Source organism: Bubalus bubalis, chromosome 18, assembly GCF_019923935.1.
Source record: "Bubalus bubalis isolate 160015118507 breed Murrah chromosome 18, NDDB_SH_1, whole genome shotgun sequence".
Classification (NCBI taxonomy): domain Eukaryota; kingdom Metazoa; phylum Chordata; class Mammalia; order Artiodactyla; family Bovidae; genus Bubalus; species Bubalus bubalis.
Window position 1 is genome coordinate 25,430,243 of NC_059174.1, and position 139,375 is coordinate 25,569,617.

General features: G+C 50.9%; 5 protein-coding genes, 3 long non-coding RNA genes and 1 other non-coding gene across 22 annotated transcripts in view; 5 read left to right on the forward strand and 4 right to left on the reverse strand.

Moving 5' to 3' along the window:
- Window positions 1-10,616: 10,616 nt before the first annotated feature.
- CNGB1 (cyclic nucleotide gated channel subunit beta 1) lies at window positions 10,617-80,492 on the reverse strand. Of its 2 annotated transcripts, XM_045163408.1 has the most exons (33): window positions 80,416-80,492; window positions 77,940-78,097; window positions 76,818-76,875; window positions 76,436-76,508; window positions 75,516-75,636; window positions 75,366-75,411; window positions 74,918-74,954; window positions 73,361-73,436; window positions 73,077-73,116; window positions 72,562-72,721; window positions 71,490-71,565; window positions 70,262-70,298; window positions 63,924-64,092; window positions 62,777-63,031; window positions 55,955-56,291; window positions 55,271-55,307; window positions 46,383-46,545; window positions 42,719-42,826; window positions 40,480-40,637; window positions 39,251-39,406; window positions 37,716-37,924; window positions 36,651-36,701; window positions 36,306-36,392; window positions 35,836-35,900; window positions 34,884-35,006; window positions 29,380-29,521; window positions 28,437-28,596; window positions 25,948-26,045; window positions 25,770-25,853; window positions 22,736-22,854; window positions 22,026-22,172; window positions 14,614-14,830; window positions 10,617-11,842 (listed from the first exon to the last, which is right to left on the reverse strand). In XM_045163408.1, exons 2-33 carry the CDS (start codon window positions 78,087-78,089, stop codon window positions 11,477-11,479), a joined length of 4,125 nt encoding a protein of 1,374 aa, XP_045019343.1. In that variant the 5' UTR covers window positions 78,090-78,097; window positions 80,416-80,492; the 3' UTR covers window positions 10,617-11,476. The 2 variants fall into 2 exon arrangements, with proteins under 2 accessions (XP_045019343.1, XP_025124529.3); XM_025268744.3 differs by lacking the exons at window positions 10,617-11,842; window positions 14,614-14,830; window positions 22,026-22,172; ... (16 more) ...; window positions 62,777-63,031; window positions 63,924-64,092 and adding an exon at window positions 67,823-68,332.
- A 6,122-nt stretch (window positions 80,493-86,614) lies between these two features.
- On the forward strand, window positions 86,615-93,753 carry LOC102403207 (testis, prostate and placenta expressed). 3 transcript variants are annotated; one of them, XM_025268754.2, is made up of 8 exons: window positions 86,615-86,730; window positions 87,478-87,736; window positions 90,737-90,798; window positions 91,014-91,188; window positions 91,597-91,658; window positions 91,881-91,945; window positions 92,297-92,329; window positions 93,589-93,753. In XM_025268754.2, exons 2-8 carry the CDS (start codon window positions 87,514-87,516, stop codon window positions 93,617-93,619), a joined length of 651 nt encoding a protein of 216 aa, XP_025124539.1. In that variant the 5' UTR covers window positions 86,615-86,730; window positions 87,478-87,513; the 3' UTR covers window positions 93,620-93,753. The 3 variants fall into 3 exon arrangements, with proteins under 3 accessions (XP_025124539.1, XP_025124541.1, XP_044787874.1); XM_025268756.2 differs by having other exon boundaries at window positions 87,495-87,736; XM_044931939.1 differs by lacking the exon at window positions 86,615-86,730 and having other exon boundaries at window positions 87,481-87,736; window positions 91,597-91,674; window positions 91,795-91,945.
- Window positions 93,754-99,154: 5,401 nt separating this feature from the next.
- Window positions 99,155-105,885, reverse strand: ZNF319 (zinc finger protein 319). Of its 5 annotated transcripts, none has more exons than XM_006072586.4 (3): window positions 104,959-105,885; window positions 100,979-102,946; window positions 99,155-100,747 (listed from the first exon to the last, which is right to left on the reverse strand). In XM_006072586.4, exons 2-3 carry the CDS (start codon window positions 102,716-102,718, stop codon window positions 100,733-100,735), a joined length of 1,755 nt encoding a protein of 584 aa, XP_006072648.1. In that variant the 5' UTR covers window positions 102,719-102,946; window positions 104,959-105,885; the 3' UTR covers window positions 99,155-100,732. The 5 variants fall into 5 exon arrangements, with proteins under 5 accessions (XP_006072648.1, XP_044787869.1, XP_044787870.1 ...); XM_044931934.2 differs by adding an exon at window positions 104,040-104,216 and having other exon boundaries at window positions 99,155-102,946; XM_044931935.2 differs by adding an exon at window positions 104,040-104,219 and having other exon boundaries at window positions 99,155-102,946.
- Window positions 105,886-105,963: 78 nt separating this feature from the next.
- Window positions 105,964-121,327, forward strand: USB1 (U6 snRNA biogenesis phosphodiesterase 1). Of its 5 annotated transcripts, none has more exons than XM_025268753.3 (8): window positions 105,964-106,053; window positions 107,547-107,713; window positions 109,733-109,916; window positions 115,290-115,343; window positions 115,839-115,937; window positions 117,734-117,839; window positions 119,080-119,163; window positions 120,218-121,327. In XM_025268753.3, the coding sequence occupies exons 2-8, from the start codon at window positions 107,602-107,604 to the stop codon at window positions 120,320-120,322; spliced, it is 744 nt and encodes a 247-aa protein (XP_025124538.1). In that variant the 5' UTR covers window positions 105,964-106,053; window positions 107,547-107,601; the 3' UTR covers window positions 120,323-121,327. The 5 variants fall into 5 exon arrangements, with proteins under 5 accessions (XP_025124538.1, XP_025124537.2, XP_025124534.2 ...); XM_025268752.3 differs by lacking the exon at window positions 120,218-121,327 and adding an exon at window positions 119,409-120,117 and having other exon boundaries at window positions 105,978-106,170; XM_025268749.3 differs by having other exon boundaries at window positions 105,979-106,170.
- On the reverse strand, window positions 115,751-117,858 carry LOC123330388. The gene is made up of 4 exons (XR_006546257.1): window positions 117,629-117,858; window positions 117,441-117,534; window positions 116,345-116,527; window positions 115,751-115,972 (listed from the first exon to the last, which is right to left on the reverse strand). It is a non-coding gene; the product is annotated as an uncharacterized LOC123330388 (long non-coding RNA).
- Window positions 120,323-135,128, reverse strand: LOC123330389. Of its 2 annotated transcripts, none has more exons than XR_006546258.2 (4): window positions 134,176-135,128; window positions 124,022-124,136; window positions 121,397-121,530; window positions 120,323-120,568 (listed from the first exon to the last, which is right to left on the reverse strand). It is a non-coding gene; the product is annotated as an uncharacterized LOC123330389 (long non-coding RNA). The 2 variants fall into 2 exon arrangements; XR_006546259.2 differs by lacking the exon at window positions 134,176-135,128 and adding an exon at window positions 127,779-128,255.
- On the forward strand, window positions 126,100-126,171 carry TRNAC-GCA. The gene has a single exon. It is a non-coding gene; the product is annotated as a tRNA-Cys (tRNA).
- LOC123330390 lies at window positions 132,015-133,904 on the forward strand. The gene is made up of 3 exons (XR_006546260.2): window positions 132,015-132,152; window positions 132,902-133,159; window positions 133,776-133,904. It is a non-coding gene; the product is annotated as an uncharacterized LOC123330390 (long non-coding RNA).
- Window positions 135,129-135,433: 305 nt separating the features above from the next.
- The window catches only part of MMP15 (matrix metallopeptidase 15), a 21,154-nt gene continuing 17,212 nt past the window's right edge, over window positions 135,434-139,375 (forward strand). The window contains exon 1 of one of the 2 annotated variants that reach the window (XM_006072592.4): window positions 135,434-136,159. In XM_006072592.4, the coding sequence (XP_006072654.1) occupies window positions 135,998-136,159 (162 nt within the window). In that variant the 5' untranslated portion in view covers window positions 135,434-135,997. Of the gene's footprint in view, window positions 136,160-138,268; window positions 138,299-139,375 lie in introns of those variants that run through there. The other variant, XM_044931933.2, reaches the window with a different exon arrangement.

Sequence of the window (139,375 nt, forward strand, 5' to 3'; positions counted from 1 at the left end):
GGGCTGGCAGGCACGCAAGGACAAGAAGGCTAAGATGAAGCAGCGACGCCCAGGAACGCACACACCACATCTAAGCAACACTAAGACCAAAGGCCAAACACCCAGGAAAGAACCAGTGGCAACGCAGGGGGCACAAGCGTTCGAATGGCGCTGAGGTCAGCAGCTGTGTGCTAAGTATGAGTAATAAGACACTCAACTGATCACAGTATAAGAACGCCCATTGAAGATCCCGGAAATATGCGGCTTACTAACACATGGGATACAAAGAGAATTAAGGAAACTTTCAGCCGAAACCGAAGTTTGGGATGAAACAAAACATGAAAGAAACACATACATTTTCTATAGCTGACCACTTCTTTATTTTGTTCTCTTTTTCCAAAAGAGTAAATTGCCTCTTCTGTTTGATGCTCTTCAGTAGTAACAAGAAATCGCTGAGTAGAACAACTCCAAATCCCCAAGCAATACATAGCTTTGGGTGGTTTGTTAGTTGTGTCATTCAACATCATATCATTAGCTGACGAATTAAGAGAAATACCCTTTTTTTTTTCATATCGGCAATCTCATGCAGGTATTATTAGGGTTCTGCCATTAAAGGTGTATGTGTGGGGAGTTGCCCTTAGACTTCCTTCTAACCACATGTGAGAAATGCTGATTCAAAAAGCATTATTATTCGTTTCAGTTTCTTGTTTTCAGGGCTATTACTCATATCTGGAAGAACTACCCTAGACTGAAATGAATAATTCAAATCTGAATCATGCAAAGTTTCTAATCTCCTTTTTTAGTCTTCAAAAATTTCTTTTCCACAATTATCATGTAGTGATCCAAAGGAGTAATATTAAAAAAGGATCTACCTACATCCTTAGCCCTATCCTTTTAAGTACATTTAGACTCTGATAGTGACTGCAGCCATGAAATTAAAAGACAGCTTACTCCTTGGAAGGAAAGTTATGACCAACCTAGACAGCATATTCAAAAGCAGAAACATTACTTTGCCAACAAAGGTCCGTCTAGTCAAGGCTATGGTTTTTCCTGTGGTCATATATGGATGTGAGAGTTGGACTGTGAAGAAGGCTGAGTGGCGAAGAATTGATGCTTTTGAACTGTGGTATTGGAGAAGACTCTTGAGAGTCCCTTGGACTGCAAGGAGATCCAACCAGTCCATTCTGAAGGAGATCAGCCCTGGGATTTCTTTGGAGGGAATGATGCTAAAGCTGAAACTCCAGTACTTTGGCCACCTCATGCGAAGAGTTGACTCATTGGAAAAGACTCTGATGCTGAGAGGGATTGGGGGCAGGAGGAGAAGGGGATGACAGAGGATGAGATGGCTGGATGGCATCACTGACTCGATGGATGTGAGTCTGAGTGAACTCCAGGAGTTGGTGATGGACAGGGAGGCCTGGCGTGCTGCGATTCATCGGGTCGCGAAGAGTTGGACACGACTGAGCGACTGAACTGAACTGAACTGAGACTCTGATAGAATGCAAAGTATTACTTTTAGTACAAACTTTTGTGGCTCTTACTCCTTCCTGGTGGCTTTCTTTCCTGGTGAGTGCTGTTTTGTTTTTGTTTTGTTTTCAAATTTGCCCAGTCATTTAACATAGTATTGAAATGTGGTGCTGGAGAAGACTCTTGAGAGTCCCTTGGACTGTAAGGAGATCAAACCAGTCAATCCTAAAGGAAATCAACCCTGAATATTCATTGGAAGGACTGATGCTAAAGCTGAAGCTCCAATACTTTCCCACATGATGCAAAGAGCCCATTCATTGGAGAAGATCCTGATGCTGGGAAAGACTGAAGGCAGAAGGAGAAGCGGGTGGCAGAGGATGAGATGGTTGGATGGCATCACTGACTCGATGGACATAATTCTGAGAAAATTCCAGGAGATGGTGAAGGACAGGGGAGCCTGGTGTGCTGCAGTCCATGAGGTTGCGAAGAATTAAACATGACTTAGCACTGACAACAACAACATCCTCAGTCTATTTTAAGTAAATTTAGATTCTGATGGAGTGCCAAGTGTTACTTTTGGGTACAAACTTTTGTGGCTCTTACTCCTTCCTGGCAACTTTCTTTCCTAGTGGGTTGTTTCCTAGTTGTTTGTTTGTTTGTTTTACAGATTTGCCTCCAAATCATTTAATACAGTATCCTCCATGGAATTCAGGTCAGTTTGATTTTAAAACCTTTCACGTACTTTAGGCTGATAACATGGAAGCTTTCAGTACGATAGGAATTATTCATTTGGACTGTCTGGGAACACTTCAAGTTCTTTTTTCCCTTTTCTTAAAGGAGCAAAACACTTTGAGTTTCAGAAATCTGGAGGTGTGAAAGGTGGGGTTGACTACCCCAGTCTACAGGCACGTTTTTATAGAGACTATGGGGGCTTCCCTGATGGCTCAGTGGTAAAGAACTTGCCTGCCACTGTAGGAGATATAAGAGATTCGGGTTCGATCTCTGGGTCAGGACGATCCCCTGGAGGAGGGCCTGGCAGTCCACTCCAGTATTCTTGCCTGGAGAATCTCATGGACAGAGGAGCCTGGCAGACTATAGTCCATGGGGTCACAAAGAGTCGGACACAAATGAAGTGACCTAGCACACACACACACACGCGTAGGGAAATAAAGCTACTCTGAATTTCTCAGGGCTCCAGGAAAAGCCCTGACTCCTGAGACTCTTCACATACCAGGATAATTAGATCTGTAGCCATTTGTCTAGTTAGTTGCCCTCCTCTGAAAGGATGATCAAGTTCTTCTTATCTCAGGGAGAGGCCAAAGAGCTCCAGTTGGGCCCAGACACCAAAGTTAAGCCCCTAGGTGCCAGAAGACACCAGGGCCTTTTCCCCAGGTAATTACTTCAAAATGGAGAAGTTCCAGAACTTGGAGACTGTATTAGATGATAAAAGCAGACACTAAGGGCTGTCTAGCTCAAGGAAAGACTTTTGATATACAAAATGGTTGGAGTTAGGTTTCAAGCCCATATAAGTTTTCCAAGGAGAGTTTCAAGGGAGGGGGATAATGACCTCCTTCCTTCTTCTTTTTTAAAGCACAGAAAAATGCCTTACGTGTGGCATGTCCCGCTACAAGGGTGGGACTGCTGATCCCTGGCCAGAGGGGAGGCCTGGAGAAGTGGGAGCCATGTACTTATTATTGTTTGTTATCGTTGTAGTCATTAAGTCATGTCCAACTTTTTGTGACCCCATGGACTATAGCTCGCCAGGCTCCTCTGTATGGGATTTTCCAGGCAAGAATATAGGCGTGAGTTGCCATTTTCTTCTCCAAGGGATCTTCCCGACCCAGGGATTGAACCATCTTCTGCTTGGCAGGCAGATTCTTTACCACTGAGTTACCTATTTATGCATGCATGCTGAGTTGCTTCAGTAGTGTTCAACTCTGTGTGACCCTATGGACTGTAGCCCGCTAGGCTCTTCTGTCCATGGGATTCTCCAGGCAAGAATACTAGAGTGGGTTGCCATTTCCTCCTCCAGGGGATCTTCCCAACCTAGAGGTCAAAGCTGCATCTCTTGTGTCTCCGGCAGGCGGATTCTTTACCACTGGCGCCACGTGGGAAGTTCCTAAACCAAAGATAAATGTATTCAAAATATGCAAGGTAGCTTTTGTCACTCGGGAAAAGATGAAGACCAGGCCAGGGAGTACAAGAACCTGAACAATCTTAAGTATCCATCAATGGATGAAAGGATAAAAACTTGTGCTACGTACGAATTGAGGTTTAGTGGTGACACGTCATCAGGCAAATCTATCAGCACCGTTTTCCAGCTACACTTGCTCACTTCATGTCTCTCTTACATCCTGGTAATTCTTGCAAGATATCAAACTCTTATTGTTATATTTATTATGGTAATTTGTGATCAATGACCTTTGATAGTTTGTAATGGTTTTGACTTTTTTGCAATAAAGTATCTTTTAATTTAAAAAATTTTGTGATAAATATGATATATATATTCCATATAATGATGTGGAATATTATTCAACCATAAAAAAAAAAAAACAAGGAAATCTGACCACAACATGGGTGGCCTCTGAAGGCGTTGCTGCTAAGTCACTTCAGTCGCGTCCAACTCTGTGCGACCCCATAGACGGCAGCCCACCAGGCTCCCCCGTCCCTGGGATTCTCCAGGCAAGAACACTGGAGTGGGTTGCCATTTCCTTCTCCAGTGCATGAAAGTGAAAAGTGAAAGTGAAGTCGCTCAGTCATGTCTGACTCTTAGCGACCCCCTGGACTGCAGCCCACCAGGCTCCTCCGTCCATGGGATTTTCCAGGCAAGAGTACTGGAGTGGGGTGCCATCGCCTTCTCCGTCTGAAGGCATTATACGAAATGAAATGTCAGACAGAGAAAGACAAATACTGTAAGATCTCACTTACACATGAAATCTCAAAAAACAGATAAGAAAACAAACCTCTTGAAAGAAAATCAGACTTGTAGTTACCAGAGACAGAATTGGGTGGGGACGGGTGTGAAATTGGAGGTAAGTGGTCAAACAAGTACAAACATCTAGTGATAAAATAAATAGGTACTAGGGAGATAATGTACAATGCAAGGAATAGGACTAACACTATTGTATGATACATAGGAAAGTCAAGAGAGTAAATCCGAATTTCCTGTCCTCTTTTTAAAATTGTATCTATACGAGAAAATGCATGTTCAGTTCAGTTCAGTTCAGTTGCTCAGTCGTGTCCAATTCTTTGCGACCCCATGAATCGCAGCACGCCTGGCCTCCCTGTCCATCACCAACTCCCAGAGTTCACTCAAACTCATGTCCATCGAGTCGGTGATGCCATCCAGCCATCCCATCCTCTGTCATCTCCTTCTCCTTCTGCCTTCAATCTTTCCCAGCATCAGGGTCTTTTCAAATGAGTCAGCTTTTTGCATCAGCTGCCCAAAGTATTGGAGTTTCAGCTTCAGCATCAGTCCCTCCAATGAACACCCAGGACTGATCTCCTTTAGATGGACTGGTTGGATCTCCTTCCAGTCCATGGGACTCTCAAGAGTCTTCTCCAACACCACAGTTCAAAATCAATTCTTCGGGGCTCAGCTTTCTTTACAGTTCAACTCTCACATCCATACATGACTACTGGAAAAACCATAGCCTTGACTAGACAGATCGTTGTTGACATAGTAATGTCTCTGCTTTTTAATATTTTGTCTAGGTTGGTCATAACTTTTCTTCCAAGGAGTAAGTGTCTTTTTATTTTATGGCTGCAGTCACCATCTGCATGATTTTGGAGCCCCCAAAAATTAAGTCTGCCACTGTTTCTCCATCTATTTGCCATGAATTGATGGGACCAGATGCCATGATCTTTGTTTTCTGAATGTTGAGCTTTAAGCCAACTTTTTCACTCTCCTTTCACTTACATCAAGAAGCTCTTTAGTTCTTCTTCACTATCTGCCATAAGGGTGTTGTGATCTGCATATCTGAGGTTGTTGATATTCTCCCAGCAATCTTGATTCCAGCTTGTGCTTCATCCAGCCCAGCATTTCTCATGATGTACGGAGAAGGCGATGGCACCCCACTCCAGTACTCTTGCCTAGAAAATCCCATGGATGGAGGAGCCTGGTAGGCTGCAGTCCATGGGGTCGCTAAGAGTCGGATAGGACTGAGCGACTTCACTTTCACTTTTCACTTTCATGCATTGGAGAAGGAAATGGCAACCCACTCCAGTGTTCTTGCCTGGAGAATCCCAGGGACGGGGGAGCCTGGTGGGCTGCCGTCTATGGGGTTGCACAGAGTCGGACACGACTGAAGTGACTTAGCAGCAGCAGCAGCAGCAGCAGCACTCTGCATATAAGTTAAATAAGCAGGGTGACAATATACAACCTTGACGTACTTGTTTTCCTATTTGGAACCAGTCTGTTGTTCCATGCCCAGTTCTGACTGTTGCTTCCTGACCTGCATACAGATTTCTCAAGAGGCAGGTCAGGTGGTCTGGTATTCCCATCTCTTTCAGAATATTCTGAACTGAACTGAACTGATCAGCATTGCAAGGAAGAAAGAGGGACCAAAGCACAGGGTGGGGTTTCTTTATTAGGGCACCTGCCCATCATCCTTCCCTGTATACTCGTTGGTTAGGTTTGGCTCCAATGAGCACCTCCAGCTGCAGGGGAGGCTGAGAGAGTGAATGTCTGGCATAAAGTGTCTGAAGAGCAGTGATTGGCTTACACGGGGGGCTTCATCCCCTGAGGCTGGACATGTTGCTGCCCAAAACTAAATCAGGGTTCTACTAGCAAGGAGGATGGGGCAATAGCCCTCAAGATTCAGATTCCCAGGTAAGAGTCAATGGGCCTAGCCTGGGTCATCCTGCTTGAGTCAGGAAACATGATTGAAAGGTAAGCTTTTGAAGGGGAAGCAGGAAGAAGAAGCAGGAAGCTGAGTACAGAAGAGACACAGCTCCATCTCCCTCCTCACAGGTCTTTTCAGATAGCAGGACAGCCTACATAAATTGTGGAGCCCAGTACAAATAAAAGTGTGAGCCCTCTTGTTTACAAATTATTAAGAATTTAAATATGCTGACAAGCATAGGTCCATGTGTGACCGCATGGGTCATGTACCCATGAAGGCTGCCCATGAAGGGTGCCCAGAATGGAGTGACCATCCCAAGAGAATCAGCCTTGGTTGGGTCTGTTTTTGTATGAGATTGGATTAAAGACATTCAGGGATGGCGGGGGAAGCTGTGGTTGACATTGTTATAATTCACATATATCCAGGCTGTTGTACAAACTATTAGTTAAAGAGCAAAGAAAGAGGTGATCACACCCCTTCTGCATGTGTAATAACCACGGGCAGTGGCAGAATTCAGACAATACAGAGTTCTGAGGGGGCTTCTGATCTATTCCAACTGTGGCTGGGCAAGGGGGGTTGGCACATTGGCTTTATTTCTTGTGCCCATGCAGACTTGACCATGCCAGTTTATTATTTGATCGTCTCAGTGGCCCTGTGCAGCGCAATGTATTATCTCCATGAGGTCACCGGGGCTCACAGAGGTATACGGTCAAGCTGGGATTAGAAGCTAGGCAGTGTGAATCTAGAATTCATGTGTGTCAGCTCTCTGAAGTGTCAGCATTCAGTTCAGCTCAATCACTCAGTCGTGTCCGACTCTTTGCGACCCCACGGACTTCAGCACGCCAGGCCTCCCTGTCCATCACCAACTCCCGGAGTCCACCCAAACCCATGTCCATTAAGTTGGTGATGCCAACCAACCATCTCATCCTCTGTCATCCCCTTCTCCTCCTGCCCCCAATCCCTCCCAGCATCAGGGTCTTTTCAAATGAGTCAGCTCTTCGAATCAGGTGGTCAAAGTATTGGAGTTTCAGCTTCAACATCAGTCCCTTCAATGAACACCCAGGACTGATCTCCTTTAGGATGGACTGGTTGGCTCTCACAAGTCTTCTCCAACACCACAGTCAAAACCATCAATTCTTCTGCGCTCAGCTTTCTTTATAGTCCAACTCTCACATCCATACATGACTACTGGAAAAACCATAGCCTTGACTAGATGGACCTTTGTTGGGAAAGTAATGTCTCTGCTTTTGAATATGCTATCTAGGTTGGTCATAACTTTCCTTCCAAAGAACAAGCGTCTTTTAATTTCATGGCTGCAATCACCATCTGCAGTGATTTTGGAGCGCAGAAAAATAAAGTCAGCCAGTGTTCCCATCTATTTGTCAGCATAAGAACACATCTAATGAGGTTGGAGAAATTGTAAGGAGTGGGCTGTGTAAGACTGGACATAAAAGGGCTGTTTTTGAGGGACTTCAACTACTAGGGCAGTTTCATGAGGGATATCAGTCCAGCAACAGAAATACAGGATAGATTATAGCCCCAAGGATGTCCACAGGAGATCAACTAGGGAGACTGAGCTGGAAAATAAACTTCATTTTTCTCATAAAAGTGTCTGTCATACTTGGTCAGTTTCTGAAATGAATCCGCAAGCCAGGAACAATTGTCTAAATACTTTTAATTAAAATGCATTTAATAGGATAAAAGCCAGAGTGCAAACACAGTATTCATGTTTCCTAAGAAAATGAATGAAAATATTCCAGGGAGCCGAATACATTGGGATAATGAAACTGCAAAGAGCTTCTTGGTTTTCATCTTATTTAAAATATTTACGCAGTTAAAAACAAAAAAACTTTATGTTCATTTTCTACCAAAATGCAGGAAATGTTGAAACATTTTAAATTAGTAGAGACAACACGTATAAGTAAAAGTCCTGTTTCAGCTGCAGAATAACAGTATTCCTGATCTGTATCATCTATATCTTGGCAATCAGCCCATCTCATTCTATTTGGAGAATAAGGTCAGCCTCAAATTCAATTTATCTAATATCCAAAGTTGGTGAAAGTATCACGTTTTATGAGATTTCTCAGTGAAATTAAGACACTGCTGATCTCATTTCAAAATCAATTTTCTTTCCAGGACAATTCTTGGAAACCTCAAAAATCTCTCGCTTTATATAATAAGCAGTATACACTCAAGGGTTGATATCTAAAAGAATAAGTACATTTATATAACAAAGATTCCTTAGTAAGTAGAAGATAACAGTGAAGGTGCCTTTGAAACTTTTTGCCATCTAGTGAAAGGCAATAAGCTGATTGATATATCTGAAATACTTGGTAAAGATGGAAGCACTCTCTATGATTGGGTCATAGAACATATAGTACAAATATGATAAAGAGGAATGGGGATGGTAAAGAAAAAAATTAGCCCAAGCCTCCAGACTTCTCCTATTTAAAAAGTATTTACCAGTGAAATGATATCTGTACAGTATTTTTAACTGCAGCATTATTTTTAATAGCTTATGATTGGAAACAATGCAAATGGCCATCAATGGGAGAGAGGTGAAGTGTTACGGTGCGTGGACCTGTTCTCTGCCTCTTCAGTCGTGTCCGACTCTTTGCAACCCCACGGATTATAGCCCGCCAGGCTCTTCAGTCCATGGGATTCTCCAGGCAAGAATACTGGAGTGGGTTGCCATGCCCTCCTCCAGGGGAACTTCCCAATCCAGGGATCAAACCTGCGTCTCTCCTGCATTTCAGGCGGATTCTTGACTGCTGAGTCACAGAGGAAGCCCCTAAGCATTATGGTACATCCAAACAATGGGCTAGGTTGCAGTCCAGAAAAAATAAGCAAGCCCTTTATGTTCTGATAGGAAAAAATCTCCAAAATATATCAAGTGAAAAATAACAGCAGCTCTAGTATGTTACCATTTGGAGGTGGGTAGGGAGGGAAGGCAGAGAAGGCAATGGCACCCCACTCCAGTACTCTTGCCTGGAAAATCCCATGGATGGAGGAGCCTGGTAGGATGCAGTGCATGGGGTCGCTAAGAGTCGGACACAACTGAGTGACTTCACTTTCACTTTTCACTTTCATGCATTGGAGAAGGAGATGGCAGCCCACGCCAGTGTTCTTGCCTGGAGAATCCCAGGGACAGGGGAGCCTGGTGGGCTGCCATCTATGGGGTCGCATAGAGTCGGACACGACTGAATCGACTTAGCAGCAGCAGCAGGGAGGGAAGGAAGGAAATCAGAGTGAATTTACATATTTCCTCGTGCAAGCTTAAAAATATCTCTGAAAGAATAAACAAGAAACTGATAATCATAGTTGCTTCCAGGAAGGGGACCAAGGAGGTTGGGAATCTGGGGTGGGAGGGAGAATTTTTAATGACTATCCTTTGTACAAATGTAAATATGTTCTTGGCTTCCCAGGTGGCGCTAGTGGTAAAGAACCTGCCTGCCAGTGCAGGAAACATAATGAGACAGGGGTTCGATCCCTGGGTTGGGAAAATCCCCTGGAGGAAGGCATGGCAATCCACTCCAGTATTCTTGCCTGGAGAATCCCATGAAAAGAGGAGCTTGGTGGGCTACAGTCCATAGGGTCACAGAGAGTTGGACACAACTGAAGTGATTTAGTAAATAAGTTATTACCTTTAAAAATAAATAGAAGTTTTTTGAAAGGTCAGTTAATAACACTGCTCATCACTATATTCAATAGAAAGATTACTACGATCACATGATACGACAGGGACTAGGTGAATCTGTTTGTTACCCTGGGATTTAGCAATACTTAGGCCAGTCTGGGAATTCCCATATTGTTTACTCTTCACAGGGAAGTGAATGCTGTGCTTTCATTTGGATGGATTAAGAACACAATTTTGCCAGCCTTCCAAGGCCCCTTTCTGTAGTTCACCAGGTTTCTGTAATTTTATATGAAATGGGCAGGACCTATTGGAATGCCAGGTCTTTTTATTCATTGTTGCTGATGGAAACAAATGGCCCAATACTAGTTTTTGTTTTTAATCACCCACACCCCACAAAGAGCCATTTGGTATGCAAATATAATCCTCTCAATAAATATTCATTTGACTGAGTGACTCTTTTTCCTGTTTTCATTATAAAAGCAACATGACTTGTTCTGGAGAAAGCTCAGAAATTTCCATGGTTGTTAGTCAGGAGACCCCACCTTCTAGGCTTAGTGGAAATTGCTACCATTATCTCTTAGGGCTTCCCAGGTGGCGCTAGTGGTAAAGAACTTATGTGCCAATGCAGGAGACATAAGCGACTTGGGTTTGATCTCTGGATTGGAAAGACGATCCCTGGGAGGAGGGCATGGTAACCCACTCCAGTATTCTTGCCTGGAGAATCCCACTGAGAAACCTGGCAGGCTATGGTCCATGGGGTCGAAAAGAGTTGGACACGACTGAAGTGACTTAGCACACATCATCATCTCTACAGCAAGGGTGTCAAAAACAAGTAATGAGTTAATCCCTGATGAAGAGGATTAGGTAACTGGAAGAGTGGATGCTCAGAAATGCTCACAGCCTCTTGCCAGTAAACCATTTCCATTATATCTATTCTAAGGAAACAGCATCACTGGGCACAATGGGATAATGTCTGCGGAAGTACTAACTGTCCTCAGGAGCACTGCGTTCCTAATGTGACTGCCCAGTAGAGAGACAGCACCAGACCACGGGTGGGATGCGTGTGCTATCTCCACTTCATCAAAGGAACAGCATAGCTGTTTCCCACTTCTGCCAGAAATGTTTTCTCTTCTTGAAATGAGGGGAAGACAAATTTCTGAGGGGAAAATCCAAACATTCAACAGCTCTTTGTTTCTCCAACAGGCTTCCCATGTATTGAAGCCCTACAGAAAAGTATTTTGTTCTTAAATATAACTAAGGTGCAGAGGAGGCAGGGTTCTCTAGTGACGGGGGGAACTCACCCAGCACAGACACTATAAAGTTTGTTACTTTGAAGACCAGCCCCGGGAGATGGAGAAACTGATGTCAGATCAGGACCACCAGCCGAGCACTTGAGGCCACTACCGCGGACCAGCATCTTGGCCTTTGGGGAGCGGAGGGGGCGGGGTGCAGGGGGAAGGAGGGGGCGGGGGCTCGAGGTGGGGTGCCGGGTGGTGGGCAGCGTGCACCTGCGGGGGCTGGGGGAGCGGGTAGTGCACTAACTGCCGCCTTACTCCTCCTCTTTCTCCTTCCTCGCCTCCTCCCCTTCCTCCTTTTCCTCTGTCTCCTCCTTTTTCTCCTCCTCCCGCTTCTCAGGAACCTCCACCGACAGGATCTGTTCGCTGGGATCCGGGCCCAGGGTCACGTGGATCTGCACCGAGTGCTCCTCTGGCCGCACCGCGGCCTCCTCATCTCCCTCCGGCCTCTCCTGGGAGGCAGGTGGTGGAGTGCTTAGGGCCGGGGCCTCTGGGGCGGGAGCCTCTGGGGCCGGGGGCTCTGGGGCGGGGGCCTCTGGGGCCATCGGCTCTGGAGCCGGGGGCTGTTCTGGGGCGGCCGATCCCTCCTGTCCCACGGCGGCGTCTTCCGAGCTCTTGGCCTGGAATCCAGAAAGAGTGACTAGTGAGGCAGAGGGGTCTTGGAGGGGTCTCGGACACTTTCCTCATCCTCGGACCCCTGAGAAGACCATGGCACTCCGCAGGTGAAATCTAACAGCTGTAATGTTGGATGGAGCTGCATCAGGTATTTGGTAGAAACACGTATCGTGGGGAAGTTTAAGGATTCAAAGTCTGGGCAGGGTTTGGTGAAGGTCTTTGGGATATTTTAGGTGTCTGGAGCTATAGGGCTGGAAGCTGGAGTGAGGATGCGGAATGAAGGGCAGAGCCCCGCACTGAACTGTTGAGGGAGGAGAGAGAGGCTGTGACCAGGAGGGACCACCACCAAGGCCTCTGCAAAGCTTAGACGGCCTGCCCAGCCCAGTTAGCTTGGATGTGTGTTCGCTGGAGTATGAGAAAAACTCTCAGCAAATAAGGTAAAGACTGAGAATTCCCTGGTGATCCAGTGGTCAGGACTCTGCACTTCCCCTGCCAGGGCTGAGTTCAATTTCTGGTCAAGGAACTAAGATCCCACAAACCAGAGGGTGCAGTCAAAAAAAAAAAAAAAAAGAGAGAGAGAGAGAGAGAAAGAGAGATAAATAAATATAAGGTAAAGGCTGCTGAGAGCAGGAGCAGTTGTGGTCTGCACATTTCTCGAAAGGTCTCTAAGGTTGAGACCCCCAGGGAAGAATGGGCTGGGTGCCACTGGCGTTAGACTGAACTGAGCCCCTGTGTTTGTGGACTTGGTGGGTATCTCCAGTCTCCAGCCTGCGGGGTTCTTAGGGACCCAGGTTCCTATGGGTGTAATTAGGGAAGTGGGTGAAAATCCAAGCCTTTGTGGATACCACGGCCCCTCCTGCTGTCTGACCCCATCTTTGAGTGGGAGGAAGCTGGGGAGGGAACAGCCCCCAGAGGAGAAGGCCCAATGGTTCTTAGGGAGTTTCACATGAGAGCAGTCAGGGTGCTTATGGGGACTAGAGACCCCCTGAAGAGTACTCAAGTGAGAGGGTGCTGCAGGAAGGGAATTGGGTAAAGGTGAGGTTATCCAAGAAGCTCCTAGATACCAAGGCAGTTCTGGGACCTGCAGCTCCCTGTCTTGGTGTTTCTGCATGTTTTGGTGTGCCTGTTTCACCTCACCACCCCCAAACTCTGACAACACACTTCCAGGGCAGGATGTGTGATCCCTTGTGAGATCCTGCTGTGAATGGAGCCAGAAGGATCATGGGAAGGTTGACCAAATGTTTCACCTTGTTTAACATGCTTTTATACAAGTATCCAAGGAAGTATCCTGCTCCATCTCTGCCACCCCGTGTGACAGCCAGGAGAAATCTGGGTCCCAGAATGTCCTGGAGGAGCTTCCCCAGGACACAGGGTGACAGAGCCAGGGTTTGGACCTGTGTCTTTAGGCTGCTGTTTTAGAGTTCCTTGCACTCCACCCTTTTGCCCTGGTTGTTCTAAAACTGTCTTTCATGAGCACACGCATGCAAATTTAATGCACATCTTCAAGCTGCCTGGGTGAAGAGCTAACACTTAGAAGCAACAAATTGCTAACCCGTTTAAGATAAAACCTTTCACTGTGCTGAGAACACTGTTGGAGCTCACGTTCACTCACTCCACACACGAGCCAGCACATAAGAGCCCAACTTTAAAAACCAGCTCGGCCCTGCCCTTAACAGTTTGTGAGCCAGTCACATCTCTTCTCAGTCTGGGGCCATTGGTGGATGTATCTGGAGAATGTCTTGGAACCCTGGGTGACTTGGGTGTCATTCCCTGACTCCTGCTGTCAAATGACCTCTGAACAGGTCTCCTGGACTCTGACACCAGCCTGGATTGAGACTGAGTTCACCAGGCTCCTTTGAATTCTGTCATGTAGACTGCCATCTGCCCCCCCATCCCCGTCACTGAGCTTCTGCCTAGCCCCATCCCCCACCCCTTCCCAGCAGCCTTCCTAAAGGACAGTTATGAACAACCATAATTAGCGCAATCATTCTAATTGGCATTCTTGGCATTAGTCACAGAAAAAAGTCCCAGAACTAATTTAAAAATTCCCTTTAGACTTAGGGGGTGGGGACTGTTGGCACCATGCCTGTTTCAAATCTTTTAAATTGTCACAGACACAACATTAGATATGAGACCATCACTGTCTGGGGAGGGACATTCCCTGCCCACACCCACTGCTCCTACCTCTGCAGCAGCACCCAAACTTCCATCTGGGGGAACACTCCTCACCCCAACCCCTCCACACTCTCAGTCCAGGGGTGGGCACATGAGCCGGTCCTCCCCAGAGAGCACCACATTGGTGCTCCACACATCAGGAATTAACATGATTCCACTCAATTCTGTCCAATGACTATGAACCCTGGGACTCCTTGTTGGGACTGCTGGGAAAGAGGTACTTTCTGTGGCAGTTGCTCAGCCAGGAGGATGTAACCTTAGGGGGTGTCATCTCAAGCCCCTGGGGCCCTGCCTGGGAATGGAGCCACCTGCCAGGGAAGCAGAGGTGACAGAATGGCAGATCTCATCCTGTTGGCATCATGTGAATGTGTAGATGCAGGCTTGCCTGAACCTTTCAATGACCTGCTCCAGTAAACTCCCTGTTTTCTCAAGCTGATTCGAGCTTGCACTGCCAGTTGCATTTCTGTCACTTGCAACCAAACGAATCCAGACGGATACAAAGAAGGAAAAATAGTCCTACAATGGAACGCCTGGGTCCTGAGGCCTTTTCCCTGGCACGTGGTTAAAATGGCCCAGGAGGCTGGGTCTCCAACTGCATTACCTGTTCCAGCAACTGCTGCTGTCTGGCGGCCGCCTCCAGCGCAGCCAGCTCCTTGAGTCGAGCCCTGAGGAGGGCAAGCTTGCCGCCTTTGCCTCCCTTGGCACCCATCTTTCCTGCTGCGGCCAGGGCGGCATTGAAGAGCTTGGGGGTGCCTGCCCGCGGAGGGAGAATAAGCACGCTCTTCTCCTTGGGCTTGTTGTTATTTCTCAGCATTCGCCTGAAAGAAAGCAGCATCCGCTAACATCACCGTCAAGCTCTGGGAGAGAACGAAGCCTCACTCATTCGGACAGAGCCCTTTAGTTGAGTTGTGTGATGCAGGCTGGGTTGGCTGACAGTTTTGAAGTCCTTTCCTGAACCCAGCGCAGTGTTGCTTGGGACATCACATCTCACTGAACAATCAGAACAATCATAATGATGTAGGGTCTTACTGCCTGTACTTTATAGATGAGGCTCAGAGGGGTTGAGTGACTTTTCTGAGGTTACACAGGAAATGATGCAGGATACTTTAATATAAGGAATCGGAAATAGGATGCCCAGAGGAGAAAGAGCCCGAGCTTCTTGCTTCTCCTTCTTTGGCTTTATTGTTATTTTACCATCGTCACCATCATCAACACCGAGTGTCTATATGTGTCAGGCTGTGTGCTCAGACCTTAACAGGCAGGGATTCTCTGGTGATCCCTGTGATCCCCCTTCCTGGCGTTCACACATCTGTGTGACCCCCTTCCTTTGAGTGTGGTGGGACATGTGACTTGGTTTCAACCAATGGAATACAACCAGAGAGATCAAATGTTGGTTTTGTGAACATAGGTCACATAGGATTGTGGCCTCTGTCCTGCAAGAAGACTCTTTCCCCTGCTGGCTTTGATGACGTAAGCAGTCATGTTGGGGGAGGCCTAAACCTGAGGGCGGCCACTGGCCAATAACTCACTAGAAGCTGCCCCCAGTCCCACAGCCACGAGGAACTGAATTCAATCAACAACTGTGGGACCCTGGAAGAAGATTCTTCCCTAGTTGAGACTTGAGATAAGACCCAGCTCTGGCCCACATCTTGATGACTGCCTTGTACTGGATGCACCTAAACTGTCCCCAGACTTCTGACCCCTAGAAACTCTGAGATAATAAATATGCATGGTTTTAAGCCACTCCATTTGTGGTAACATTGTTATGCCACAATAGATAACTGACCTGCTCTCTGTTCTTTATCAGAATAATCCTCACACTAATCCTCACAGGAAGGTCCTATTAGTCTCCCTCATTTCAAATGAAGATATGGAAGCCCAGAGAGAGTGAGTAATTTTCCCAAGGCCACACAGCTGGGAAGTAGCAGAGTTGGAACTCAAACCCATGCCTTTGACCCCAGCACCCCATGTCTTAATGATTACAAAGGAATATCACATTTATTGTCTTCTTGGATGCTGACAATACTCTGTGACAATATTCCATAGGGTAGGTGTAAGTTTGGGGATCCCACAGAGGCCTCACTCCTGGCTGTGCCTGCAGTGTGCTGGCCAGAGGGATTATTGTATCTAAAAGAACTGGGGAAACTGAGGTTCAGTATGAAATGAGTGACACGCCCAAGGTTGCAAGAGGTGGCAGAGACAGAATTACAACCCAGATCTCAATGCAATATACCACTCTGCTTCTCTAAATAAGGAAAGAATGTTCCATCAAAGAGAGCCCTGGCCGTTTCTAAGGAATTGTTCATGCTGCTGATATGTGGTGAGTGGTTTGGCTCAAGAACAAATGAGTTTCGCCTGCAATCCAGTGGGCCTAGGCGACTAATTGGCAAATTCATTCATCAGGGTTCCAGCAAAACTTGTTTGTTTAAAAATGAGGCCATTACTAGCTGCTTATCTAATCAGACGCAATGGATTTAAATAGTGCATATTGATATTAATTGCCCGAGACTTGCATTGTCTAGCTGGGGCTCCCCCAGGAGGCCGCAAACACAATAATCTTGAGGGGCCTCTTCCAGGCCTGGCACTGCCACCTGTGTTATCTGAGTCCATAATTCACAGCACGGTGGTCCGTGGGAAGGCTCAGCGTGGTACTCAAATGACATGGAGGCAGCAGCTATGGGACCTTTGCTGATTGCTAATGGCTGTCTCTGTTTTGAAACATTGAGCTAACTTCTGGGACATTTCCAGATTAAGGAAATTTATCCTCATTTTCAGCTGACACGTGTTTCTCTATAATTACTGTATAATTCACCCCTGGAGAGAGCAGCATGCGTGAGACCCTGTTGCCTCGTTTCTTGGAGTGGCCAAGTCAGAGAGCGGAGCATCTCACATCTTTGGGGCCTTGGGTCCCACATCTGTAAAGTGGGCAGCTTGGACAGAATCCCACGCGGGGCTCTCACCAACTCAGACATCCCCAGGCCCTGTGGTTGTCAGCCCATCTCTCCTTAGGTGGGCAGAGCTCATCTGTGACCCCCTGCTTCTCTCCTGAAACTTGCCTGTCCAGAGAAGCAGCCTCTGAAGAGCCGTGTCACCAACCCCTCTGTGTGGCATGACCCACCAGCCCCTCCTCCTTCCTCTGGTTGCCTCTGGCCAGCACACTGCAGGCACAGCCAGGAGCGAGGCCTCTGTGGGACCCCCAAACCCACACCTAAGCCCGGTGGAGGGATGGGATGACAGTTCAAAGTATGGCTTTTCTGAGCCATGCTCCTCTTGCAGGGGGCAGGAAGGGAAGGGGAGGGGAAACCTGGTGCCCGTTCTCAGACTTAAAGTCAGTTCTCATTATCCGCGGTAGTTAAGCTCTGTCAAGTGTCTGCAGACACAGAATTAGTGACTACTGAGCAATGGCTTTTGGGGAAAATACAGGATTTGGTTACTGTGAGCCTCTCAACACAACATTTTCATCAACTGATCATTTTGTAACCTTGTCTTGTGTGTATGTGTGGTGTCTATTTTAAAGACATCTTATTTAATATTGTTGATTCATTTACAATGAACGTGTGGCTCTGTGACTTAGGCCTGTACGTGGAAACACGAGGCCTCACTTCAGCACTACACCTGGGGCCATTTTAATAGCGAAATCACCAACAAAATTCACAAAAGTGTGAAAAATATGGTACAAAGTGGACCATAGAAAGACACTTGTTTACAATCTGAGCTGAAATAAGAAAGCCGAGTGTCACCTTCTTCAATTTAGCAGGAAAGTGCACTTCCAGTGACTCAAATTTTTGCCACTGGGCACACGTCTGCGAATAGGGCACACGTCCCTATAAGCCTTGGAGTATTGATTTGGGGGTTATGAATAAATTTTAGTGAGTAGGTGAATTGCACATACAGAATCCATGAATAATGAGGGTGGACTCTCCCTCAGGAGGGTAGGGTGAAGCAGGCAGACTTGGCAAAAAATTTGAATACGCTACTTATATGTTATTTGACTTCATTTTTATTTCCTGTTTCTTTGGCGGAAGCTCAGGTAGACCAGCCATTGGAAGGGCCCGGTGGCTGCTCTGTGAGCGGCCAGGTAAGATGAGTTACGGGGCAGCTTCCTTCCCCAGGAGACCCCAGTGCCTTGTCTGTATTATGCTCTAAGGTTGACACTGCTTCCACTCATCTGGGAGCTGCCAAAGGCATTTCATTAAAAACTTAAGTCACAGCAAGTTACTCTGCAGTATAAAACCCTGCATAGCTCCCGTCTCCCTCAGAATAAAAACTAAAGCTATAGATGAGACTTCCCCTACAAGGCCCTACCCAATCTCACCCCTTCCACTCCTCCCACCCCATAACAACCTATGCTCATTTTGTTGCTGGCCTCTGTGTAACACCAAGTCTGTGCCTCCTCTGAACCTTTGCACATGCTGTTCCCTCCCCTTGGCATGCTTTTCCTTGTAGGCAGCTCACTCCTTCACTCTGGGCAGGTGTCCGCCAAAGTCCCATGTCCTCAGAATGACTCTTCCTGACCAACTTATCTCACATAGCTCCCTCCATCACCTCTGTCTCCTCAGGTGGCTTTATATTTCCTCATGGCCTTTATCTCCAGGTGACATATCACATAGTCACTCATTTCTCCACTGTTGGTCTCCCTGGCTAGAACGTAAGCTTTGTTTGGTCTCTGCTGTGTCCCCAGAGCCTCAATGTGTCAGCTCAACAAATTATTGTGCTGTATGAATGGATACTGGTGAGTTTTTCCCCTCGATCATGATCACTCTCGGTGTCGTTTATTCATGGTGACTGAAGTGGAAAATATGAATATATGATAAAAGCTATGGGAGGAAATACCAGATAGGTGGATTAAGAAGATATTATCCCATGGAAAATTATAGAGAAAATTTAATGGATAAAGAGGAACAATCATTATTATTAACATATATTGAGCTCTCTTGTGTGCTGGGCCCCCTGCTGGAGACATTCATGGACACTGTTTTTATTTCATTGGCTCCACAACAAAGTGAACACCCTTGTTTTCCAGTGGAGAAACTGAGACCAGAAGGGAAAGCACCTTTTCCGAGGTCACGCAGCCAGCACTGCACACAGACAGCATTTGAATCCTACCACTCTCCCAAGTCTGTTTTCTACCACATCAAGCTGCATCCATTGCTCGATTTAAAACCTGATCTTCTGGGTTTGAAAGCAAAACAACTGCTTTTCTTACCTATTCCAGGGGATTCCCTAGCAGTCCAGTGGTTAGGATTTCAGGCTTTCACTGCCGGGGGCAGGGTTCAGTCCCTGGCTAAGAAACTAAGATCCCACAAGTTGCACAGCACAGCCAAAAAAAAAAACTACCAATCCCCCAACAATACAAAATACACATGCATGAGCTTACTCATTGCACTACTATCTATAATTGAAAACTATTGGAACTAGCCTACATGCCCATTCATAGGAATGTTTTGCAGTCATTAAAAGGAACGAGGAAGCTGTCTGTAGACTCACAGAGAATGTTTTCCGGGATTTATTGTCACATGAAAAAAGTCAAGCCAGGTGCAAACGAGAATCTACAGTATGCTACCCTTTGTGTAAGACAGAAAGGAAAATAACAAAACGGTCATGAATCTTCCTATTTTTGCAAAGAGAAACACAGGAAGAAAAAAGCAGAAACTAATGAGATTAGGCTCCTATAGAGGGTGGGTGGCAACAAGTTGGGGTATTTGGGACTCTGAGTGTACTGTTTTGTAGACTTCTGCCATGTTAATGTTCTACATATTCCAAACACTTAAAATCAACCAAGATCAAAGTGAGGAAACACTAAAATGAAATGAAAAATGAAACATATGAACCTAGCTGTACTTCAAATGAACAGAACAATCACAGTAAAGGAAAGAAAACAGAGAATCAATCCAAACAACTCTGAATACAACATGTATATCATAGGTACTCAGGCCAAAGACAGAAAGAACTACTCTCTACTTAAGGCTTTCTTCTTTCCAATAGTGTCGGATAGGAATTCTGGTACTACATTATACTGTAGGACAGAACAAATGAATTAATGTAATGAGGATAATGAGAGTCAAATTTCTCAGTGTTGAAAAAGAAATTTACAAATCTGGAAAAGGAGATTAGAATGGACTCTGTGATACTGGATCGAAATTGTTACATGGAAATAGACATATAGATAGACACAGACAAAAAATAAATGTTGATGTTTATGTATATGATGTACATATATGTATATATTTGCATTTATACACACAAATGTACATGTGGGTACCTTTTCCAGCTGTACATGTGGGCATATTTCCCAGCTCTATCCACTGTGAAGGCCTAGTAGCAACCCAGTAGCAATGAGTGAGTGAGTGAGTGAAAGTCACTCAGTCATGTTATACTCTTTGTGACCCCATGGACTATACAGTCCATGGAATTCTCCGGGCCAGAATGCTGGAGTGGGTAGCTGTTCCCTTCTCCAGGGGATCTTTCCAACTCAGGGATCAAACCCAGGTCTCCAGCATTGCAGGCAGGTTCTTTACCATCTGAGCCACCAGGGAAGCCCAAGAATACTGAAGTGGGTAGCCTATCCCTTCTCCAGGGGATCTTCCCAACCCAGGAATTGAACCAGGGTCTCCTCCATTGCAGGCAGACTCTTTACCAGCTGAGCTACTGGGGAGTATTCAGACCTTAGTTTCTGAAAACCATTCCCTTCTAAAAGGAATCAAGCCTCCTTGGAGAAATGACCCTTTCCAGGGACGCATCAGGGAAAGTATAAGATGAATCTAGGGCAACTTATTATGTCTGTAAGCAAAAAAAGTGCTAAAATATAACAGGGCCGTAACAAAAGTTCACTACACCCAGCTGGAAGAGGTGGCCAGTGGCCAGTCTGGAACAACTGGAGCATCAAAACCATGATTGTAACAGGGTATTCATGGAACAAAGCAAAGCTGTATCTTTATAAATAGATAGATAAATAAATAAATGGGAAAGAAAAGAAAGTTCTTCCATATAGTAGGACACTAGTTAATAAATGTAGAAGGCATGATGAAGATAGAAAATCACCATTTGCAACCATCATGGCACTCATTGCAAGGAACCTTCATTGGAGGCTGAAAGTAGTGAGTGAAAGCAAGATGAGGAATAGGAAATCGAAATCATCTTGACTTCTCACTCATTACTTATTAATTTCAAAGAGAAAAATAGCAACTTTAATGTGTGGAAAATTTAACCAGTGATCAGAGTAAAAATCATCAGTACAGTGAGAAAGCAGCGCCACGTGCCTCTCGATATGCTGTACTGAGAAGGACACAACATCACTTCTCAGTAATTTCTGCCTCAAACGCAGAGCCTGAAGATAATGATGAGAAAACACTAGTATCACGTAAACTTAAATGGAGGGGACTTCCCTGGTGGCTCTGTGGTAAAGAGTCTGCCTGCCAATGCAGGGGATGTGGGTTCAATCCTGGCCCACATGCCATTGAGCAACTAAGCCTGTGTGCCACAACTACTGAGCCAGCACTCCAGCCCACGCTCTACAACAAGAGAAGCCACTGCCGTGAGAAGCCTGAGCGCTGCAAGTAGAGAGAAGCCCCTGCTGGCCACAACCAGAGAAAGCACGCGTGCAGCAGTGAAGACCCAGCACAGCCATAAATAAATAAATAAATCTTTTCCCAAAAAACTTAATGGAGGGGTATTCTGCAAAATAACTGGCCTGTCCTCTTCAGAGAAGTTAAGATCAATGAAGATCTTAAAGATCAATAAAGATCTGGGACTCTGGTCCCAGATCAAAGGAGACTAACATGGCAATGTCGTGCAAAGGGGATCCAGGAATAGAAGAAAAGAAAAGCTATAAAAGACCCTCTTGGAACAATTAGCAAAATTAGACTATGGATTAGAGGTGAGATAACAGTATTGTTTCAATCTCCAATTTCCTAATTTTGAGAAAGGAACTATGATTATGTAAAAGAAAGTCTGAGTCCTTAAGAAAAGTGCATATTAAAGTCTATATGGATTTTAATTTTTAAAAAAATGTACCTGGCCTTCTTGCGGAGCAACTTCTGAGACTCGGGATAATGCACCAGAATTTCATTCAGGTCCTTCTTATCCAGAATGAAGAGGTTGGTAAACCCATGGGCCACCACGTTAGCTGTGCGCCGGTTCCCGCCCCCTACAGCCAGCAAGCTGGGGCAGAGATGAGAGGGAGGTGAGGCCCTTCAAGGCTGTGGTTTTGATCACACCAGCATCTTCATTTTCACCCCTGCCTGGAGCACCATGATGGCCTCAGGTGGGCGAGAGCTGAGCCTGAGACAGGCTGGGACCTGGGGCCCTTTACTTCAGGGCTGGAATGCTTGCACCTGGACAAACGTCTCCTCCTTGATAGCCTAGCCACCCCTCTGGCCCAACCCCTGAACACACCCCTACCTTGAGCCCATATAAGAAACCAGCTCACCCCCCCACCCCACCTTAGGGAGCAAGTAAGCAAGGGAAACTTTTGCTTGTTCTTTCTCCCTTCTGTGCGGCCAGGGCCCCAATAAAGCCTTGCCTGATTTCTTCTCTGGCCTCCCCAATTTCTACACCCTGGTCGGTATCAGGCCCGCCTCTCTCACATGCCAGCAAGTGCCGGTGCTGCCTGCACTGTGGCTTCCTCGGACCCACCAAAGGGCCCTTGAGGACGTGGTCCCCCCGATTGGTCACACCCCCTTCCCCAGCCTTTGCCCAGGGCCCTCATCTCACCCCACTCTGACCTTATTTCTCCGAACACAGATCCAGCCTTCAGCGTCACCAGCACGGATTTCCCATCCGGGCCACCCAAGACCTGCACCTGCCCCGCCTGGATGATGTACATTTCCCGGCCTATCTCCCCCTGAAACAGAGAAGGGGCGATCCCCCTGTCATCACCAAAGGCGACCACAGAAGCAGCAGGGCTGGGCGTGGACGCTGGTGGCACAGCTCGGTGGGCCAGCCCTTCCGCTGACTTGGCATGTGGTTCCCCTCGGGGGCCTCAGTCTCTCCATCTGTGGATTGGGCAGAGGGACCATCCCCACCCTGCCAGCCTGCCTAATTGGCAGGATTATGGTAGGGACTTAGTGGTATGACAGAAAGTGCTAGATAAGGAGGCCTAGGTGTAGGAGTATATTTGGCAGATTCCCAAATGTGCATACCATGGAGGGCCCCGAGGCACGGAAAAGCACACACTGTTCACACAATCGGCTGATACCTGTGACTCCCCCACATCCTACCAGGTGCTTGGGAGGCATTTACTAACCGACATGGGAATGATAGCATGAACGAGAACGGCCAGCATTTACCTATCACTTTTCTGGGCCAGGTGCTGCTCTAAGTGCTTTGTGTGGCTGAGACCACTTAGTCCTCAACAGCCCTCGAGGTAGGAACTCTGCCCAAGGTCCCAAAGTTCAGCAAGGCAGAGCCGGGATTTGAACCCAGGCAGTCTGGTTCCAGAGCTCATGGCTGTTACTTGTTGAACTGAGTGCCCCCGCAAATTCATATGTCGCAGTCCTAGCACCCAGCTCCTCAGAATGTGGTCTTATTTGGAAAAAGGGTCATCAGAGATGTAAAGAATTAAGTGAAGATGAGGTCGTGCTGGAGTTGGGGGAGCCCCTAACCCAACAGGACTGGTGTCCTCATAAAGGGGCCTTTGGGTACAAAGTCAGGCACACAGGGAAGGTGGTGTGAAGAGACAGGGAGGAGACAGTCAGGAGATCCTTCGCTCACTGTTCTCAGAAGGCACCGACCCCACTGACACTTGGCTTGGACTTCTGGCCTCCAGAACTGTGAGTCAGTGGGTTTCTGTCGTTAAGCCATTTTGTTTGTGGTACTTTGTTATGGCAGCCCTAGCAGACTGATACAATTTAGTCTTAGTCCCAAATTAAACCAAAGGAATGAATGAATGACTTGCTTCAGACTACAATCAGAAATAGCCAGTCTGCCAAGCACCTTCTAATCCCCATGCCCTCAGGGTCCATCACCCTGGCCAGCTACCTATTGGTCATACCTGGCGTGTTTAAGGAGAGACAGAGACCAAGGACAGGTAAGTGGCTTTTGCTTTTGGTTCATTTGACAAATGTTTCCTGGGCATCTCACACGTGCATGGCCTTCTTAACAAAAAAGAATAAAGTCTCCTTCCCCTGTTTCGGAGTCCAATTTGAAAAGGCGCTGGAATGTGAAGTGTCTAAAGCACTCACCCTCATCTCACTAAGCAGCCCTGGGGTGGCCCAGGGGGTGTGTCTCAGTGAGATTGTCACAAAGCCTGTCAGCAGAGGGCGCCATTCACACATGTTCACCAAGCGTTCGGCTTCCTCCACAAACTCCCCAACAATCTGATTCACTCTCATCCAAAGTCAAGTCTACATTACCCACGAGGATACTAGCTACAGCAATGGCACCAACTCTGCCAGCCATGGTGCCAGACTCCATATGCTCATATATTTTAATTCTCACAACCACCCCATGAGGGAGATACTATTAATATCCCTACTTTACCTATGAAAAGAGTCAGAGAGGGCAAGCTACTTCCCCAAGGCTGCACAGCTAGGAAGTGGCTCCAGTGTCAGACAAATCACTCTATTGCTCCCAAACCTCTCTTGGCCTCGAAGGCTGCAGCTTTGAATTCTCAGCCATTACAGCATCCTTGTCCCTCTTCCTTCAGCTCTTTGCTTCCAGTTGTATGCTGTTGTGCAGCATACAACTTGGAGTCAGGGCTTCTGAAGCTGGGAGTTCTTGAGTCTTACAGGGGGTTCTTGAGCAATATTTCCACCCCCGTACACACACTAAGCCTTATTAACAGCTCTGAAATCTGGTTCCTGCTCCCCTACCCTGACCACTCAGTCACCAAGCAACCTCAGTCTCACCTTAAATCCCAAAAAATGGGAGCAGAAGGGGCCTTAGAGACTGTCTAGCCCTGGGATTCAAATCCATATGTTCCCCAAGATCAGGTAGGTGACATAAAGGAGAGAAGGGAGCCAGGAGGGCAGTCGGGAGTGGTGGGGCATGGGGCATCTCTTCAGAGCCATTCCCTTCTCCACTCCAGAGGACTCTTGCTACTTGGGAAAGTGGGGCTCAGTGCTGGTCAATTCTCTGTTTTCAGCCAGAAATCTGGATTTTTATGTGAAACCTTCCTTTTTTTTTTTTTTTGGCTGTACTGCACAGCTGACAGGATCCTAGTTCCCTAACCAAGGATTGAACCTCGGTCACGGCAGTGGAAATACCACATGCTAACCACTGGACCACCAGGGAATTCCTGAAACCTTCCCATTTTTTACAGGTTGGAGACTAATTCAAAACTTTATTTTTAGATTAAACCGGGTGTGTGGGGAGGAAACAATCCATGAGACATTGTGGGCTGGCTCCTTGGCAAGGACCATCAGTTTGCAACCTCTGACCTATCCCTCCCCTGTCCAGCCCCGTTTTCCTGATAGGAAGACCAAGACCCTGGAAGCAGTTCCATGTACACAGTCAAGACCCTGACCCTCTTTTGGCTCCTCACTTTCCTCTTCTGTAAAGTGGGGTTCCTCATCCTGGTCCCCATGGTACCGTGAGGAAGGAGCCAGGCTGGGACATATCTGAGCTTGTGCCCGGAGCTCCTCCTGCCAAGCAAGCCAGGAGCCCTGGGGTCAGCTTACCACCCGCCTCTCCTCCCAGCAATTCCACTCTGCCCGCACCTGCAAACCTCACCACCTTCCCAGGGGCCCCCTCCAGCCCAGCTCCGATGGGCGGGGGCTGCGAATCCCAGACTGCCTTGCGGCCGCCCCAGCCACTCACCTTCTTGCACACGTAGTCATTGGGCAGGTAGACGACAGAGCGCAGCCTCTTCAGCATGTCAAAGATCATCTGCCGGTCACATCCCTGGCCCCGAGAGGAGGGGAAGGAGCCATTTAGAGGAAGGCGTGGGCTCGGGGCCTTCCAGAGTCCTGAGAGTGGGGCACTGGGCAGGCTATACCTGGAAGAGTGCCACTTTGCTGACGATGGAATAATTCACGTCGATGGCGAGGTCCAGCCGCATCTTGTCCGGAAGCTGCATCATCAGCTCTGACTCATCTGCAAATGAGACCCTGCAAGGGTCAGAGGCATGGCCAGGCCCCTCCTTCACACACACAGTGCCGAGCCCACACTGCACTGGCTGGGCCCACGGTGTGCCAATCCTCTACCACTCAGACTCACCCCAGATCGGGAAGGCATGCTCTCTGCCTCCAGGCCTTTGCCCATGCCGTTCCCTCTGCTGGGAACAACCCCCTTTGCTTTCCTGGCTAATCCCTACTCATGCTTCAGAAGCCAGCACTCATGTCACCTCCTCCAGGAAGCCTTCTCTTGACATCCTCCCACCCAGCTATTATGTTATCAGTCCCTGTCCCATAGCACACCCTTTACTGCAGTTGCTTGCTGACGATCTGTCTTCTCCACTTACATTATAAGAACGGCATTTGCAAGAACTAAAGTACCTGGAGGGTATACTATGTGCCAGTCACTGTTTTACAGAGTGCTTTACCAAGATGATTTCATTAACTTCTGCCAGCAGCCCAAGAGGTGCCCACTACTAAAGCCCCCCTCATAGACAAAGAAAGGACAGCTCAAGAGGGCAGTGACTTTCCCACAGCCACACAGCTTGGGGGATGGAATGAGGGCCCCACTCAGGCCCGATGACTTCAGAACCTATCCTGGGAAAGCAGTATGTCTGTTCACCATGGCGTCTGTGCTCACAGTGGAGAGCCTGGCACAGAGTGAAGGTTGGTAACTGGAGACAGATGCACCCCGGGAACCCAGTCCCATGCTCTGCCCACTGTACACTAGCTTAGGGCTCAAGTGCTGGGTCTGTGCAACCCTGGGCAGGTCAGAGCCCTCTCTGGTCCTTAACATGTGCCCCTGTGAAAAGGGCCAATGATATTGAAGTCACAGGCTGTCACTGGGATGGAATGAGGCAGTAGAAGTGAACATGCCTTGGAAACTACTATGATTAAGTGCATTGTCCACAGACTTGCCAACAACCCCAGCTCAGGAGACTGTGGGCCTCAAGTACGGCTTCTTTGAGACCAGACAGAACCCCATGGAGGTGAAGGGGGGCCCTTTCATTTTGCTGAGGGCCTTGGGGGACTCTAAGGCACTGTGCCAGTGGTCCACAAGCTTTTGAGAGCCTTCCAAAATGATGCCTAGGCTCTGAAAACAAAATTGTGTGCATGTGTGTATGTGTGCTCAGTTGTACCTGACTCTTTGTGACCCTGTGGACTGTAGCCCACCAGGCTCCTCTGTCCATGGGATTTTACAGGCAAGAATACTGGAAATGTAAGTGGAAAGCATACAGACAGATGCTTTAATAGTAGGGCCACCTGGGAAGCACAAAAACAAAATTACTAACTCAGGTGGTGTTAGTGGTTAAGAAATTCCCCTGCCAATGCAGAAGATACAAAAGATGCAGGTTCAATCCCTGGGTCAAGAAGATCTCCTGGAGAAGGGCATGGCGACCCACTCCAGTATCCTTGCCTGGAGAATCCCACTGACAGAGGAGCCTGGAGGGCTGTAGTCCATAGGTTCACAAACAGTCCAACACAACTGAAGCAACTTAGCACAAAGATAAAAAGGAAACGGGGGGGGTGTCAATTAACATATAATTAGCATGTAAAATTTCCTTAAGGATTCCATTCAGAATCCGTAAGAACTTCACTACATTTGGAAACAATTTATGGGTAAGATTCTCCCACTTTCCAAGAATTACTGAGCATACCTCATCGCTGACAAGAAAGCTGAACCACAGTGAATGAACATGTGTTGTTTTAGCCAATTTCAGAAGCAAAGCATGACAAACAACTATAAAATTATTGTAATAAACTATAATGGAAAATGATCTGAAAAGAAATTTTTTAAAATTTATAAAATATATGTTGTATGTATGGATGTATATGTATACATGCTTCTCTGATGTTATACAGGCTTCTCTGATGGCTCAGTGGTAAAGAATCTGCCTGCAATGCAGGAGACCTGGGTTCGAACCCTGGGTCAGGAAGATGCCCTGGAGAAGGAAATGGTAACACACTCCAGTATTCTTGCCTGAAAAATCCCACGGATGGAGGAACCTGGCAGGCTACAGTCCATGGGGTCACGAAAGAGTCAGACCCAACTTAGCAACTTCTTGTACATGGAGAGCAAGAAAAGTGAGAGAGACAGAGACAGTCTTCTTCCTTTCCTGGTTCCAATGGCACGTCCATCTTTGAATGGGCACCTCCCAAGGCCTCCCCAGGCATCTCTCACTTACATGTTGGGGCTGCAGCCCCGAGAGGCCCCCATACTCAGGGCCGCAAGGACAGAGGACAAGGGCGGGGGCCCAGGAGGGCGGGGGCCCAGGAGGGCGGGGGCCCAGGAGGGCGGGGGCCCAGGAGGGCGGGGGCCCAGGAGGGCGGGGGCCCAGGAGGGCGGGGGCCCAGGAGGGGCGTGTCTTACCCAGCATGCCTTGGGAGTGCCATGTGTATTCGTACCAGGTCTTGACCCGGTTCTGCACGGACCTGGGGATCTTGTAGAAGTTCATGTACTTCACGGTGCTGTCCATGCAGCTGCGGTAGTAGGTCTGTCCTGCGGTGGCGGCCCCCACTACGTCTCTCATCTGGGGGCCAGGGGGGTGGTGGTCAGGGCGGCCACTGGGTCAGGGTGGGGCCGGGCTTCAGGGACATGGGTTGTGGGCACATTAATGTAACACAGGCGTCCAGGTGCACGCTTGCAGGGCTGGTAGGAGATCAGGAGAGAGGGGAAACCCATGTCCACACTTAAGAGGTTTCGCTGACCCAGGATGTTCTGCCTTCAGGGCAGACGTGGAGGAGCGAGGCTCCTGGCCCTTCAGGTGGGCTTAGGTCTCTGGGGCCACACAAGAAGGGCCGGTCTCGCTGGGCTGGGCTGATTCTGGTGCCAACGTGACCCCTCAGAGGCCACTTTGACCACCCGCGCGAGGAAATGTGAGCCAGGTGCACTGGTCCTTAGGGCAGAGCCCTCAAAGGCAACACTGAGCACCCCTGGTGTCACCTCATACACTGCTACAAGGTGAGCCTCACGCCAGGGCCCAGCACATTAGAATCCACCAAGGGCTTCTCTCCAAGCGAACAGCCCAAATTCTCAGCCTCTGCAGAAAGCCACTGGCCCCAGCTCTCCAGATATCCCAGAGACTGACATTTCAAACGAGAAGAACCTTCAGTGAGGAAGTAGGACCTATGCCTCCATCACCACCCCTTCACCTCACAGGTCCCAGAGCTCCAGGCTCCTGACTCTCTGCCCAGTGCTCTTTCCTGGGCTTGGTCTGGAAGGAACGGGCACAGATGGTGATGTTCCTGGCAGCGGCGGGAGGGAGAGGGGCCCTGCAGGCAGGTGGGTCGGGACAGACTAGTGGCCCAGCTACCTGTCCGATCATCACGGAGAAAGCGAAGACGCCCGTGAAATAGTTTAGACCCTGGAAGACAATTTCAAAGAGCGTCCTGGGGTCGGGCAGGCCGCCGATGGTGATGAGGGTCTTCACAGCCCAGTAGTAACAGCGAATGTAACTGGGGAGAGAAGAGGAAGGGGACCTCAGTCATCAAAACTCAGCCTGTGGACCCTAGGCAATCTGGCTTGAATATAAAGCATTATAGCTCATGAGTGCAAAAAAAAAAAAAAAGGAAAAAAATCCTTCTCCCAACTGCAGCACCCTCTGCAGCATACAGAGCATGTTTGCAGGTGCTATGTGGTTTGGTCATGACTCTGCCCTGACCCTGTAGAGACATACTGTCATCCCCATTTACAGATGTGGAAACTGAGGCTTCCGGAGATTGCTTGGAATACTTGGCAAGAGAATAAACCAGGGTTTTCCGGCTCCTGATGCCTGGGATCCTTCAGTTTCCCTCCATATGTTTTCAATGTCCACAGTCTCTGCTTTGCTCTCCCATCATGAGGTTCAAGAACAAGCTTAAAATTGGAAGATATCTCGAGGGTCACGTTTTCTGACCCTCCCCCTCTCCTGTCCACTAACCAGATAGTGAAACTGAGGGCCACAAAGGGAAAGGGAACACCCATGGTCACCAGCTGGCAAGTTCCAGGGCTGGGACTGGAAAACAGGTGTCACCTTCTCTCTACGCTGTCACCCACCGTCAGTAACCCCTTGACACAGGCGCATGAGCCATCAGGAAGGGAGGTGGCCAATGGGGTCCTGCTGTGTGGCACAAGGCATAGGAAATGCCCAAGCTTGTGTAATCATCACAAAGTAGCAAGAGTCCCTCCCTCACTATTTTGAGTTTTAAAGGTTTGCATGTTTATTAATAATTACAAGTTTGCATTATTCCAACAGAGCAGCCTCACTGTTCTAATTCCTAGCCATTAAGTCCTACAAAAATAAACTTAAGCTTTTACAATAACTTAATCGATACAGAAATAAAACCTTTATAGCTATTTAAACGGATTTAATTACCAAGGTGCTTATGTTCAGACCTTCAGACTGTGCCCTCCAAAGGGTCAGCAAGGTTGAGGTCAGCAGGGCCTAAACTCAGGGCATTCTCAGCAGGCTTTCCTGTACTTTCTGTCATCCTACCAGGGCACAGGAACTGCCCAGAGCCTGCCCTGTCCCCAGTGTCCTGATACATCCATGCTGCCAGGGTCCCTGCTTAGCCGGGAAATGGAGAACATCATCCAACTGGCCAATCATCTGGTCCGAGATTGATCCCAAACTGGTCCTCCCCTGGGCTCCATTCACCAGCTATTTGTGCAGTATTGTGGTTAGATCATGGGCTCCGGCACAGACTGCCTGGGCTCAAACCCAGCCCTGACACTTTCTAGCTGCATAAGTAACCCATCTCACCAAGCCTCGGGGTCCTTCTGGAGGGGGCATGGCCATAGACCAGCCTTCACAGGGAGACCATGAGGATGATGTGAGGTGAAAAGAGCGCCTGACCCATGGTGGACCCTCAGGAAGTGTCAGCTACCAGCACCTTCACTGTCACTGGTTCCGGCAGTGGAGAACAATAGACTGGCCTGTAACCTCAGGAAGTTCACTATCTAGGGGAGGCAGGCATGTCAATGTGCAATGAGTACTGGGGGAGGGGTGGAGAAGGGAATTGGGTAGTGGGGGTCTTGGCCTCTGTAAGACCTAGGGCAGGGCTCTCCCTAGGCCTTCCAGTCCCTCATTACCACCTGGTCCAAGAAAATCTCAGACACAAGGGCCAGGCCTGCCCTGTCAATCCCCCATCATACCAGTTCTGGCCACCAGGGGACATGCTAAGCAGCCTTTCAGTTCAATTCCCTTCTGTCGCTCAGTCGTGTCGGACTTTGCAACCCCATGGACTGCAGCACACCAGGCTTCCCTGTCCATCACCAGCTCTGGGAGCTTACTCAAACTCATGTCCATTGAGTCAGTGATGCTATCCAACCATCTCATCCTCTGTCCTCCCCTTCTCCTCCTGCCTTCAATCTTTCCCAGCATCAGGGTCTTTTCCAAGGTGTCTGTTCTTTGTATCAGGTGGCCAAAGTATTAGAGCTTCAGCTTCAGCATCAGTCTTTCCAATGAATATTCAGGACTGGTTTCCCTTAGGATGGACTGGTTTGATCTCCTTGCAGTCCAAGAGACTCTCAAGAGCCTTCTCCAACACCACAGTTCAAAAGCATCAATTCTTTGGTGCTCAGCTTTCTTTATAGTCCAACTCTCACATCCATACATGACTACTGGGAAATCCATAGCTTTGACTGGACAGACCTTTGTTGGCAAAGTAATGTCTCTGCTTTTTAATATGCTGTCTGGGTTGGTCATAGTTTTTCTTCCAAGGAGCAAGCGTCTTAATTTCATGGCTGTAGTCACCATCTGCAGTGATTTTGGAGCCCAAGAAAATAAAGTCTGTCACTATTTCCATTGTTTTCCCATCTATTTGCCATGAAGTCATGGGACCAGATGCCATGATCTTAGATCTTTGAATGTTGAGTTTTAAGCCAGCTTTAAACTCTCCTCTTTCACTTTCATCAGGAGGCTCTTTAATTCTTCTTTGCTTTCTGCCATAAGGGTGGTGTCATCTGTGTATTTGAGTTTATTGATGTTTCTCCTGGAAATCTTGATTCCAGCTTGTGCTTCATCCAGCTTGTGCTTCATCCAGCCTGGCATGTCACATGATGTACCCTGAATATAAATTAAATAAGCAGGGTGACAATATACAGCCTTGACGTACTCCTTTCCCAATTTGGAACCAGTCTGTTGTTCCATGTCTGGTTCTAACTATTGCTTCTTGACTTGTATACAGGTTTCTCAGGAGGCAGGTCAGGTGGTCTGGTAGTCCCATGTCTTGAAGAATTTTCCACCATTTGTTGTGATCTACACAGTCAAAGGCTTTGGCGTAATCAATAAAGCAGAAGCTTTTCTGGAATTCTCTTGCCTTTTTTGTGATCTAACAGATGTTGGCAATTTGATCTCTGGTTCCTCTGCCTTTTCTAAATCCAGCTTGAACATCTGGAAGTGTATGGTTCACATACTGCTGAAGCCTGGCTTGGAGAATTTTGAGCATTACCTTGCTAGCATGTGAGATGAGTGCAACTGTGCAGTAGTTTGAACATTCTTTGGCCCTGCCCTTCTTTGAAATGAAAACTGACTTTTTCCAGTCCTGTGGCCACTGTTGAGTTATCCAGATTTGCTGGCATATTGAGTGCAGCACTTTTGCAGCATCATCTTTTAGGATTTGAAATAGCTCAGCTGGAATTCCATCCCCTCCACTAGTTTTGTTTGTAGCGATGCTTCCTAAGGCCCACTTGACTTTGCATTCCAGGATGTCTGGCTCCAGGTGAGTGATCACACACTATCATGGTTATGTGGGTCATGAAGATCTTTTTTGTATAGTTCTTCTGTGTATTCTTGCCACCTCTTCTTAATATCTTGTGCTTCTGTTAGGTCCATACCATTTCTGTCCTTTATTGTGCCCATCTTTGCAAGAAATGTTCCCTTGGTATCTCTAATTTTCTTGAGAGTTAAGAAAATCAAGTCCCCTTTAGGGGGACTGAGTTGGGCACTGCCTGGGTGCCGGGTGCTGCTGGGCCACCAGCAGAATGAAGATGAGTGATCCATATAGCTCTGGCTTTCCCTGAAGCCCTTCCTGACTAGAGAAGCCAGCTACTGGCATGGATGGCACATCTTAGGGGTCTCTTGAGTATTCCATGCAACTAGACCTGTGGAGACCCCTGCATACTGCCCCAGACCTGGCCAACGCAAAGCAGGATGAAGAAACCAAATATATAGGAGCTTAGGTCCTTAGGCCCCCCGGCCTATAGCAGGCATTCAAGAAATGCTCACTATTTTGAAAGTTATTATTATGAATGATATTGGATTTTTAGAGGAATTCTTCTTCACTAGTTGTGCTTTTGCATATCTTGGGTTTCGCTGTAGGATTTTATTTGGAAAAGGGTGATGCTGCCAGAAAGTGTGCCTCTCCATGGCACAGGGAAGCCCCAGAGGGCTAGCCCTGTCTTCCCCCCTCTGCCTGCCATCTGTGCAGGCCTGCCTGTGATGGGTGCCAGGCCCTGCCCTGGGAAATGGCTTCTTAGCCAGGTGGAATATGAACCCCTCTGAGAATTTGAGGACAGTTAGGAAACTTCTCCTCAGAAGTCAGCATGCTCCCAAAATTCAGTTCCGATTTCAAGAGGGGTTTGTGACCCTAGGTTAGGTTCCTGGTGTGCTGGCTTCCCCTTAAGAGTGACCACAGCTAGGAAGTGGGGTCATTGACTCCTGTCCACACATGGGCTGGATGTGTTACACACGTTAATTTATTTATTTCTCATGAGAAATCTGTGTGATCCCACCCCCATTTTATAGATGAGAAAACTGAGTCTCAGAAGGGGTAACGGCCTTACCCAAAGTCACAGAGCAAGATTTAATGAATAGCTTCTGTTCTTCCCTTTGCACAAAAGGCCTGTGAGTCCTCTCTCTGCCCTCTTGTGAGGGGATGAATGAATGAACAAGTGAGTGAGTGAATGAATGGTCTAGTCATGGTCTCTGGACCAGGGCTGTAGGTGGGTTCAGCTAAGGGGAACAGGAGCAGGGTCAGTGGTGGTGTCGGGGGTTGGGCCCTGATCCCACCCCCGACACACGGCACCCCACAGTGGATGTCAGGTTCCCCCTCCTGCCTGCTGGGCTGCCTTGGACCCTCAGACTCTCCCAGTGAGCTCCCCTCAGGCCACAGGCCCATCTCAGAAGGCGAAGGGTCACTGTGGCCGAGTACTGAGGCATTTGGCCCGAGAAGGGGACATTCTGGACCAACAGCCACTCTATAAAGAAGCCACCTGGGGACCTCCCTGCTGGTCCAGTGGTTAAAAATCTGCCTGTCAATGCAGGGGACCCAGGTTTGATCCCTAAACCAGGAAAGTCCCACATGCTACAGAGTAACTAAGCCCGCATGCCTAGAGCCTGTGCTCTGAAACGAGAGAAGCCACCACAATGAGAGGCCTGCTCACTGCAACTAGAAAGTAGCCCCTGACTCACCGCAACCAGGGAAAGCCCATGTGCACCAACGAAGACCCAGCACTACCAAAAGCAAATAAACAAACCTTAAAAAAAAAAAAAAAAGAAAAAGAAACCACCTTGGATGCAAGTGACGACCTGCTCTAGCTCAAGCTAGAAGCAAGTGTGAGGAGGAGGTCAAAGTGTTGACAAGCTGGATGGAGAGCATTTGGCATCACTTGTGGGCACAGCCCAGGGTGAGGCAGGGCCTGCCTGAGGGAACTCGCAGCCCCCTGGGCCTGAACTCTTCCTCTGCCTCTGTCACCACAGCTGACCAAGTGCCCACTATGGCCTGGCACTGATTCCTTGGGAACAAGGTGAGCCGGCAACATGGTGGCAGCGGGACTCCTCTCTAGGAGTCTTGGTGCCATGAATTATTAAGACACAGGAGGAAGACTGCGGCTCACCTGTTTCCCACGCCATCATAAACCCAGTGAGTGGAGCCGAGGCCCTCATAGGCCGACGCCCAGTAATACAGACATGAGTTCAGATGTAAGCTGTAGAGCAGGTAGGCTGTGGTCCTGATAACCCTGCAGAAGAAGGAAGGCATGAACGCAGCAGTCGAAAAGGTGGCAATGATATCTCAGCCCAGGGGTGGGGACTGCAGGGAACAAGTTAGTCCTCACCCTCCCCAGCACCCTCAGAGATCCCCGTATCGGAGCCACAAGGCCCTGCCCAGCTGCCTGGTGCGACAGACACTTGGCCCATGGGAACCGGTGGCTTTACTACGGGGCCTACTGGCTGCTCTACTGAGACTTTGCTGGTAGGAATGGTGATGCTCCAACAGAAAGTTGTCAAGACTGGGTCGCAGAATTGGCACAGAGCTACATGTGCAGACAATTCTGGGGAAGTGGAGAAGCCGAGGAGGGAATGCATGGGGCAGGGGCGGGGGGCAAAGAAAGGACATGCATGCAGAGAAGCGCTGCCCCTGAGAGAGATCAAGAGGAGCTCTGTCCCCCAGCGTGGCCTGGCTTGTCCTGTGTTCTAAGCCTGGGCGTCCGCAAGATGGCCCACTGTGTCCCTACAGCCCACCACCCATGTTTGAGTGTCTGGGGGTCAGTTTCCTGAGCTGAAACCAAATTGAGGCCCAGCTCCCTGGATATGCAGGGGAGCCACACACATCAGCCTGCATGTGCCCTCCTCACAATTGGGGGAAACGGGACATTCCTGGATCTTTAAAAAACAAACATCCCTTCAAAAAAGGATGAGGAAGAGGCCTGGCTTCCGGCGGGTGGTAGTGGCTAGGGGGCCTGGGAGCCGGAGGATGCTGAAAGGGGAAGGGATGGGGTAGAGAATGTCTTGCTCTGTTCTTGCTGCAAATATCCTGGGACACGTGTGTGCACGTGTCGGGGGTCTCACCTGTAAACGTAGGCTTTGCTGAGGATGGATTCCAGGCGGTTGTTAAACTCAAAGAAGGCCATATACTGGGAGGAAGAGCAAGGTATCAGGGGTGGCCCACTGCCTTCCCCTCCCCACCCACTCCCCACAGCTTCCAGGACCGAGGGTTCTCTCTGCAGCCCCCCAGTGGGAGGGGGAGCCAGGATGGATCTGAACGTGTGGCCAGACTCCTACGTCACCCTAAGTTGTTGCTAGTACTAATAACCCTCACCTCGTGGAATTGAGGAGGAAGCACTTGTAAAGCCTCCAGAACAATATCTAACACACAGCTAAGAAGCACTAACAATCATAAGGAATTTCCCATCATTCCTTGCAGCCACCCTTTCCTGATGCCTCACCAGTGCTGCTTAGACCAGGCATCAAGATGTTGGCGCCAGTACAGAGCACCAGAGGAGCTGGAGGCCTTGGATGGGGAAGTCCACTCGTCTTACCTTCAAACAGCGGGGCAAGCGCAGGAGGGGATTCACACCGAATTTCAAGTAGAGTAAGTCCAAGGGCAAGAGGCAGAGCATGTCCATCTGAAATGCCAGCAGGACACCACAGTGTATAAAACAGCGTGTAACTCCCAGGGGTGTGGGATGGGGTGAGTGGCGGGGGTCTCCACCGTCAATGGAAAGGCGAGGTCAGGATGCCCATGGAGGGGCTTAAACTAAGGCAGCAGGTATCCTACCAACAAGCCCCAGCCTGTGCTGGTCCTGCGGGGGAAACCACATCACACTGGACTCAAAACACCCAGGCCCCCAGAGACACAGCCTCCTGAGACCCCTGGCACACACCTTAAAGCGCTGAGATTTCAGGTAATTGTTGCGCATCTCCTTTTTGTCCGTCTGGAATAAAATGGAATAATGACTGTGAAATGGCCCGAGAGCTTCCCCCTGACCCCATCGGAGCAGTGATGCAAATTCCCACCCAACCTCGACCTTCCTATCCAAATAACAGCCCCATGGGTGCAGAGCCATTGAATGGACCAGCGGAACCTGGTGAAAGCCTACAGATAGGGAGATCGAGCTCCCCAAGGTGGAGTGGGGGTGTGTCATCCAAGGTCACTCAGCTTGATTCCAGCTTCTTGGATGGAAAGCAGGGACGCTGACCTTACTCTCTCAGTACGTTAGCCTCACCTGGATCATTTGAAACCTTATTCACTGCTCTGATCAGACCAGGAAGGAGGTTGCCCAGGGAATTCTTCCTGTGAATTATTTTAGCAGCTCAACTTCAACTTGTCTGCACACAGAGGAGACCCAGCTCCACCTGCATGGAATTTTGAAAAATGACCTACACAGGGAGATGGGGAGTTTGCCACATCCCAGTCAGGATTTTGGTTTCCTCCCCAGAAAGTACACCAGAACATGGACTCCCCAACTGGTCTGAGGAGTGTGCTTTTTGCAGGAACCACCCCCCCACCTCAGGAAATGTCAATTGTCAGCAGTTACCTGTGCTGAGCACTCTGCATACATCACCTCCATGGAGCCTCACAGCAATGGTAAGAGGTGAGAACAATTACTATCCCCATTTTAAAGATGAGAAAACTGAGGCTCTGAGAGGTGACACAGTTAGCTCTCATACAGCCAAGATTTGAACCAGGTCTGCCTACTCTAAAGACAATTCTCTGGACTACTTATTCATCTCTATCAGGTGGTCCAGGAACCATTTCACCCACACATGAAGATATGTGTAATTCGGAATGTATCAAAGATGTGTGAAACAAACAACCATGCTGTTGAATAGGCACGAGTGGATGTCCTGAGATTTCCCTGTTCATTTAGCTTCTTGTCCATCCCAGCATCAGGGGCTCTGGCGGCAGGGTCTGCCCCCAGCCACCCCCCGACCCAGCTGTGACTCACAATGATGTCCCCGCCTCTGACAAACTGCAGGCGCGTCTGGAACACGGTGATGTCCAGGAGGTAGATGAGGTCACACAGGTAATCCATCAGCAGCCAGAGGTGGATGTTGTCTGGCGTCTGATAGGGGAAGGCCCAGCGCACGGGAATCAGCCAGCAGTTCCAGTTCCAGGCCAGCACCACGAAGAACAGCCACAAGATGTACATCAGGTCTGCAGGGGTGGGGGAGGGAAGGTGCTAGAACCTCAGCCAGAGAAGGGCCCCTCACCTCACCGTGTGATTGGGATGAGGCTTTCTTATTTCCACTTATCAACCTGCACTTTCTTACCAGCTCTAAATGTGGCCCTTCTTGAGGGAAAGTCAAAGTGTTAATCATTCAGTCGTGTCCAACTCTTTATGACCCCATGGACTACTATAGGCTACAAGGCTCCTCTGTCCATGGGATTCTCCAGACAAGAATACTGGAGTAGGTTGCCATTCCCTTCTCCAGGGGATCTTCCCAACCCAGGGATCGAACCTGGGTCTCCTGCATTGCAGGCAGTTTCTTTACAGACTGAGCCACCAGAGAAGCCTGGTGGGGGGAGCATAAAAAACAATCTTTGATATAAAAATAAATCACAGCTAGGCCCTAATAAACGGAGTACTCTCAGTAGGGGATGTGAGGTCATTATCAGTTCATAGACAGCTAACAGAAAACACGTATGATCCACTCTGGTTGAATTTTTTCCAAAAATGTATTTCCTGCTTTTCTAAATACACAATAGTGAACAATGCATAGAAGATGGACAGATGGATACATGGACAGGTGTATGGAAGGATGTATACTGTAGGTCATGTGGGCATTTTATTATTTATTTATTTACTTTTATTTTTTGGCCACATCCAGCAGTTTGTGGGATCTTAGTTCCCTGAACAGGGATCGAACTAGTGCCCCCTGCAGTGAATGTACAGAGTCCTAACCATCGGACTGAAAGGGAATTCCCCCCAACCTGGGCATTTTAAAGGACCCATGGACACCAGGGTTGGAGTCCTGCCCCTCAGTGACTTCTTGTGTGACCCTGGGAAAGTCCCTCTCTGGTCCCTGCTCTGTCCTCCTCAGAGAAGTCACAGGAGAAGTCAGATTTAAAAAAGAAAAGGCAGGGAAACCCTTTGTAAAGTGCTGTGCACATATGAAGGTTTGTTATTCCTGGAGAATATAAAATGAGCTAAAAGGCAAGTGAGAGGCACTTCACTTGAGATGTTGGAAGAATTTTTCCCCTTCTCTGCTCAGAGCAGCAGATCTGGGAAAGGAGCCAGTAAGGGCAGAGTAGAAAAAAGACTTGGCCAAGAGTCAGGAGTCCTGAGTCTGCCGCTGACTAGTTGTGTCTTTAGGCCAGTTAATTCCTCTGTGCCTTAGTTTCCTTGCCTGTTAAGATGGGTGCCCTATTCCTCCTTCCTAGTCCAGGGACTTCAGTTTGTTTGGGCCCCTCTCTGTCCCCGCCCCGCCCCGCCCCCTTCCATGACGCGGTGGCCACGCCCACTGCCCTCCCAGGACTCACTGGTCAGCGGGTCAATGCTCTGGGGAAACTGGTACTTCTTCCAGGGGCGGCGTTTGAACTTGCAGCAGAGCATCTCACAGTAGTGTTCCTCTTCCACCTGCCCCGCTTCAGCCGGCTTCACTTCTGGGGCCGGCTCTGGGGCTTTTTTGGCTGGGGCTGTGGGATGACGCTGGTGACCCTCGGACCTAGCCCCGGGGCTCAGGCTGAGGATGCAAAGACAAGGCACCCGACTGCAGACGCTGGAGCTGAGGGGCCCTGACAGCTCTCCACAACCAGCCACAAGCTCTGCGTGTTCTCCTGCAGCAAACCCCACATATCCTCTTAAATGGCAGCCTGAGCACCTGCTCTGAAACGCTTGCCTACTACCCACAGGGGACCACTGCTCAGGAGCTGCCTAAAATGAGGTGTTTCTGGGAAAGCTGGGTGTTCAGTTGCATGTCTGCTTATGTGTCTGTGTTTGGACACCCTGGTTCTCTCTGGAGGTGGGGGGACATTGGCACCCAGAACTCCCACCCCCAGGAATCAGGAAAACATTGCCCTATGTTTTTCAGCACAGGAATCTTTGTCTCTAAAACAAGACACTGAATGGGATCACAGCCTTCCTCTGCATCTGTGGAGATGTTTGTTGGTGAACTAGAGATTGGCTCTCAAAGGTTCAATATGGCTATGTTTCTAGCTTTAGGATTATGAAGTCAGGCTCTGCTAGGTTCATTGTCGGTATTTTGAGTTCGAAGACACAAGCCTCCTTTGGAAAAACCTAGAAAACCTCCCTGGCAAGAGAGCGTGGTTCTTACTTCCTCCTGGTACTCTGAAACAAGAAAACTTCCAAATAAATATTGTAACCAAGGCCTTTGAAAACTAAGACTGTGTGGTTCCAGAGTGGGTTATTGATACCATCTGAGTGTTAGACCGTGACATATGCCCCAGGGTGGACCACCTACCTGCCTGCAAGCAGGAAAGGGGCAGAAGGTCAACCAGGGAACATGCCCTCTGGGAGACAGAGCTAAGTACAACTGGATCATTGGCCAGAACTCTGACCTTCTTTCCACCCCTGGACACGTAGCTAAACCTGTATACAAAGGATCTCGAATTCCAGAGAGTGGAGATCTACACTTCTCTCAAGCACCCCCACCATTTTCTTTGGGCTACCCTCCCTATGAGTTGAAAGAGGGCTCCAGGGGCCCCACCACACCCTGGGTCCAGTGGACCATCACCAGCTCTGGACTCACAGGGCTTGGGGCTCTCCTCATCGGAGGTGACGTCAGGGTCGATGAGCTTCTCCTTCACCTTCTCCGTCCGCTCCTTGAAGAGCTTCACCAGCTCCTGGAGCCGGTCATTGATGATGGCACTGTTCTGGCTGGCTGTCGAGGTTGCACGGTCCTGGTCACTGTGGAAACAGCACCCAGAGCTGAGCAGACTGTGTGGGGAGGGACCCCTGCGGCCCCAGGCAAGGGCAGAATCTGTATCCCACCTGGCCAGAGGGGGTCTATCCTGCCCCAGTCTCCCTCTTGACATCAAAACATCAAACCCACCTTAATATCTCCTGGGAGGAAATTCAGCCTGGGAATTGCACCGGGATACCCAGCTTTTTAGGAAATGTACCATTCAGGCTCTGATTCAGATGGGCAATTCTGAAAAACTCTGGATTCCACTTGTAATTTAGGGGGCAACTCTTGGAACTCAGTTCAGGGCTGTTAGACTCAGTTTGGGGTTCACATGAGATACAGGACTGATTAGAGAGGGGACAGTGGCTACTTTTTGAGGTTTAGGAAATAGCTGATTTTAAAAACAGTGCAGGGAATTCCCTGGCGGTCCTGAGGTTAGGACTCTGAGCTCTCACTGCCAAGGTCATGGGTTTGATCCCTGGTCAGGGAACTAAGATCCCACAAGCCATGCAGCATGGGCAAAATAAATAAATTAATTAGTTTAATTCAATTAAAATTTAAAAAAAAACATTACAGATACATTATAAATGCTTTTAATTTATAGGAATTTAAAATGTATGAACTTGCATCAAGAGAGACAGACAGGCAGACAGAATGAATGAGAGTCTGCCTGACAGTCCGCTCAGCGTGGGTCCAGAGCTCTGGGTGAGTTGAGATGGGTGGCTGTGTGAATTAGCCTAGTTCCCTGTTCTTTGCTGAGTGGCCTGTGATCCTCTCGCTGAGCTGAGGATGATACTGGTGTTTACAGATCTATTGTTTTTTTCATACACTGAGGCACTGAAACTCAAGCCAGCTACTCCTCATGTGCTCAGCTGAACTGGAGACAAGCAGTGTGGGGTCATAATGAGAGACGGCACCAGGGGTGGAGGAGACAGGAACTGCTCACCCACTTTGAGAAGCAGTCGCCACCCAGCCAGGGACCCCATTGCCCAGGTGTGGCCATGTCAGCTCTCTTCTGCACACAAGCCTTGTGCAACTGCAGGCCTCCTTATGGAGAGCAGCCTGGCACTCTCCCTTTCCAGTCTGACCAGTGAGATCTTGAAAGTCGCACAAAGATGGCAGAGCCACTGCTGGCTGGGTCCTTAAATGACTGCAGAGAGCAGAGTCTGCCACTGACCTGAAACACGCACCTGATGGCATGACTGACATGAGCCATCTTGTTCCTTATGCACTGAAACACTGAGGTCTATTTGCTGTAGCATCTTAACTTACTGAGGGAATACCTAGGGCTCCATGCTGACCACCTTAAGAGCTTTTCTACCAAGGGAATTTTTATTATTCTACAGGATTTCTGCCTTATCTTCTGATATGAACCCTAACCCCGCCCTGATCCTATTGCATAAGATGAGACTCCCACTGTACACTAAAAGGAATCACTGGATGATAGGTGAGGTTTGGGTTTTTTTCCTGCTTCTTGGCTTTTCTGAACTTTCCGCAATACTGCTAAGCATAAACTCCTTAAAATTACAGGCAGAAAAAAAAAAGACTGGAAGGAAAGGCCATGGTTTCCTGAGGTCACTCCAGGAGTATGGCTGGGGAGGAGGTGAGACGCCCAGGCCAGAGCCCAGGGCTGGGGGATTCGTTGTCACTAGCCTACGTAAGACCCTTCAGGAAAACATCTCCCACTGGCCCAGCCCTTGAGACAGGCAGATATCAGAGACACAGGCCCTGATACCCTCAGAGTGGCCTTTAAACATTGTTCTGTGGACCAGCTGCATTGGAATCACCTGAGGAGCTTATAAACACTTGGCTTCCCCAGGTCCACTCTCTGTGGCTCGGGACACAGGAGGCCCAGAGCCCCGGCCCGTTCTGCAGACCAGATTTTGCACAACTGCTGGGCCAGCCAGAAGCAGCCAGGGCAGGGGACCCAGCCCTCCCTTACTGCTTGGAAACTTCTGGCACAGTCTACCTTCAGGCAGAGTGTTCTAAAAACATCCATGCTCTCCCCAGCTCACCTCCCTTTGCTTGCCCATCCCCACCCAGACTTCTGACTCGTGAGACCCCAGAGGCAGCCCCCACTTACTCAGTGCCCTGTGGGCTGGTGGGGTTCGACCAGGCGACCACGGGGGATGCAGCCGGTGACAGCATCTTGAGCTCTTCAGCCTCATCATCTTGGGAAGGCAGCCTCTTCCTGCAAGAACACAGACATGGAAAGGGACTTCAGGGAGGCAGGAGCCACAGGCAGGGAGCCAACTTGGAGCCCTGCAGATCACCCAGAGCAAATCCTGGGTGGGAGGTGGGGGCAGAGGATGGTGCTGCCCGAGGGTCCTCGCTTGCCTGCAGGGAAACAAAAAGGGAGAAGAGGGGACACAGCCCGCCTCTGGACCTTAGTCTCTGCATGCGTTCAGCGGCCTCACGTAAAAGTAACAGTACTGACTCAGCATCAGGCAAACCCAACTCTGCTCCCCAGCCCTGCTTCTTCCCAACGTGTGACCTTGGCAAGTTAACTTAAACTCTCTGAGCTGCCTCAGCTTTCCCGTCTGTAAAATGGGACTGTGTGTGCTGTGCTTAGTTGCTCAGTCATGTCCGCCTCTTTGTGACCCCGTGGACTGTAGCCCGCCAGGCTCCTCTGTCCACAGGGATTCTCCAGCAAGAATACGGGAGTGGGTTGCCATGCCCTCCTCCAGGGGATCTTCCCGACCCAGGGATCAAACCCAGGTCTCCCATATTGCAGGTGTATTCTTTACCAGCTGAGCTACCAGGGAAGCCCAAAATGGGACTAAATCTAACCAGCTCAATGAGGCGCTTATCACTCAGTCAGGTCTCATTTTAAACATCCTTCTCCCCCCACCTCCCAGTCTGGCGGCACAGAGCTCCCCAGCCCACCCCCACCTCTTTCTCCACCACACCACCTTCCAGCCTCCAATAAGGTGTGAGGGCTCCCATTCAATCCTGTTAACTCTCCTAGAAGCTCAGCTTCCCTCCCTTAACAGATGTGCCCCTGATTGGAAAAACTGACACCCACAGGCCATGGAGTCTGGTCTCCTACACGTGGTATGACCTGGGACAAGCCCCATCCCCTCCTGAAGCTCCCTCTTCCCTATCTGAAGGATGAAGACTAAATTATCCTGGATCCCCACCATTCAGTCCAAGTCTACCAGTGTTGCTTTTGGAACCACTGGTGTCTTGGCTGATGGTGTCTAGATCTGAATACATGTGGTACTTCTACCATCCCCCACCACCGTGACTCAGGATTCCACCATTAGGGCTTTTAGAGGGATACAGTCAGAGGGATGTGCAGCATTTGCTTTACTCCAGAAAGCTCTGGAACGACCCTATCTTCTGTCAACTAAAATGGCAAGACTCATGGGTTCGCCTCTTTTACACTCTAATTAAAATGAGGCCTGCAGGGCACTTCCCTGGTGGTCCAGTGGCTAAAACTGCACTCCCAATGCAGGGGACCCGGGCTCAACCCCTGGTCAGGGTGCTACATCCCACATGCCACAACTAAGACCTGGCATAGTCAAATAGCCATCAGGAAAAAGACCCTGATGCTGGGAAATATTGAAGGTGGGAGGAAAAGGGGACAACAGCAGATGAGATGGTTGGATGGCATCACTGACTCAATGGACATGAGGTTGAGCAAGCTCCGGGAGTTGGTGATGGACAGGGAAGCCTGGCCTGCTGCAGTCCATGGGGCTGCAAAGAGTTGGACACGACTGAGCAACTGAACTGACTGGTAGCCAAATAAATATATAAATACTGAAAAAAAGGATGCCTGCACACAAGAAGACTGGGGCAGAAATCTCACAACTAGGACTTAAACTCAGCCCTCTTGCCCTCATCCCAGTGCCTTATGAGGACCTGGAGAGAGTCCAGAAAGTGGAAGTCAGTCAGAAGCTGTTCCCCCAGCATTGCCCAGTGCTTGGCCCTGTGCTAAGCACTTCACTTACAGGAGTTTGTTGAATTTTCACATGCCTAAGGTACAGGGAATGTTTCATACCCATCTTATCATGGAAAGATGAAGGCCTAGGAAGATCAAATGACTTGCTTTAAGCCTCACATCTGGTAAGTGGTGACCTGGGATTCACTCCAAACCACAGCTCTGCACTGTGAGAAGGGCCTTGCCCACATGCCGCCCTCTACCCCTCTGTTTGGGTGGCTTCTCTGCTCCAATCAATTGCCCTGTGTTCATTCCATCCCTGACCACAGACAGCCCCATTGGTGTCTCATGTCAGGCATCAGAATTCCTTCTTGGGGCAAGCTCAGGCTGAGGCTTCTCCAGTTTCTCACAGTCATGTTCTGCTTAGCAACTCCCTGGAGGAGTCTTGTGTGATTACTTGTTCACTATCTCCATTGCACTAGAATATCTGCTCTATTAGGACAGGTTTTCCCTAATGTGTCTACAGCACCTAGAGCAGAGGCTGGCACATAAAGATGTTCAAAAAATGTTTGCAAATGAATGATAACCAGAGGAGCCTCACAGACCCAGCTCATAAGCAAAAGGTAGGAGCTTGGATTCTAGCCCCATGTGACCTTAGTCCCCTCGTCGCTGCTCCCCAGTATCCATCTTTAATCCAACCTGTACAGTTTCTCCACCCTAATTAAGGGAATAGAGGGAGGTAGACCAGATGTCCACAGTCATGGTAGTGCCTTGTCTTCTGCTATCTGTACTCTGTATATGATTCAATGAATTAACCATGAGGACTGATGTGCCTGTGAGCTGTGTTCTGAGGCCAGGTGAGATTATGCCTCTCTTCTCCACGTTAAAATCTGGGAACCTCTGTTGATGACATCCAGCCATTTCTATCCCAGCAGGCGCCTGACTTCAGCTGAGAAATTACTCAAGAGCTCATGGATGAGAGCAAGAATTAATCAAGAAAAAAGAACCATCTCTCAATCCAGCCAGCAAAGGGAAGGCGCTGGTGGCTCTTCTTTAACTTAAATAACCACTCACAAAGCACAGTACTGCACCTCACAGCCTGCCTATAGCTCTACACAGGAATGCTCTCAGCTACCCGGCTCAGGTTGTCCCAAACCACCTCTAACCATGCAGCAACTAACTTATCTCAAGAAGCACAACAGTGTGTGCAACCCTGAGCAGGAATTTCACTTTCAAGAAAGGAGCCCAAGGACAGAAGGCAGAGGACCAAAGAGATATCCATAGCACCTTTGTGTTCACTATTTAACAGGCAAGGATTGTTACGTCTGTTCTGACATGTGGAGCTGGAAGATGTCAACACAGCATCACAGTGACAGTCTAGCAGTATGGAAGGGGGCTCAATAAATACGATGTGGTCTCAGACGAGATGTGATCCAATCCTACCTTCAATTAAAACCACTCAGAAGCCTGGGCCCACAAATAAGGTATGGAAGAGAGGGCAGAAAAATAAAACCACAACCTAACCTAGCGTGGTGGGATGAGGGATGGTTATTGTATCTAGAGTTCTTTGGTATTTCCATTGTAATTGTTAACAATAATATTAGCCCTGTCACATCTATTACCCCCTTCAAACCATACACTCAATGGTATTCTGGACAGGGCTTCCTCAGAGATCTCTTTCTAGAGCCTGAAACCAGGAATTAGGAGACCTGGAAAGGGGTGGGCCCATGGTCCCAATGCTGACGGCACCTCACTGAGTGACCTTGGGCCAGTGTCCTCCCCTCTCTGGCCCCAGTGTCCTCTTCTACCAAATGCATAGATGGCACAGTGCTATGAAACACCGAAGAGAAGCATAGACGGTGACCTGAGGCTCCCTGTGGCTGATCCTGGGACCGCAAGGGTGTCGGATTTGGCAGGAGACAGGGGCAGCTGCACGGGAGAGGGTGGGTTCTCCTCCGCGATGAGGGGGCGACTGTCAGCATCAGCGTCTTCCACCTGCACTTCAGGGTGCTCTTCCGTGGCAGGTACTGGGGAGGGGAAGGAGGACACAGCATCAGAGAGGAGCCAGGTCCCCGGAGCCTTGCTGTGTTCTACGGGGAAGCCACAGAGTGTGTGTGTCTGGAGGGGCCTGTGGCAGCCTTGCCTCCACACAGGGTCCACAGGAGAGCTCCATGCAGGGGACACAACGATGCGGGGGGGGCCCTCTGAGGGCCATGCCCCTGGCGGCCACTGACCCAGCAGCCACGGGAGCAGCCATGATGTCACAGGAGCTCCCGGACACAGCCTGGAGCCCAGCCTGGTTTCCCTGGGCCTGGAGAAGCAGCAAGGCCCTGGGGTGGGGATTGGGGTGGCAGCGCTGAGAAAGGGCTTGGGGAGCCTGCCTGGGGGGTGCTGAGTCCTAGGGTCTGGCCTGGTGCAGTCTGGCTCAGCTGCTTCCTCTCCCAGGGCCTCAGTTTCCCCATCCCAAGGTAGGAATGATGAGGCTTTCCCAGGCCCGTGGGGGCAGCAGACATGGGGGTACAAGATCTCTTTTTTTTTAATTTTTTATTAAAGCATAGTTGATTTACAATGTTGTACCAATCTCTGCTGTATAGCCAAGTGACTCAGTTATACACATATGTTCTTTCTTTTCATTCTTTTCCATTATGGTTTATCACAGGATGTTGAATCTAGTTCCCTGTGCTATACCACAGGACCTTGTTGTTTATCCACCCTATATATATTTTATATCCAATCCCACACTGCCAGTCCTTCCCTCCCCTATCTCCCTCCCCAGTGGCAGCCAGAAATCTGTGTCTCTTTCTGTTTTGAGACAGGTTCATTTGCACCATCTTTTAGATTCCACATATACTGATCGCATATGAAATTTGTCTTTCTCTTTCTCACTTACTTCATTTCATATGATAATCTCTAATTGCATCCATGCTGCTGCAAATGGCATGATTTCATTCTTTTTGTGGCCGAGTAGTATTCCATTTATACATGTACCACATCTTTATTCGTTCATCTGTCAATGGGCATTTAGTTGTTTTCATATTTTGACTATTGTAAACAGTGCTCCTGTGAACATAGGGGTGATGTATCTTCTGAATTGTAGCTTTGTCCAGGTATATGACCAGGAGTGGGATTTCTGGATCATATGGCAATTCTATTTTTAGTTTTCTGAGGAACCTCCACACTGTTCTCCTCAGTGGCTGTACCAACTTACATTCCTACCAGCAGTGTAGGAGGGTTCCCTTTTCTCCATACCCTCTCCAACATTTGTTATTTGTAGACTTTTTCACGATGGTCATTCTGATCAATGTGAGGTGGTACCTTCTAGTTTGGATTTGCATTTCTCTAATAATCAATGCTGTGGGCATCTTTTCATGTGCTTACCGGTCATCTGTACATCTTCTTTGAAGAAATGCCTATTAAAGTCTTTTGCCCATTTTTCAATTGAGCTGTTCTGGTGGTGGTGGTGGTGGTAGGAACTGTTTGTATATTTTGGAGACTAAGCCCTTGTCCATCAACTCATTTGCAAATATTTTCTCCCATTCCATAGGCTGTCTTTTCTTTCTTTCTTCCTTTTTCATGATTTCCTCTGCTGTGCAAAAGCTTGTTAACGTTTGATTAGGTCCCATTTATTTATTTTTGTTTTTTATTTCTATTGCCTTGGGAGACTGAACTAAGAAAGCATTGGTACGATTTATGTCAGAGAATGTTTTGCCTATGCTCTCTTCTAGGAGTTTTACATGTCATGTCTTAGGTTTAAGTCTTCAAGCCATTTTAAGTTTATTTTTGTATATGGTGTGAGGGTATGTTCGAACTTCACTTATTTACATGCAGGTAACTTTCCCAGCACCACTTGTTAAAGAGACTGTCTTTTACCCATTTTATATTCTTGCCTCCTTTGTTGGAGATTAATTGGTCATAGGTGTATGGGTTTATTTCTAGGCTCTATTTTCACTGTTTCATAGATCTGCATGTCCATTTTTATACCCTTACAACCCTGTTTTGATTTTACTATAGCTTTGTAGTATTATCTGAAGTCTGGGAGAGTTATGCCTCTTGCTCCATGACCCCCATCCCTAGGCCGCCTCACAGGATTGCTTTGGCAATTCTGGGTCTTTAATAGTCCTTATAAAAATTTTTTGATTCCTTGTTCTAGTTCTGTGAAAAATGTCTTGGGTATTTTGATAGGTATCATACTAAATTTGCACATTGCTTTGGATAAAATTGCCATTTTAACAATATTAATCCTTGCAATCCTCTTGGAAGGGAATGGGATATCTTTCCAATTCTTTGAATCCTCTTTAATTTGCTTTACTGATATTTTACAGTTTTCAGCATATTAGTCTTTCACCTCTTTGGTCAGGTTTATTCCTAGGTGTTTTGTTTTGTTTTTTAATTTATTTTTGGTTGCACTGGGCCTTCATTGCTGGGTGCAGGATTTTCTCCAGCTGTGGCAAGCAGGAGCTAATCTCTAGTTGCAGTGTGTGGGCTTCTCATTGCAGTAGCTTCTCTTGTTTTAGAGCATGGGCTTCAGGAGTTGCAACATGCAGGCTCGGTAGTGGCAGCGCACAGGCTTAGTTGCTCCAAGGCATGTGGAATCCTCCCAAGCCAGGGATCAAACCCATGTCCCCTACTTTGGCAGGCAGATTCTTAACCACTTTACCACCAGGTAAGTCCTTTTTTTTTTTTTTTTTTGGTGCTATTTTTAAAGGGTTTCTTTTTTTTACATTCCTTTTCTGATATTTCATTGTTATTATAAAGTGTTGCAACTCATTTTTTAATATTAATCTTGAATCCCGCTACTTCGCTAAATTCATTTATTAGAAGGCAATGGCACCCCACTCCAGTACTCTTGCCTGGAAAATCCCATGGATGGAGGAGTCTGGTAGGCTGCAGTCCATGGGGTCGCTAAGAGTCGGACACGACTGAGTGACTTCACTTTCACTTTTCACTTTCATGCATTGGAGAAGGAAATGGCAACCCACTCCAGTGTTCTTGCCTGGAGAATCCCAGGGACAGGGGAGCCTGGTGGGCTGCCATCTATGGGGCCGCGCAGAGTTGGACACGACTGAAGCGACTTAGCAGCAGCAGCAGCAGCAGCAGCAGCAATGTTTGCGTGGAGTCTTTAGGGTTTCCTATGTATAGTATCATGTCATCTGCATGTAGTGACAATTTTACCTCTTCAGGGCCTCACACTCTTGAAGGGCCTCGAATGGAGACATTTGGAAGCTTCCTACAATCAAGGGTGACAGACTGTTTTTGTAATGTGTGTTACCCCTGTGACATTTGGTATTTTCTTATTTTTGTATCTGCTAAGAGCCCCCAGAAATAATCCCCTCAGCTCCTCTCCTGACCTCTGAGAAGCCTCGCATTCTGAGAATCAGATCCTTCCTGGGGAGACTGGGTGTGTCCCTGTTTTGGGCTTCATTACCCTCCCCCGGGACTGTGGGGACAGGTCTGCCCCTAGGCAGAGCTCAGAGGATGCTGAGGGGCTGGGAGGGTGCCCCCACTCCCCCACTACACCTGGGCCAAACCACGCAATAGTAGCCAGGTGCAGGTCTGGGTACCAGCAAGTCAGGTGCACACCCCCAAAATGTGGAGGGGTGCATTTTGAAACATTTGGATATGTGAGCTTTTTTTAATGGCCACATGGGAAAAACCAGCACATTATGAAGGTTGGTGGAGGGAACATAAGCAGACCTCAAGACTCTGGGGCATTTGTTGTACTAACCCTAAGCCCTCAGGAAAAGAGGATGAGCAGGACTTTTGCTAGACTCAACAGAGATACCCCAGGTTGTGCAAAGCACGAGAGAGCCATGGGGTGGCAGGGACCTCCCCCTGCTTCCCACAGACCTCGGGAGAGGGGAGCTGGAGGTGGGCTGGGGGCATGGAGGCAGCCAGGACTAAGGCAGCTTCTCAAAAATGCTCAGGGCCCCAGGTGCTTCCAGAATGGCCCCCTGGCAGCAAAAAAACACATGGCCTCAGCATCCATGAGGCTGTCCCAGGGAGCCTGGGAGGGACCACATGGTCCCCTCACCCCCTACCTCACCCTGCATAAGACCCTACAAACTCAGTCACTCTCAAAGGTAGGGGGACCTCCTAAACCCAATGTTTCATTTCCTGCCAGTTTGACAGAGTAGGAACTCAAAACAGAAATCATATTTGTTTATATTATACTGATTTATAGAATAAGAATCTGTGACTAAGAACACAAAGAATAATATTGTATGCTTAAATTGGTTTAGAGAATAATAATATTTACTGTTAAGCACTTCCTATGTGCCTACTAGGCATTTGTTTCACTAAACTCTAAGTGCTTTATTTATATGTATATATAAACCCTTTCGTCATTCCCAGCCACTCTATGAGGTCATTGTTATCATTGTCCCCATTTTGTGGAGAAGGAAATGAAGCACAGAGAAGTTAAGAAACCTGCAGCAGAGCCCAGATTTGGACCCAGGCATCCTGGCTCCAGAGCTAAAACTCTCAGCCCATCCTGAGGTTGGTGACCAGCCTACCTACAGATTTCTGTGCCACGCAGAACCACTGAAATGGAAATAATCTTGTCACTGCATGCTGTCATTGCCTCGGCCACACCATCTAAAATCATCGTGTGTCAATCACAGTTGGTTCAGACCATCGTCCCAATGTGTCACTGCGACTGTTTCTCAAAGCGTGGGGCTCCCAGGGACCAGAGAAGGCAGGTGATGATTTTAGATGGCACAGCCGAGACAAAGGATGACACAGAATGAGACCACTCCTCCCTTTCCTGTTCGCTCTGGATCCAGCCTGGGCAGAGAGGAAACCTCAGGTTAGTGCTGCTATGGCCTCAACGCCTCCCAGACATGTCCTAGTTCCCTTCCGCAGACTCAGCTATGAGCCTTCAGCAGGCCCCCACCTCACCAGAAATTACCAACACGACCTAGTTCCCCATGTCTTTGTGGTTATTTCTATTTATGCCCTTCTATTTATGGCAGGCCAGGCTGGTTTTCCATTTGAATTATAATGTAAAGCTTCCTATTTAAATACACTGAATTGAATGAAAAAGTGAGTAAGCAAATAAGTGCAGAGTTGGTGCATGGTTGCATGCATGCGTGCTAAGTCACTTGAGTCACATCCGACTTTTTGTGATCCTATGGGCTGTAGCCCGCCAGGCTCCTCTGTCCATGGGATTCTCCAGGCAAGAATACTGGAGTGGGTTGCCACACTCTCTTCCGGCAGAGTTGATACAGAATATACAAAAATCAAGAAGTGATGCAAGGGTGGAGGACATGCGGGACCCTTTGGAGTGAGATTTAGGGCTGGCCTGGAAGACTGAGCTTGGCATGTCATCCCCAGTAGCTCATGTGGAGAACATCACCGGTCATGAGGTCTAGCCAGGAGCTCTGAGAGACAGCCCTGAGCCACCCCCGAGCCACCGCCACCCCCAACCCCAGGTGTTACGCTGTCCCTGCTAACCGAACAAGCCCCAGGGTCACTTGGCCAGGCGGGCTGATCTTACTCCACCTCACCCCCACTCTGCCCCCCTCAAGCCAGGAAGAGGGGAGAATAAGAGTGGATCTCTTCTCATGAAATGTTCAGCTTGACCTGCCTGTGGATATCGCAGGCAACTTTGCCCAGGGTCATCCAGAAACAAACAGATGAATCAAAGGCAAAATGGGCAGGTCTGGTTTGAGTCAAGGCAGACTCAAAGTGACAGGGATTCGCCGTGAGGCACCAGGATGTCCCCCAGCTCTTTGTCAGCAGGCAGCAAATAGCAGGAGCCCGAAGGCCACTATGGGGACCCTGTCACAATTAAATGGGTCCAGACAGGCTCTCTCTCTGCACTGGCCCCTGAGGACACCTCTCCTCTGGGTCAACACCTGGGGGCCTCTCCTTTCCTGAAAGGGAATTTGCTGGGCAGACAGACACAGTCCTCAGAAAGTCCAGCTCCCAGCAAACTCTCAAGGTCAGTAGATTCTGTCTGCAATGGACCTTCACCTCATCTCCTGGTCCATTTCCCTCTAATTATTCTTCCCCCTGACCCAGCTCCTTGATCCAAGCCTCTTCATTGGCCTGGAGATCTGAATGACTTGTTTAAACTAGGGTATGAGTGACTAACCCGTATAAAAACTGATGATCTGCAAAATGCCACGTTTAACCCCCAAAAATGAATTGCTAATTGTGGAATTTTAGGCACAGAGAGAAGGGGACTATTATGCCTTAAATCACCACAAAGCAAGGTGAAGACACTGGTCAGCAGAGGAAGAAGGGGTGGTTTTCCAGGAGCCCAAATAGCAGTCCCACACCAAGACCACAGCACCCATGCAGAAAACAGCCCAAGCCATGCAGAAACACACAACACAGACACCAGCATGCTGGGTGGGCAGTTTCACACTACCTAGATGACGGACTGAGCTCCTGGTCTCCTTGACGAAGCTGGAGTTGGACAAGTTTGTCCTCCGGGAGATGAGGACAGGGATGCGGGTGATGGGGGGGCGGTAGCTGGGCACATTGGGGAGGTGCTCCACCAGGTTGTGGGAGGCAAGCCTGGGGGTCACTTGGCCAGGCGACTGGTCCTGGACTAGGTGATTCAGCTCCATGTCCCGGCCTGGTTTAGCCATAATGCTGAGGCCAGGGGGTCTTAGGCAGAGGCAGGACCCTGGGGACTGCAATGAGGAGCAAAGAGTTGGGAGAGGCAGAGGAAGTGGGGCTCTTCCCCACCGGTGTCAACACAGACCAGCCCAGTGCCCACCGGTAGTCACAGGAGTGCACCCAGAGTCTGAAGCACCACTCTTGTCCCTGGAGGGCAACACCAGTAGTGTGGCTGGTCCACCCACAGCTCTGAGAGACAGCCCCGAGCACCACCCAGTTCTGGCACTTTCTCTCCTTAACCAACCATCATAGCATTTCCTACTTTACAATCAAAGAACCTAGAACTCCTCAGGCTCTTAGGCTAACACTCAAACATTCTTAATCTGGTAGGATTTTCCATCCTAAAGAAACCCTGGAGCTCAATTAATTTCACTTCCAGCCAGACACAATAACTTTTCCTAGGTTCCTGGTTCCCCAAATAGGCTGCATATTGGAATTGCCTAGGGAGGCCTGGCAATGCCTGATGCCCAGGCCCACCCCCAGAGATTCTGATTTAATGGTCTGAGGTGAGGACTGGCACCAGGATTAAAGTTACAAATGATTGCAATCACAGTCATGAGAACCACGACTCAAGGCCACTGCCTCTCAAACACAAATGTGCAGAGAAACCTCCAGGGATCTTCTGCTTCAGCTGGGTGGTGTGGGGCCTGGATTCTGCATTCTGAAGCAGCTCCCAGGTGACACCAAAGCTGCTGGTTTGAGAGCCACACTTTCAAGTGGCGGCAGACTGAAGGCCATGCCTCAGTGTTTCTCAAAGTGTGATTCCCAGGCTACCTGCTTCCAAATGACCTGGGGAAGGGAGTGGAACCAGCCCCATGGAACCCTAGTTTGCACCCCCTGATCCTGGTCTTGCTCATCTTTATGGGGTGCAGACTTAGTAGGTTTCCAGTAGATTTGGGTTAAAGTTAACAGAGGATGTTTTTCAAAGACCAGGTGGGAAGCAGACTCAGGACACCTGGGTTAAGACAGCTGGGTCCGACCCATCTCCAATGCTGGTTGCCTAGGAAACAGGCTCATGAACCCAATTATGGTCTCTTCCTTCAGGGCCAGGGATGCATGGTCACCCCCACTCTGCCCAACAACCCAGTGAGGTTACTGTTACTGTTACTGTTACTGCCCCCTCTTCTTGACTTGGAAGCCACTGTTAAGAGAGGTCACAGACTGGCTCCAGGTCACACAGAAAGGAAGGGGGGGAGCCAGGAGTGACATGAAGGTCTGTGTCCTTGCTGCCCACACAGAGCCTCAGTTTTCTCATCTATAAAATGGTCTGTGTGCCTCCCAGGGTGTCTGGAGCACTACTAGTGCCTTGAGGATTGTGGAGGTTTGCAAGGCCTGGGTTCAGTGTCCAGCTGGCTTCACTCCCCTAGACTCTGGCCTGTCGTCCCTGAAGTTCTCAGGATTAGGGGTCAGAGTGACAAATGACCAAACTTGTACCAAAGATCTCAGCAGTAAGGAAAAACTCAAAAGACACAGGGTCTAGGACATGCTTTTAGCAAGCTCTGGTCCCAATCTTCATTCAGGTATGATACATTTGAGCCAAATTCTCACTGGTCTGTAGCCTAGAGAGTTGTGGACCCAGTGAAGAGGTTGGTAGGAGGGATTAGCTAGGAGTAGGGTTTCCCTAGGCCTCCTGGGGTCCTGGGGTTTCCCAGGTGGTGCAGTGGAAAGGAACCCGTCTGTCAATGCAGGAGACGCAAGAAACGTGGGTTCGATCCCTGGGTCGGGAAGATTCCCCAGTAGGAAATGGCAACCTGCTCCAGTATTCCTGGCTGGAGAATCCCATGGACAGAAGAGCCTGGTGAGCTACAGTCCATGGGATTGCAGAGTCACACAGGACTGAGTGAGTGAGCATACCCACACCTGGAGTCCTGGTGGGGTAGGAGTGGGGGGAAGGTAGGGGGCAGGGCCTCAAGGCAATTCCCTTGGGCCCTTGAAATACATCATCAGACTCTGATTATGTGGTCCTAAGATGCAGAAAATGGGTTTTGCCTGAGGATGGGATGAGTTGGGGAGGGGAAGAAATTGAGAGGCAGAGGGGGAGGGCTTGCCCCTGTGCCCCGGCTGCCCCCAGCCTCAAAGAAGCCTGGACATTCTTATGCAACCCCACCCCCACTGCACACCTACCTCCTGAGCTGTCAGCCAAGGCCTCTTCTTGCAGCTCCTGTGAAAGATAAAGCGGAAACCGAAGTGGTAACCATCCAACCATACCTGCCCTGGTCCAGCCCAGCCAGTGTCAGGGGATCTGCCCTCAGGCATCTTCATGGGCCCAAGTCTACTCCTTATCCTGCCCACTGGTCACACCTTCAGCCCACCTTCTGGAGCATCCAGTGCACACAGGAGCCCCAGGCCCCAACACCTGGGCCTGTCACATATCATGAGGGGAAATTCTCAGGCAACCCTGTGTGTGTGGAGACAAAGCAACTAAAGCAGCCCCCACGGCACTCTCCGCCTGGCACCACATTTCACAGCCTACAGCCGTGTACAAAACTCTGGAAAGAGGTTTTTAGCCCCATTTTACAGAGGTGACCACTGAGGCCCAGGGTAAGGTCTTACCTAGGGTCACATAGCCACATGAGGACTGGAGTCTAGGACCGCTGCTGCCCACTCATGGCCATGTCGCCAAGGCCCTTCTTGATGCCATCTGATCCCTGACACAAGCAGGGCCTTACAGCAACTACCATCCCACTCTTCTCTATTCAGTGGGCATCTCATCAGCTGAACAAAGTGGACAAGGCCCCAGCCCCTTCCACTGACTTAGGCCCAGGAATCCAAGGTAGCCGGGGAACGAGGCCTGGCGCTGCTCCATACCTGGTGTGAGGTGCTCTGGTCCTGGGCTCCGCCTACTTCACCCTGGGCCTGGGGTCCGCCCACTTCACTCTGGTCCTGGGCTCCGCCTACTTCGCCCTGGGCCTGGGGTCCGCCCACTTCACTCTGGTCCTGGGTTTCACTTTCTTCACTCAGGGCCTGGGCTCCGCCCACTTCGCCCTGGGCCTGGGCTCCACCCACTTCACTCTGGTCCTGGGCTCCGCCTACTTCGCTCTGGGCCTGGGCTCCGCCCACTTCACTCTGGTCCTGGGTTTCACTTTCTTCACTCTGGTCCTCCTCGCTCTGTGGCACCAGATAACTATCCAGCAGGACACTGTGACTGCGAGGGGGCAGGAGGCAAGGTCTGGGGTTAGGGATATTAAATGTTTTCCCAGTTGTGCTGAGTGCCAGGCTCTGTGAGGAGCTGGGGCACAAAGATGCCTAAGGATCGGTCCTCGGCCTCCTGAAGCTCCCAGCACCGGGCAGGCGGCAGATACCACGTCCTATTAACAATCTCACAGTCTGCGTCATGTGCTGGAGCAAGCAGCTGTGAAGGGCACAGCCACAATTCTGCTAGGAAGGAGGGCTTCCCAGAGGAGGTGGCCTGTGGGTTGGAAATAGGTGGGGAATGGTGTCCAGGAAACAAGAACAGCATGTGCAAAGAAAATGCTGGAGCACGGTGTTGAAGAAACATCCTCTCCAGCAGGGGAGACTAATGGGCACTGTATGGTGTTCAAAACCTATGCCCAGCATTTCCCCTCTTGGAGTCTCCAGACAACCTTAAAGATGGAGGCAGAGAAGGAGGTATGAGAAAAGTGAGGCCCAGGGAGGTCAATTGGCCTGACCAAAACCACACAGCATATTGTCCCACATCACACAAGACTGAGACACACGCCCTGATTTCTTTGCATGCCATGAGATCAGAGCCACACTGCAACTGCTGAAGGTTTCAGGGGCCCCTGGCCCAGGCAAAGGCATACATGAGTGAAAGGGGCCAGGGTTAGACTATAGGGAGCAGAGGAGAATATGGCAAATCAGAGAACACCTGCCCATCTGAATCAGCAACCCCATTCTGCTTGGAATGGGTGCCCTGCGGCCAGATCTGCTGATTTTCAAGAAAAGACTGAACTACATACACATTTGAATGTGGAATCTCCCCATCTTTAGAGGCTGATAATTAATCCAAACTAATATCTATATTAAAATCTGTATGACCTATATTGACATCTATATTAATGTGTCAATATCTCAAAGAGCCTGTCTCCAGGCTAAATTGGGCCCTGAGATGCCTGTGTGCAATCTCTGGATTAAAATGATGACTTGGGACCGAGGGCTAATGTGATTTTTGTGGTTAGAATTAGATCCGGCCTCCTAGCAACCTCAACCCACACCATGGACCATTGTCACTGAGGGGCTCACGGAGGATGTTCTTTAGCGTCTGCTGCCCAGAAAACCTGAATCCCCCATCCTCTACCCAAAGGGGCAAGTCTCAGACTCTGAGGTGGGTGAGGAGATGGGGCCCAGTTGATTTGGAGACAGCAGCCTGGGAGAAGGAATCAGCCAGCAATCATATTATCACAGCAGTTCCCAAGGGCTGAGTGCCAGGCACAGGGCCAAGTACTTGTCCCACCAAATCCTCACCCAAATGACCCTAAGAGCCCAGCTGCGATTGATCCCATTTGAGCTTAGTAATTGGAGGCTCAGAGAGGTCAGATGGCCTGGCCAAGGTCACATACCCTGTACCAGGTGAACCTGGATAAAAGATGTGTTTATCTGACCCCAGTGCCAAGTCCTTAATACTCCACTGCCAGCCTCTGAGTGTCTGCACAGCCCCAGGTGATGTGGATGAGTGACGTGAGTGTCTGGAGGATTCAAGCACCCAACTCATTTTCTTTCTCTTCATTGTATACATATTTCCATTGTGAGGAGCCTTGAGTTGTCAGATTCTATCCTGCCCAGGAAGAAACAGATTTTCTTAAAGAAAAGGGCATATTATGACTTTCACAGGGCTTAGCACTTCAGCCTACATGGGTCCCTTCCTCCATAAATATATTTTTAAAATTCTATTTTGTGACTGCATTTATATGAAGATTAACATGTTAATATTATATTTAAAATATTCTCTTCCATCTTAAAGTTCATTTGTTGGGTCTGCTTTTCAATGGCACCCCACTCCAGTACTCTTGCCTGGAAAATCCTATGGATGGAGGAGCCTGGTAGGCTGCAATCCACGGGGTCGCTAAGAGTCGGATACGACTGAGTGACTTCACTTTCACTTTTCACTTTCATGCATTGGAGAAGGAAATGGCAACCCACTCCAGTGTTCTTGCCTGGAGAATCCCAGGGACGGGGGAGCCTGGTGGGCTGCTTTCTATGGGGTCGCACAGAGTCGGATACGACTGAAGTGACTTAGTAGTTGCATGCTAAGTCGCTTCAGTCGTGTCTGTGCTTTCTGACCCTATGGACTGTAGCCCGCCAGGCTCCCCTGTCCTTGGGATTCTCCAGGCAAGAATATTGGAGTGGGTTGGTATGCCTTCCTCCAGGGGATCTTCCCACCTCAAGGATCAAAGCTGTATTTCTTATATCTCCTACACTGGCAGGCGGGTTCTTTACCACTAGCACCACTTGGGAAGCCCATGTTCTTGGAGGGCTTCTAAAAGTATTACAGAAACCATGCCCTCAAGCCTAACTGAGAATAAGGCCCTGCCTGGAAGGGGTGGATGGGCTGGTGCTGCAAGAAGCTGACTTGACTCTCCTTCCCTGAAACAGATGCAGTGGCCTCCTCGGTTCTCAGAGCACGAAGGCCCAGGAAATGAACTTCCCACAGTCCCAGTCAGAGACTTGCTGGGGTCTTGCTCATTCTAGAATCAGGCCTGGAAAGCAAGTCCCTGGGAAGCCTCCATTTGCTTATCAGTCAAATGGGTAGGCGGAGAAGGCAATGGCACCCCACTCCAGTACTCTTGCCTGGAAAATCCCATGGACGGAGGAGCCTGGTAGGCTGCAGTCCATGGGGTCGCTAAGAGTTGGACACAACTGAGCGACTTCTTTCACTTTTCACTTTCATGCATTGGAGAAGGAAATGGCAACCCACTCCAGTGTTCTTGCCTGGAGAATCCCAGGGATGGGGGAGCCTGGTGGGCTGCGGTCTATGGGGTCACACAGAGTCGGACACGACTGAAGCGACTTAGCAGCAGCAGCAGCAAATGGATAGGACTTGTGCAGCCTCTACCATACAGCCTGGCCTTTTTTTTTGTTTTTTGGCCACACTGCATGGCATGTGGGATCTTAGTTCCCTGACCAGGGATCAGAGCCATAACCCTGCATTGGAAGCACAGAGTCCTAACCACTGGATTGCCAGGGAAGTCCCAGCCTGGCTTATTTGAGTGAGGTCAGAAGTGCCAGTAAGAAGCTAAGAGAAAAGTCAAAAAATCTCCCCCTGTCCAGAGTCATCTGGATTCTCCATCTCTAAACACAGGTAAGTTGAACCGTTCCTTGTCTGCAGTACCAGATGTCTGCTTAAGACCCCAGCCTGACCTGGGATACAATCCCAGCTCTGCACTCGCTGCCAGGGCACCCTGGATGTGTGGGCTGCTGTCTCTGGGCCTCAGTTCTCTCATCTGTGAAATGGGATTAGCAGTAGGAGCCCTGGCACAGCAAGTGGCAGGGAACACAAGTGCTCATCAAATATGTGACAGCTGTTACTAAGACTGTTCCTGTCATAGTTATTATTAATCCCAGAGGAGGAGGCGATCTATGAATCACCCACGGAGATGAAAGAACATTTTACACAAACAACTCCAGCTATGGAGACACCATAACAGGCCCTACGGTGGCCCTGTCAGCCTCACCAGGGACTGTTTGGGGACCCATGTACACAAAAATCTTATCGCCCCTGGTTGGGAGTGTTCCCAGTGCCTGCCAAGGCCCCCTCCTGACCTGCCCAGAAGCAGCAGGCCATGAGCTTCTGGAAAGCTCCCAAATTCCTGGGATTTGCAAGCAGAGGCTCAGACAGACCGGCTGAGGCGGGGAACACAGAGATCCTGGCTCTCTGAGTTAAAGATGTGGGAAGTAGCAGCTATAGCCTCTGGCAAGAGTTTACCAGCCCATTGCTCCTCCCTCAAGTCACAAAGCAGGCCGTGTCCCCAGCTCAAGGACCTCACTGTAGACTCTTTGCCCAGCATCCCTCAACCCCGAAAGAATGGAGGGGAGCCCTTAGGGAGAATCAGGCACCTACTTGGGTCTTGCTGTCTTTGCCAACAGGGATGCCCATGATGCAGGAGCTCAGCTGGGGGCAATGACATTCATCCCAAGCCCTCGGTCAGTGCGTGCCAGTGGAGAATTGGGGAGCCCTGGCCCAGCCCCGAGTCTGCAAGGCGAACTCCAGAGCTAGTGTGACTTGAGTGGTGGATGAGCCTCCAATCCTTCCTGCTTCTAATCAGATTGAGGGGATGTGCGCGGAACTCTGCAGAAACGCCCCCAGGGAGACCAGGTGGGGACCAAAAGGCTGTGGTTGCTAGGAAAAGCCGAGCTGTTGCCAGCAGAGATCAGGTCGCTAGGCGACCATCTGCCCGTTACCAGGGCCTGCACGTCATCAGTAATCCCTGTGACTCCACAGAGCTGGCAAGAGCATCCTTCCCCAGGCAGCAACAGCCCAGCCGCCTGTCCCACGCCTGACAGCCTCTGGCATTGTGCCTGGGATCAGCCACTCTGTCATCACAAGACCCTTGTCCTTACTTGGGGCCCTAGGTCCCAAAGTTCCCTGAGTTTGAAGTTCTGGGCAAATATATGTGTGATCAGGTACGTGCCTGGCAGTGTTTGTAGGTAACTGTATGCGTGTGCTTGTGTATAGTGTGGATACATGCAGGTGAGTGCACCTGTGCCTGTGTTACTTGTGCATGTCTGCAGGCTGTGTGTGGGTATAAGTGCCCTGACAACACATAAGTGTGCACATAACCCAGCACGTCTGTGTCTGTGTGCAGGTGTGTATGCACAGTGCAGATATGTGTGGAGTGCCCATGTGTATTAGGCAGAGAACATATGTGTAGTTAGTATGTGTGCCTGGTTGCATTGGCTCCCTGGCCTTCCAGTGGTGTTTAGTTCAAGAGCCATGGCATATAAAGGGATTTGTAGGCCTGTGTGTTGGGCATGTGTGTGTTCTGGCAGAACAGCTCAGAGCTCTGCACTATACCCAGAGGCAAGAGGAAAGAAGAGAGCAGATAGGGCTGTACTAATGAAGACCCAGGCAGCACCTAAGGTCTTCACCTAAGGGAGTGAGAGCATCCTGGCTCTGGAGGGGCCTAGAGGGCAGAATTAGGACCAGGTTACAGAAGCCAAAAGGAAGCACTCTTAGTTTTGGCAGAAGAAATAATTTTCTAAGTCAGAGGTATGTGTGGATGGAATCGATAGCCTTTGAGAGGTTGTGAGCACCCCATTATTGGAGGCAAGCAAGTAGTTATGTGGCCTCCTGCTAAGGATGGAAAGATTATATGTGAACTGGGCAAGCGTGGACTCAAAGCAGATGAGACTAAGCAGGCTTCTAGCTCCCAAATCCTATGTGGTCTCATGATTTAACTGTTTCCTGACTGAGACTAAAAGTGACCCTTAGTAGAGATGAGAAGTTTGGTGGTTTTTGATGGACCGCATACTCCACACCAGGTCCTACTGCATCTGTTCCCAGCCGGCCCTCTGGCCACTCAGCAGGGGCTATTATCCCCACTGCCAGACCTCCCATTTTACAGATACAGAGGCAGAAGATCTATGCCCACCTGCTGCTCACCCAGGTCACTCTGCTGAGAGAAGCAAAGCTTGGGCTCCTAACTTTCATGGTGCTATCTTGCCTTAGGCCATGGCCAAAGGGACAGGGAGGCAAGGTGTGGGCCAAGGGGTACCACAGAGGGCAGAATGACAGGGACAGGGAACAATGCCAGGGGGGCGAATCAAGGAGAAAGACTAAATCACCCGGTCTGATCAGGGGAGAGATTAAATCACCCAGCCACCTCGATGCTCCTCCTGCTTCAGTCTCTGCACAGTGCAGCTGCCGGCCTGTGTCACTCCCCTGCTCACAAACCTTCCATGGCTCCCTATTGCTCCCAGGAAGTCAAGTTCAAGGCCTTCACAATCCGGCTCCTCTGAAGGATCATCTCCCCCCACTTCAGGTTACACTGTCACTCTTCCTGGGCTGCGCAGGCTGCTCCTGAGGCCGCAGTTCACTTTCGCTTCCTTGAAACACTTTCCAACTGGGCCTCCAGGTCCCACACTGTTCTCATCTCCCTCTCCTCCTCCTTGGTCCTTTCCGGTTCCTCCTGAACTCTGATCTGGCCTTTGGGTCTCCCCTTCATCCATACGCACTCCCTGGGCACCACCTCTAGCCCCACTTTCAATTCCATCTACCAGACCAGACATCTGCCTTTACATCTCCGGTCCAGCCTCTTACCCTCTAACCCCACTCAGGCATCCAGCCGTCTGCACATCACCTCCACATGCATCCATCTCGCCATCTGCCCTTCTGTCTGGCTCGCATGGTTCAGGATCCTCTCCCCAAAACCCCCTTCTTGTGGAGGTGCATTCTACATTTGTTTGCCCGTACAGGGGTGGGTGGGGTGGGGGTGGTTGTTGAGTGTTGGGTATTGTGAATCCCAAGGTCATTATGAGCCCAGTGGAGGTCTCCCAGCAGCCCCCTAGCCTCTCTGATCAGTGCTCAGCGGTACAGCACACAGCACAGAACAAAGGGAGGAGCTCCCGTGAGCAGCAGAAAGCGTTCCCACCCCAAAAGCCATGGCAGCCCCTCCCTGGGTCATCCCTAAGCCAGGCGCACAAGTGTCTTACTCCTGCTCCTCCTCTTCGTCTTCCTCCTCCTCTCTGCCTTCCACCTCCTCTTTCCCTCTGCCTTCTTCTTCCTCTTTCTCTCCATCTTCTTCTTCCTCTTTTTCTCTGCCTTCTTCCTCCTCTTTCTCTCTGCCTTCTTCCTCCTCTTTCTCTCTGCCTTCTTCTTCCTCTTTCTCTCTGCCTTTCTCTTCTTCCTCCTCTCCGTCTTCCTTCTCCTCCTCATCTTCTTTCTCCTCTTGAATCCGAGGCAGCTCCCTGAGTTGAGGTCAGAGGCAAGAGGTGAGGTCATTTTTAGGTGCACCCCAAGTCCCCTTCTTGCCCCAGTTCTCAGTAGGATGTCCTATAACCACAAGACTGCGCCTGGGGAGCCCTGGCCTCTCTCTAGCAATGAAGGCTCCCTCCCCGCATCAGGGGCCTGTCCTGGCCCCCAACCGCCCTGGTGCCAACCCTAGGTCACTCCTCACTCCCTGGTCCTCAGTTTCCCCATCTTTGCAATGTAGGTCATGGACCTGTGGACCTGAGGCCTCCTGACTTGAGCAGCTAAGACTCCACAGGAACTGAGCTGAGAAGCTCCTGTCCTTGCGGAGGGTGGCCTGGCCATCACTACCATGGTTACACACTCCCTTCCTTGATGACCCTGCAACTCCCTTCTGGCAATGTACCCTGCAGATACACATGCACGCACATTCAGGGACATGTAACAAGAGTGTCTGTGGCAGAATTATTTAAAATAATAAAAACGGCCATCAATAGTGGACAAGTTAAGTACATTCTGGCATACCCATACAATGAAATTCTATGCAGTTGTTGAAAAAAATGAGTATGATCTCCATGTTCTCAATGCGGAAAGATCTCAAGGTACATTGTTGAATGAATGTAGTAAGGTCGATGGATGTGATATGCTCTTTTATGCAAAAAATGAAGGGAATCCATGATCACATATGCTCAGATAGGCCCTGGAAAGTTACAGAAGAACCTTGGCAGCTGTTGTGCCCATGGGGAGAAAGATGTGTATCTGGTGGGAGGGAGAGGGAGGAGAAGGTAGGCTTAGTCCCAGCTCTGCCCTTTTGTACCCATAGGGATTCTGTACCATATGCCTGTTATCTTCACAGACAATCTTTTTTTCAGGGCCTTCTCTGGATCCCACCTGGGCGTCTGCTCCACCACCTCGCCCTTCTGTTCATCAGCTGGAGCTGCCTCTGAGGTCTGCAGGCTGGCGCTGGTGCTGCCCTCCTGGTGTTCGTCCTCCTCCCAGTGAGGGTCAACCTCTTCTAGGATGAGATGCGACTCCTCTTGCTCTCCAGGGAGGATGCTGACTACAGGGGACACAGGGTATGGGGGAGAGTGGGCCTGGGCCTCTGAGTCCCAGGGACCACACAGGGAGCCTTGGTCATCACCAGCCATGCACCAGTTCTCAGCCAAGCAGCGGAAACAGCAGTTATCACTGGGACCACTGACAACCAGGCCAGTGCTAAAGTGATGGGCTGAAGCCCACAATAATTAACCCTGTCTCCTTCCATTAGTTCCCCCTCTCTTTTTTCTTTTGAGACAAGGCTTCTCTGGTGGCTCAGATGGTAAAGAATCTGCCTGCAATGCAGGAGACCCAGGTTCGATCCTTGGGTCAGGAAGATCTCACCTGGAGAAGGCAAGGGCAACCCACTCCAGTATTCTTGCCTGGAGAATCCTATGGAATGAGGAGCCTAGCGGGCTATAGTCCATGGGGTCACAAAGAGTCGGACACGACTGAGCAACTGACACTGTCACTTTTCAATTATAGTTAGTCTTTGTTTCTCAGCAGGGCCTCCTTCCTGGAGGTCTGTACAGAAATGATGCTTCCAAACACAGAATTGCAGGTGATACCATGAGACCTATGCTCAAAGTCCGCCCTGCCATATCCAGGTGCAAATGGCCTGGAATGTCCTGAGGGCTAGAGAGAGAGCTTGTTCACTGCCTGTTCTCCAGATGCCACCCCTGCCGACAGCACACTTCATGCCCATAATCTCAGAACCTGCCTCTGGGAGTCTAGAAAGATTTTCTCTTGAACTGGAGGCTCCACCTCCAAGAGAACTTGACTTTCTCATGGACGTGGTCTCACTTTCAACATTTCTCCGTGGACTCTGGTCCCTGGCAGAGAAAGTGGGGCTGTGAGAGTGGCAGAAGTGGGTGCAGGGGAAGTTCATCAGGAGCTTGAGCCCACCCCCAGACAGGAGAAAGGGGAGAAAGGTGAAGATTACCTGGGAGCAGGTGGTCCCCAAAAGCTCCAGGGCTCTTGGTGGGCCTGAAGCCAGGTGTGAATTACTAATGGTGACTTTCAGTGGAAGCTGGCCTCAAGTCTTCTCCTTTGACTCTGGGAGTTATTGTTCATAGTGCAGGATAGTAACAACAATAGCACCAGCTACACTTATTGAGCATTTACTATGTGCCAGGCCCCGTACTCGGAGAAGGCAATGGAACTCCACTCCAGTACTCTTGCCTGGAAAATCCCATGGATGGAGGAGCCTGGTGGACTGCAGCCCATGGGGTCACTAGGAATCGGACATGACTGAGCGACTTCACTTTCACTTTTCACTTTCATGCATTGGAGAAGGAAATGGCAACCCACTCCAGTGTTCTTGCCTGGAGAATCCCAGGGATGGGGGAGCCTGGTGGGCTGCCGTCTATGGGGTCGCACGGAGTTGGACACGACTGAAGCGACTTAGCAGCAGCAGTAGCAGCAGCAGGCCCTGTACCTACATGGATTAACTCAATTAGTCCTCACATCAACCTTTTGAAGTGGGAATAACTATTATCCCCATTTTATATTCCCTCTTTTATGTTTTATTCCCCATTTTACAGATGAGCAAACTGAGATGCAGATTAAGGCTTTCTTTTATAGAGTGTTTCCCTCACGCCAGGCTCAGGGGCAGTCTGCCCTCCAAGAGTTCTCACTCCCCACTCCTGCCTCCTGTCTTCCAGGTACAGATGTTATCCTGCCTCACAGAGGAGGTGCCCACCACATCCTGGACTACAGTCTTATCTCCCCTATCCCTCTAAGCACCCTGGATGCTGACCAGGGAGGATCCTCCCACTGTGGCCCTGAACCCAGTGGTGGGACATACAGGTCATGGGTGCTTGCTGTTGTATGTCGTCACCCAGCATTGGTGTGGGGTCTTCGTTCGGACCATGCCTTGAGGGTGCAAGTTCCTGCTTGACACCCAGGGGCCACCCATGGGACAGAATATCCCCTGACCCGTGAGCTCATGAGCTTTCGCAGCAACCCTGCAGGGTAAGAACAATCCTCTCCCCATTTTATAGACCAGAGAGGCTGAGTGGCTTGTCCAAGGCCACACAGGATGCCAGAGGCAGGGCCAGGTCCCCTGACTCACTTCCCAGGTGCTATCCTAGGTGACAAGCATGCCCCAGAAGCACCTGCCCGGCACTGGCAGCCACCCCATGACAGGCGTTGGATGCCATCCTTGCTCACATCCTTGCTTTCCCTCTCGTTAACCCTCTCTCTTTAGGTACTAATCAGGGCTAATTAGGCATTTTACAAGCATTTCCTCCTTTCATCTCTGCACCAGGCCTGTCCTCATTTTATAGCCAAAGAAGAGGATGGTGCCTGAGATCACCAGTCAGAAAGGGCAGGCAGGGGGTACGGATCCTGGGGCGGGCCCTCCTGTCCCTGGAGCTGTAAGGTGGGACCCTCTCCGTAGGCATCTGACTCTCAGCTCTTCTGGCTTTTCCAGGGTTCGTCCAGGCACCCAGGTCACAGATGGGGCCACGAAGTGCTATGGATGCTCAAACTCACATGGAAACTGCTGCTTCATCCGGGGCTTAAACTTCACCCTGGAGTGCCTCAGGGCACACCCCTTCCCATGCAGTATCCTCCCAGCCTAGGGCGGTCTTCAGGGCAGCCACATGGGGTCCTGACTCCAGCAGCACAGGTCGATAGCCCCAAACAGGGAGGGAGCTATTTCTTCTAAGACCACCCGACAGGGAGCCCAGGGGCATGGACTCTAGGCCAAGGCTCCCACCCGGTCCCTGGGTTGCTGGCAAAGCCCTGGCCTGGACTTAAAACCCCCATCCTCCCTGGCACGCCTGGGTCATGACACCCGCTCTCTCTGTCTCTCGCCAGCCCAGACCAGCATCTTCTGGCCCCTGAAGCACTAACTCCTCACTAACTGGGTATTTCTCAAAGTGTGGTCCTCTGCACTACACCGCCGTCAGAATCATCTGAGCAAGTGGGTGCTGCTTGAAAGTGCAGATTATCAGGCTCCCACACTCTTTAAATTGGAAGGTCTGGGCATGGGACATTCTTCATAGCCACCCGCAGATGTCACCTGAAGTTCAAGAACCCCTGCTTCAGTGGCCTCCTCTGCCTCCGATGCTTCCTTAGCCTCAGAGTAATCTCTGCGAAGTCACTGCCCTGCTCAACCACCTCCAACGGCTCCCCGTCACCTACAGCCTAGTCCCCTGACATCAGGCCCCGACTTTTCTAGTTTTACTTTCTACATCAAGGACTCTGGGCTCCAGATTAGCTGAAGTGCCCAGCCTTCTCCCTGTACACTCTCACCGCCAGGCATATGTTCACCCTGTTCCCTCTACCAGCTTGCCCTCCCCTCGTTGCCAGTCTGAGACCTCGGGGGTCTCAAAACTCAAAGGCCTATGTAGCTGGGGAGATGAGACTGGAAGGTGCCACCTGCTCTCAGGCGGCAGCTGCCACTCAGACTGTCCCCAACGCACAGTGTGGGACCATGACAGCCCGATATTCCCAGTTGTCAAGAGAAGCCAGGTTTTTCTGTGCCAAGCCACCTGATTTTTCAATGTTGACAACTAATGCCAATGTTTAAAATCCTCCTTGCCCCAAACAAAGACATCTTGTGGGTCAGCTGGGACCCAGGGCAACTGGCTCAGGACCCCTGGCTGACTCCTTCCAACAGCCCCAATATGCGGGCCATATTAATTCACCCAAGTCTCAAGCCTAAGTACTCCCTTTAGCCTTACCCGGAGCAGTAACATCATGCAATCACAAGTTTGATGTACTACCATATGCTTTTTAATGTCAGTTAAAGCATGTGATGTCATCCACTAGTGGTCCCCAAATTTTGGAGGGGGAGAACATGGCCAAGCCTAAGGAGATCCTCTTTTGGGAAAAACTGTCCCGTGGGGGCGCTGAGTGCGTCAGGCACCCTCCTGAGAACTGCGTGGGTGTCCTTTGAAAGCCATGCCTGTGGGCGTCCCTGCAGCCTTCTGGTGGGAGGTCCTCCCTCTGTCCAGCCTAAACCCTACAGGCTGCCGGGCTGGCCTTCCCCTTGCTCGGGTGGAAAAGGGCAGCCTTAGTCTCTGAGAGGCAGTTCTGGGACTGGCTCCCCGTCACCCTGCCTGGGATTGGTCACGGGGGTGGGCAGCAGGGGGTTCAAGGAGGGTGGGGAGTTCAATGGCCACCTCATTCCCCTCCCCAGCAGGTCTTCTCTTCAGGGCACCCTTCTTTCCTTCCATCCATCTGTCCATGTGTCCATCTGCGCTCTCCCAGGCTCCCTTCCCTTTTGTTTCAGAGGCTTCCAGCTGCCACCACCCCTGAAACAAAGGAGAAGACAGAGGAGTGGGTGGCGGGGTGGACAGGCAGAGGGAGTGAATGAGCAAAAGGATGGGGGGATCTGGGAGACCGGGCAGGGGAGGGGTCACCCTTATCTGAACAGCGTTCACCCCAAGAAACTATATCCCAGTCCTAACCCCTGTTACCTGTGAGTGGGACCTTATTGGGAAATGAGTTTTTGCAGGTATCACTAGTTAAAGATCTCAGGGTGAAGTGATGCTGGATTTAGAATGGGAGGGACCTAAACCCAATGACACCTCCTTATAGAAGACATGAGAAGGAGGTTTGGCGGACACAGAAAAGGCAGAGCTTGGAGGGCAGCTAAACGCCAAGGGGCATCAAGGATGGCCAGCAGCCACTGGAGCCAGGAGAGAGGTGCGGCACGGTGCCCACCTCAGAGCCCCAGAGCCAACCCTACCAACACTTCAATTTTAGACTTCCAGCTTCCTGAACTGAGAGAGAAACATTTCTGCCGTTTGAGGGTATCCATTTCTGGTCTTTGTTATGGCAGCCCTAGGAAACTGACACACCCTAGTTTCATTCATGACCCACATGCTCCAGGCACACAGCTAGGTCCTGCCTGCAGGTGGCTTTCAGAGGATCAGGAAGCAGGTTCAGAGGGTGGGTGGGGGGTGAGGGTCCACCCTCAGATCTCTCACTGGCCCCTGGGGGTGGAGGGGATGGGTCTCTGTTCCAGGGAAGGGCTTCCGGTCCTCTAACCTTGGCCTGGCTGAGCAGCTGCTGCTGGGCCCAAGGGACTCTAGTCACTGCTCCCTGACAACTGCTCTGTGACCTTGGGCACATCTCTGCCCTTCTGCCCACCCCAATGGCCGTGGGCAGCCCTGCTCTGCACCCTTTAGCGTGGCCGTGAGCTCAAGACTGAGTGAACCCTGCTCTGAGCCTTCCCTTCACGACACTACCATGATTATACAAACCCCATAGCCTCCTATGCCTGAGCTCCACAATCAGCCAGTCTGCGCGTGCCGCCCTGTGTCGGAGTGACCACGTGCGCTAAGTCGCTTCAGTCATGTCCAACTCTGACCCCATAGACTGCAGCCCGCCAGCTCCTCTGTCCCTGAGATTCTCCAGGCAAGAATACTGGAGTGGGTCATAAAGGCCACCATAGTAGGGCTGGAGCAGGCAGCTCTGGGACACCCAGGGCCCACATTCTGAGGGCCTGTGTCCAGGGTGAAAGAGGGCCACTGCCCTTGACCTGAACTCTGCTCCGCTCACCTCCAGCTCTCATCACAGGCCTGGCACAGAGCAGCCCTCCATGAGCATTTATGAACAAATGAATGGATGTGTGGGTGCCCCATATCCCACATGCCTTTCCAGAGGCCATGACATGAAGGAAGAGCAGATTTTGGATCTCAGCCCTCCCCTCTGGGCCCCAGTCCTCCTGCAGGGCTGAGATAAAAAGCAACACATACTCCCCACAGGCGAGGGGATGCCCTCCCAGCTCAAGGTGTCCAGTACCCCCATAGAAAGCCCATCTCTCTCCTTTCACCCCATAACCAGGGACTCTGCTGAGCCAAACCCACTAGCCCAGGGGACCATGGGACACTCTCTCCAGGGCTTCCTTGCAGGAAGGGAGGCTCATCAGACCTGATCTCAGAATTATTTTTTCTGGATAGAAGCTGGCAGGCAGGCCAAGTTCCTGAATATGTGCCCATCCCCTCGGCTCCCTGGTCCCCAGGAGGGGGTCTCCAACCACCATCTGATTCTGGGCCAGGCTCTGGCTACCTGGCCAGGCTGACCTGAAGTGTGGCCTGCAGAGCATGGGCTCTCCCAGGTCCAGGTCTGGAGACTGGCTACCCCAGCCATCCCCATGTCCTTGCCTGGCCCATACACACTCAGACCAAACAACCCCCACAGAGACGCACACAAGGACCCACTAAGGTGTCACTTACTGGTCTGCAAGTCACATGTCACTGGGGCATCAGACTCCTGTATGGGGGGAGAAATGGGGAAACAGTTTCTGTGGGCTCCTCACTGGCCTTCCTGCTTCAGTCAGCACTCCTGGCACACCAGGAGTAAGAGGGTCTCCTCACAGCACCCGAGACACTCCCTCCCCTCAGTGGCCCACTGCTCTAGTCATTCCCCTATCAGGCTCACTGCTTGCCTGGTCCCACCGCAGCTCCTTTGCCCAGGTGGGCACCTGCCTTAGTTGCCCTCTCTCTGGTTCTCTATGCATGAAAACCCTCTCCCATCCTCCCCTGAGGGTTCTCTCAAAGCTCCATCTGCACGCAGGCCTCTCCCCGCCAGCCCATCCTCAGAGACCCCCACTCAGTCAGTGCATCTTCACCCACTAATCATTCCTGCTGCTGGACACCCCCCTTCCCTCCTCTTGGGGAGCTCTAAAGCTGTTCCTTCCTCTGCCGCCCACAGAGGGTGTGTGAACATGGAGCCTGAGGGGTCAGCCGTCAGGGAAGCAGTCCTGAAGCTTCCTGTCCACCTTCCACTACAGGGGGACTACCACCCAGGCCTCCCATTCCAGGTGCTTCTATGAAAATGTTCAATTGTGTCCAAGGGAGAAAGGCCAGGCAGCAGGTTCTTGGAGAGGGCAAGGTAGGGTGCCCTGCTCCCCGCTCATACCCATGTGGGAGCTCTAGATCGTCAGAAATGCGCACAGGGCCCGGTGGCTTCCCACAAGCCCCACTTCTTCCTAGAACATTCCGGGCCTCACTTGTCTCTGGGCCTTTGCGCATACTGACCTTCTGCCTAAAGGACCCTTCCTACACCACCTCCTTCATTTTCACCCACCCTTTTCTTACTCCTCCTTCAGGTCTCAGCTTGCAGGCCACCTCTACTAGGAAGTCCTCCTTGATGCTCCTGGGAGGCTCCTCCTCTGCATCCCACATCCTCTCTGCTCCCCCCATGGAAGCACCTCCCCAGTGACTGTGACCAGCGGGCAGGCAGTCACTGTGGTTACAGTGACCAGAGAGTGTGTGTGTGTGTGTGTGTGGAATGGACATGAGCCATGCAGACAGGCAGGCTAGGGGGGGCTGAGTTCCGGTTGCAGGCTCCCATCTTCCGTCTGTGCCATCCCCGACCAGGGACCATCTCACCCTTGTCTGAGCTCCCAGGACCCTCCCACCACCACGACCCAGGACCCCTATTCCCCCAGACAGCACCCACCTTCTCCCCACCCTTCCCACGGATCACTGGCTGTGGCAGGGCCATCTCCAGCCTGTGCAGGATCCATGCCATCAACCTGCAAGTGGGAGAGAGAGAAGGGGCCATGTCCAGGCAGGAGAACTCATAGGAAGACTGAGGCTAGAGTCAGACCCCTCCCCAAGGCAGGTAGCAACCTGCCAGAAGATGAACCAGAGCCCAAGTGCCCAGGCCTGAACACCACTGGCCCATCCCTGGCCTCCCCAGGTGAGCCTCTGGTGACTGTTCAGACCCCAGCAAGTAACTCAGTCCCCTGCTACCCTCCACCCCACCCCTAAGATTCATTTCCAGCCCCTCACTCACTGCCAGGGTGGGAGCACTTAGCAGTACCTATCTTGATTTTATTTTTTTGGCCACATGGCATGAGGGATCTTAATTTCCCAACCAGAGATTGAACCCATGTCCCCTGCACTGGAAGAGTGGAGTCCTAACTACTGGACCACCAGGGAAATAGACATCCTGATTTTAAATGCGTGTATCCTTTGAGCCAACAACTCCATTTCCTCTGATTCGCTTGCACATGAATGCAATGATGCCTGTACAAGTATATTACCTGTTCCAAGAGTGGAAACCCAACTAAACGTCCACTGAATGGTTAAATAAAAGCTGGTACATGGGTATAATGAAGTAGTATGCAGCCGCTGAAAGAATGGAACTGACCTTTATGTGTAAAAACCACCTCTAAGATATATTTTTAGGTTAAAAAAAAGTGAGATGAACTGGAATCTACTGCTAGAGTCTAGCGTATCTAGAGTTTGCTGCTGCCGGGTATGTACGTTTGCAGGAGAAATGTTCTCCAAGCTCCTCTGCATCTCAGAATTGTGCAGAAGCAGGAGAAGCTGCAGATGTGATGGCCCAGGGAGGGGGCGCTGCAAACCCGCTGGAATTTTCTCCCAGGTGCATGTGTTACTTTTCTAATTTAAAAGACTTGTTTTGGGGGGGGGCAGGGGGGTGGTGGGTGGGTGGGTGCAGTACTGGGCTGGGGCCAGGCACTGAGTCTGCTGCCTGTGGGAGCAGAGGTGTTTGAGGGGCTCACCTGGCAGAGTCCTGCGGGGGCGGCAGGGAGGAGGCTTGAATAGTGGGCTGGGGCTCTGGGGTTGGTTCCTCCTCAGGCTCCGGGGGGCCAGGAGCCGGCAGGGAGGGGCTCTCCTGGGCCTGCGGCATGGGCTTGATCTCCAGGGCGGGTCCTGGGGGCTCTAAGTAACAGAGAGGGAGGGGGTAAGGATGACATGGCGGGGCTCCATGCAACCCCTAAGGGCATGGGATCCAGATTCGAGGTGCTAATGTGACTGAATGGGGAGCCCTTCGGGACCATGCTAACTACCCCCATCCTCAGACAGACATGGAGCTGAGGTGCAGGGCCTTGTCCAGGCCTTGACGAGGCTGTCCCCGGCTTCCCAGCCTTGACTAGGGAAGGGGTTTCAGGGTTCCCACAACAGCCAGTTCCCTGCAAGCTGAACCACTCCCCAAGCACCCTTGGAGCCCCATTTGTACCCCCAGCCCAGTCTGTGACTATCCCAGGCAGCCACTCCCCAGGTCCCTTCCCTGTACCTGGACCCAAGGCAGCATCTGTAGGCTCATCGCTCCAGCCCTGGGTCAAAACAGGAAATGACATTACGGAGGAAGAGGTCAGGTGCGCTCAGGCCCTGGCCAGCCCCGCCCACTCTTCCCCTCCACCCGTATCCCCTCTTGCAGCCACTCCTCCCCACTAAGGACCCTCCAGGGAGGAGAGCACCCGTCCCCCACCAAGTGTCCCAGGGGTGAGGAGCACTTGCTGGAGTAGGTGGGCCCTTCCTGGGTAGTCAGCTGCCTGCTCTCCCTTTTCTTCAACTCACCTCAGAGATTTTCGGGGGCTGAGGCAGCATTTTCTCCAGATTCTGCTCGAACCACCGGAGGAGCCAGGGCCCAGGCCTGCAGAGGAGCCAGCGGTCAGCTGAGCAAACTCAAGTGATCAGCCCTTCCCCGGCTCCTGTTCTGCACAGTGGGGACCTGGGACTGCATACTCTTAAAGGGCTTCCAGTGGTAGGGGACTTCCGCCACACTGAAATTCTGACCCAAGGCTGGACAAGGCTCTGGAGCCACAGGCCCAGCCTTGGCCTCCTGGGCAGCAGATGAGAGTTAGGGCTGCTTGCGGACATGAATGCAGCATGGGGGTGAGGGGGTGCTCCCTGTGACTGGCACAGAGAAGTGTGGCTTCATGGGTATGTGAACAGTGTGGTCACACAGGGCCCCATACTTAGAAAGGCTCATGTCTGGTTTAATGCTCTATTGTCACCATCTTAATCCTGTATTTTCATTTTGCAGTGGGCCCCACTAATTACATAGCTGGCTCTGGGATAAACACTGGGTCCCCAGATCCATCTATTCCAGGCAGCCCCACTCTCTTCAGGGAAGCTCCATGCTCCCAGGGGAACCCATCTCCCAGGTGTGGCCCAAAAGAAAGCTGGCAAGTCCTCTGGGTGCCTTTACTGGTCTCACTAGTCTCCAGAGTAACCCTGGGGACCCATGACCTAGGCAGCCTCCAGGGGACAAAAGAAATAGAGAGCAAGCAGGAGCAATGAATCAATGAATGAATGGTATGTGTGACTGTATATTCATTCATTCATCTCTCCTGTGCTCAGTCACCTTTGTACGGCAGGCACTGTGCTGGTCACTAGGGGTTTGGCAGTGACCTAGACAAACACGCCTGAGTTAAGGACCCGACAGTCTAACAAGGCACAGGCAGGTGGAGCTCAGTGAGGCCCCTCCCAGGAGTAGGACATGGGCTCCTCCATTTGCCACAGTCACCACCCAGCCTGCCACCCTCTCAGTCAGTTCTGAGAAGTCAGAGCAACTGATGCAAGAGTGTCAGTCGCTCAGTAGTGTCCAACTCTTGGTGACCCCATGGACTGTAGCCCACCAGGCTGGTCTCCAGGCAAGAATACCGGAGTGGGTTAGCTTTCCCGTCTCCAGGGGATCTTCCCAACCAAGGAATAGAACCCAAGTCTGCATTGCAGGCAGATTCTTCACTGTCTGAGCCACCAGGGAAACACCCTGAGAAGTCAGAAGCTGTGGCCAGCTGTGAAGCCAACTGGGCACCCTAGTGTCCCCCATGGTGGTCCAGACCCTGCCTCTGGGCACCCACCTCCATGTGGCACCCACCTACACAAGGCCCACCCCTAAGCAGCTCACCCATGCCTTGGCCCCTATCCGAGGATCTCCCAGTAATGAATACAAAAAACTATGAGCAGCACAGGGCCCATCATCCCCATACTGTGGATGACAAAAGTGAGGTCCAGAAAAGACAAGAGGCATGTCCAAGGTCACACATAGAGGTAGTGGTGGACCCTGGGCTCTGGGCATGCTGAGCCCACCACACACACTACAGATGGGGCTCGGGGACAGGGACTCACCCGGGGTCTTCAGCCCTGGAGGGTTCACTGGGTTCATCTGCAAAAGAAAAGAAGCCTGTCAGCAGCAAGAGGCCTGCCCAGAGCCCCCGGTCAACCCAACTCAAACCCAGGTTTGAACCAGGCCTGAGACAGATGAGCTCTGGCCCCATGGACTCTTCCTCCAGAGCTGGGCCCAACCCAGCAGCCCCTCAGTGCTCAGTTGCTCAGTCATGTCTGATTCTTTGCGACCCCATGGACTGTAGCCCTCCAGGCTCCTCTGTCCATGGGATTGTCCAGGCAAGAATACTGGAGTGGGTTACCATTTCCTTCTTCAGGGGATCTTCCCAACCCAGGGATTGAACCTGCATTTCCTGCATTGGCAGGCGGACTCCTTACCACTGAGCCACTAGGGAAGTCCTAGCTGCCTCTAAAGCCACCACTATAATGCCATCCGGCCTCCTGTCCTTACCTGAGCCCCCAATGCCACACTGCCCAAGGATCTGTGCTCCTGCCTGCTGAGAAAGACAGACAGACAGACGTGGGCAAAGGATACAGGTGCGCTGACCTCCCTCCCGCCCCTTATCCCCTGACCCACTGCAGCTCCCAACCCCAGCAGTACCTGATCTGGACTCTCCAGGCCTGCAGCAATGTTCTGGGAGGGCCTGCTGCTGTGGGCGGGCTGCGGGACAACCTTCTCCACACCCTTCCTGAGCCAGGTCAGCACCCAGCCTCTGGGACCGCTGAAGGACAGAGAGACTGGCCTGCCCTCAATGCCCCCAACCCCTCCCTGGTCAGCATGGCAGTCCACAGCATCCTAAAGAACTTGGTTTGAACCTCAAGCCTCTATCTCCCACTGTGATTCTTCAGACACATCAACTCCCTTCAAGAGCCTCGTGTTTGTCTCTGGAAAATGGGGGACTCCAATGCTTAGCGAGGCCAGGCCTGCCCCATGCCATTTGAAGCCCACCCCGCTGAGATACTCAGTAAAACATCAGCCAATTATCCTGTGTCCAGTTAGCCTGGCTCCAGGGGGCCCCTCCTGCACTTGGCTTGTGACTTGTGTTCTGGAAGGGTTGAGGGTTTCCTGTGGGGTGTTGTGACAGAAGCTTGTGAGCCTAGACAGAATCACAGACTCACCATCTGAAGCCAACCGCCCCCCTCCCCCCCACCACAGACATGCTCACTGGGGCAACCACCCAGGGTCTAAAATGTGACCTTTTGGGGAGATTTCATGGGAAAGTCTGGATTTCTGTCTTCATGGGGAAAATCAGAAGCCCTGGCCACACCAAATCTGCATTTCACCTGAGCACTGAGAAATCTCTGGTCCCCAGCCCCCATTTCTCTTGTTCATATGGTCGATTTGGCCCCGGAGAACCCCCTCCTCTGCCCGAGGCTCCCCTCAGCCAATTCCTAAGGTCACCTGGGCCTTTGCTTGGGAATGACTGCAGACCAGAGAGCAGTGGCCATCCCCGCCCCCTCAGTGGCTCCCTAGCTTAGGTGGGGGGCTGGCCCTGAGGAGAGGGGAGGGTGCTGTAGTACCTGTGAGCTTCGGGAGCCACAGAGACCTGAGCCTGGAGGGATGTGGGCGGAGTAAGAGCAGTCTCCTGGGTTCCTGGAAAGAGTCCCTCTGACTTTAGGACTAGACCCTCTCAGAGGCCTGTTTCTACCTGCTGGGGAGGTCAAGTCAGAAGCAGAGGAGAGGGGAGGGGAGAACCCTGAGGGAGCTGGAAGCCTGCAGTCCCATCTCAGCTCAGCTAGAAAGTCCCCAGGAGTCTGCCCTTAGCTTCCTGAGCCTCAGTTTCTTCATCTGTGAAATGGGTCTGCCAGCCTCATGGGCTGCTGCAGGGCTCTAAGCGGAGGATACAGCCCTTCTCCCTCCCCTCCCTCCCCCCACCCACCGGCCAGGGCTTCCAGCACTCACCCTGAGGACCCAGAGTAGCCGCAGCCACTTCCTTCCCCACGCAGGGCTCCTCCGGTGGCTGGAGGGTTCAAACAGGGCCATGTGAGCCCCCAGTGATGCCAGCCCTGGTACAGGCGGAGCAGCCCTTGACCCACCCATGACCGAGCCCCAACAGGAACAAACAGCGCTATTCCCACAGTGGTCTCTGAAATCCTAGGGCCTCACCTCCCACCTGGGACAAAGTGTCTCCCAGGTCTACCACCTCGCCCAGAAAGCTGCCCCACTCAAGTGTGCAAACACTTACATTTGCATATAGACCCAGACACAGATATTTGTTTGTACACATGTACGTGTATATGCCCAGTCACATAAACGTACACACACACATATATAGGCGTATACAAATATACTTGTGGTTTTGCACTGACACACAAATATGTACTCATAAACACATTATTTCAGGTCTATTAACACACAAATACACACAGAGATGTGCATACATGCACAGGTGCACAAAATATGTACATAAATCTAGAGCTGTCCCAGGTGTGGACCAGGAACCAGTGGCAGTCTGCAAACTGTTACTGGTCCACAATGTTTAAGAGGTTTGCAGCAGATTGTATATCAACACACTGCTTCCTTTAAGGAGAAAGTCATACTGCAAAACAATACCAGCTGAACTAAGCAGTGTGCTTAATATATAATAGGTTTATCTCTGGCAAACTCCTGGTCTCCTCCTGGACTGGCAACAAATGGTTCAGCGCCTCTGGTTACTTTGATTAGTTCTGTTTTAGACTCTAGAGGTTAGAAAACAATGGCCAGTGGGCCAAATCCAGCCTAGTGATTGCTTTTGCAAATAAAGTTTTATTGGAACACAGCCACCATGTTCATTCATTTATATATTGTCCATGGCTGTTCTCACACTACAGTGGCAGAATTGAGTAATTAACAGAGATAGCGTGACCTACAAAGCATACAATGTTTACTATCTGGCTGATTACAGAACCAGATACCCCTGCCCCCCACGTTTCACTTTGGCCCCAACTTTCTCTGTCGTGGAAGCTGGGTGGGGGCAACTGATCCAAGCTGGGGATTCTCTGAGCAGCAAGGCCAGGGTGACCTTCCTGGCCCTTCAGTTCTTACCAGGGACACTTCCTCTAGTTCAGTCTCCTCAGGGGCTGTTTCAGGCTTCGGCTCCAACTCTGGCTCTGGTTCTGTCCCCTCCTCCTCTTGCTTGGTCTTCTGAGGGGTCCCTGGGGGCTGAGGCAGCACCCTCTGGACCCAGCCCAGCATCCTGACACCTGTAGGGGACAAAAGTCCTTCGGTATCCCCTGAGAGCTCATGGTTGCTCCCACCTTTAATGGACTGCTTTTGTGAGTTACATATTTCCCTTTTTGCTCACCATCTTTAAAACACATTTTTGCAATTATAGTTCCAGATATTTTCCTTATAGAAACATTCAAGCCCACACACATATGTGTAAAGAGATGGGTCATGACTGTGTTAGAGAAAAAGATGAAAAATATCCACATATCCATCCGTGTGTTGTTTAGTCACTTAGGTCGTGTCTGACTCTTTTGTGAGCCCATGAACTGTAACCACCAGGCTCCTCTGTCCACAGGATTTTCCAGGAAAGAATACTGGAGTGGGTAGCCATTTCCTTCTCCAGGGCATCTTCCCAACCCAGGGATTGAACCCGTGTCTCCTGCATTGCAGGCAGATTCTTTACTGCTGAGCCACCAGGGAAGCCTGTAGGAGGCTGGTTATTGGGAAGTACCTAATTGTTCATCTGTAAGCAGAGCACAGACTAAATAAATATCCAATAATGGAATATTATGGAGCCATTGATTTTAAATAGATTTATTTGAACTAACATGGAAAGACCTACATGCTCCGGACTCCAGTCATGAGCAAATCGAGTAAATGCTCTATGCCTCAGTTTGCTTGTCTGTAAAATGGGGACGTGAATAGTAGCTATCTTGTGGAGATAATTGTGAGGATAAAACAAACTGATGAGAGTGATTGGCATGTGATGAAAGCTTAATAAACATTGGCTGTGACTATTATTGGATATCAAGCAAAAATGCTAATTTTAGATTATCATGTTCAGCAGAACCCCATTATAAACTTTTTAAAATACATGATGAGCAGCATATGAATGGAAAATAACTTTTTTGTTTAATATATTATAAAAATTAATATATTTTCATGCTTTAGAAAATGTTAAGATAAAATAACAGGCTCCCTTTTTCATGGTTTACTGCGATAGCTACCTTACATGGGTTCAGATTCTGGCTTTATATATCTTTAGGGAATGGGCAGCCCTGACCTTATGATTACATCCCCACAGGCTGGCCCAGCCCAGCGAGTATCACAAAGATCAATATATGCAAACTCCTAGCCCTTATAGGACCTTTTTGAGGCCGTGCTGGCATGGGTGTCCTCCTTCCCCTGGCCACAGGCAGCCAAGGTATTAGAGTGCTTCTCTGTCCCTCCACTGCCAAGGACCCTGGTCCAGGGCTGCAAAGGGCAATCACAGGCCCAGGATCCCTGCCCCAGGGCCCAGCTCCACACTGCCTGCCCTTCTGCTCACAGCCCCGACTTCTGTCTCCACTCTGGCATCAGCAGCCCAACTCCTCCTAAGTGAAACTGGTTTGGGGACACAGCTCTTAGTGAGGGGGTCAGATCCCTGGCTCAGCTGCCAACAATGTGAACCTGGGCCAGACACGACATCTCTGGTCTTCCCTTTCCTTGTTGGGTGTGGGAGTGTCGACACTGATTTCCAAGGTTGGCAGAACCTCACATGGCATGTTTAGGATGGCAGATTTCACCACCCCAGCCAGGCACAGGCAGCTCCATAAGCCACGATCATTCATCCTTGTTCTCACCTCTGCTTCCTCCTCAGCCTCAGGAAAATAAGCATTTTTTATCACTGCTGTATAGCTAAGGAAATGGAGGCACAGAGAGGTCAGGAGACCTGCCCAAAGTAACACAGCCAGTAAGTGACCCAGCTGCGCTTACGCTCAGGCTGGCCTGACTCCAAGTGTCCTACATCTACCTGGAGGTGCTGACATTTGCCCAGGATTGGCTGCTTCTGCACCCCAGTACTACGAGCCATTTCCCAGCAGGCAGCAATTCTGGCTTGTGTTTCTGAACCTTTTGGAAATGACTAGGGGAGCCTTCCCAACTCCAGTTTTCCTTCTTTCCCCAGCCATTTCCTCCTGGATAGAAACACGTGCAGGTCCCTCCCGTCTTTTTGCCCTGTTGCTGCTGATTCCACATTGATGAGGGAGGCATAGGCAGGAAAGGGGCCTGGGAGTGGTACTCAGAGCAACAATGGTACCTGGACCACCAGCCTTTCACAATCTTCCAGGGAAGCTGGGGGGATGCAGATTCCTAGGCCCCTCTAAACACTCTGCAGGACCTGGAATCCATATTTCACAAGCTGCCTTGGAGATTCACTAAGCTTTGAGCCTCACAGGGAAAAATAGAAAGCTCAGGTTTCTAGCCTTGCCAGATTCTCCATGTCTAAATGCCTTGCTGGGAGAAGAGCACAGAAGGGGTCCCATCAAGGGTCCCATCAGGTGTCCCACAGAGCTGCCACCTCACCCTGAGTTACCTGCTCGGATGCCGTCCACCAGCCAGGACTTGCCTTCTTCCTGCTTCTCTCGGATGGCCTCTCAGACACAGCGGGGATTAATTGACAGCAGCAGGGCTGTGTGCAAAGGATTAGGAGACTCTAGAGAGGGTGGGGAGGTGGTGGTGGAAGAGAGGCGATCGATGCCAAGGGAGCTGTCAGCAACCCCCCAGGGGCCAGCAGGGATCCGGGCCTCAGGGAAGGAGCTCCACGCGACCCTGGTTGGGGCATCATGATTCCCCATAGACCTTGGCCAACCCACCTAGTGATGGTAGGAGAATAACTGCTTACAGCCCCCAGGGGACCCTGGGAGACTCCTCAGGGTGACAGGGGCTCATCAATCTCAGTCAGCAGTGGCAGCAGGCACATCCCAGCTCTCCAGCCCTAATGGAGGGACTCAGGCAGGGTCTTTCTGTCCCAGAATCTTCTGTAGCTTGGGCAGGGTCTCAGCACCCATGCCTTGGGATCCATCAGAATGGCTGTAGTCCCAGGGCTGGGCCTCTAGGGAGGATCAAAGGACTGACTGCATTCAAGCTGGCCTCCTGAACTGAAGTCATACCCTAGAAGGGAGATGGTGATCTCAGGGGAGAAGGGGAGAGGAACAGAGACCCAGTGCAAAGGGGTTCAGTGAGGTGACAGGACCTGGGTGGGGGGCAGGGTGGTGGGCTGTTTAGCAAAAGGCAGGGGACTTAAAAAGCAGAGATATCACTTTGCCAATAAAGGTTTGTAGAGTCGAAGCTATGGCTTTTCCTGTAGTCATGTACGGATGTGAGAGTTGGACCATAAAGAAGGCTGAGCACTGAAAAACTGATGCTTTCAAATTTTGCTGGAGAAGACTCTTGAGAGGCCCTTGGACTGCAAGGAGGTCAAACCAGTCAATCCTAAAGAAATCAACCTGAATATTCATTGGAAGGAATGATGCTGATGCTGAAGCTGATGCTCCAATACTTTGGCCGCCTGATGGGAAGAGCCCACTCATTGGAAAAGACCCTGATGCTGGGAAAGATTGAAAGCAAGAGAAGAGGGCAAAAGAAAATGAGTCCACCGACTCAATGGACATGAGTTTGAGCAAGCTCCAGGAGATAATGGAGGACAGAGGAGCCTGGCGTACTGCAGTCCACAGACTCGCAGAGAATCAGACATGACTTAGCGACTGAACAACAGGGGACTTGACTTGATTATCTACAACATTTCTCAACCTTGCCTATGTGCCAGGCAGTGTGCCAGCCTCTGCACACTGAGAAAGACAGAAATCGGACCTGCCCTCACAGAGCTTCTGTTCCAATGGAAGATTCAGAAATAAAAAAATTAACAATGAGCTTAAAAATATTGCAGATATGCTGACCGCCATGAAAGAAACACACAGAGCAGAGACGTGTATGAGGTGGGGGTGGGCATAGGTGCCTCTACGCAGAGGCAAATATTTGAGCTGAGATATAAGATTTAAGTGAATGGTGTTTCAGATAGAGGACACTGGAAGGGTAAATAAAGGTCCTGAGGCTGAAATAAGCTTGGATGCACCTGAGGGACAAAGTGGGACCGGGGGCTTAGTGGGGGTAGGGCAGAGTGGTAAGAGATGAGGTCTAGGACAAATCAGGTAGGGCCTGTAAGCCACAATCAGAAGCCTGGGTTTTAGCTGATGGCCCATGGAAGCCCACGATGGTTCAATTTAGAACAGGGGCCGGACACAATCTGTGAAGTTGCTATCTGATGGGCAGGTGTGGAAGCAAGAAACTAGTCAGGAGGTAGTGGAGGAGCAAGCCACTTTGTGACTGGATGACACATGGGCTCTCTTTCTTATGCTAAAACTCAGATATGCAACTCACCCGCAAGGCAACTGGTATCAGAGAATGCTCTTTCTGTTAGCAAGGTTGGACACCAATGGCAGAGCTCAAGGTGGCCCCTGCCATGCTTTGTCAATACCCGGCTGCTGGGTATCAGTGTTCCTCCCCCAGGCATCTCCAGCCAGACCCCTTCTAGGAAGAGCCAGCTCTCCTACTCTTCCTGGGTGCCCAAGTGATGGCCTATATCATCGGTGACACCTCCTCAATGGAGGCCAGGGCAGAGATGACGAGGCTTGGACTAGGGTGGCAGGAGAGAGAAAAGGGGAGAGGAGGGAAGAGGGAGGTGTTGAGGGTGTTCAGCTTGGGAAGAGTTTTGGGGGATAGTCATGAGCTCCACTTGGTTACGATGTCTGAGAGACATCCGAATAGAAGTGTGCAGTGGGTGCAAGAGGTGTGTGAGTGTTGCGGTGGTGGCAGGGGTGGGGAGGGCGGTGGGGTTGGAGTTTAGGAGAGCCTGGAGATAGAAATTTTGGAGGCATCAGCTCAGCTTGTAAATGACAGTTAAAGTTGCAGGACTGATTGAATCCAGTGTAAAGAAGAGAAGGACCAAAGATGATGCCTGGAGCACACTGGCTTGGTGTGATTTGGGGAAAAGGAAGAGGGGCTGGGAAAGGAAACTGAAGGAGCCACTGGGGAGGGAGGGGGAGGACCAAGAAGTGGAGTGTGCTGCAGCCAAGACAGGTGAGTGTATTGGGAAGAGGAGCGGTCTCCTGGGACCACCAGGTGAGCAGAGGCTGAGCTGTGCCCCCAGGCTGGGCAACCTGGAGCATGAAGCCTGGGCAGTGGGCAGAGTCAGGTGGGCCTGGCTGAAGAGTAATGGGCTCTAGGGTGAAGAAAATGAATGGGGCTCAGCCACACCCCCATTGGATGACTCTCCTAAACATATACACAGATAGTAAAAAGCCAGACTCAAAAGATCCCAATGGTTTGTGCATACAAAGCTCAGAAAGAGAATTATCAGCCTGTCTTGTCTATATGGCTGCAAACGTAGATAGTGAAACTACAAAGAGAAGCAGAGGGGGTCTTCCCTGTAGTCCAGTGGTTAAGACTTCACCTTCCAATGCAGGGGGTGTGGGTTTGATCCCTGGTGGGGGAACTAAGATCCACATGCCTCAGGGCCAAAAAACATAAGACAGAAGCAGTATTGTAACAAATGCAATAAACACTTTAAAAATGGTCCACATCGAAAAAAATCTTAGGAATGAAAAAAAGAAAACCACTGCTTATACTACTCAGCCACCAGACTGGTTACTTCTTTCAGGAGGTGGGATTGGAAAAGGGGCTGTGGAAGCTCCTAGGGATTGGCAGGGCTCTAACATGTTTTCTTTAGCTGACCTCAATTTTTTAAAACATTATCGTAGTATAACTTGTATGCCATAAAATTCACCCATTTTAAGTGTACAGCTCAATGATTTTTAGTACATTGACTGGACAGTCCCACATCTACTTTCAAAAAATAAACTACTTCCGAGCATTTCCATCACCCCCAATAAGATCCTTCCTGCTCATTAGTCACTCCCCATTCCCACCCCCAAAATCATTACAGATGGTGACTGCAGCCATGAAATTAAAAGACGCTTACTCCTTGGAAGGAAAGTTATGACCAACCTAGATAGCATATTCAAGCAGGGACATTACTTTGCCAACAAAGGTCCATCTAGTCAAGGCTATGGTTTTTCCAGTGGTCATGTATGGATGTGAGAGTTGGACTGTGAAGAAGGCTGAGCGCCGAAGAATTGATGCTTTTGAACTGTGGTGTTGGAGAAGACTCTTGAGAGTCCCTTGGACTGCAAGGAGATCCAACCAGTCCATTCTGAAGGAGATCAGCCCTGGGATTTCTTTGGAAGGAATGATGCTAAAGCTGAAACTCCAGTCCTTTGGCCACCTCATGCGAAGAGTTGACTCATTGGAAAAGACTCTGATGCTGGGAGGGATTGGGGGCAGGAGGAGAAGGGGATGACAGAGGATGAGATGGCTGGATGGCATCACTGACTCGATGGACATGAGTCTGAGTGAACTCTTGGAGTTGGTGATGGACAGGGAGGCCTGGTGTGCTGCGATTCATGGGGTCGCAAAGAGTCAGACACGACTGAGCGACTGATCTGATCTGATTCCCACCCCCAGGCCCAAGCCACCACCAAACTGTTTTCTGTCTCTAAAGATGTGCCTTTTCTAAACATCACACACAGATGGATTGTATAATGTGTAGAGTGTTTTTGTATTTGGTTTCTTTCATTTAATATAATGTTTTGATGGTTGTTCACAGTATGGCATGTATCCATAATTCTTACCTTTTTCATTCCCAAGAGTATTCCATGGTATAGATATATCACAGTCTGTTTATCTATCCATTAGTCAACTTAAATTGTTTCCATATTTTGGCTATTATAATGAACACTGCTATGAACATCTGCATGCAAGTCTTTGTGTGGACATATATTTTCATTTCTCCTGGGAAGATTCTTAGGGGTAGAATTTCAGGGTCATATGGTAAATTTAAGGCTTCCCAGGTGGTGCTAATGGTAAAGAACCCACCTGCCAATGCAGGAGATGCAAGAGATGAAGGGTTCGATCCTTGGGTCGGGAAGATCCTCTGGAGAAGGAAATGGCAACACACTCCAGTATTCTTGCTGGGAGAATCCCATGGGTGGAGGAAACTGGAGGGCTACAGTCCATGGTGTCACAAAGAGTCAGACACGACTGAAGCGACTTAGCACACACACACTCATGGTACATTTATGTTTCATGTTTCAAGAGACTGCTACACTGTTTTGCTAAGTAGTACCCCTGTCTTGACCTGACTGGTGGTTACAAGTCTCACTTTTTCAGTCGTGTCCGACTCTTTGCGACCCAGTGGACTGTAGCCCACCAGGCTCCTCATTCCATGGGATTTCCCAGGCAAGAATACTGGAGTGGGTTGCTATTTCCTTCTCCAGGGGATCTTCCCAACCCAGGGATCAAACCCTGGTCTCCAACATTTCAGGCAGATGCTTTACCCTCTGAGCCACCAGGGAAGTCCAGTAATTATGAGTTACATTACATATTTAAGCCCTTTTTAGATTTTGTTATTTTTTAAGAATTTTTTTTAATGTGGACCCTTTTTAAAGTCTTTATTGAACTTGTTACAGTATTGTTTCTTCTTCTTTTTTTTTTATGTTTTGTTTTTTGGCCGGGAGGCATGTGGGATCTTAGCTCCCCAACCAGGGACTGAACCCACCCCCCTTGCATTGGAAGCACGGAGTCTTAATGACTGGACTGTAAGGGAACCCCTGGATTTTGTTATATTTTTAACTTGAAAAGAGTGAAAAATTTTCAATGAGGTGGTGAATGAAGTCAACTCTAGGAAATTTTTCTCTAAGGGGTGGGACTTGGAGATGCTGCTCTGGGGGCTGGATGGAACACTACACTTGAGGAGGAGGAGCTAGGGAGCCAAATCCTACAGGAATCTCACAGCAGGGGTCCCACAGCCCATTAGGCTCAGCAAGTGGATAGGTGTATGCAAAGCACATGCCAAGATATGCAAATAAGTTAGCATCTCCACAGGGGTCCCTCATGGGGCTGGAAGGATTTCCCACTTCCAGTGATTCTTTTTTTTTTTTTTTTTGGCTGCACTATGTAATCTGCAAAGATCTTAATCCCCCGACCGGAGACTGAACCCAGGGCCACAGCAGTGAAAGCGCTGAGTCGTAACCACTGGACTGCCAGGGATCTCCCGCAGTAGTTCTGACCACTTCAGAGCGCTTGGCTTAGGCCCTCATGACCTCGCTTTGGGAAAGTGGGAGGGAAGCTGCAGGCCTACAGGGGGCTGGCTGCGGAGTATCACCTGCTAATCCCTGTCGTGCTGAGGCCACCAATCTCACTGATCCCCTTATGCTGACCCTGGATACTGGCAGCCACTAATCTCCACCTCTGGAGCCTCAAGGACTGGCAGGCAGGGCAGTGCCCTCTTCCCTGAGGTTTGCAAGGAGAGAAACACCCTGCCAGTTCAGATACCCCTTCTGACAGAGCCCAGGACCCTTGCCTAACACAGATGGGAACTTTGAGGCCCAGAGAGAGACAGTGACTAGTCTAAGGTCACACAGCCTGCCCTGGCCAGCCCTACCATGGTTACCCCCAGGAAGCCCCAGTTCCTTGTCTGATTTTCTCAACGTGCCCATCCTGTGTGAGTCCTAGAGACAGCAACCTTCAGGCAAGCTGAACAAGGGGGCCAGTGCAAGGACCCAAGGGGGCAGCAGGCTCTTCTCCTCGGAGCCTGTGGTTGCCAGGGTTGCCAAGGAGCCGGTGTCCTCACAATGAGCCTGCAATGGGCATTGTCTCTGCAGAATGTCCCTTTATTCTCCTGTCTCATAAGGCACTAGGGCCCGGCCCATCTCTCTACCTCTCTTCCCCACTGAGCAGGCAAAGGAGGAGAAATTCTCTATAAGCCTGTGCACCTGGGGCTGGTGGCCTGCAGGTGAGGTACTGCAGAGGTGGATGGGGGGCAAGGGGTCCACCCGCCCCCTCCTCTCACTGCTCCCGTTCCCTGTCCCTCCCTTCGAAGGCCCAGCCCCTGGGGCAGCTTCCCCATCCAGTTGTCATGCCCTCTCCCCACTAAAGGTCCTCTCTCCTCCTATCCACCTCCCTGTTGCCCTCCTCCATCTCTCACCTCCCACTAGGATCAAAAAGGAAGCAACCGGACTCAACAAATTCTCACTGAAGTTTAAATGACTCAAAGGCTCTGGGAATATCTGCTTTTCAAAAGGGAACACTGGAGAACCAGCCATATTTTTTTCTAGTTCATATCCATTACGTTTCTCCCCTTATTTAAAACTTCCCCATGTCTCCCTGTAGAATGTTGAGTAAATGCCAGGTACCTGAGCTAATGCCAGAAATCCATAATTAATTACCCAGAGGCAGGCTGAGCTCACTTCTGAACCCACTTGCTGCTGTTGCTTCCTGCTCATTATTGCAGAATAGACACAAATGGCATCTCTTTTAGACAATTCCCTGAAAGCCCCAGCCCCAGCCTCCCTCCACACACCCGCTCCTGTACGGATCTCTGCCAGAGCCCTTAGCACATGCTCTGTGAGTGTGTGTGTATCTGTGTGGGTCTGTGTGTTTCTGAGTGTCCCTGACCCCACCACAGCTCCTGGCTCACAGTAGGTGCTCAATACCTGTTGGATGACAAGTCAGCACTGGCCAAGGTTGTGTTCCCACACAGAAGGGTGTCTGCTGCAGGTGTCTCCGCCACCCAGCCATGGCCCGCATCATCGACCTGGTGCCCTGGGAGGATGGCTCCACCCACATGTACACATCCCCAGCCATCCTACTCCCCATGCCCCCGAGGCGCAACCAGCTGGCCGGCGTGAAGCAGCAGCTCTACCACCCGGCCCTGCCCAGCCTGCGCCGCATGGACATGGACTCTGTCAAGGCCTGCCTTTCAGACGAGCACTGCCAGTCCACCACCTACTGCCGCAAAGGTCGGGCCACCTGGCCACTGCGGTGGCCCCTTGGGGCCTTAGGGGAAGGCGTGGATCGTTTGGAGGAGAGAGATCTCAGAGGGAGAAGCCAGGAGTGGCAGATGAAAGGCTTAGAGGGACTAGTCCCAGCTCTGCTCCTCCTTGCCTGAGAATCCTCCGGGTCTGAGCCTCTGTTTCCCTATCAGTAAAATGGGAATGCTAACAGGGTGGCCTCTCAGGGCTGTCAGGAATGACTTTTTACGACCCCATGGGGGTCCTCCACTACCTCCTGGAGTTTGTTCAAATTCTTGTTCATTGAGTCGGTGATGCTATCTAACCATCTCATCATTGGCTGCTCCCTTCTCCTATGCCTTCAGTCTTTCCCAGCATCAGGATCTTTTCCAGTGAGTGATGTCTTCGTATCTGGTGGCCAAAGTGTTGGAACTTTAACTTCAGCATCAGTCCTTCCAATGAATATTCAGGACTGATTCCCTTTAGGATCAACTGGTTTGAGATTAACTTTGTGAGATTAAATTGTGAGATTAAAGTGAGATAAGGCATGAGAAGTCCTTAGAGTAGTGCCTGGCACATACTATGCGTTCAACAATAATGTTGTTATTCATGGAGAGAGAACGGCAGAGGTCAGCAGTGCAGGAAGAGGAAGAATAAAAACAGCAGTAATAATTTCTGCCCTGTCATCTCTCCCTTTGAAAAAGGAAGAGAAAGATACCTGTTATGAAAGAGAGGGGAACATGGAAGCCTCTGGGGTTAAGGACTACACGGGGCTAAGGAAGAACTCTTCACTGGCTGAGAAGCTTGGGCATTGAGTCAGGGGTGCCACGCAGATGCCCACATGCATGCATTTCAGCACATTTATTCATTGCCCGCTTTGTACTTGAGTCTGTACTTGAGTTTGTACTTTGTTCAAAGGCCTTCTAGCTAGAGGGAGCAGCAGATACAGAGGCCTGGAGGGGAAAAGCTGCTTGAGGTGTTGGTGAACTTGAGGGATTTGGTTGGGTCCGAGGACAAAGTACGTGGGGGCAGCAGGAGCTGTGGCTGGTGGTGTGGGGACGCAGCTCAGGGAGGGCCCTGTCATTGAGCTCAGCAATCTGGACTTTCTTGGGAGGTAGATAAGAACCCCTGAAAACTTTAAATAGAAAAGAGGTCTGAGCATTGGGGTGTCAGGGAGGGGGTGACCGAGAGGGACTAGAAGTGGATAATGGGGAGGGGTTAGTGGTTAGGACACTGGGAGGGACCACAGCCTTCAGGAGGTAGTGACAATGTCTTGGACATGGGGGAGGGATTTGGAAGGTATTTAGGAGATAAAGGAATAGGACTTGGTACCAGTGTAAGTAGAGGGGTAAGAGTGGGGAGTCCAGGGTGACACCCAGGTTCGGGCTCGGGTGACAGATAGAGTGAGCCTGTCAGAGAGAATAGGGGGATCTCCAGAGGTCCCACAGAGACCCCTGCAGGGCCAAGAGGGAAAACACAAATAGGGGAAGTGTGTAGGGAAGCAGTGGGGGGTGGGGTAAAAGTGAGGTGGGGCCCCATCACCCGCCCCTCTATAAAGGGGAGCAGCTATAGGGTCCCCCCTGACTGCTGTGTGGGAAGGGTCAGCACAGTTCTACCAATTTCCTAGCTCCCAGGAGAAGCCAGGAATCTAGATTTATAGGGAGAACTCTTGATTTAGATATGCATTTTATTGGAAGTTTTAATCAAAGCAATGGAGCCACAGGTTCAAAATGTTGTAACAATGCACTTTTAAAAAGTTCTTGCTCCTCCTCATTCCCCTCATTCTCACTTACAGGTAACCACTCTGAGTTCCTGGTGTATCCTTTCATTCTTTACTACGGCAAATACAAATCTGTTCTTTTCCTCTCCAACTTTTTTTTATTACGAACATATTCAAACATAGAGGAAAGTTGAAAGACTAATATTTTGAACATTTATTACCTTCTATCTGCTTCAATTAATGTTTTGCCGTACTTATTTTCTCTCTCTCTCTCTCTCATACACACACACACACACACACACACACACACACTTTAGCAATCAGTTTCTAGTGATAAAAACAACTTCCTACATGACTCCCTACTATTATCACATTTAGGAAAGTTAAAGATAATTCCCTAACATCCAATATTCAGTCCATATTAAAATGTCCCCAATTATCCACAAAGATGTCTTTCACAACTGTTAAAACATTTTTGGAACCAGGATTTGATCTAGGATTGTGCCTTGTAATTGGTTGTCATGTCTCTTGGGCCTTAGTCTAAAACCAATCTATCCACTTTCCATTTTTCCCTCATAATATTGACTTTTTAAGAAATCCAAAACAGTTGTGTTGTAGACAAGTCTTACATCGTGAATTTGAGTAGTTCCTTCCTTATGGTGTTATTTACCTTGACAGTCTAGTTTCTGTAAACCAGGAATTAGGTGTAGAGGCTTGACTGTAAAAGCTTTCACAAGTTTTGAATGCCATATTTGCAATGATGGCTCGGCAGGGGGCGCTTAACATCAAACAGACTATTAGTGGTGCTGTTTGATGACGTGGTTAGGTGATGACCTAAATGTATATTCTTGTTTGCCTCCAATCGTCTCAATTTTAGTCTTTAAAGACAAAGGTAGCACATGGCATATACTCTTCTGTACCTTGGAAGTTCTTGAATCAAGAACTTTATTTGTAATCAAGGCATAGTGAGGATGCATCATGGTTTATTTAACCAGTCGTTTAATGACAGACACTTGGGTTTTTTCCAGTCATTTTCTATTATAATACAAACAACGCTGAAATGAGTAAACTTTATACCCACATCATTTCCCAGTTGTGCAAAATATAAAATAGAATAAATTCCCAGAAGTAGGGGTATAGGGTCAAAAGATATGTGTATTTATAGTTCTGATAGATAATGCCAATTTCTTTCCATAGGCTCTAATTTATTATCCCCTCTGGCAATGTATGGCAATGACCCTGTTTCTGATAACTGCACTAACTCCTCTCCCTTTCTCTTTCTCCTTCAGATGACTTTGATAATGCCTACTTCACACTTCTCGGTGTCCCCAACAAACCCCTGCAGTGCTTGGTGAGCGTCCTTTTCCCCTGGTTTGCCCTGGAGAGAGGACCTGAAGGTCCTCTGTGCACCCAGCACCAAGCACCTCCGGTCCCAATCCTCTCACTTTCTCAGCTACCTCTCTGGGACCCTACCCTGCCCTTCCCATCTCTTTGAGGGGCTTCGGGAGCCCCCTGGGTCAGATGGTTCGAGTGCGCCCGGCTCCCTGACTTCCTTCCTCCTGGCAGGACATCACGGAGACCGGCCAGAGGCTCCGAAACAGGTACCACGAGGGAAAGCTGGCTCCCATTGCACCGGGCATCAACAGGGTCGACTGGCCCTGCTTCACGCGCGCCATCGAGGACTGGTCCCGATTCGTGTCCTCCGCGGGAGAGTTCAAGCTGCCCTGCGCGAGTAAGAAGGGTCAGTCTAACCGCGCGGAGGATGCCCTAGGGCGGGAGAGACAACTGAGCCGCTGGGTCCATAGAGCTGGGACCCCGAGCGCTGACCAAAGAAGAGTAGGGGGCTTCCTGGGTGAAATCTGACAAAGACAGGGGAATAGCAGCAGCCGCGGCACTCAGAGGGTGCTGCACGCGGACCGGTTGAGGTTTACAGAGGCGGGGCTTATATTGGGGAGGGGGCGGTGCCAGGTCCGAGCCGTGGTAGCCAGTGGGGCGGAGGTGGAGGGCAGGCGGAACAAAGTCCGGAGGTGGGACTGGTTCCTCGAGCAGGCGTGAGGCGTGGCTTGACCTAGGGGCGGGGACCAGGTAAGAGCCGGGGCGGGCTTGCTCAGGGCGTGTGTGGGGCCGGAGACCAGCGGTCTTTTCGCAGTCGAGAGCTTCAGCGGCTATGCGGTGCGGTACTTGAAGCCGGAGGTGACCCAGAGCTGGCGGGTAGGAAGGGCTGCTCGCCGACCGGTCCCTGGGGACGCCGGGGTGGAGGAGGAGCTGCTAACACGAGGGTCGGGGAGGGGGAGAAGAGACCTGGACTACGGTCTCCGACAGCCCAGAAGGCCAAGATCTCCGGCAGTCAGCAATGTGTGGGGCGTCGGCGAGGGGCGAGGTCCGTGTCCCTCCCCGCTCAGTAGACACCCCCATCCCTCTGGCCCGCCCCAGTTCTGTCTTAACCAGAATCCCAGTCTGGACCGCTATGGACAGAAGCCCCTGCCTTTCGACTCCCTGTAAGTGACCCCGCACAGACCCCGGGGGACCCCATACCTGGGAAGGAGGCTGGGGTCTTGGCAGCTTTCACCAGCACATACCAAGTGGCCCTTGAAAATGTGAGACCTCGAAAGCATCGATTGGCTCCAAAATACCACAAGAAAATTGCAATTTCAAAATGAGTAAATGTTTAATTCCTACCAAACGGAGCATCCTGTCATCCAGTCCCTAGCAACTCCACCCTTTCAGAGTGGAGGCGTTTGGGTGGGGCGAAGGTGCAGTGTAATTCTGGTGGGATGGCACCTCCCGACGTGGCGGTTCCCAGAGAGGATCACTCTTCTCCGCCTCGGCCTCACCCTCCTCTATTTCAGGAATGCTTTCCGACGTTTCGGCTCCAACTACAGGTAAGGCCCCAACTGCAGGAGGCGGGGAATGACCCCGCCCCGCCCAGCCCCATCTGGCCACGCCTCCGGTGGGACCGCGCTTGGCGTCCACAGTCCTCAGGCCATGCTCAGATCCCTCTCCACTCTCAGAGCCTCTTGAGGGAGTTCCCGGGGTATTTGTACCCTCCTGGGTGATGTCAAGAGGATTCGAAGGGCTTCCCCCTAGAGAGATCCTCTGCCGGCAAAAGTGCAGCCTATTGGGAGGTGGAGGGAGCAGTTATCAGCCCCTCAGTCGTGTCCGACTCTGCGACGACCCCGTAAACTGCAGCACGCCAGGTTTCCCTGTCCTTCACCATCTCCCGGAGTTTGCTCAAACTCATGTCCACTCGATTTGGCCCAGTCAGGACAAAAGACAAAGATGGGGAGTAGCGGGGTGGGGGTTTACCTGGACAAAGAGCAAGGGCGGAAAGAGTAAAGAGATGTATAAGGAATATGTTGGAAAAAGCCAAGAATTTGCCTTCCAGGAGGCAGGTAAGGTGGTAAGGACTGGGACTAGTGTTCCCAATAGGAGAATGCGAGATACTCAAGCACCTTCATAACTTGGCTCCCACCTCTCCAGTCCCATTCCCTACACTTCAGCGGTACCAGACTCCTGGGGGCAACCCAAACCACCCACACAACGGAGCACTCCACATCTTTGTGCTATTTCAGCGCCTAGATGATCCTTCCATCTCTACCTGGAAAACTCCTCCTTACTCTTTAAAGCCCAACCCAGATGTCCCATCCTTCTTGAAGTCTTCTCTGATCTTCTGCCCCTCCCCTCCAACTCAAACCACCCCCCTCCAGAGGGTCACCTCATGTGCATCCCTCTCTATTTTGGAGCACACAGACTATTGCATTATAATTCCACATTGATGAAAGTTTGTCTTCTCTCACCTACCCTTGCACATAGAAGGGAATGCTATCTATTTTTATACTAGTATATAATGCCTCCCAGAGTAGGTTCACTAAATGATTGAAAAATGAGTCAGATTCACAGGAGATAAGAATGAGGCAAATTGGAAATGGGGCTTGAAAATCAAAGGGACGAGCCAAAAATATATGAAAGGAAATAGGGAGCCAGTGAAGGCTCTTGAGCCGTAAGAGACAGGATGGAAGGTGTTTTCAAAGCCTTGAAGGCAGGTAGATGGGTTTTATGAGGAATACCTAGAGAAAGACAACCTGATTTTTTCCCCAGGACACCCTGGAGGCCCCCATCTCACCCCTGTTTCTTTCCACAGTCGTGTCAACTATCTGACCCCCTGGCATTAATCTGTGAAAAGGAGGCTGACACCCAGGCTGCCTAACTGTGCCACTCATGTTCCCCAGCAGGACAAGGGTATATGGTGGCCATACCCATTTCCCTAAGTAGAAATAAACCTTACACTCCACAGGGAGGCACCCAATCCCTGTGTGTGTGTGTGTGTGTGTGTGTGTGTGTGTGTGTTGCAAAGGCTGGGGGAGGATCAGGACCTCAGGATGATGATATTTACCCTAACCTGCCTCCTGCCAGCTCCTGGAGGACTGATGGGGTCTAGGAAAGATGTATCTGGTGACCCCAGGCAGAGAGTCAGGGTCTAAGCCCCAAGCCCCAGCTGGGGATGAGGTGCAAACTCAGGCCAGGAATTAGGTTCTCTCTGTGCCCCTGTCCACTGCTTATAGGCCTGCAGGCAAGCCCCTTCCACCTCAGACTCTGAACTTGAGTCAAAAAGAGAAAAGAGAGGGCACAAAAGGGATTTAAGACCCCTCTCTCAGAAGCCCTTGTCATACCAATATATGCTGGGGGGCTTCCCTGGGCCTGGGTCCCCTTGAAGAAGTGGAGTCAGGCCCTGGAGGTTTGGCCTAGGGCCTCGATTCATGGTGAAGCAACACAGTATAGAAGTAAGGCGAGGTGCCTGAGGCCACTCAGAGAAGGTTTCCTCTGCCCAGAGCATAGCCAATGAATATACCACAGAAACAAAAGTTATCTGCTCTGTCCACAAAGCTTCAGGACTAGTTCTGATTGCCTACCAACCTATAGAAAGGAGGTCTGATGCCCTGCAGACAGCCATGGGTGTTCCTGGGCAAAGTCCAGAATAACCCTGCTCAAAGGGGGAAAGAAGAATGTCTTGGCGTGGCTGGGGTTAGAGCAGCCATCCTCAGCACTTAGCTCCAGGATCTTCCAAAGACCATCCCACCTGTGGCCAGTCTGCAAGGACAGACCCAAATCAGGGTCAGTAGCCACCAGGCTCAGGAGGTATTTGAACAGGACTTCTGACACTATTATGATCTGGGACTTCAGGGATCCAAACCATCCGAAATCATGTGCAAAGCCATGGGTCCACTCATATGTGCATTTTCCATGGAAAATCTCCTTGTTTTCACTTGATTCTCAGGAGAGTCATTGCCCACAAAGGTTAGGAAACCCTGACTTACATCCTCCTCATCACCTGCAGGTTGAAAAATCCCAAGAGATGGAGAGAGGCCACTGAGCCTGAGCCATTGCCTCTATCTCTGCCTTTAAGTCCACTCAGTCCCAGGGGGCTCTTTGCTCCTCATAGAGAGATTACTTTAGAAATCCTCACTGTGGCCATTGACTTGGGGACAGCCCAGATTCCATGGCCTCACCTCTAGGCCTTTCTGGCCTGACCCCAAGCCACAACCCAGACCCTGGGCCTCAACGCACTACCCCAGCCCAAACCCCATCACCAGTCTCCTTGCTGTTCCAAACACTCAGACTCTTGCCTGCCTCCTAACCCTTGGTCAAAGCCTTCCTTCCACGTGAAATGCTTTCGCCATCTCTTCCTACCCAAATCTCATCCTTTCTTCCAGGCAGGCCTCTCCCCAGTCTTCCCTTCTGCCCAGTTCTTCCCCAAGATTATGAGGACAGGAATCGTAGCCTCTGGCCCACAGTAGGGTCTTGGGAAATACTGTATTTGCTGGCCGCCTCTCACCTATCCAGTAGAATCTGGGACTCAGGAAGGGGGCCTGGGGCCTCCCAGAACCAACACAAGACCTGGATGAAATGAAACAACTCCTACAAAGTAATAGTTGTGTTTATTACAGAGTAACACACAGACACATCCTCTCACCCTGGGCCTGGCAATGGGAAGGATCGGGGATGGAGGAAGGGTCCTGGCTGAGGGAGGGTGGTGGGACGGTCAAGGAGGACTCTTGCAGGCAGTATTTTGTACTGTATTCCAGCAGCTTTGATATTTTTGACCCTATCTTTTGATATACATGAAAACCTCAAAACTCTCTCATCCCAAGTCCTACCTTCGTGCCCAGTTGCACCAGCTCGGGGTCTGGCAAACAGCAGGTGTTCAGTGTTGCTTACAGATGAACAAAGGCAGGAGCGCAGACCCAGAATGGGGATGGATACGCACGAAGAGTGAAGAGGGAGATCCCACAAGCCCTGGCCCACCCCCACCCCTCCCCTCGACCTCCTTTTCAAGGCCCTGTGAGGAGGACTGGACATTCCCGCCAGAATCTTTGTAGATCTATGAAAATCAATAGCGGCCAAGGCTTTTCCTAGAGGCATGACCTTCAAGGAACAAAGAAAGCACTGGCTTGAGGATGGGATGTGGAGCTTATCACAGGCGAGTCTGGGCCGGGCAATTAGGTCCCGGGCAACTCTCCAAGGTTTGAGCAGTTTGTGGTCCTCGTCTAGGGCCTGCTCTGGAGAAGGGATGAAGTTGGGGGCTGGGAGGTCAGGCGAAGGCTCTCTATGGAGCTGTCTCTGCACAGATGGGAAGATGCAGAACGGTGGCTCCAATCCCTCAAGGAGTTGAGAGCAGGCCAGAAGGCTGGCCACACCACGCCCCCCACCTCCACTGCTGGTTGAAGAGCTCTCCTGCTCCCCTGGCCAGCCCGGGTGCCAGCACCAGTCCCGGCCATTGTTCCCAGCTTCCTGGCCAGCAAAGAGTAGGTTGGAACCAGAGCCCCAAGCTCCAGTGGCTGGAGGTGGAGACCTGTGAGGTTCAGAGCCTAGGACGGTCCTGCCCAACTGCCTATCCCCTGCCTGGCCCACCTGGCCCACCCCCACAATTCCAGGCATCTCTCATCACAAACTATCTGACTTTGGGAAGCCTCTGGACTTCTCAAGTGTCAACACAAAGCAGATCCTCAGGTCTGCCCGGCCCGTCTCATGGAGATGATATGAGGTTCCAACCAACTGGTAGATAGGAAAGTGATGGTGGGTTGGGGGAGTGGCAGGGAAGGGTAAGGAGAACCCTGACACTCGGTTGGGAGAGCGAGGCTGGCTCCCTTCTGCCTCAGACCTCCCAGTCCTCTGCTTTTCTGAGTGACTGCTACATGTCCAATACTCCACATGGGTCATTTCATGGGACCCTCATCCTAAGCCCAGAAGAGAATGTTACTGGCTCCATTTCACAGATGAGGAATAAGGCCCAGAAAGATTCAAAAACCTTCCCAAACCTTTGGTGCTTATGAGTGGCAGAGGCAGGACTCCAGCCGGGCTTGACTGTGGTGCTCTTAACCACAAGAGCACAGCAGGGCCACAACGGTTCATGGGCACAGGCTCCACTCCTGGATAGCAGGGTCCCCTCCCACTGCCCTGCTGTGGGGCTGAGCACAGAGCCGGCCACACAAAGTCAGCAAGATGGTGGGCTCCCTGGGAAAGTTGTCTCTGGTGACCCAGCCTGCCCTGGCAATGACTTTGAGGACCCAAGAGAATGTACACCCACCCAAGCCATGCAGGGGGAATTATTAACTCCAAAATGTGAAATTTATGTTAGTGTTTCTTTTTTGGCTGAGCCTCGAAGCATGCAGGATCCTCGACCAGGGATCAAACCCACGACCCCTGCAGCCAGTGTAAGCGCAACAAACTACTGGACTACCAGGGAAGTCCCTATGTTAGCCTCTCCCTCTCAGTCCTCTGGCTCTCATCCAGATGTCACCCCTCACCCCAAGGGACCACCCTCTCCCTATGCTGTCAGTGGTTGGGGCAGAGAGAATGATAAGCCAGAGACTAGAGAAGATAGTGTCTGGGACTTCCCTGGTGGTCCAGTGGCTAAGACTCTGCACTCCCAGTGCAGAGGTCCGGGGTTCAATCCCTGGTTGGGGAACTACATGCCACATGCCACAACTAAGACCTGGCAAAGTCAAATAAAACAAATAAATATATTTTTTAAGAAAGAAGAAGACAGTGCTAGTTTGTACCCCTAGCCATAATGTTGGACGTTCGCCCATGAAAATTCCGTGCTCTAAGGATGGAGTTATGGAGCACAGGAAACTGGGGTTCCTGGTAGGTAGGTGGGAGCGGTTATCTGTGTGTGGTCAGGTACAGTGAAAGGCCGCTGCTTAAGCCAGTTTATGCTGTTTCTGACACAAACCAAGAGACCGGAATGAGGCAGGTGGAGACCAGACTGGAGGCCTGGAGAGGCAGGGAGGGGAAAGGGGGCCACAGGTTGATCCCATCACCTTCCCAGATTCAGGTCTCTTAGGAGCCTCAGAGATCGGAGTCAACACCTCCGCTTCAGATGGAACTGAGGTCCTGAGAGGAGCAGAGCCTGCCTGGGACCACCTGCTATCAGAGCCCTAAGACCTGAACCCCCAGGCCAGGGCTCCATTTACTGCCCTGGTTTTGGCCCAAGTTGGAGCCCAGAGGCTGAGGGCCAGGTGGGAGCCCCACTGCTTTGTGAGAGATGGAGTGGGAAAAGAAGAAAGAAAAAGTCATTGCAGTCTATGTGAGATCTGCCAGGGCTCCTCCTGCCCCTGGCACACACAGACCACCGTCTGTCCAGGAAGGGCGACCTGAAGCTATAAAGCACCAAACACATGCCAGTGCTTTCTAGGAGTTTCTGCAAGGTGGGTGGGCTTTGCCTAAGGTCATTCAGCTAGAAAGGAAGCCAGAATTCGAGCCTAGCAGACGCATAAGGGACCCTGGGCATCATTGCTGAGAGGCAGATGCCTGCAGGAAGGAACCACCCAACTTCTCAAGGGCAAGTCCCCCATGGCCACACACGAAGAGAAGCATGGTGTCCTGGTCACATCTGGGGTCCTCCAGCCTCTCCACTAAGCCTTCTGCAGCATTTTGAGTCCCCTGCAGCGGGGGCAGCTTCTGGTCCTCTTTCTACCCTCATCTCCACCCCACCTTCAGGGCAGGGATCCCTGCTGACCACACTCCACTAACCCTCAGACCCCAGGCAGAGGTAGTTGCTTCTCCCCACCTCCACCCTTGCCTGTGAGAAGCAGGAGGAGCCCAAGTTGCAGTTGGCTCCCTGGGGGACAGGGATGGGGGCAGAAGAGGGGTTCAGGTAGGCTGAGATGGAGGTGGCTGGGTTGGACATGCGAAAGGATCACCCTGTGACAGGGTGAGTGGAAATGAAGCCAGAACAGGCCATCCTTGGGGGCGGGGCCCACAGGCTGCTCCAGGAAGGCCCTGGTTTTCCACTGGAGCCAAGCAAGCTCTCCTGCTTACCAGGCTCAGGCCCCAGCTTCTGACCATCTATGAGCTGCTGGTCCCTCAGTCCAGCTCCCTCTACAGTGGCTGCGGCAAAACCCCATAGAGGTCACGAGGTTGCAGCCTGAGGGTTCCAGCATCGTCACAGCTTCCCCCCTGAGGAAGCTCCATATGCAACTCCACTTAACTCTCACAAGAACCAAACAAGGCAAGCGTTAATCTCCCCATTTTATAGACGAGGCAACTGAGGGCTTGCCCGAAGTCACATGACCAGAGTGTTCCAGACTCAGGATTGGAACCCAGCCTTAGATCCCAGTCCCCAGCCTGGCCCCCCTAGCCTGCATACCACCCCTTCTCCATGGCTCAACATCCGTCTGTGGAAGAATGACCAGAAGAAGCTGTGCTTTGGTCTGTGAAGGTCAATGTCTTTACTTCTAAAGCATACATTGGACTCACTATATATTAACATCAAAAAGGGCTATCTAAAATGGAGTCTTTCTTTTTAAAAACTCAAATCCTCACATTTTTAGATAAGATCCAAAATGACATGAAATTAAACTATACAATGTTATGAACAGTATAACAACTGCTTTTAGAAAGCAAAATGAAAGGAAAAAAAAAGAAAATGAGCACTTGGGACTGTTGTCAGCCTGGGTTCCATGTCTTTTGAGGCATTGTGACTAAAGCCAGCACCGAGGGGAAGGACTGCCCCTCTCTGCAGGCACAGGAAGGGAATCCAGTCAGAGGAGGTGGACGTGGGCTTTTCAGACTTCTGAAGGTGACAGTGGGACAAGGCGGGTCTCCCTGCTCCTCTGGGATTTGGTGGTGGGTACTGATTAAAGTCTCCTTTTACCACAAACTGGGAGGTGGGTAGGGAGAGGGCAGGGGCAGAGCTGGGTTCAGAAGAATCATTTTGACAGTAAACGTCTTCTGGCCTTCTTGAGAAGAGCCCCAGCCATCAAGTGGTAACAGATGACTCCATCCACCTGCTGGTTTCCTTAACAACCCTCTTCCCCTGCCCACTCCCTATCCAGGACACCCAAGGCTCCATGAGCCCTGTGGGTAGCCGGAGACCTAGGGGTACCCTAAAAGGACCCGAGGGAGAACACTCTGGTCTTGGAAATAGCTGGATATTGCCCAGAGCATCTTGGCAGCACAAGACCCCTGGCGTACAGGCCAGCAGAAGGGGGCCCAGGGGCTGGGAGGGCTCTGTGGGGTCAGAGGCATTCCCACCCTCTTTTTACCTCTCCTGCTCCAGGTACCCAGGCATGGTCTTGGCCCTGAGGCAGGGCTGGGGTGAGCTGATTAGGGCCACGCCCTTGAGGCTTTGGTTCACACAATTTGATTTGAGTGAGGGAGTGACACTTGTTTCCATCCACTAGGAAGATGAAGGGCTTGGCCCTTCCTCCTCCTGGGCACCAGGGGGTCTAACAATCCCCTTCTTTCACATCAGCAGTTCTGTCTGGCTGAGGGCACGTTTCCCACCTGCGCTTGGAACTCTGTGGCAAAGGTGGGAGGGGCGCTTCCAAAACGCTGGGATGAGCCCTCCGTGCAAAGGCTGCCTTTCCTCCTTTCCCTGGGGACAGCACTGTTCCTGACTGAGCCTGTCCTGGAAGAACTTCCCTGCCTCCTCCCTTCTGGCTGGGCCAATCGCTCTCCAAGAGACCCGGCCCACAGGTGTGCAGCACTCCTGTGTGTCTCGACTGTCAGAACCCTGGAGGGCAGGTTGCCCCTGGCTGAAGTTGCTTCCTGGCCCCAGGATTCCCTCCTGGAGTTAGCCTTCCCCCTCAAACAGCTACCTGAAGGGGGCCACCCTGCACCCAGGCCCTCCCGTGACCCTCCTCTTTCCTAACCTATCTGTTTTCTCTAGTGAGGCTGAACCGTTTGGGAAGGTTGGGCTAGCACCACCCCCTCCTTGGGGTGGAGAGAGGCCAGTTCGACTTCCAGCCTGGTTCCACTGAGAAAAGGGAGGCTGAGGTCTCTCAAGAGAGCGAATCCTGTAAGGGGAAAGAGGTTTGCGGGATCAAGACCAGCCACAGCCATCTGCCCCCCCAACTCCACCTCCTCCAGGCCGGTACCAGGGGTGCCTGGCACCTACACCCTCCACCTGCCCTGGTGCCCTTTCATCCTCACGCCCAGGGCCAGGTCCGGGGATGGGCGCAAGGAGGCCGGGCCGGGCCGGGTCGTGCCGGGGCCGCAGCGGGGACTCAGGGCAGGCAGGCAGCTACCTGGTAGGCGCCCTCGGCCGCGGCGGCTGCGGCGCTGTGCTGCGCGCTGTGCTCCTGCAGCAGGGCCACGTCCAGGAAACGCTCGCCGCACCACACACACTTGAACTGCTGCTCACGGGCGTGCACGCCCTGGTGCTTGTTGAGGTGCTCGCGCTGCTTGAAGGCCTTGTCGCAGTTGGGGCACTTGTAGGGCTTCTCGCCCGTGTGCACCCTCCGGTGCCGCTGCAGGTCGGAGGCGTACTTAAAGCGCTTGTCGCAGTCCGGGCACTTGAGCGGCTTCTCGCGGGCCGGGTCGCAGCGGTGCTGCACGAACTCGGAGGACGAGAAGAAGCGGCGCTCGCACAGGGTGCAGCGCAGGGGCTTCTCGGCCGCCGAGCAGTGGGCCAGCTGGTGCTTCTGCAGGGCCGAGGCCCGCTTGTAGGCCTTGTGGCACACTGGGCACTTGAAGGGCCGCTCGGCCGCACCCGGCAGGCACTTGTGCCGCAGCAGCTCGGCAGACTGGTCGAAGCCCTTCTGGCACACGGGGCACTTGAAGAGGGTCTCGAGGGTGTGCACATGCTGGTGGTAGAGCAGGTGGCTGGGCTGCCCGAAGCCCTTCTCACACAGGCCGCACTTGAAGGGCTCCTCGGCCTTGTGCGTGCGCCGGTGCCGCATGAGCGCGTACTGCTGCTTGAAGCCCATCGGGCACAGGTCGCACTTGAAGGGCCGCTCGGCGCTGTGCGTGCGCTCGTGCTGCCGCAGGTCCGACGGCCGCTTGAAGGCCTTCTGGCACTCGCCGCAGCGGAAGGGCCGCTCCCCGCTCGGCGTGCATGGGTGCTGCAGCAGCTCCGACGACTCCTTGAAGTGCAGCTCACACACGTTGCAGCGAAACAGGTGGTGCTCGCCCGAATGCGCGTACATGTGGCGCACCAGGTGCGAGCGGTGCTTGAAGGTCTTCTCGCACACCGCGCACTTGTACGGCCGCTCCGAGCTGTGCGTGCGCTTGTGGTGCACCAGGTGCGACGACTGGCTGAAGCTCTTGTCGCACAGCGTGCACTTGTAGGGCTTCTCGCCCGTGTGGATGCGCTCGTGCCGCGAGAGCTCCGACAGGTGCTTGAAGGGCTTCTGGCAGATGGGGCAGCTGTAGGGCTTGTCGGCCGACTCCGCCGGGGCTACGGCAGGCGGAGGCGGGGGTGCCGGGGGCAGGGAGGGGGCAGCAGTGGCCTCGGGCTCGGCCGCCTCGGCGGGCTTGTAGGTCTTCTCGCAGATGGAACATTTCACAAGGCCCCCGGTGCCGCTGTGGGCGCTGTGGTGCTGCGCCAGTGACGTGAGCAGTGAGAAGCCCATCTTGCAGACACCGCAGACGAAAGGTTTCTGCTCGGCCTGCACGCACTGGTGCTCCAGCAGGTCGGTAGCCTGGTGGAAGATTTTAAGACACTGCGTGCACTGGAATGAGCGATCATGGCCCGCCAGGCACTGGTGCTCATGTGGGCTGGACAGGTGTGCCAGGTCATGACCACACACGCCACACTTGGGGCCCGGCTCCCCTGCGGACTGCAGGGGCACGTGCTGCGGGGGCTGCAGGCCAGGCTCAGGCTGCAGGAGGATGCCATAGACCGCGCAGCCCAGGGGGTTCTCAGCCGTGCCTGGGGGCAGCGTGTGCTCCGCCAGGGCCGGCGGGGGTTCAGCATGGTGCTGCGGCTGTGGGGGCTGAGGCTGCTGCGGCTGCGTCTGCGGCGGCTGCTGCCAGCTCTCCGACATGCTTGGGAAGATGAAACAGGGTTTGGAGAGTAATGGCTTCAGTTTCCCTGCTTAAGGTGACCCACACCAAAGAGAGAAGCTGCCCAGGATCAGGGATGGACGAGGACCTCGGACAAGGCACGGAGCGGGACTGGTCAGGTGGTCCAAGTCATTCACCAAGACAGACTACAAGGCTGTGCCTACAGGACGGGGGTCTTCGGGCAGGGTGCCAGGAGTGGCAGGGAGGCTCTGCAGAGAAGAAAGAAATTGTGAGCTTGAGGCAGGGACACACAGCTGTTCCCAGGGCCTCTCCCTGATCTGCCTGCACTCGCCACATTGACATTAAACACATCAGGGAAGTGAAGGGGGCTCTGGGCTGGGAGATCTTCACTTTCTGGCAGCACAACTCCTCCAGTAAAGGGGATGGTGGCTGTCTCCAGGCCCACCCATCCTCAGTTCCCCATCCCTTGGCCAGGCATTCCAGTCTCCCAGCTTACTGCCAACCCATTTCCATTAGCTGTCTCACAAGTGACAGTCTGGGGTGATCTGCCCACAATACAAAGAAGTCACAAGTTCTGTTCATGCTCCCAGGAAAGAAGGAGGGAAAGACTGACCGGTGAGGGCCTTGGTGCACAAAACAAGAATTTTAAAAACATAACCTTTTTTTATGTGTGTGCAAAACATTTCTTATTTGGAAGCCTAATACAGAAGACAGATAAAAGCATAGAGGCTCCAGTTGAGGCCTCCCTGTAGACCTGCCAGCTCCTCTCCTGTAGCTGCCCTGAATTTCGACCCAGGACACAACTGCTCATAAGAACAGACTGTAGAGCTAAAGGGCCAGACCTCCCAGATCTGAAGGCCCCTCAGTCAACCGATATTTAAAACACCTGCATGGAATGGAGGCCCATCTCAGAAAACTTCTCCTGTGAGGGGCTGGCCCATACCTCTCTCAATTGTCCCCAGGTCCTCCCCCTTGACTGTGTGCCTATTCTGTCTTCACACAATAAGGGGGATGGTTTTGCAGGGACCTGAGCCAATGCTTAATGAGGATGAGACCCACAGACCCACACAGCCTTGATGGCTACTCGGCAGAAGTTCCCCAGGCTAGTCATCTCCCAGAGCACCAAAAAAAAAAAAAGCCTTAAATCCTCTTAATATGATAGTGTCAAGGCCTGCAGGAAATGTAAGCAATTTTGAGTTTGCCTCTGCAATGTGGGATGTAGCATGCTAACCATCCCTGTCACCTTTCCGGAGACAACCCTGTTCCCTTGCTCCAAGTCTGTAACACTGGATAATCCATGGAAGGTAAAGACCACCCAGCCCAGGCAAATCTCTAACTCACCACTTTGTGGCAGCATAAGGTAATGACAGCGAGAGGGAGGAACTTTTAGAATCAGATGCAACCCGCTTTCAGGTTCCCAGCTCCTCCGCTTCTAACATTGAAAAGTTTCTAAGTTTTCTCCCGATGAAAAGAGAAGGAAGGGGATGCCTTCACAAGCCAGCCAGGCTTCTAACTGTTCTGCTAAAGAAACGTAAGAGTCAGGCTAAAAACTGTCAGCCTCAGCATCTTTCCGGGAAGGGAAGAAGTGAAGAAGCCGCTGCTCCGAGTGGAGGCAGCAGGTTGCATGAGCCAGCAGGTACCGAAGCCTCCCCAGGAAAGAGGGAAGCAGGACTACTCTGAGCCAGGTCTAGGTCAGACTGCGCCAACCCAACTGTTTTTTTGTTTTTTCTCCTGGCATGAATGGCTGCCAGACCCAAGGTCCCCAGCCCCGGGCCCCCAGGTCCGCTGCCCATTCCGGCCCCCCCTCCAGGAAGGTGCGGTCAGGAGGCCTCTGATCACCCAGCAAAGAGGATGAGAGACTAGGGTTAGGGAGGCAAGGGGAGGCCCCCACCTGCGCCCCACCCCAGCCCTTCCTCTTCCTTGGGAAACCAACCGAATGAAAGCCGATCACCTCCCCGCCGGCACTGCCCGCCGGCCCAGCTGGGCTGCCTCCTGTCAGCCCTCGCCGGGAAACGGCCAGGACGCTGCGGCCCCGGCGCCGGACCTGCGGGCGAGTGGGCCCGAGAAAGGGCCCAGGGCTGCAGGCCGGGCCCGGGAGGTGGCTGCGTGTCGAGGTCGGCCTGGGCCGCCCAAGAGCTCAGGAGGCCGCCGGGTCGGGCCGGAGGTGGGGTTGGGGGGGTACTGCCGGGCCAGCTGGGGAAGGGGTGCGGCGGGCGCGGCAGTGGCCCCCAGACGCGGCCCCGGGCGCCCCGCCGCTCACCTGCTCCGGGCCGCCCGCGGGGTCAGGCGCGGGGCGAGTGGCGACTGGCTGCTCTCTCAGCCGCCCCTTTATTCCGACTCCATCCGCGGCAGCGCGGCCTACGCGCGCTGCCAATCCCCGGCCTCGCGTAGCGGCGGCTGCCGGCCCGGGGGCGGGGAACGGGCTAGCGGCGGCCGGAATCGAGGAAGCGACGTGCGCGGCCGGGATAGCGGGGCCGGGGCGGAGGAGCGCTGGGAGGGCGGGAGGACGGAACGATGGCCTTGCAGAGACCGGCGGACAGGCGGGCGGCGCGGGGGCCAGGGAGGCGGGGCCGGGGGAGGAGCGGCAGTCCGGGCGGCGGCGGCTGCGGGAGGAGCGGGCGGCACGGAGCGAGGCCGCCCCCTGCCGGGGACCCCGCGGCCGGGCCGGGTCGGACAGCCGGACGCGCTGGGTGGCTCTCCGGTCGCTCGGCCGGCACGTCTCAGCTGACCCAGGAAGGGCGCTCTGCTTCCGACCACCCTACTCGGCCTTAGGGGAGCGAGTTCCCAGGGCCCGGCCCACGGCCCGACCCACGGCCCGACCCCTGAGCCTGAGAGGAGAGCCCTCCTAGACCCTCTGATCTTCTGAAACGGACCCGCCTCTGACTGTTCAGCTCGCACTTAGGGAAGGGTGCCCCCGGGAGCTCGGACTTTGGGCGGAGCTTGGGGAAGGGGCCCCGGGACCTCTGACCCCAGTCGGGACGGCTAGGGCAAGGATCTCCGCTGGGTCTAGTGCTCTGACCTCTGACCCAGGGACCATCGGCTGCCGGGAGGTCCCGAGTTGCTGCAGACTGAGCAGCGGACAGAGAGAGAGGTCAGGACCCAGAGAAATCTCTGAAATGGGCACACGGAGGATGGCCGTGCCAGGAGGCTCCAAGGGAGCAGTCAAAGCGAGGCGAGCGGGCACGCAGCGTGGTCTGGGTGGGTATAATCTTTGCTCCTGTCCTGCCGGGCCCCGCCCCCGTACCCCGCCCCGAGGCGGTGCTAATTTGTGCCCCGCCCCCGGGAGAGCACTTCCGGCACAGAGGAATTCCGGGTGGGGTGAGATTGCCTGCCGACTCTCTGTGCGGTCGTGAAGGTGGGTGTGGGGGTGCCTCATGAGTGCGGCGCCCCTCGTGGGCTACAGCAGCAGCGGCTCCGAAGATGAGGCCGAGGCCGGGTCCCGGGTTCGGCTGGGGGCTGAAGGCCGCAGTCGGTGAGGAGCGAGGAAGTCTTTCTGGGGAAGGGTGATTGGAGAGGGTCCGGGGCTGCTCGCGAGGGAAAGAAAAGGGGCACGGGGTGGGGGGAAGGAGGACCAGACAGAGCCTCGGTGTGCCCCCACCTGGCTGGGTCAAGGTTAGGAGGCAGGAAACAGGGTGGGTTTGGGTCCAGCCTCGGGCGCCGGCCCACTCTGTCTCCTGGCACGCACCACTGTACCACCATAGGTCTGTTTCCTCATTTGGAAAGTGTTTTCTTTAATCTAATAAATATTCATGAAGTACTCGCTCTGCGCCAGGCTGGGAACTGGGGACTCAGCAGTGAGCAAAGTAGGAAGTCTCCTACTTTGTGGAGGACCTTCGGTTGTTAATTGCCAGGCCTGGTACCTGCTGAGTGCTTTTCAAGCAGCACTTTCGTTCATCCCACTTTATGGATGAGGAAACGGGAGGTCCACAGAGAGCATATTACTTGCCTAAGACCACAGAGCTAGGAAGTGTCACTCTGGCTCAGGCCTGTCCAGTTCAGTTCAGCTCACTTGCTCAGTCGTGTCCGACTCTTTGCAACCCCATGAATCGCAGCATGCCAGGCCTCCCTATCCATCACCAACTCTCGGGATTTACCCAAACTCATGTCCATTGAGTCGGTGATGCCATCCAGCCATCTCATCCTCTGTCGTCCCCTTCTCCTCCTGCCCCCAATCCCTCCACATATCGCCACCTGCTCCTTTGTTTCCCATGGGGTCCAGGTTCCTAGAAAGTCTGCTTCCAGGAGTTGTTCACTGAGTCGTGTCCCATGCTTTGCAACCCCATGGACTGCAGCCCCCCAGGCTTCCCTGTCCTTCACCATCTCCCCAAGCTCGCTCAAACTCATGTCCATTGAGTCGGTGATGCCATCCAACCAACTCATCCTCTGTCATCCCCTTCTCCTCCCACCCTCAATCTTTCCCAGCATCAGGGTCTTTTTCAGTGAATCAGCTCTTCACATCAGGTGGCCATAGTATTGGAACTTTAGCTTCAGCATTAGTCCTTCCAATGAATATTCAGGGTTGATTTCCTTTAGGATTGGCTGGTTTTATCTCCTTGCAGTCCAGGAGACTTTCAAGAGTCTTCTCCAGCACCACAGTTTGAAAGCATCAATTCTTCGGCACTCAGCCTTCTTTAACGTCCAACTCTCACATCTGTACATGACTACTGGAAAAACCTGGGAGACACCAATGAAAGAGTGTTGGGGAAAGAGCTTTGTGGTTATCTAATGGCACTTGGTGAGAAATAGACATGCAGAGTCACCCTGTACAAGGGGTTACAACTTTCCTCACATGTACAGACAGAGAAAGTAGGAAGCTAACTGGGCTTCTTTTCTTCTTTCCTCTTGCAGGGGCCAGAGCCCCCTTCCCGGCCAGAGGTTGCCAGTACCCGACAGTGTGCTGCACATGTTCCCCGGCACTGAGGACGGGCCTGTGGATGATAGTGCGAAACACGGGGGCCGGGTGCGCACCTTTCCCCATGAGCGTGGCAACTGGGCCACCCATGTCTATGTACCTTGTAAGTAATGCCTGAGAGACATGTGGCTGACACCGACAAGGTGCCTCTTATGGGAGGAAGCTGGCCCCAATCAGGAGGAAGCCAGAAACCTCAAGTTCTGACACTGATAGTGAGAAAGAGATCAACTCAGCAGGGAGAGGGCAAGCTCTGGCTTCAAGTCCCACCCCACGCTAGCCCTGATGAGTGAGTGGCAGGCAGAAAAAGCCCAGGCTTCAGAGTCTGACCTCACTCCACTACCCACTACTCTGGGTGCCCTTAGTTAAGTTGCTAGACTTCTCAGATGCTTATTTCCCCAGCTTTTTTCAGTGCTGTGCCAATGTATATATTTTATTTGTTAGAAAAGATGAGGGCATGCAGTTCTTCCCTGAGCTTTCTCCATATGACACTACATGTTGGACAGCCTTCCTCTCATTACAGAAGGCAAGCTCATGATTATGGCTCCACAGTAACCCATCCTTGTGGAGAAGGCAATGGCACCCCACTCCAGTACTCTTGCCTGGAAAATCCCATGGACGGAGGAGCCTGGTAGGCTGCAGTCCATGGGGTTGCTAAGAGTCGGACACAACTAAGCGACTTCACTTTCACTTTTCACTTTCATGCATTGGAGAGGGAAATGGCAACCCACTCCAGTGTTCTTGTCTGGAGAGTCCCAGGGACAGGGGAGCCTGGTGGGCTGCCGTCTATGGGGTCGCACAGAGTCAGACACGACTGAAGTGACTTAGTAGGTAGCAGTGGTCTTGAAAGTGGGGTATGTGCCCTGAGGGAGAAATCAAGGTGACCTCTTAGAAAGAAAAGCATTAAGACTTTTTAATGTATTTCTCTTTATCTCATCTTTTTAAGTTTCTACTCTTCAGAGCGTACATTTTGTAACATAGTTTTGCAGTGGAGCGCATGTTTGTAATTTATTAATAAATGTACATTGATGTAGGTATGTGTGCAAGCTCGTTAACTAATGGCATGTGTGATCAAGGTAGTTTGGATATCCCTGCTTTAGATGTGGACTTTGAGGACCCCTGCTTTCTCTGTCACATATTTCTCTTTTTACTCGAATTCTTTTCAAAAAGCATATGTATGTATATGTGTCAGTTCAGTTCAGTTGCTCGGTCGTGTCCACCTCTTTGCAACCACATGGACTGCAGCACACCGGGCCTCCCTATCCATTGCCAATTCCTGGAGCTTACTCAAACTCATGTCCATTGAGTCAATGATGCCATCCAACCATCTCATCTTCTTTTGTCCCTTTCTCCTCCTGCCTTCAATCTCTGCCAGCATCAGGGTATTTTCAAATGAGTCAGTTCTTTGCAACAGGTAGCCAAAGTATTGGAGTTTCAGCTTCCACATCAGTCCTTCCAATGAATATTCAGGGTTGATTTCCTTTAGGATGGACTGGTTGGATTTCCTTGCAGTCCAAGAGACTCTCAAGAGTCTTCTCCAACACCACAGTTCAAAAGCATCAATTCTTCAGCACTCAGCTTTCTTTATAGTCCAAGTCTCACATCCATACATGACCACTGGAAAAACCATAGCTTTGACTAGACGGACCTTTGTTGGCAAAGTAATGTCTCTGCTTTTTAATATGCTGTCTAGGTTGGTCGTAACTTTTCTTCCAAGGAGCAAGTTATATGTGTATTCTATAACCATAAATATATATTAAAATATGATTAGAATACATAGACATTGGCTGGGCTTCCCAGGTGGCTCAGTGGTAAAGAATCCACCTGCCAGTGCACGAGACGCAGGTTGGATCCCTGGGTCGGGAAGATCCCCTGGAGAAGGAAATGGCAACCTGCTCCAGTAGTCTTGCCTGGAAAATTCCACAGACAGAGGAGCCTGGCAGGCTATAGTCCGTGGGGTCGAAAAGAGTCAGACACGACTTAGCGACTAAACAACAAGATGTTGGCTGCTCTCAAAGTAACTTTCTCCTAAAACCTAAAGTAACAAAAGCCTTTCTCTGCTCCTGGCCATCATGTGGCCATCCTGCTAAGAGAATGGCCCACCCTCTCCACTCTTCCCCTCCAGACGAAGCCCGGGAGGAGTTCCTGGACCTGCTTGACGCATTGCTGTGCCACGCGCAGACATACGTCCCCCGGCTGGTGAGGATGGAAGCCTTCCACCTCAGCCTGTCCCAGAGCGTGGTTCTGCGCCACCACTGGATCCTCCCCTTCGTGCAGGCTCTGAAAGACCGAGTGGCCTCCTTCCAGAGGTGAGTGTCTCGTGCTCTGTCTGCCTCTCCTCTCCTTCCCCTCCAAGTTCCCATTGGGATGGACCTGTGGGATGGTGTTACCCCAGCAAGCAGGCCAGACCTAAAGGCTAGCACACTGAGTATCTCCCAGAGCTGTGCCCTGTACATGTCATCCCGTGTGACTTTGATGTATGAAACAGAACCCGTAAGATGTATATAGATAAGAGATTTATTATAGGTGTTGGCTTATGCAGTTATGGAGGCCAAGAAGTCCACCATCTGCCGTCTACAAGGAGAGAACCAGGAGAGCTGGTTGTGTAATTCAGCTTGATTTCAAAGTCCTAAAATAACAGGGGACTGGTGATGTAAGTCCTGATATGAGCCTGAAAGCCTGAAACCCAGGAGTGCTGATGTCAGAGGGTAGGAGAAGATGGATGTCTCAACTCATGTAGGGAAGGGGAGTTTGTCCTTCCTCGGCCTTTCTATTCTGTTCAGGCCCTCAGCATGTTGGATAATACCCACCCATTGAGGAAGGCCGTTTGCTTTACCCAGTTCATCAGTTCAAATGTTAATCTTTCCAGAAATACCCTCACAGACAAACCCCAAGATAATGGCTTACCAGCTCTCTGGACATCCCTTAGATCAGTCAGGTTAACACATAAAATTAAGCATCACCAGTCTATCCCTTCTCGACTTGACACTTACATGCATCTTCTTAAACCACACTTAATCTCTAAATTAAGACTACAACAACTATAACTCTGCCTAACATGATACAACATCCATTTGTGCTTCTGAAAATGCACTAATCCCTTTCCCAGAATGGGGGGGTAAGGTTCTTGAGCAATGTTTTTGCTCTTCTAATCACCCCTAACTTGAATGCGTGCTCAGTCATGTCCAACTCTTTGTGACTCCATGGACTGTAGCCTGCCAGGCTCCTCTCTCCATGGCATTTCCCAGGCAAGAATACTGGAATGGGTTGCCATTTCCTCCTCCAGGGGATCTTCCCAACCCAGGGATCAAACCCATGTCTCCTGCATTGGCAGGTGGACTATTTTACCCCTGAGCCACCTAGAGCCCATAACTTGAATACCAATTAACAACACTTAAGTGCTAAAATAAAGTCATTCCATCCTATATTATGTGATAAGGGAGTAAGAGAAGAAAACAAAGATATTTGCTTAATATATGTACAGGCAAATCTTGTTTTATTATGTTTCACGATACAGCATTTTTTAATAAACTGAAGGTTTGTGGCAACCCTGCATTGAGCAAGTCTGTCAGCATCATGTTCCAGCATTTGCTCTTGTGTCTGTCATATTTCGGTAATTCTAGCAATATTTCAAACTTTCTCATTATCCTTATATTTGTCATGGTGATATTTGACGTTATTATTGTAATTGTTTTGGGATGCCAGGAGCCACACCCATATAAGAGGGCAGACAGTTGATAAATGCGAATGTTCTGACCATTCCACCGACCAGCCATTCCCCCGCATCTCTCTCCCTCCCCTTGGGCCTCCCTATTCCCTGAGATACAACAGTATTGAAATTAGTAACCCTACACTAGCCTCTTAAGTGTTCAAGTGAAAGGAAGGGTCACACGTCTCTCACTTCACATCAAAAGCCAAAAATGATTAAGTGAGGAAGGCATGTCAAAAGTGGAAGGAAACTGGAAGCTAGGCCTCTTGTCCCTGTTAGCCAAGTTGTGACTGAAAAGGGAAAGTTCTTGAAGGAAATCAGAAGTGCTCCTCCAGCGAATGCAGGAATGGTAAAGCAAAAGAGCCTGGAGAAAGTTTTAGTGGTCTGGACAGATGATGAAACCGGCCACAGCATTCCCTTCAGCCAAAGCCTGAGTCAGAGCAAGGCCCTAACTCTTAAATTCTGTGAAGGCTGAGAGGGGAGGAAGCTGCAGAAAAGTTTGAAGCTGGCAGAGGTCGGTTCATGAAGTTTAAGGTAAGAAGCTGTCTCCATAACATGAAAATGTGAGATGAAGATGCAAGTGCTGATGTAGATGCTGCCGAAAATTACCCAGAAGATCTAGCTAAGATCATTAATGAAGGTGGCCACACCAAGCAACAGATTTTTCAGTGTAGCTGAAACAGCCTTCTATTGGAAGAAGATGCCAGCTAGGATTTTCATAGCCTGAAAGGGGGTGTCAGGGCTTAGCTTCACAGCTTCATAGAACAGGCTGACTCTCTCGTTAGGGGCTAATACAGCTGCTGATTTTAAGTTTAATCCAATGCTCATTTGCTATTTCAAAAATCCTAGGGCCCTTAAGAATTATTCTAAATCTACTCTGCTGATGCTCTATTAATGTAACAACAAAGCCTGGATGACAGCACGTCTGTTGACAGCCTGGTTTACTGAATATTTCAAGCCCACTATTGAGACATTCAGCTCAGAAGAAAGATTCCTATCAAAATATTACTGCTCAGTGACAATGCGCCAGGAGACCCAAGAGCTCTGATGGAGATGGACAGATGAGGTCAGTGTCGTTTCTCTGTTGCTAACACAACATCCATTCTGCAGTCCGTGGATCAAGGGCTAAATTTCAACCCTCAAGTCTTACTTAAGAAATATGTTTCGTTTAGGTTATAGCTGCCAAAGGTAATAATTCCGCTGATGGATCTGGGCAAAGTCAATTGAAAATCTCTGGAAAGGATTCACCATTCTAGATGCCATTAAGAACATTTGTGATTCATGGGAAAAGGTCAAAATACCACCATACACGGGAGTTTGGAAGAAGTTGATTCTAGTCCTCATGGGTGACTTTGAAGGGGGCAAGACTTCAGTGGAGGAAGTAACTGCAGATGTGATGGAAGAAACAAGACAGCTAGAATTAGAAGTGAAGCCTCACAATGGGAGTGAGTTGCTGCCATCTCATGATAAAACTTTAATGGCTGAGGAGTTGCTTCTTATGACTGAGCAGAGAACGTGGCTTCTTGAGACAGAATAAGATGCCATGAAGATAGTTGAAATGACGACCAAGGATTTAGAATATTACATAAACTTAGTTGATAAAGCAGTGGCAGGGTTTGAGAGGATTGATTCCAATTTTGAAAGAAGCTCTCCTGTGGATAAAGTGCCACGAAACAGCATTGCATTGCATGCTATGGAGTAATTGTTCATGGAAGGAAAAGAAGGTTGATGGAGCAAACTTCATCATTTGCCTTATTGTCTTATTCTAATAAATTGCCATCACCACCCCAGTCTTCAGCAACCACCACCTTGACCAGTCAGCAGCCATCTACACTGAGCCAAGACCCTCCACTAGCAAAGAGATTATGACTCACTGAACGCACAAATGATGGTTAGCAGGTTTTACTAATAAAGTATTTTAAAAATAATGTAGATTGTTTCTTTAGACATAATGCCTTTGCATGCTTAGTTGACTGCAGTGTAGTATAAACATAACTCTTATATGCACTGAGAAGCCAAAAAATTGTGACTCACTTTATTGCTGCTGCTGCTGCTGCTGCTAAGTTGCTTCAGTTGTGTCCGACTCTGTGTGACCCCACAGATGGCAGCCCACTAGGCTCCTGTGTCCCTGGGATTCTCCAGGCAAGAATACTGGAGTGGGTTGCCATTTCTTTCTCCAGTGTGTGAAAGTGAAAAGTGAAAGTGAAGTCACTCAGTCGTGCCCGACTCTTGACCCCATGGACTGCAGCCTACCAGGCTCCTCCATCCATGGGATTTTCCAGGCAAGAGTACTGGAGTGGGTTGCCTTCTCCACACTTTATTGCAGTATTCACTTTATTGCCGTGTTCTAGATCCAAACTCACAGTGTCCCCTAGGTGTCCTGTATTTATACTCACAGATGTATTCATAAAATAAGGAAATTCTCATGATGATTACAGTCCTCATTTCTGTAACTGGTCACATGGTCATAGCTGATATTTACAGCTACCTTCCACTTCCTAGCTCTCTATTCCCTTTGCCTTTGGCAAGCACCTCAAGTGGTTATGGTTCTTTACCTGGGGTAGTGACCCAAACCTTTATTCCTGAAGGATCTGGCCCATTACTAGTCCTGCCTGGGTTGCTTGGTATACTTTTCCGCTGGCCTGAGTCAGTGGGCATGGTTAATACTAAAAGATCTAACAGCAGGTCTCCTGTATCCCAGGCACCCTTTCCCTTATCTCCATCATGGAGTTCTAGTCCAATTTCCCCTTGGTAGTCAGGATCAAGGACCCCAGCCAACACTGGAACTCTTTGTTGATTCAAAGGTACAGGAGCCCAAAGTGGCAAGTCTTTTTTTTTTTTTAATATTATTTATTTGGCTGTACCGTGTCTTTGTTGCAGCATGTAGGATTAGTTCCCCAACCAGGGATCAAACCCTGGCCCCCTGCATTGGGAGTGTGAAGTCTTAGCCACTGGACCACCAAGGTGGCAAGTCTCAACTTCCAGTTCAATGAAAGCACTATGTCTCCTGTGGGAAGTATTCCTCCCTCTGGAACTAAGACCTCTGGGCTACCAGAGCATGAAGTTGTGGGAACAGAAAGTAAACATTTTGCTAATAGATCACTCATATTAGTGGTTCCACTCCCATTTCCACCCCTTGATTCCTGGCCCTGTGAATCCTGGCTACGGGAGAATCAGCACCATATGTGTCTGCTGATTCAGAGCAGATACAGATAGCGTGGGTTCTGTTATAAAATAAAGTAAATGAAAAGTGTTAGTCACTCAGTTGTGGTCAACTCTTTTCGACCCCACAGACTATAGCCTGCTAGGCTCCTCTGTCCATGGAATTTTCCAGGCAAGAATATTGGAGTGTGTTGCCATTCCTTTCTCCAGGGGATTTTCCGACCCAGGAGTCAAAGCCGGGTCCTCCAAGTTGCAGGCGGATTCTTTACCATCTAAGCAACCAGGGAAGCCCAAGAATACTGGAGTGGGTAGCCTATCCCTTCTCCAGGGGATCGTCCCAACCCAGGAATCTAACCCAGGTTTCCCGCATTACAGGCAGCTTCTTTACCATCTGAGCTACGTGGGAAGCCCCATGTTGTTGCTTAGCCGGGGTCAGAATTGTCTTTTTTTTTTAACCTACAAGGAAAAAATTGGCCCTTAAATCATCTATTAACACCAACCTGATGATGTCTTTCTCAGTTCCCATCAGTAAAGCTGAGATAGTCTCAAATTGCTTATCAAAATCAACTGTTCTTAATAAAGTAAAATTTTTACTAGCATCTGAATGAAGCTATGGGTTACCTGGACTCAGCGATTATTTAAGCTCTTGTATTCTAGGGTTGAGTTTACCACCTGTATAACAGGGCGACAATACTACATGTGAAATGAGTTAACTATAGTTTCAAAGTGATGTTTTTTTTAATATAAGCTGTTTTCTCTAAAAATATTTTTCTTATCATTTTCCCTGAAATGTGGTTCTTCTGTATTTCAGATTCTGCTTTACCGCCGACCAGGTAAAGATTTACACCAATCAAGAGAAAACCAGGTGGGTCTCCCTGCTCTGCCCCCAGTTGTTCCCAGAAGAGGATTCTTTGCAGTAAAGACTTGAGGGGGCCTTGTCTGTCTCATTTTTTGGTTTGTTTGTGTTTTAACCAGCTCTATGACTACCAAGGCAGTTGTCCCCAAATCTGAACCTTTCATTAAGAAAAATAACTCCAGGAGCATAAGAGGAGGAGCAGAGGTAGAGAATAACATCTTGGTTTAGTGGGGAAAGCCTGAGACAAAAAAACCCTGGGTGCCTGCCCAGCTGTCTCCAATTTAACGTTGAGCTCATACCTTCAACCTCTGTGACCTGCCATTTCCAAGCTGTCACAGGCATGCCCTGACACATCTATCAGTGGGCAGTTGTGAGGCTCAAATGAACTGAACGAGTTTTATAAAAGCATTCAAGGATGAGATGAACAAAAAAAATTGTTATTAACAAGGCTTCCAAGCAAACCTCCTTGTCAGATCCACTCACTGAGTTGCCTTCTGCTCTCAGCACCTCTGAGAGGACAGCTCATTCCTTCATTCTGCAAAATTGGTTCAGCACGTCCTGGTGCCAGAGACTTGCTGTACACTGCAGGTCAGCAATGAAAAGGTCAGCACAGTCCTTGCTCTTTGGGGTCTCACATTCTGCAGGGGGAGATAAACAAGGAAATGAGCCTCTTAGAAACTACTGTGATATGAGTCTGGATCATGCAGCCAAGGACAGCCCTAGGGAGCTGGCATTTGCCAGTGACCTAAGGATGAAAAGTAATGAGCCTTGGGAAGCGCTACTGAGAGAGCCTCCAAGCAGAGGACACAGCCGAGGAGGTGGTCTAAGGAGGAAGGAGCCTGGCTTGTTTGAGGAGGCCAATGAAGCGGAACCCGGGGAGCAAGTGGGAGAGCGAGAGGAGATGAGTCAGTCCGGGTTAGCTCCTACCGGGCCTTCAAGGTCAGGGTCAGGAGTTTTCAGGGTCACGGAAGCCACTGGAGGGATCTGCACAGAGACGTGATCCAACTTACGTTGGTAACTGTCAGTCTGGCCCAATCGTGTCTGTGGCTCCCACATGGAGACAAGATGTAGAGGAGGTTGGATGCAGGGAGAGAGAGAGAAGACAGGTGTCACCATCCAGGTGAGGTGCCAAGGTGTCCTAACTCAGGGTGATGGCAGTGCAAGGGCCAAGAAGCAGACGTATTCCTGATACACTGCAGGTAGAATCAACCAGAATCATCAGTGAGTCCGATCTATGCACAGTAAGGGGAAGAACCAAAGTAGATGCCTGGACTTGGGGTTTGAACAGCTGGGTAAATAAATGGTCCCACTTCCCGAGTTTGGAAACACCTGTGGGAGGAAAATCCGTTTTGCTTTGTTCCCAGTAAACATTGCCACTGATGATATCCCCGGGTACCCATGGGTGGAAGAGGTACATACACAGTGAAGCAGACAGGAGAGGTGCCAGCCAGAGATGGAAATGTGGGAGCCATCCGGCTGTGTGATACTGAAACCAGGGCTGGGGTGGGGGCCAGGGGCACATGGAGCAGATCAAAGGCCTGAGGGCTGGGCTCTGCAACCCTTGACCATTTAGAGGCTGGAAAGAACAGAGGGCAGCAGAGGAGACTGAACCGGAGGCCAGAGGCAGGGTCACACCGGGACTGTATAGTGGGTGGTCTCTTGGAGCCAAGAGGAAAAAAATGGGTTTCAGGGAGAGAGGAACCAGCTGTGTCAGACCCTGCTGAGAGGCCAAGGTGAGGCCGGAGAAGTGTCCATCAAGTGCAGTAACCCGGAGGTGGGTGGCAGCTTTGATGTGAGCTGGCTGAAGATGGCGGGGCGGGAGAGACAGCGGAGGGCGACAGAGCATCTGAACATCAAGTCTGACTGAGGATGAAATGGAGACTGGCTGAGAACTCAGGTTCAAAGGAGGGGTTTTAAGGATGAGAGAATCCAGTGGTTAAGACACTGAATTTCCACTGCATGAGGCATGGGTTTGATCTCCAGTGGGGGGAACTAAGATCCCATATGCTGTGTTGCGGGGCCAAAAATAAATAAGAGGATAAAGATGAGAGTGTGCTACTGGGAGGGAGTCAGTGCCAGAGAGGGAAGCCCTGGAGAAGGACCCACCTGGGAGCAATGATGGTGAGCCTGGCCACAGAAGCTTCGGGTCCGTAGACTTGGCAGCAGCAGATGAAGATGGTCCTTCAGGGGATCTTAGACCCTAGGGAAAGAGGGGAGGTGTGCGGTTAGAGCTAGGGGAGGATGAGAGAGCCAGCTGGGAGAGCAGGGCAGTAAACTGAGTTCATGACCCAGACCTCCCGGCTTCCTTCTGTTGCATCCTCTGCCCTCCTCACGGCTGGTTTACATTCTCAGCAGCCGTGTCTCACACCGGTGTTGTCTCCACTGCTGTCTCCCCCCAGGACCTTTGTTGGGCTCGAGGTCACCTCAGGGCACGCCCACTTCCTGGACCTGGTTGCAGAGGTAGACAGGGTCATGGAGGAGTTTGACCTCAGCACTTTCTACCAGGTAATCAACGGGCGTCATTTTTCCTCTCCACCAACCCATCTCTAATGGCAATAAAACCAGCCTTAAAGAAACCCTTGCAGAGCCCTCCAGAACTTTCCCAGGGGAAGCGTCCATTCGGCTGGCCCTCAGATGACCCACACCCCTGGGGAGTTGAGGGTCTGATGTTGGGTCAGATACTGCCCAGCCAAAGTCCAGCATTTCTTACAAATCTTCTGTTATCTCTTCAGTATGCTCGACGAGATCTATGCCTTCGATTCTGATGTATCCATGCTTATCTTTATATTTTTTAAGAAGTAGCTTTCGCTAGTATTTTTTAGTCACATCACACTCCAGATAGAGTCGAAGCTTCACATCCCTTCCTGTGCCTTACCCCGTGCCCTCCAGGGGAACTTGAACCTACCCAAGTCGAATGTTATGGCTTTAAAGGGCCGGTGGTTTTGCTTGATATATTCTTTTAAAGTCATGCTGTGATATAGAAGTATGAATTTGAATGGAGATAATTTACAGTTTAATCATAATTTTAGATATTTCAGGTTTTGTTCACCTTAAAAAGTATGTCATCTATTGAAATGTTTCACATCAGAAAACATTAAATCTGGGACATAGGTTCTCTTCCATGTCCCAAATGTAAGGACTCAATGTTATGACATGTAAAGGAGAGCCTCTGAGAACAGGACTGTCTTAGCTCAGGCTGCCATAGCCAGATACCAGAGACTGGATGACTTAAACAATAGAACTTTATTTTCTCCCAATTCTGGAGCCTAGAAGCCTGAAACCAAGGTGCCATCATGGTCAGTTTCTGGTGAGGCCTCTTTTCTTGGCTTGTTGATGGCCATCTTCCCATCGTGTCCTCATTCAATGGAAAGAGAGAGGGAGGAGCCATCTGCCGCCTCTTACGTGGGCACTAACCCCCTCACGAGGGCTTCACCTTCATGACCTCAGCTAAACCCAGTTATCTCCCAAGGGCCCCTTCTCCAAATACCATCACCTTGGGGATTAAGACTTTAATATATGAATTGGGATGGGGGGAGGGGAACACACAATTCAGTCCATAGCAAGGATCAGCCCAGGGCTATTGTATCTATCCGTGGAGGCACTTGGGATCAACACCAAGGATCTAGTCTCCATGGATCAGGTCAGGGATCCAGTAGGGATACTGGGACAACTCTCGTTGCGGAGCTCTTGTGACGTCTGCCACGGCATCCAGGTGACCACCTGCCTCTCTGCTGTTCCTCTGCAGGACCCCTCCTTCCACATCAGCCTGGCTTGGTGTGTGGGTGACGCGCGTCTCCAGATGGAAGGGCCGTGCCTGCAGGAACTACAGGTGAATTCCTGGCTCGAGAGCCGGGCAGGTGCTGAACTCCGGAAGTAATGCTGTGGAAGGTGGGGAATGGGAAGGGGGCTGACAAACCCTGAGGATTAGGCCCACAAACCGGAATCCCTGGGAGATAACTGGCCTGGCCAGAGAGACCCACACCTCCTGCTGCTCCTCTCAGCGCAGTCTCAGACCAGCGGCAGGGCACCACCTGGGAGCTTATTAGCGACATCCACTCTCTCGCCCCAACCCAGACCTAAGGAGTCAGAAGTTAACAAGATGTCTGGGGATTTGTGTGCACGTTAAAACTGGAGACGCCCTGCCCGAAAACACTGATCTCAGAGGACGCTGCCGACTTCCCCTCAAGTCCACAGCCCCTCGCCCAGAGGTCAAAGGCTCGGGTGCTCACAGGGGCCCGGCAGGGGCTGGAAATGAGTGAAACGTGCCAGGTGTCCAGAACGTCCATCCTCACAGCCTTTCTCATCTTGTGATAAGTAGGGGGTAACTTACACTTTCCCGTCAGTGCCCTCAGAGGAGCTGATACCTCTCGGAAAGGAGACGGTGGGGAGTTGCCGTGTAGGAATGTGGACCTTGTGTTGCAAGCACTTGTTTTTCAAGAAAAGCCAGAAACCTAGATTTTTTTTTTTTTATGTGTAATCACCCTATTTTCAAATGTTGGCCACCAGTATGTATTTTTTAAGAAAATATTGTTTGAGCCAAAGGAAACACATGCAGGCGGGAGACAGCCCCTGGGCCATTATCAGGTAGCCACGTCTGTTCTTGGCCTGATCACGCTGGAGGCGGCGAGGAGCTGTGGGCTCCGGCTCTAGCAGACCCAGGTCCCAGGCCTGGTTTTATTGGATTCTATGATCCAGGACTCGGAGCATCCATTTCCTCGTCTGCCAAGGGAGGCTGATAGCACTGGCCTCACAGAATAGCAGAGCTGATTAGACAAGGTAGCCTGATCCGTGAAGGATTTCGCTAGGCTGGCTTTGTTCGCAGTGCCGTCTGGGTCCCTGATTCCTCTTAACGCAACTGTCCTCTCCTGGCTCCTGCTTTTAAGGGAATCGTGGATGAGTTTGAAGACTCTGAGATGCTGCTGCGTGCGTACGCCGAGCAGATTCGCTGCAAGTCTGGGAACAAATTCTTCTCGATGCCTTTGAAGTGAGCACCAGAGGCCCTCATTGTCCTGGGCCCCTCTGCAGCCAGACAGAGATGGAAGAACCCACTCAGATCGCTGGGGATGCTGCCAGCCCTCCACCGGGGGGCCTGGCTGGAGGAGGGACAGCTGCTCTGGGTGCTCTTTGGGAGCTGGTTCTCTTGGCCTCTTTGAGTTGCAGGTCAGGTACCACTGCATTGTAGTCTTTCCCAGAAATCACCAGTAGAGGGCAGCCTGGGCTTCCTAGTTCTAGGTCTGTGGTGGTTATGCAAAAAAGCAAAACAAAACAAAAAATGGGGGTCACCTGGTGAGCCCACCCGTACTCAGCCAGTACCCCCATGGTAGTCCCGCCAACAAATGGCCCCTCCCCCACACCCCCTTGGGCTGTCTGCATTTGGATGCCATTGGCCCCAGACGAGAGCTTTTTGAAGCCATCATGCCCTGTCTCATCTCTGCTCAGGCCTGACAAAGGGTGCTTCCACGGGCCTGTCATGCTCCCTCCTTGAAGCAGTGTCGCTTTTATTTATTTATTTTTAGTCTCACCCCCTCCTATGCCAGTGGAGGCCATCTCAGGGCCAAGGCCCAGGGTGCTAATTTGTGGTTTAGCATCAGTTTTCTCCATTCCTTCCTCCCACTCACCCCCAGCCAGGTGCCTGGGAGATTTGAGCAGATGTTTCATCTTGGCCTGACTGGTGGCTTTAAGCCAGGCCTCCAACGCTCTGACCTCTGGCTTCCCATCAGCTTCCCAAAGAAGCCAAGAGGCGCCTTCCCCAGGCAGAGCTCTCTTTCTGCCGCCTCCGGCTGCCTGCTGCGGCCTGCGGGCATTCCGGGGGCACTCGGAGGAAGGGCCAGGGCTTGCACAGGGGTTTTTGTTTTCCTTGAGCCCTCAGCAGAGCCAAGGGCCAGTCCTCCCTCCAGCTGCCACCTGGATTTCTAGTGATGGCGGAAGAGACACTTTTACGTTTTAGTTTTAAATTATGTTCAACAAATAAAACTTAGGGTTTTTATTTTGGACTCTGTTTTGGACTGCTTCTGTTCAACCAGATGCAAAGATGACTTTCCTCTGCCCCCATCTTCTCTAACCTGCTTCATGGTGGGAATGCACTCTTAGGAGTCTCCGTTTTGACCTCTTAAGGTGGCCATGAGAAGCCTTGACGATACATCAGTACAGGGTGCGGGCACCTGGCCTGCCAGGCCTGCTCGCCAGAGGTGGGTACCTGGACCAAGGCATAAGCACAGACATCTAGACACGATCCTGCTGTGACACTTCTGGAGTCCTTTCTAGAACCCTCTCATCTCTTCCTCCCAGGAACCCCCTGGAGAGTAAACCAGGTAGGAGTGATTATTCTGCTTTTCCAGAAAAGCAGGTTCCATGAATTGTCACATGAGAAGTCAGACAAGGCCCTAACCTTAGTGCTGTCCTTTGCAGCCTGCCAGGCCCGCTGTCCCTGCTCCAGCCCAGACCACCCCCTCTCCCCTGGGAAGGATGTGGGGAGAAGGGTGCCTGTGGCTCTGGTTCCCACTCTCCTTCCTGCACCTCTGAACCTCTCTCCTGGCCTCTTCGTGAGGCCAGCTCCCAATCACCACCCTGGAGAGACCCAGGAAATCACTTTCTGTGCCTTCTTCCCCAAGCCCTCTGCATGGAGCTGCTGATTCAACCAGGATTGGCCAGTCAGGTCTGCTGGCTTTTGAGGTCACACGGGCTGGAGAGGGAGATGCAGGCCAGCCTTCCTGGCAATTCCACTGTGCAGCCAGCGCTTACTGACACCTGCTCTGCACCAGCCCCGACCTGGGCAGCTAAGTGAATCAGCCTCCTCCAACCCACTGGATGCTAATGAGGGGGTGGGGCTGACAGGTGCAGAGGATCCCATTCCCATCTGGGAGATGCAAGCAAAACCACCCGATTTCCTGCAGGTTCCAATTTCAGGATAGAGACCAGCATCTCACAAGGCAGGTATTGAGGGCGTGGACCACCTGATCCTCCTCATCAGGGCCCTGGAGGCTCCATCTCAGGCACTCGTTCTTCCTGGGAGGGCCCCCCGTCAGCCCCCACTCCCACCCCCCATGTCATGTAGCATCACCATTAACAAACCCAAGGGGACTGACTGACCGACCGGCCCCCTGGGGGAGGATGTGGTGCAAGGATGGAATTAGAGTGCGGCATCTTTGAGAGATGGGCCAAGATCAATAACTGTCTCTTCCAGGGAGAATGGAGGTGGTGATGGAGGAAGCAGGAGATTCACCGAGGGGGGAGGGGCGGCGGGCGTCAGGGCTTGGCGGGCGCCCAGACGCTGAGCGAGCCGCTGGAGAGGCTGCGATCGGGCGCCGCGCTGACAGTGCAGAAGCAGCTGGGGCTCTTCCATAAGAGGAGATGTGTTCAGGAGACAGGAGGCGAGACCAGAGCCAGCTGGGGTCCACCCCTCGGCAGGCTGGCTCGGAATAAAGACACGCTGTCGAGGAGGGGTTTATCACACCAGGGAGGGTGCAAAATCAACACATCTGTCCTTAGATGTTCCCCACAGGGCAGGGAAATCATCATCTCCCGGCCTGTTTGGCCCCCTTCCACCTGGCACTCTCCGTTCTCTCCACACGCCTCTCCAGACCACCCCAGCTTTGTTTCCAAGGAAGAGGGAAATTACCCCAGCTTGTTTGTTTATTCCCGGTCTCGGTACCAGGAGCCCCGAGGGGCCCGCAGCAGGGCGGCCAGGGGTTGGGGGTGGGGGGCTCCGGGCCTGCCTCCAACCCACCCTGCCTTTCCTTTACTGAAGGAGGGGTCTTGGCCTCTACCTGAGCCAGAGCCTGCCTTTTACAAATAAGTAGGTTGACCCCAAAAGGGGAGATCACTTGCTCAAGATGGCCCAGTAAATAAATAAAAAGTTTTAAGAAGGTTGCCCAGTAAGTAAATTTGTGCTGGGCCGGAACCCCTGGCCTGGCTTTGGATCCAGAGCTATTTGTATAACCTCTCACACCCCAGCAGGGTCTCAGAATGAAACTGTGCTGTGAAATGAGGTGTCTGGGATTTAATTAAAAAAGACTCCGGGACAAAAATGAGGGGAAGGTTAGGGGCTAGATGAAAAGACTGAGGCAAGATATGGGTGGTGTTTCAAAGCTGGGTGACTGAGAATAGATAGATGTATATATATATAACTGAGTCACTTTGCTGTACACCTGAAATTAACACGACACTATTAATCAACTATACTCCAATTAAAAAAAAACAAAAACAACTCGGTGACCGAAAGGTTGGAGTTCACAGGGCTCAGTCCCACTGGTCCCCTCAGGCCTTGGGGTCTGGCCAGAGCCACAGAACTGGAGACCCCTGTGATGGGTGCAGGTACAAACCCACCTTGGAGCCCTGAGGTACCTGTAGGGGCCAAAACCAGTCACTAAAGAGAAAACAATGACCAGCCCTGTCTGACTGTGGGTAAGCAGACAGCACTGCTTCCGGTTCCTGGGCTCCCACCCTTACTAGGTACCCCCTAAAAGCAAGCCTTTTTTTTTTTTTATTTTGCCAATTGTGAATAAATATTATGAAAGATTGCAGTGCAATCAGTTAAATGGAGACAACCCTGTTGTCCATTTCTGATGACTACACCACATTTCCCAGAAGGAAATCTCAAAGTGGAAACTTTAGAAATCCATTTCCCAAATGAGGGACCCCACACAAAAGTTCGTGGAAATGGACGAAATTGTCCCCTTTGTCCAAACCTCGACTTCTTTTCCCTCAGGATGCTCTGTTCAACACCAGGTAATGTCCACCGTCGGTGCTGACCAAGATTCGGTGCTTGACCAAACTTCAGTCACGTTCTCCTGAACCCTCTCCCTAACAAGGAACAGAGGCTGAGTTAGAACCCCAGGTTTCTCTGTGTGTAAGTGGAAAGGTACCATGTTCGAGAACATAGGGGCTTCTTGGGACTTCCCTGGGGATCCGGTGGCTGAGACTCCATGTTCCCAACACTGGGGTCCTGGGTTCCATCCCTGATCGGGGAACTAGATCCCACATGCCACATCTAAGAATGAAGATGGACGATCTCGACCGCCACAACTAAGACCCAGTGCAGCCAAATTAATTAATTTTTTTTTAAAAAAAGCATTAGTTATAAAAAAATAAACATGGGGGCTTGTTGATTGACTGAAACTGTCTTCATATTTCTGTGGACCACACGCTTCTACGGCCCTAGTACTGTCTGTTTTCACTGATAATACCTTACCCAAAACTCTAGAGCTAACACAGCCCCTCTTGGGGTTCCTGGAATCTGTTCAAATTAGTCTACCTAAGGGGAAGCCCTAGGGCAAAACAGAACTCAAATTTCTGATGCATGATGGTCCACTTTTTTCACTTGCTATGAAGAAGCCAAAAAGCAGCTAAATGATTCAAACTATTGAAGTTCTTCAACAATGTCTTCGGAAAATATTTTCTGACCCAGTAAACCCCATAGACCCCTTCACAGTGCCCGAGTCCCCCCTCCCAGCTCTCTATGACATCTGTCCTTCTCCCCAAAATGTCCTTCACCAGCAGCGGACATGGGTTTGATCCCTGGTCCGGGAAGATTCCACATGCGATGGGGCAAATAAGCCCATGCGCCACAACTACCAAAGCCTGTGTGCCAAGAGCCCACACCCACAATAAGAGAAGCCACGGCAATGAGGAGCCTGTGCACCAGGAGTAGAGAGTAGCCACCGCTTGCCACAACTAGAGAAAGTCTATGCATAGCAAGGAATACCCAGTGCAGCCAAAAATAAATAATGTTGTTTTTTGTTTTTTAACTTTCCTGATCTGCCAAATGAAAAGGGAAAAATTTATTGAAGAACTGAAGACTGTCCTGGGAGCATACTCTCCTGATTCCCCAACTGATGTCAACTTATCCCCCTACCAGTTGACCCTAGGGATGCTGCCCTTTGGTTTGGAAGGCCAAAGGGAACCCCATTTCTGAAGACCCTCAAGAGTCTCAGATGACCCTGATTCTTACAGGAGAATGAGGGAAGTAAGAGAAAAGTCACCAGGAGCCATCCCACCAAAACGGAGGGGTCCTGTATTGAAAATTGTAAACAGCAAAGAGATGAGCTGTGGCTGCCCATCTAATTGATGGCCATCTCCATCAATTAGAAACAACACAGTCAGAACACCCGGGGCTGGACCTGACCTCCCTAACGGCCTCTGCTCTGACCACAAGCTTTGTAAATGGCCTCAGGCCAGAGCTCCATGACACATTACAGAGAAATAGTATTAACGGGCAAAATGCAAACTTGTCTAACTCCAGGCATTAGCCCAGCATTATGAAGATGGTATTTCCAGAAAATTGCAAGCTTAAGGCACTGCAGTTAAAACAGCTAGAAGGACATGAAAATTTTAATCTATGGCAAGCTCCAAAATCATGGACCCCTCCTTCTGAAATTGTAAGAAAGAAGGACTTGAGTCTAGGAGTGGCCAGACCTCGAGAAGAGGGGAAAGCTACCCCTTAAGATAGAAATGGATCTTTCCCTGCCCCTGCCTAGGATTCCCCAATAGCACTGAAAGCCAGAAGGTCTTGAGGGGCCCTGACTGATAATCCAAGGTTTATTAGAAAGGAAATGCTCAGCCCCTACTTCTAATCCATGCATGACTCCCATTTGGGCCATCAAAACCCACAATGGTCAAGGAGGTTAGTTAGTCCAGATCTGAGATTTATTAAAATCATCAAACTCAGATTTGCCCTGCTGCCCAATCCTAGCACTATCCCATCTGCTGTTCCTCCCAACACCCAATACTTTCAGCCCTCAACTTGTGTTCTGCCTTGTTGAAGGCTTCCCAGGTGGCTCAAACGGTAAAGCATCTGCCTGCAGTGCGGGAGACCCGGGTTCGATCCCCGGGTTGGGAAGATCCCCTGGAGAAGGAAATGGCAACCCACTCCAGTACTCTTGCCTGGAAAATTCCATGGACTGAGAGGCTCCTCAGAGCCTGGTAGGCTATAGTCCATGGGGTCACAAAGAGTTGGACACGACTGAGAGACTTCACTTTACTTTAATTTACTTTACTTTACTTTCACCTGGGATAACCAATAACACACCTGGACTGTTATGCCCCAGGGATTACTGAGGCTCCCACTTTCTTCTCACACATCCTGAATGTCATTTCCAGGGACTTAAAATTCCCGGGAGACCCCACCATAATCCAACAAGGCAGATGACCTCCTTCTATGTTCTGGCAGTCATGACAGCCCCTTTTGGATGCTGAAGACCTTTCGAGGGCATTCGCAAGAAAGGGCCGCGAGGAGGCTAGAGACGAATTTCAGCTATGCTCTCTGTGTGTCTGCTATCTGGGTCATGATATTTCAGCTGCAGGGAAAACCATCTCCCCAGGCTCTGCTATTCAACATTTTTCCTCTCCCTGAAAGAAAAGGACAACTGACAGGGTTTGGGGGTCCTGCGGGATATTATAGGCCATAGAAACCTCATTTTTTAAAGTATTTTTATGTTTTTTAAATTATTTTTGGCCATGCTGGGTCTTTGTTGCTGCGTGGGCTTTCTCTAGTTGCAGCGAGCAGGGCAGGGGCTCCTCTCTGACTGTGGTGCGCAGGCTTCTCGTGGAGGGGGCTTCTCTTGCGGCAGAGCACAGGCTGCAGGGCAAGCAGGCTTCAGGAGTCCAAGGCATGTGGACCAGAGATCGACCCTCTGTCCCCTGCACTGGCAGGCGAATTCTTAACCACTGGACCACGAGGGAAACCCCATAATTTCTCTATGATTGCCTCACCCCTCTATGCCATGACTAGGGAGGCACCCCTAGTCCCAGTAGTTCAGAACCCCCTTTCCAAAGATGCTTTCCAAGAACCTTAAGGGCTCTCTGCTTTCATTTCCCACCTTTGAACTTTCCAAGGATTCCCTGCCTCTTTCTTGTCTGTGCATAAATAAGAGAGTCATGCCCTCAGAGTGTTATCCTAGAAGTGTAATGGACACCCAAGACCTCTGGGATAGTATAGTTTGACCTTTGACCCAGTAGCTATGGCATATCCCCCATGCCTGTGAGCCATGGCTACAACCACCACACTTGTCTGAGCTCCCCCCAATTTAGTATTAGGTCATCTGCTTGATATATATGTCCTTGTGCTCCACAGACCCTGTCATCTAATGGAAATATACAGTACTTTTCTTCATCTTGACTTACCTCTCATGAAAGGTACTGTCTCTCTACTACTCTCTCTCCTCACATTAGTATACATCAAAATCAAAACCTTAACTCTGCTCCCTTGCTTCCTTTACCCACTGATGGGACATCCCTTGATTGTGTCAGTAACACTAGATCATTGTTCTATCCTAGGCTAGATTTATCAGAAAAGCCCCTCCCCCTAGTTGACCTCACTCTTCAGAGGTCAATGGCTCCTACCTCTTCCACGCTGCACAGGCCATCACTGATCAACATAAACCTCTAGAATATCGAGGCTTGCCAAACATTAGTTCAGCCCACGTAGCTGAGTTAATTTGCTCTTACCTGGGCTTGCCAAAGAGCAGAAGGAATGAAGGTCAACATCTATGCTGATAGCCACTACACCTTGGGTTAGTGGATGATTTTGGTATATGCTAGAAACAGAAGATTCATGACAGTAGCTGGTACCCTGGTCAAAAGTAGGCCCCAAATAGCAGAACTTCTAAAGGTATTGTTATTACCCCAGCAGATCATGACAGTTAAAACTGAAAGACATAGCACAAAAAAATCCAGATAAAGTCCAATAAATATGATAAATTAGCAGCATCTTCCCCAATCACCCAAAAAATCTAAGCAGTTTCCATGCTTTAGGATGGAGCCCCCTGCATCCCTCTTTGAGGCCCTAGACTCCAGTGGGATTATTCACCTACCTTCGAGGGAGAGCACTAATTTAGAAGGACTCCTGGGACTTCCCTGGTGGATCTGCAGCTAAGACTCTGTGCTCCCAAAGCAGGGGGTCCGGGTTCGATCCCTGGTTGGGGAACTAGGTTCCACATGCCACAAGTGATCCTGCATGCCACAACAAAAATTGAAGATCCCTCCTGCTGCAAGTCAGACCCAGTGCATCCAAATTAATTAGTTTTTAAAAAAGAACGAGTCCTAAGAAAATCATAAAAGAGGTCCACATGGCCCAGATAACAGCTTCAGACTCAGAAAGAATTGGATGGGAAAAAGCTGTCTGTTCAAGCCATTCAGATGGACTTTGGAATCACCAAGATGTCTATTTGGTAGCCCTTAATATCTCTCTCGAGTCGTTTGGTGTGGTTCACACAACATGACTCATACAGAAAGGACAGGATGCAGGATATATTAGGCAAAAGGTAGTTTGGACCATTTGGCTTTTATTTGGTTCAAGCAGTTCACTTGCCTCAATTGCCAGAAATATAAGTAAAAGTAGGGCAGGAAGGGAGGCAGCTCCCCCTCAGAACTTTCTTCATCAGCAAGTAGATTTTATCCAGGCACCAAAAGCACAAGGCTACCAATATGTTCTCACCGCTGTCTGCCTGTTTTCTAAATGGGAAGAGGCTTTCCCCTGCCCAAATGCCTCAGCAATATCAGTTGCCAAAGGGTTCCTGCAACAAATCTTCCCCACCTGTGGCATCCCCTCTACCATCTCTAGCAACAGGGGATCACATTTCACTGGTAAAATTATACAGGGAATGGAAAAGGCAGCACAGTAGTCAAAGACTCCACTGTACTTAGCATCCTCAGCCATCGAGTGCCATAGAAAGAACATAGAAACACCATCCTCAAGGCTAGACTGGCTCCACTGTCCAGGACTGGGCTTACACGCCCACAAGCCCTGCCCCTTGCTCTCAGGACTCTCACATTGTTCACCCCTATCTTCAGGCAAGCTATCTCCCTTTTTAAAAAAAAATTTATTATTTTTAATTATTTATTTATTCAACGGTGCCAGGACTCAGTCACATGGTTTCTTTAGCTGTGGCAATATCTTTCAGTGGTGGCATGTGGGATCCTTAGTTGTGAGGCATATGGGATCTAGTTTCCTGACCAGAGATTGAACCCAGGCCCCCTGCACTGGGAGCACAGAGTCCTAGCCACTGGACCACCAGGGAAGTCCCAAGCTATCCCCTTATGAAACAATCACAGGAAGGCTCATGGGGACGCCTTATTCATCTTGACTAGTGGAAGATTCTAACTTTATTCAATGTGACATCCTTAGATACTGTCAAGAATCAACAAAACACACTTGATCCTAAATCAACAAGTCAAGGTTCCGTTGACTGCCTTCCCTTTAGAACTTCCTGATTATCCTTCATGTGACTACAATAAGCAATCTGCTGCTGCTGCTGCTAAGTCGCTTCAGTCGTGTCTGACTCTGTGTGACCCCATAGACGGCAGCCCACCAGGCCCTGCTGTCCCTGGGATTCTCCAGGCAAGAACACTGGAGTGGGTTGCCATTTCCTCCTCCAATGCATGAAAGTGAAAAGTGAAAGTGAAGTCGCTCAGTCGTGTCCGACTCTTAGCGACCCCATGGACTGCAGCCTACCAGGCTCCTCTGTCCATGGGATTTTCCAGGCAAGAGTACTGGAGTGGGGTGCCATTGCCTTCTCCTACAATAAGCAATCTAGTGTTCTAGAAATGCCACTGTCAAAAAAACCAATCTTGAGCCTAGAAGGCTCAAGATTATTATACCACTTTACTCATCGCTAACACTGCTGTCAAATCATTGGGTGTTCAACACTGGAGTTGTGTTTCATAACTAAAGAAATAAAAGAGTCAATATAAGCAGCTCATATAACAACATCAAAAACACAAACAACCTGATTTTTTTTAATGGACAGAAGAACTGAACAGACATTTTTTCCAAAGAGGAAATGCAGATGGCCAATAGGCACATGAAAAGATGCTCAATATTGCTAATCATCAGGGAAATGTAAACCAAAATCACAATGAAAAGGACTTCCCTCATGGTCCAGTGGACCAGAATCCACCTGCCAACGCAGGGGACACAAGTTTGATCCCTGGTCTGGGAAGATTCCACATGCCAAGGGCAATTAAGCCCATATAACACAACTACTGAGCCCGCACTCTAGAGCCCGCAAGCCACAACTAACGAGCCGCTGTGTCCCAAGTACTGAAGTCCATGTGCCTAGAGCCCATGCTCTGCAACAAGGGAAGCCACTACAGTGAGAAGCCCACGCACTGCAACTAGAGAAAAGTCTGAGCAGCAATGAAGACCCAGCACGGCCAAAAATAAATAAGTTTTAAAAGACAATGAAAAAAACAAGGGAGGAGTTCCCTGGTGGTTCAGTGGTTAGGATTCAGCACTTTCACTGCCAGGGCCTGGTACAACTACTGATCAGGGAGCTATGATCCCACAAGCCATGTGACACAGCCAAAAAGAAAAAAAAAAAAAGGTGAGAAAACCACAATGAGGTATCACCTCACACTGGTCAGAACGACTATCATCAAAAAGAACACGGAGAACAAATGTTGGCAAGGATGCAGAGAAAAGGGAACACTTGCACACTGTTGGGGGAAATGTAAATTGGTACAGCCATTAGGAAAAATGGTATGGAAGTTTCTCAAAAGTCTAAAAATAGAACTACCATATGACCCAGCAATTCCACTCCTGGGTATATACCTGAAAAAAAAACCACTTATCTGAAAAGATATGTGCACCCCAATGTTCATAGCAGCATTTTTTACAATAGCCAAAGACAGGGAAGCAACCTAGGTATCTATCAACAGACGAAAGGATAAAGAAAATGTGATATATATATTTAATGGAATGCCACTAAGCCATAAGAAAGAATGAAATTTTGCTATTTCAGCATCATGGATGGATTTGGAGGGTATTATGCTAAGTGAAATAAATCAGACAGACTAAGACAAACACTGTATATCACTCACATGTGAAATCTAAAAAAATACAACAAACTAGTGATATAACAAAAAGGATGCAAATTCACAGATAAAGAGAACAAATTAGTGGTTATGGGGCAGGGGGAGAAGAAAGGGGGAAGGGCAATATACAGGTAGGGGTACACACTATTAGGTATCAAATAAGCTGCTGTACAGCATAAAACCCCCAAGCCACTCCAGGAACTCTGCACATCCCTCATACAAGTGGAAACTGAGACCCAGATCAACCACAGGAGGACCACCTTCAAACAAATCCTTTCCGCACCCAAATTAAGCATCCTTTGGTTACCTTCAGCCATCAGATAACTATCTCTATAGCCATTGCCTAACTCCAGATGATTCTTATTTTGTCCATGGAACCCATGCTTTATTGGCTGTTACATTCCATCTGGGCCAGATACTGGTTACCTTGACAATCTCACCCATCCCCTCATTTTACTCAGTTTCCCATGATCTCCTTCCTCTCTTAAACTATCTCTAAAACAGTCATCACTCCTTCAGTTTAATTTCCTCCCACTATAGGAACAAAAGGTATTCAGGACATCATCTACATCATCATCTACAAATACCCTTGTAGATGATCTTGGTTCCTGGGGAGCAATTTAGAAAAAAAAAAAAAAAACAGTAGAATTGGGCCTACATTCCATCCACGACCTCACTACTACTTGGGGGCAAAGGTTTGTCACCTTTTGGGTACCATTCCCAGGAATCTATCATCTGGCTCAAGAGGTTAGACTCAACAACAGAATCACCTGCTCATTGCTGAAGCAATTCACCTTGTCCTCAGATAACATCGCCATTGGCCTCAAATCAGTGACTCACCAAGGATGAGAAACCCAGCTCGCTGTTCTCCATAACTGCATCAGCCTCGATATGACCCAAGAAGGGGGCACGTGCGCAGTGGTCAGAAACAACTGCTGCATCTTTGTCCTTGGCAATCTACATGAAATCTCTGCCTTAACCAGGAAGGTTCGAGACATGAATGAAGAGGTGTGTGCAGTACTTCCATCACCACCCACTGAGGAGGGACAACAGGTCTGGGGACTTCTTCTAGAGGCTCCCTGAAGGTCTACGAAGTTGGGCACAGGACCAATTTGGCCTCTAGTCTTCATCTTTCTATTTATCTTCAAGGTATTCCTCTCATCAAATGTCTGTGGATCCCACAGCATAGCAATTATCAACCCTCATCAAGTCTCAACAGATGATTCAGCTGGTTCTAAATGAATAAAAAGCAACCAAATGAAAAATGAATGTACTAATATATTGATCAGAGGAAAGAAGAACGCCTCTGCATTCTTCCCTTTGTCAGAGGAAACTGACAAAGACTCTCTGCTTAACCCAACGTTAGTCAGGCTCCCTTGAATCTTCTCCCCAGAAAGGCCCATCCCTGTACTTCCTTATAGAATCCAGTTTTAGCAAGAATCTTGCTAAGTCAATTTAGCTGAATACCCCACCCTTGACACCAGATCAAACTCAGCATCCCCACTATACCCTGGGAATATGTGATCACCCTCACCTACCTTCAGCCAGAATTGCCCCCAAAGACTTGATAACTCTTCTTAGTAATTTTCCATCCACCAAAGCTGCCCCTCCCCCCACTTGCTCCTTGGCAGTAAATCCCCACTTGTTCTAGTTGTATTTTGAATCAGTCCCAGTTCTATATCCAAGTCTCTATTGCAATCTTTTTTTTAATAAAATCTGTCTTGGCCATTTTAACTTCTGCCTGTTCTCTTTAACAGTGCTCTTTTCTGGACTTCCCTGGTAATGCAATGGATAAGAATCCGCCTGCCAATGCAGGGGACATGGATTCAATACCTGGTCCAGAAGGATTCCACATGCTGCTGAGAAATGGAGTATTTCCTGCCATTATCAGTAAACAAGGATGTCCCAGCCATCAGCGATTCTGTCCCTCCAAAGTTAATTTCTGAGCTACAAGGGCACCCAGGAAGAACAGTACCTATAATCTGGCAGCCCTTAGGCTGCAGTCACTCCCAATGGTGAGCCTTGAGGAACTAAGGATATTGACCCCAGATAGCTGAGATGCAATGGAGAAGGCAATGGCACCCCACTCCAGCACTCTTGCCGGGGAAATCCCATGGACGGAGGAGCCTGGTGGGCCACAGTCCATGGGGTCACTAAGAGTTGGACATGACTGAGTGACTTCACTTTCACTTTTCACTTTCATGCATTGGAGAAGGAAATGGCAACCCACTCCAGTGTTCTTGCCTGGAGAATCCCAGGAACGGGGAAGCCTGGTGGGCTTCTATGGGGTCACACAGAGTCGCACATGACTGAAGCGACTTAGCAGCTGAGATACATCTGAAAGGAAAGATTTCAGTGACCCTAGACCCTTACATCTTCCCCTACATAGAAAAGTGCTAAATTCCTTAACTTGAAGTATCTGGTTTTACTTAATTAATAATAATCTTTAGATGGTCAGACTACCTGCCCTGTTGCAAACTTCTATACAACCTGATCCTCCCCTCCTCAAACACACACACTCACACCACCCCCCTCCTCAGACCTGTTCTCTCAGGGTCACTTGAGATGCTGTCTCCCAGGCTTTAAGTCCTAAAAATTCCCACCAAATAAAACATAACTCTCAATTTTCAGGCTGTGACTATTTTTTAAGTCGACACTGCAGAGCAGCTAAGCCAGTGTGCCCCAACTACTGCCCCTGAGTGCTGCAAGGGCTGAAGCCTGCAGCTCCAAGGCCCAGGAGCCACAACTGCTGAGCCCATGTGCTGCACCTACCGAAGCCCATCACCTACAGCCTGTGCTCTGCAATAACAGAAGCCACTGCAGTGAGAAGCCTGTGCACCAAAACTGGAGTAGCCCCCACCACCCGCCAAAAAACACTAGAGAAAGCGCAAGCAACAAGGATGCCCCAGTGCAACCAAAAAAAAGAAAAAAAAAAAAAAAAAAAGATTAACCCCTCCCAATCCAATCCGAAGTGAAAACAAGGCCATTTAAAAAAGTAAAGAAAAAAACAAACAGTGCTCTTTGTCTTCACCTGGCAGGTCGGTGAACAGGCTTTTTCTGAAGCCCTGCCAGATCTCTGCGGATTTCCAGGTTGGGAGGCCTGCCGGCGACCCCGAGGGCTTACTCTACCGAAACCTGCCCTCAGGTAAAGAAAGCTCCCATTTCCGGGGCGGGGAGGCGGCTCCGGCGAGGTCTCCGCCCTCCTGCCCTCCCGCGGGCGCCATCACCTCCTGACCTGACGCCAGTCCGTCGGGTCAGGACTTCCCTTGGTCTGGAAGGTTACTCTTGTGAACCTTAGACACCAGGCCTCCCACCTCTAGCCTTCAGCATCCAAACCAACCAGATCCTCAAATCGATCTTGGAATAGAATTAAGTGAGTTCTCAGTCGTGTCCGACTCTCTGTAACCCCATGGACTGTATAGCCCGCCAGGCTTCTGTGTCCATGGAATTCTGCAGGCAGGAGTACTGGAGTGGGTTGCCGTGCCCTTCTCCAGGGCATCTTCCGGACCCAGGCATCGAGCCCGGGTCTCCCACACTGCAGGCAGATTCGTTACCATCTGAGCCACTGGGGACTAGCACTTGAAAGCCCGCTCTGCGGGCAGTTTTGCCCACCCGCCCAGCACCCTGTGGGGCTGCACTGTCACATTTCATTTGTACAAAATAATGTTCTTTGCTTGGACACCCAGCGTGTGCTAGGCCAGGAGCCGGAAGCATATCTTAACTGCCCACCCCAGCCCTTTGCCCTGCATTCCAGATAAGGACTTGGCGGTTCAGAAAAGTTAATTAACTTGCGCATCTCCATGCTGCACGTTTGTAGCCACCCAGGACGGCAACCTCATCTCTGTGGCATGGCATCCAAGGTACCCAACGCCTCACTGGGCAACTGAGAAAAGTCCTGAAAAGGCCAAAGATAGCCCGAGGCTTTTGAAAAGAGGCCTTAGGCCAACCAATCTCTGGGTTTTTATCTTTTTTTTTTTTTTTTTCAGCCTAAGACCAGACACTTGGATCCCCTTGCAAGGCCCACCTTCCTGACCCTTATCCCCATCCACCCAGTAGGTGGGAGAAAGAGGCGTCTTCATTCCTCCTTGCCCCTCCCTCTGTGGGGCGGGCCGCTTTGTGGGGGGGGGGTCAATCCGGCTCCCCCAAAGCAAGGATGGGAGTGGCGGGGGCGGGCTAGAGAAGATTCCCGCCGTCCCGGAAGAGTAAAAGGGGCCGCGGGTCCCGCTCCACCGCCGGCACCTGCTACCTAGAAACCTCGGGCCGAGGTACCACCCCCGGCCCCCGCCCGGGCCCGTCCGCCACAAGAGCGCTGGCCCTTTAAGAGCCGCGGTAGGGGATCGCGGGGAGGAGGGCCGGGAGCGCCGGGAGCTGCGCGGAATTCGCCGGGAACCTCGGGCGCCGGCTCCCTGGCTAGCTCACTCGCTCCGGCTCGTGCCCTGCCCCTCGTTTTTAGGCTGCCCGGGGAGCCGGGCCGGGTCGGACGCGGGGCGAGCAGGATTCACGGGCGGGAGGCGCGCGCTCCCGGCAGCGCCTGCCCCCCAACATGGACAGAAGGAGCTGGGCGCGCAGGGCACGCCGCGGGATCGGGCGGCCGGAGCGCTGAGGCAGACAAAGGCTCCGGAGTTGCGCTTGCTCTCCGCCGGGCCCCGGGCGCCGAGGCTGCAGGACTCCGCGGCGGGCGGCTCCGGCCCGCCCTCTCCCTAGTGGGCCGGCTCCGCGCGCCCGGACCTGCCCGGCCCGCTTCTCCTCGGCCGTGGGAATTTGCCGAGGCTCGGGCGGTGAGCCAGGGAGCGTCGCAAGTTCCGAGCCGCGTGTGGGGACCCGGCGCCCGCAAGCGGGCGAACCCCGCGGGCATGGGCAGCGACCGGAGCGCGCCCGGACGGCCGGGCTGGGCGGGCAGTCTCCTTGGCGGCCGGGAGGCGGCTACGCGGCCGCAACTGTTGCCTCTGCTGCTGGTGCTTCTGAGCTGCCTGGGCCGCGGCGCAGCGGCGGAGGACGCCGAAGTCAATGCGGAGGTAAGAACCCTCGCCAGCCGCTTTGCCGTAGGTTGGAGAACTTGAGGCTGGGGGACTTGAGGGTGGGAAGGAAGCCACGCCCGCAGCTTGAAGCGTGGAGGGGAAGCGCGCAGAGATGAGCCCCTGTCCCGGAGTTGGGGGCGGGGAAGAAAGGGAACCGGGCCAGCTGACCCTCTCCAGCTGGCCCTTGGCGGTGCACCTCTTCACAAACCCTGGAGGATGTAGGGCTTGAGCCCACACTCTACTCCTCCAGCCATGTCCAGGGCACTGATCTTCACAACCCGCCTCCCGGGAGCTGCTTCTGCGGCCCCCAGCCCCTGTTCCTCTCCCCTCTCTTCCGGACGCCCGATTCCTCGAGAGCCCTGCAGACGCGCGGTGACGTTCTTTGCTAACCGAGAGGGGGCTGCTCTGGGGACCGGGGGTGGGGGTGGGGACCTTGAGCACAGCCGCAGCGCTCCCGCCTAAGAGTTTGGGTGACACTGAGCCGCGTGCGGCGCGCTGGGGTAGGGGGAAGGGGTGCGAACCTCCGAGGCAGCCGATCAGGGTTGAGGGGGCGCTTTGGCGACTTTCTCGGACTCTTGCGCGCAAGTCGTGCCGCCGCCAGATGGGATCAAGAGGGAGACCGGATCTCACCCGGCGCTCCCTTCACCGGCGCCCCTACGGCCAAGGCCCGGGTCTAAGAGGGTGGACTCTGAACATCTTTTCACCAGGAACCCGCCTGACGTACCTACGGGGACTCATCTCTGGATCGGTCCAATGTATAATGTATGATTAGGCGGGGCCTCCTGGCGTAGAGCTGAGTCTAGCCAGCGCCCCCGGCTCCACGGGGTCGCCGAGCGCTGTCCTCCGGACTAGGGACAGTGAAGGCACTAGCTCCACTGAGTCAGAGTAAAAGCGAACATGTTCTTTCTCCGACACTCAAAACACTGCTTCCTGGCCCAGAGAAGAGGTGAGGTTTGGGTGCATGGTGGAGGAGACACCCTTCTCTGCACGTCCCCGGTAGGCTTGGGCCTCGGTGCCCTTGGGCCGGCCTGGAGCCTCCCGCCGCCCGGGTTACGGGCCTGAGTGCCGTTTCTATTTGCAGCCAGGCCGGTGCTCCCTCCCAGCACCCTCCCCCCCAACCCTCCCTGCGGCTTCCCCACCTCCCCGGCTGCCTGGGAGTTTTTTCCGATAGAAGCCTGCCCTTCCCCGCCCTACTTTAATAAAAGCTCGGAGGAAGGGCAGGGAATTCCTCCCAGCTCAAGTTACACCTCCCAGCCAGTTCCCCACCTGCTCTGCCCTCCCTCTATGGCTTGGCCAGGGAAAGCAGCAGGGAGCCAGGCCCTGGCAGGAGGCAGAGCCGGGAGCCCAGGCCATGCCCAGTCCAGCTCCATCACCCCGCCCCTGATTCACACATTCAGACAAGCAGGGGCTTATTTGACAACTCCTGCTGGTGGGAAATGGCCCTCAGCCTGCCTGCAGGTACTGGCCAGAGAGTGCTGTTTGCACCCACCTGCCACTATCTGGAGTGGAATACCAAAGAATTGCAAGTCACAGACCCACCCCCCAGGAGTTTATAATCTACTTAGAAATGGCATCTCTGAACAGAAGCAGTCATGGACCAAACTAGGATTTGGTAGCTAGGTATTGTGATTTGGCATCTTAGATGGATAGGAGCTTGGGCACTGGGACCTGTGGTGTGAGGGTCTTTGTTCTCTCCTTTGCTTCTGCTTCTCCATCACCCTCTCCTCTCCCAGCTGAGTGAGTACCTGCTGCCCAGGGTCTGCACTGGGGGCTTCCCTGTGGGCTCTGATGGTAAGGAATCCACCTGCAATGCCAGAGACCCTGGTTCAATCCCTGGGTTGGGAAGATCCCCAGGAAAAGAGAATGGGAACCCACTCCAGTGTTCTTGCCTGGAGAATTCCATGGAGGAGCCTGGCAGGCTACAGTCTGTGGGGTTGCAAAGAGTGGGACGCAACTGAGCAACTAACACCTTTCACCTTTCAGGGTCTGCACTGAGGGCACAGACCATGCCCCTACGCCGGTGTGGCACCGACTAGGGATTGATTGAACTGCAGCCCCTCCTGGGAAACTTGGGTTGGGCTATTGCAGGAAGAAACTCTGGAAAGTACAGGGGACCCTTGAATGCTGGAAGCCAAGGTAGATGAGGGGCTCAAGATTGGTGGGCTAGCCCAGATTCTACAATTGGCTTTCGGGTACAGGCTGTTGCTTCTTAGGGTCCCATCAAGTCTGGCCAGATCTGGGCCCACAGCCAGCTTATTTGCCCCGAGGCTATAGGAAAACTGTGCCGAGTCCAAGCGCTCCAAGGACCAGCCTCAGAGATTCATGGGCCTGGCTACACCCAGTGTCCAGAGTCTCCATCCCTTGAAGAAGGGCTTTGGCCCTTGACCACAGCTCCAGACCTTGGGTCAGGTCATGGCTAGGACAGTCTCTGAGCAGCTGAGTCAAGGCCAGCTCCTCTCTCCCTCCCTCCCAGGGCAGAGTTTCATCAGGCTAAGGAATCAGGCAGGTGCTCAGAGCCAGCACACACCTGCAACCTGCCAGTCCCCATCCTGGAGAAGGCTGTCTTTCTTGGGGAAGCCACCACTGAGCCATTCTGCCCTGTCCCACTCCCTCCCTGGCTGTCCCACTTCCTCCCTCCCAGTCTTCAGCCATTCTGCATAAACCAGGCCCTCCCTGTCTGACTGAGGTGTGAGCTGCAGCTCCTGGCCTCCTGGCCTGAGAATCCAGGCTCCCCTTTCTGTCCTCCTATCTCTGGCTTCAGCACCTAGTCCACTTAAGTGCCTTTGGTTTTCATCAGAGAAGCTTTGGTCTTTCCCCACCCCCTACTCCTCCCCAGACACACCTCTAGGCCCTCAGCCCTCCTGCCCTGCCCCAGGGAGGTGACTCAGGCTGCCAGAGTTCACAGGTGTGGTGCCCCTGCCACTCAATCATGGGCACACCCACTTTCCCTGAGCAGACACCTGGGTATCTTCCTTGCCCTTCCCCAGCAGCTGAGGAGGAGAGCAGACAAAGGAGGGTAGGGTCAGCTCGAATTCTGCCTTTGACCTTCAGGTCTAACTGTTGAGCCACAGCCCAGGCTTCCGGTGTTCCAGTCTCCATCCACACTTCTGTGCTGGCCCCTGGGGCTCCGCGGGTGTGCTCATATTAGCGCCCTGTCCTAACTGTGGAGCAGAAGCTGCAGGGGCCCCCATGCCCACCCTCAAGGGGAAGAGG

Coding starts and splice junctions, on each gene's coding strand:
- CNGB1 (XM_045163408.1), bottom strand. CDS start 78,089: ATGCTGGGCTGGGTCCAGAGGGTGCTGCCTCAGCCCCCAGGGACCCCT. Junction 75,637..76,435: donor GTGGCTCCCGAAGCTCACAG/GTACTACAGCAC, acceptor TCTGTCCTTCAG/CGGTCCCAGAGGCTGGGTGC. Junction 36,702..37,715: donor TCAGAGGCGGGGACATCATT/GTGAGTCACAGC, acceptor ATTTTATTCCAG/ACGGACAAAAAGGAGATGCG.
- ZNF319 (XM_044931936.2), bottom strand. CDS start 102,718: ATGTCGGAGAGCTGGCAGCAGCCGCCGCAGACGCAGCCGCAGCAGCCT.
- LOC102403207 (XM_044931939.1), top strand. CDS start 87,514: ATGGCCCGCATCATCGACCTGGTGCCCTGGGAGGATGGCTCCACCCAC. Junction 91,189..91,596: donor GCCCTGCGCGAGTAAGAAGG/GTCAGTCTAACC, acceptor GTCTTTTCGCAG/TCGAGAGCTTCAGCGGCTAT. Junction 91,675..91,794: donor GCGGGTAGGAAGGGCTGCTC/GCCGACCGGTCC, acceptor GATCTCCGGCAG/TCAGCAATGTGTGGGGCGTC.
- USB1 (XM_025268749.3), top strand. CDS start 106,073: ATGAGTGCGGCGCCCCTCGTGGGCTACAGCAGCAGCGGCTCCGAAGAT. Junction 107,714..109,732: donor CACCCATGTCTATGTACCTT/GTAAGTAATGCC, acceptor CTTCCCCTCCAG/ACGAAGCCCGGGAGGAGTTC. Junction 109,917..115,289: donor CGAGTGGCCTCCTTCCAGAG/GTGAGTGTCTCG, acceptor TCTGTATTTCAG/ATTCTGCTTTACCGCCGACC.